Raw genomic sequence first — 115,279 nt, forward strand, 5'->3', positions numbered from 1 at the left:
TTAACAAGGTCCAGTGTATAGTAATCCTTGTAAAATTGCTGCATCAATAAAAGCATAAGCTGCACACAGGCTGGAGATTGACACATTTTAGATTAAGGATCTTGGAAGTTTGGGAATTAGTTTTTAATATTCCTAGATACGAACTATTAAGCAATCATAAATGCAAGGTTTATGTTCTATAATGTTTGGGACAAAGAGTTTTATTTTTATTTGCTCCAGTCCTTCTGCACAGAGCAGTTCCGGCTGCGTGGGGGATTATGGATACGGATGTCGGCCGTTCCTCTGCCGTGTATTTATGACGGGTGGTGCCATGGCACCAGTTGCTCTGACTCTGGAGGGCACTACGAGGTGCCTCTCAATTTAAATGTGACGCTGTAATAGCCTTTTAGTGCTGCTGTCTGAAATGCAAGTTTTCAATCTGCTCGCAGCTGGCCTCCAGGCAAGGCCTGACATGGCCTAATCAAAGTTGAAGAAGCCATTATGAGGCTACAAAACAAGAATAAAATGATAAGAGATATCACCCAAACCTTATAATTACTAAAATCAACTGTTTGGAATACCTTTAAGAAAGAGTAATCGCAAAGGGACTGATAGGCCAAGGAAGAATTCTCATTATAATAAAGAAAAATTCCCAAACGCCTGTTTGACAGATCACATGCAATCTTCAGGTGGCAGGTGTGGATGTATCTAATATCCCTTTTCTCTCTTTGGCTTGGCTTCGCGGACGAAGATTTATGGAGGGGGTAAATGTCCACGTCAGCTGCAGACTCGTTTGTGGCTGACAAGTCCGATGCGGGACAGGCAGACGCGGTTGCAGGGGAAAATTGGTTGGTTGGGGTTGGGTGTTGGGTTTTTCCTCCTTTGCCTTTTCTTTTTTTTCTTTGGCTTGGCTTCGCGGACGAAGATTTATGGAGGGGGTAAAAATTACACGTCAGCTGCAGACTCGTTTGTGGCTGACAAGTCCGATGCGGGACAGGCAGACACGATTGCAGCGGTTGCAGGGGAAAATTGGTTGGTTGGGGATGGGTGTTGGGTTTTTCCTCCTTTGCCTTTTGTCAGTGAGGTAGGCTCTGCGGTCTTCTTCAAAGGAGGTTGCTGCCCACCAAACTGTGAGGCGCCAAGATGCACGGTTTGAGGCGATATCAGCCCACTGGCGGTGGTCAATGTGGCAGGCACCAAGAGATTTCTTTAGGCAGTCCTTGTACCTTTTCTTTGGTGCACCTCTGTCACGGTGGCCAGTGGAGAGCTCGCCATATAACACGATCTTGGGAAGCGATGGTCCTCCATTCTGGAGACGTGACCCATCCAGCGCAGCTGGATCTTCAGCAGCGTGGACTCGATGCTGTCGACCTCTGCCATCTCGAGTACTTCGACGTTAGGGATGAAAGCGCTCCAATGGATGTTGAGGATGGAGCGGAGACAACGCTGGTGGAAGCGTTCTAGGAGCCGTAGGTGGTGCCGGTAGAGGACCCATGATTCGGAGCCGAACAGGAGTGTGGGTATGACAACGGCTCTGTATACGCTTATCTTTGTGAGGTTTTTCAGTTGGTTGTTTTTCCAGACTCTTTTGTGTAGTCTTCCAAAGGCGCTATTTGCCTTGGCGAGTCTGTTGTCTATCTCATTGTCGATCCTTGCATCCGATGAAATCTCCTTTGCCTTTTACAGATCTGTTAAAAGACAGAATTAGCTGCTTCACATTCCTGTGTGAACGCAATGAATGTGACATGGGGGCTCATTTTCATAGAACCCTAGAACACCCAACCAAAGGAAGTTTGCTAGGTAAAAGGTCGCATTGACTCAGCTTTTTTTGGTTCAGTGTGAATTACCTGATGGCTTTAAACATGCCAATTAAGTGGGATCTTTATGTAAAAAGGGTATATGACTACTATCTGAATGAGCAGAAATACAGAGGCTACGAAGCAAGACGCAAACTACTAGTTAGCCAGATTACAGTTCATCAAAAAGTATTTAAAACAGCCTGTAAAAATCTGGAAAAAAATGTCTTGTGGACAGATGAGACCAAGATTAACTTGCATCAGAAGAGATGACATGAGCAAAGTGTGGAGGTGTAAGATCTTAAGCATACCACTTCTCTGAAACATGGTGGGGGGGGGGGGGTGTTCTGGCCTGGGCATGTATGGTGCACTTATCTTCATTGATGATGGAACTGTTGATAGTAGTAGCAAAATCAATTCTGAGGTGTATGGAAACAATATTTTAAATTTAGAATTTTTATTTAAAAAAAAATTAAGGCATGCAGCACGGTAACAGGCCATGCGGACAATTACACCCTATTAACCAACAACCCCTGATGTTTTGAATGGTTAGAGGAAACCCTTGTAGACACGGGGAAAATATACAAACTCCTTTCAGACACCGCGGCATTTGAACCCCGTAATCAATCGTTGGCACTGTAATACTGTTGTGCTAACCATGCTGCCTTCAATTTTGAGCAAATGCCTCCAAACTTATTGGCTTCATGTATCTCATATGTCTGACCGTGGCCTCATGTAAACTATTTCAGTTCTGTGTTCCACTCCCATACCCACATGTCTGTCCATGGCTTCATGTACTATCCCACCAAGACCACCCACAAATTGGAGGAACAATATCTTATTTTCCATCTGAGCACTCTCCAACTGAATAACATTAATATGGACTGTTCTGGTTTCTGCTAACCTGCTTTCCTTTCCCTTCCCCCTGTCAGGTCTCCATCCCCTTCCCTCTCTATTCACCTAGCCAGCCCTTGTCCATTTGCTTGCTGCTGTGCCCTCTCTCCCTGCTCTGCCTATTTCCTCCTGAATTTGCGACCACATCTCTCCTTACCCTTTTATTTGGATGCCTGGCGATGTTTTTCCATACCTTGATGAAGGGCTCAAGCCTGAAACATCAGTTATGTTTTTTTTTTAATTTTTGCTATATAAAGTACACTGTTTGACCTGCTGAGTTTCTCCTGCAATGTGTTTTTACTTTAAATTTATTGGACAGCACTTCATCCCAAGCATACTGCAAAAGAAACAAAAATTTTCAAAGAAAAAACTGGAAAATTCTTAAATGCCCAAGTCATTCACCTGATCTCAATCCAATTGAGCATGCCTTCCATAGGCTGAAAAGAAACTTAAGGAGACGATCCCCCAGAACAAGCAGGAGCTGAAGATGTCTGTAGTAGAGGCCTGGCAGAGCATCACCAGAGAAAATACTCACCATCTGGTGATGTCTATGAATCAGAGACTTCAAGCAGTCATTGCATGCAAGGGATACGTCACAAAGTACTAAACATGACTACTTAAATATACATGCCATTGCTATGTCCCAAATATTATGATGCCATGAAATGAGGGGACTATGTATAAAAAGAGCTATAATTTCTACACGGTCCTATATTCTTGAATAAAATCTTGAATGTGCACTTTTATCACATGTAAGTTGTTTGATTTCAAATTTAAAACTGGAACACAGGGGTAAGTAAAGGAGAGAATTTTTTTTTTTATCCCAAACATTATGGAGAGCACTGTGGAAAAGATACACTGGAAAGTTAATGGATATGATGAAAGTGGCTGAGGTTGAAGAGCAAAAGATTGAATTGGTTTAAAAAAATAAATAAATGGGGATCTGAAGAACTAATTCAAGGTAGATGAGCAACTTCATTAGCAAAGTTCAACAGTGAATAACAGAAATATTAAATTATCTCCTATTTTGGAGAAATGATACCAACTGTAGGAAAGGGGAATTTTTGATTTGGAAAGGATGTTTTTAGTTTGTGTCAAAAGCCAAAAGAGGAAGGGAACAATAGTGATAAAACTAAAAAAAAGTGTAATGAATGTTATAAGAAGATACATAACCAAAAATATTATGGAAGAGGAAATAATAAAGTTAATTTTTCAGAAAAAGAATTCAATGGAAAAGATTGAGACAAAATTGAAGCGAGGTCTGGCACTGAAACAGCAGCGAAGACTTGCATATTTAGGCAAAAAAATTAACTCATGTTGCTGAAAGATGTGACTAAGTATGTACTTTGCATTTGTCTACAAAGAAGGCAATTGATGTGATTTTTACACTAAAGAGGGAAGGCAATGGATGGAGGGCAAATGTTTGAAATCTGGAACAACAAACACAAACTGCTGGAGGAATTTTGGGGTGGGGTGGGGAAGGGGAAGGTATTGAGCAACAGCGGTGGAAGCAAAACATTAATTGTCAACGTTATAGGCTGGAACCATTCATCAGGACTGGGAGTGAAGAGGAGAGGGATTGCATTGAGATTGGCCACAAACTTTGTCATGAGATGTATACATTAATTTAGATGTATGAGCAGCCCTTGTGTTTAATAAAATAAAATTATACAAGGTTAAATTTTGCAGTTAACCTTTGACAGTGCCACTGCAGCTCAGTTATTAGCACACTTGTCTCTGACAATGTTCCACTCCTGATATCAGAGGATAAAATTCTAGATTGTTGCTCCATTGTAATACTGAGTGTTGCCTTTCATTTGTGTGTGAAGCTTGGGCTCCAATCTCAGGTAGATGTAAAGGATGCCACAGGTCTATTTTGAAGCAATCAAGAGGTATTATCCCTTGATCACTGACCAGTATTTATACCTCTCTAAGCTTCTTCTTTCTTTGGCTTGGCTTCGCGGACGAAGATTTATGGAGGGGTAAAATGTCCACGTCAGCTGCAGGCTCGTTTGTGGCTGACAAGTCCAATGCGGGACAGGCAGACACGGTTGCAGCGGTTGCAGGGGAAAATTGGTGGGTTGGGGTTGGGTTTTTCCTCCTTTGTCTTTTGTCAGTGAGGTGGGCTCTGCGGTCTTCTTCAAAGGAGGTTGCTGCCCGCCGAACTGTGAGGCGCCAAGATGCACGGTTTGAGGCGATATCAGCCCACTGGCGGTGGTCAATGTGGCAGGCACCAAGAGATTTCTTTAGGCACATTAGCTTAAAACTTTAACAAAGAAGCAGGTGGGGTCATCATACGTTGTTTGTGGAAGCATGAGAGTGGGTTGTATAAGAAAGGGCCATCATAGAGGGAGATTGAAAACTAGGCTGAATGGTGCACCAACAATAACCTCGCAAAAACAAGGATCTGATTGTTGACTACAGGAAGGGAAGACCAAGAGATGTACAATCCACTGATCATTGGGGGATCAGAGAGGGTGAGCAAATTTAAGTTTTTGGGATTCATTATCTTGAAGGATCTTTCCTGGACCCAACACACAAATGGTATCATGAAGAAAGCATGTCAGCGCCTCCATTTCCTCAGGAGTTTGAGGACGTTTAGTATGACATCAGAAACCCTGGCAAATTTCTACAGTTGTCTGGTGAAAAGTGTGCTGACCGGCTGCATCACAGTCTGGTAAAGGGACACCAATACCCCTGAGCGTAAAGCCCTGCAAAAGGTAGTGGATGCAGCCCAGGAGATCACAGATTAAATTCCTCCCCACCATTGAGAATATCTATGGGGAACACTGCCGTTGGAAAGCAGCAGCAATAATCAAGGATCCACACCACCCAGCACACGCTCTGTTCTCGCTGCTACCTTTAGTAAAGTCATATAGGTGCAACCACGACGTTCAGGAATAGCTGCTACCTCTCCACCATCAGACTCATCAACAGCAAACTCAATCCGAGACTCATTTAAGGACTCTTGCATTTTATTGTTTTTTTTTTCCTAACTCTGTATTGCAAAATTAGCTTGTTTACTTTTTTATTTGTACATTGAGTCAGTTTTTTCCACTGCCAATAAATGGTAATTTTACCTTGCCCACAGGAAAAAAGTCTCATGGTTGTATATGATCTAATGTATGTACTCTGACAATACATCTGAACCTGAAATTTTGCCTGTATGTGCATTGAAAATATTTATGTGCTTTATTAGCTTTATAGGAAGTACCGAGGTGTGCAGCCAGACATGTGACCATAAAAAATCTCAGCTGATGCATATGCACTTAATGCTGACAAACTTATTCTGACAAAAATGCATCCTTTGGTTGAGACATTAAAACACAGGACCAACATCCATTTTAAGTAGATATAGCGGATTATAATGACTAGAAGAGCTTGGGAATTATCTATCATGACGTGGCTACTTTTTTTTTAACTCAAAATTGGTCATTATGCCACTATCTCCTTGTAGTGAATTGTGGAAAATATGAACACAATAGGGGTGGCATGGTTAGTGCAACCCTTACAGTGCTGGTGGCCCAGGTTCAATCCAGTGCTGTCTGTAAAGTATATGTTTTCCCAGTGCCTGTGTGGGTTTCCTCCAGGTGTTCCAGTTTCCTCCAACCCTCTGAAAACATTGGATTTGTAGGTGAATTAGTATAGGGGGCACAGGCTTGTAGGCTAGAAGGGCGTGTCACCATAGTTCTGTCTATATTTTTTCGAAGTAATATTTTAGAATATGAATGTTACTTGTGAGGTCAACATTTATAGCTGTTTTCGTGAACTCGTATGGGCATTTTTACAGTATGGTTAAGGAGAATTCTGAGATTGTGTCCCGCAAGAAAGCAATAGTGTGTAACATGGAGGAAATTGAGTCTGTGGGGAATCACATAACTGAACGCTTTCATTTTCTCTTCAGCACCGGCCGGCATGGTTGAGCAAGGGAATATTCTTAGAATTGCCTCCTTCCATTTGCTATTTTATGGTCTACCACTGTTCATGCCTTGCTTGATGTTTCAGAACTCCTGTGTTTCCTTCTAATCTGCCATCATATCACTTGGCTGTGTTAATTAAATTGATGTTTGGGCTATATTTACATGCACATTTTCAGTGTTGAAGTTTGATTTGGCTGGGATTTCTTCTTTAGCTATCCCAGGTACTTTACTGTATTCAATGACTAATGGTAGAATGGTACATTTCTACTGAAAGTATTAAACCACAGTACGTCATGAAGGACCAGTTTTATTGTGATTGTACTCTATTTAAGCATGATGGGAATGCCACACATCCTTGATGTGAAGAGTGGACTGTGCTATCAAATGATGCCATGAACAGGTACCCCAGGTGTTCATTTACTACCTGCTGTTAACCTAGTCTGGTAGATATAGCTTCAAGACGCTGCCATCTTATTCAATATTGACTACTTCCAAGTTGTTTCTGATGATGAATATTGAAGTTCCCACAACTAGAGTACATATTTTGCCCTTGGTACTTTCAGCTTTTGTACCTAATGTTATGTATCACAGAGGAGCAGGTGAATGAGGATGGGAGGTGGTAATCTGGCCCCTGTTTGACCTGGCGCCATGTGCCATCAGAATTGAGGACTCCAAGAGCTGCTTCTACTGACCTGGTATCACTCTGCTGCAATTGGTGACAGGACATAATCAGGGATTATGATGGAAGAATCTGATATGCAGTAAAAAAGCAATGCTGGAGAAATTCAGTAGGTCAAAAAGTGTACTTTTATAGAGCTCCCTCAACAGCCCCTAAGGCTAGAGCTGGATGAGGTCCTCACCCAGGATGAGACATATAAGGCAATTGAACAACTGAAAAGTAGCAAAGCAGCAGGTATGGATGGAATCCCCCCAGAGGTCTGGAAGGCTGGCGGCAAAACTCTGCATGTCAAACTGCATGAGTTTTTCAAGCTTTGTTGGGACCAAGGAAAGCTGCCTCAGGACCTTCCTGATGCCATCATCATCACCCTGTACAAAAACAAAGGCGAGAAATCAGACTGCTCAAACTACAGGGGAATCACGCTGCTCTCCATTGCAGGCAAAATCTTCGCTAGGATTCTCCTAAATAGAATAATACCTAGTGTCGCCGAGAATATTCTCCCAGAATCACAGTGCGGCTTTCGCGCAAACAGAGGAACTACTGACATGGTCTTTGCCCTCAGACAGCTCCAAGAAAAGTGCAGAGAACAAAACAAAGGACTCTACATCACCTTTGTTGACCTCACCAAAGCCTTCGACACCGTGAGCAGGAAAGGGCTTTGGTAAATACTAGAGCGCATCGGATGCCCCCCAAAGTTCCTCAACATGGTTATCCAACTGCACGAAAACCAACAAGGTCGGGTCAGATACAGCAATGAGCTCGCTGAACCCTTCTCCATTAACAATGGCGTGAAGCAAGGCTGTGTTCTCGCACCAACCCTCTTTTCAATCTACTTCAGCATGATGCTGAACCAAGCCATGAAAGACCTCAACAATGAAGACGCTGTTTACATCCGGTACCGCACGGATGGCAGTCTCTTCAATCTGAGGCGCCTGCATGCTCACACCAAGACACAAGAGAAACTTGTCCGTGAACTACTCTTTGCAGACGATTCCGCTTTAGTTGCCCATTCAGAGCCAGCTCTTCAGCGCTTGACGTCCTGTTTTGCGGAAACTGCCAAAATGTTTGGCCTGGAAGTCAGCCTGAAGAAAACTGAGGTCCTCCATCAGCCAGCTCCCCACCATGACTACCAGCCCCCCCACATCTCCATCGGGCACACAAAACTCAAAACGGTCAACCAGTTTACCTATCTCGGCTGCACCATTTCATCAGATGCAAGGATCGACAACGAAATAGACAACAGACTCGCCAAGGCAAATAGCGCCTTTGAAAGACTACACAAAAGAGTCTGGAAAAACAACCAACTGAAAAACCTCACAAAGATAAGCGTATACAGAGCCGTTGTCATACCCACACTCCTGTTCGGCTCCGAATCATGGGTCCTCTACCGGCATCACCTACGGCTCCTAGAACGCTTCCACCAGCGTTGTCTCCGCTCTATCCTCAACATTCATTGGAGCGCCTACATCCCTAACGTCGAAGTACTCGAGATGGTAGAGGCCGACAGCATCGAGTCCACGCTGCTGAAGATCCAGCTGCGCTGGGTGGGTCACATCTCCAGAATGGAGGACCATCGCCTTCCCAAGATCGTGTTATATGGCGAGCTCTCCACTGGCCACCATGAGAGAGGTGCACCAACGAAGAGGTACAAGGACTGCCTAAAGAAATCTCTTGGTGCCTGCCACATTGACCACCGCCAGTGGGTTGATATCGCCTCAAATCGTGCATCTTGGCGCCTCACAGTTCGGCGGGCAGCAACCTCCTTTGAAGAAGACCGCAGAGCCCACCTCACTGACAAAAGACAAAGGAGGAAAAACCCAACACCCAACCCCAACCAACCAATTTTCCACTGCAACCGTGTCTGCCTGTCCCGCATCAGACTTGTCAGCCACAAACGAGCCTGCAGCTGACGTGGACATTTACCCCCTCCATAAATCTTCGTCCGCGAAGCCAAGCCAAAGAAGATAGAGCAGATAAAGATATATAGCCAATGTTTCAGATTTGAGCCTTTTATGGTTTGAAGTAAATACACAATGCTGGATGAGGGAGGGGCTCAAGCCCCAAACATTGGTTATGTATCTTTGTGTTTGGTATGTCAAGTACACTTTGATCAACTGAATTTCTGCAGCATTGTGTTTTACTACAATCATGGTGTCTGCAGCCCTTTCATGTTTTATATAAGGCTTTTTAACCTGTGTGAATTTTAAATTTTATTATAAAAGGGAAAAAAAATGCAATAATTGTGGATCAAATGGTAAGAATTATGCACCAAATGGCAGTTTATTACTTTTGACAAAAGTTTCAATTTTGGGGGAATTTCAATAGTTTTCGTTCCACTCACATGCCACTTTAAGTAATCCCTACGTCATAGGTGCCCTGTGATTAGTAAGGGATTAGTATGGGTGTGGGGAGAAAGAGGGTGAGAGCCACTGCTCTCGACATGCTACTGAAATGTTTTGCTTGAGAAAAATTGTCATTGGCCCATTTCCTTTGGAGTTATGAAACCGTGCACATAACGAGTCAATTAGGTACGATTAGCACAATGGTTTTCAAACCTTTTTTTTCTATTCACATACCACCTTAAGTAATCCCTTGTGGCTATCGCTACTGCATGCTAGTCCCAGCAGTCTCCGCACTCATGCGGGGTGGATGTGATGTCAACTTCCTGTCTGTTGTTTTACCCCGCACTGAGAGCTCCCCAGTATGTCTCTGACTGCGGACTCAACCGTGACTGCTACGTGGGTGAGCCACCACACCCTTACTAATCGCAGCACCTATGGCATAGGGATAACTTAAGGTGGTATGTGGGTGGAAAGAAAATGTTTGAAAACCACTGGTTTAAATGAATAATTTCATTCTTAGAAATGACGGATGAAAGGCACTTAAGGTTGTTAACAATACAACATGATTGGTGCTGAACTATTACAATTACACGGGCAAAGGACCAAAGATGGACAGCCATAATTAGTTGCTTGAATGAGACTGATACTATTAAAATACTGTAATCGATTATTTTACATTCATTTTTCCATGTTGAGCATGAATGACAGTTGTGGCAATAACTATGAATATATTTGATGTGCAGTCATAGAAAGGTAAGTCTGTAATGCTGTGATCTGGTCTCAATTTTTTCATTCCTATTGATTACAAATAACCCCTGCAGACAAACGTCTGTATATGTAAATCATGAATATGTTCATTGATTCAGCCACCTCTCTTTTCTGGGGTAGAGATATTCAAAGACTTGAGAGAAGAAATTCTCTCTCTTCACCCCATTTGTCATTCTGAATCTCTGCTCCTAGTTCTAAATTTCTCCACAAGGAGAAATATCCCTTCACAATCTGCATACCTTTGGAATGTTAATATGATTACCTCATTTTTGTAAAATAAAATTGTACACCAAGTCAGTCTAGCTTTTCCCTAGAAGGCAACCCCTTCATACTAATCTTGTCTGAACAGCCTGACTTCCCATATAAAATATGAAGACTAATTGGGAGTAGTCTCACCAATACTCTTATGTTTGAACCAAAGCCCCTGTTTGCAAAGTGAGTATTAAACACTACAGTCCAATATTTATTTTGCCATCCTAATGACTTGAACTGAGCTGCTAACTGTATTCTTGTTGGTGTATCTGTTGAAGGATAACCCAAATTCTAGGGAGCACACACAAAAATACTCTGTTAAAACTTCTTCAATAAGTTCAGAACTTAAATTCATTTCTCAAAATAAGTTGATTTATTTTCAGCTTAGTCCCAGAGATTCTTAGCCAAGATCGTGCTTAAAGATGGTGTTGATGTGTCTCCAAGTACTTAAAACCAACATTAATATATTTTCTGGAAGGAAATCCTGATGTAGGGTCTTGCCCTGAAATATCAACAGTTCTTTTCTCCTTCACGGATGCTGCTCGATTCAACTGATTTCCTTCAGCAACATATTTATTATTTGTTTCCATTTCCAACATTTGAAGTCTCTTGTGTCTCAAAATATTCTTTTCTGGTTTGACCCAAATGTGATACTTGACCTCCATCAATATAGTTGTTTTCTAGCTCTCAACTGACCTAGCTTGCCATACATTTGAGATCACTAAATCTCAGAACTGTGGCGGAATTCTATTTGGTGTCGCTGGCAGTTCTACAGATGTCATAGGTGCTCTGTGGTTAGTAAGGGATTACTTAGGGTGGTATGTGAGTGGAAAGAAGGTTGAAAACCACTGGACTAGAGAAATACAGAGACTTTTAAGTCTTCAAATTAAACATTTAATTTTCTTGTAGGTACAATTTGCCTTGGCGATTAAATAAAACATAGCTGCATTCTACAATTTGTTGATAGTCTGTGATATATGTAATATTTGAATGAAATCTTCACTCCATTGAGGACATCTACATGAGGCTGTGTCATAAAAAACCAAGCTCTATCCTCAAAGATAGAGCAGTGGCACAAGAACAGCTTCTTCCCCTTTGGCTTCAGATTCCTGTTAATCAATGAACCGAAGACACTGCCTTGTTTTTTGTGCACTACTGTTTGTTTATTTTTTATTTATACTAATGTTGTAAAATGGTTATAGTATTTGTGTTTGCACTAATGATGCTACTGCAAAACACCAAATTTGACAACAATAATAAATTCTGAAATCTTTTTGCCGTGTGTCTGGATGAGATTGTCAAGGGATTGCTTGTGTTTTTTTTTGAATGACAGACAGATTGCAACAGCTGCACGTTGATGTGATTGCGCGTAGAGATGCAGTTGAAGCAACGGACTAGGAATGAAATTCTTTCATGGTTTAAAAATGCTTTTTGTCCTCAGTGACCAGTCTTGTAAGGTTTCTTTGTATACTGTGTCATTCTACTCAAACAGATTGGGATACAAAGAAAGCATTTGACCCACTTGTTTAAATTAGGTGCAGTGATAAAAAGCAGCTCTTACATGTTAATCAGTGAATCTGTTTAGTTTTGGAACAGTTGCATTGTATCATGTAGGTACAATTATGAGATACAGTGGAAGTCCAGAAATCTGGGCCAAGAATCTGGACTTTTTGAAGGCTCTCAAACTTTTAAAATTTCGCGGGCTTGTGCGTGCGTGCTTGTGCAGCGCGACATGCACAGCGGCAATTTATTTTTTCTTTAAAACTCCTTGTTTTGATAAATGAAGCATGCTGTATTTGCTAATGAATAAACTATCAAACTTTATCTGTTCATCTCTTCATTCTGCCTTTAATTTGAATTTGAAAAGTACTGCCTGAAAATCTGGATCGACCCAATCCCCAAGCAGTCCAGATTTTCGCACATCTACTTTAGTCTGTATTTGAATATTTTAAAGACTTTCTGTGTTCACTATTTGACCAATGTAACATAAAAACTCAATTCTACCTACAATGCTAATCTAATATATTTGAGGATTAAGGAATTTGTATCTATCAATACAAATGGATAGCAATCAACAGTTAAGAAATTATTTTTAATATTTCTGCATGTTTGCGTTTGAAAACCCTTTGAAAATCATTTAATGGGAACAGCATATTTGGCATGTAGTGAAAGAAACAGGTTTTTAGAGATAATTTGCATTTAGTTATGAACTAATTGGAGTCTAAGAAGATTGTGGTTTATGAGATAGTTAAGTTTTGCATTGCGAATGAATTCTGATAAATGGTGCTGTCCAGCTGCCGTCCAAAAGTTAATGTTTCGCACTTGCCCACTCCCTCTATTACCTGATAGTTATTAATCAATTCTCCCTCGTTTTCTTCACATTATCTGTTGTTTGGGTATTTTTTTACCCTTTCATAACTGCTTGTATTTCAATATTTCCACTGATTATTTTGCCTTGTACTTCCTTCTGAGAAAATTTAGAAGGAATTTAAAATCTGCAAATTTAATTAAGATTGGCAAATCCTTTGCATGGGTTCAACTAAATTGAAATCTTTCAATTTGTTACTTTTTACGTAAATATACAGTTTAAATAAAATAAAATCGCAATGATTAAAATATGAGATGCAAAAGAAGTAGTGTCAGAGTTAGATGAGCACAGGATAGTAGTGTAAAATACAACTGTAGGTAAAATTCATCATTGTGACCCAGCTGTGTACCTAGTTTTATGAATATTCATCGCTCAAACAAAATGTCAAATTGAATTAAACTGCAATAGAAGAATGGAAATCTTCCCTTGACAAATTCAGTAAATATTTTCATTTTATTTTTACTGAAATAAAATGGTATAAGGCACAATACACAATATTCAGTATCTCGGATTTATGAATTATTTTGTATTTATTGATTGCATTCTTGTGGCTGAATTGTCATCAAATACTTTTTTTTAGTTCATCTTTATTGACTTTTTCAATCAGCGACACATCTAAGGACTCTGCAGACTATTTATTACTGAATATTCTTTTCGATAATGCACAGTTTGTTTACATTTCTCTTTTGTACTGTTTACAGTTACAGAAGAGTAGAAATTTTGCTTGGCCCGCAGGAAAAAAGAATCTCAGGGTTGTACGTGACGTCATGTATGTCCTCTGACAATAAATCTGAACTTTGACTTTTTAGGGGAATCACTTTGATCAGTACGAGGAAGGACATCTGGAGATTGAACAGGCATCTTTAGACAAGCCAATAGAATCGGTAAGAATTTAAATTATGATTTGAGAAATAATTTGGTGTAAACTGGTTAATGATTATGTGCACTAAACGAGGAGTGGATAGAGCAGTTTTAATTAAATAGTTCACAGTGTCTAGCAGTGAAAATTGCATAATTGGCCCAAACTACTATGTAGCGTTTAGAATATATCTTTACTTTAATTTTAAATTTTTCAGGATTTTGTAATATTTATTAATGCTCTGCTGCTACTATATATACAGGACATGAAAAATGCATCTGAAGGTAAATCAACATTTTGTTTGTACTTCATGGATAAATAGTACACATGCTTCATTGCTACTTTAAATAAAACGCTTCGTAAATAATCCCACCATATAGAAGTCTCTTTTATACTTGTTCAGTATTTAAGTAGATCTAATTCAGTTTCACTTACTTGAGTTAATCCAGTGCTTTGGTTTTACAGCATTTTGTGTGTGTAGCAATTGTCTTTGCACTCACATGATCAAGGTTGGAATTTCACGTGCATGATTAAATTTACTAAAGGACTAGAAATATGTGATGATCTCCTTTACGTACTGGATATTTTGTACACATTCTGCAAGTTATACTTGTAGTCGCTTGTTGTGCAGTTTGCTTTACTACAGTAAAATTGCACTGTTTAAAATTGACCTTCCACTAAGGGGCAAGCTAACAACTAAAGCTATTGTTCCAATCCAGTTGAACAAATTATGAGTGAGCTAAGGAACTGTGAAGCCAACTCCACTGCCATCCTTTTTGTCTTTTAATATTCTCTTTATTTTTAGGGTGACCCAAACTTTAGTATAATCAATGGTATAATTTGACCAGTGCTTTTTAACATGTAACTTTCCTGTCACAGCATTGATTTCTATTTAAAATTAGTCATTCACTTTTGCAACTTCAATATAAAATTAAGGTAAACTGCTTCAATTGAATCTGCAATCAACAGAAATCAGATAAAAAGTTTGTGCTCTTGGCCATATCCACTCATGGCTGTGGAACAAGTGATTGGAGTGATTCCATAAATGTCCCTCATGATTGTAGAACCTAAACACGAGTTCCCAAGTTGATGCTGAAGTGCTTAATTATATTCAGCTACAAAGGGTTGAGTTCGTGATCCCTATTGGCTGCTTGATAAGATTCTTATTGTCAGAGAAGTTGGGGTTTATTAATTTGTTAGTGAGAATGGCTGAGCAGAATTGAATTGGCAGATACCTTATGGTGAAGAGCTTGTCTTCCAGCTCTAGCCAAACTATGATTGTACAGCAACATTGGTATCCATAGGATTAGGTTTACATTTTCCAGGGGTCCCATGTTCAAAAATGCCCCATCGCTCTATTTTTTTGGTAGGACCATTTGGATCCGGACTATTTTGCAACATGGCTCTGTGTGAACCTGCTGCTTAAACCAGGGACAAAAATCCTGGCACTTGGATGAAATAGCAGTATTTGATCAAGTTCGGAATCAAGGATGTGTTAAAATTGAAATTATTGGGGACATTTAATCAGAAACTTAAACAGCATCAGCCAAAAAAACATCATATGGTTTCGAGACAAGCCAGAGATTATGTATTTTATGATGAGCGATTCACTTAATTTTTCACCATTTGAAAGGAACAAGCTAAGAGTGTGATGAAACATTTTATCTCCACTTGATTGGATGAGTCCTGCTCCTGCAAGATTTGAGAAATTCATTGTTGTGCAGGACAGAGCAGCCTAGTTGATTGGCATTGATATATCACCTCACTGTCATTCACAAGATGCACAGCATCAATTTGCCAAAGATTACCTTTCCAAATCTTCAACTACTTTGCCCATGGTGGGGTGGGGGGGGCATGATGATAAGCTGTCGATGCCACTTCTTGTAAGATCGCATTCAGATTTTGCATCATTCTCAAATAAATTTGGACATACAAGCCCGTGCCACCCAAATATACCATTAACTGATAAACCCTGTATGTGTTTGGAAGGTGGGGGGAAACTGGAATACCTGGACAAAACCCATGCAGACACAGGAAGAATGTAAAAACTCCTGCAAATAGTGCCGGATTTGAACCTGGGCCGCTGGCTTGGTAATACCATTACGCTAGCCACTAGGCTGCTGCGCTTGGAATTATGACTTGGAAATACCACCATTCTTTCCATGTGGAATTCAATAACAGAAGCAAAATGTTGGAGATTGACCTTAGGCCAGAGAGAGAGGCACACACGCTGTTAACATTTGGGTTAATGACGCTGCATCAGGACGAGATGCTGATTGTTTCAGTTCTGGATAGTTTAGCACCATTGTCTTGAGTAATTTGAACAGACAAAACATTTAGGGCTTGCCTACAATTTCTATATCAGGAATAAATTCATCACAAATTACCTGCATAAGTAGATATTTAAAGATAAAGCATTCCATTGAAATAAAGTTGTTTTAACAGCTATCGTCTACTTGTTCCCTTAAGATGGAAAATGTCTGGGAGATGGGGAAAAATGTTTGAGCTGGTTTGCTCTGTTAAAAATGTGTGCAATTTTCCATCTATTATAATTAAAATATTAAACATTGAGGAGATCATTATGTATTTCTGTTCTCATTCAAAATGTACCCAGGTTACCATGTCAGAAATTTTGCACACAACTTCGGGTGTCCACTGTTTCTCTCTGCAGCAGTTGGGCCATAATTGCTAAGCAGCCATGAACTGGTTTGTATTGCACGCTCTGCTTTTTTTTTAGGGGTTTCTTGGTTCCTTTTCTTCTCCTTCCAACACAACAAATAGCTACTGTGAGACTTTGCTGGCATGAAATTTGTTTATGGAATGGCAATTGTCAATGATGTATGTTGATAATACTGCAGGATAAGTTTTCAACAAGCGATTTATTAACATTAATTGCATCATCCCTAACATTGCATTTTTTCTTCTTTTCTCTTTAACAACATAACTGGAAATTTTATCACCCACAAATTTGTTTTATTTTAAATTTTGCATGTGATTTTTGTTTGCATAAATTTGTTGGACATAGAAATAGTTAGCCAAAACCTCTTAAAAATTTAACTGCACCAAAGCAAACCAATCTTCCTTCACAAAATGTATAATTCAGCAGAGAATGTTGAATAGTTACTAGAAATTCAGTAAAAATACAAACACCCATTTTCAAATTTGAATTCCTATGAACAAATATGTTGTCCTTATAAAAAAAATTAAGCATGAATAAAGCTTTTATTTTACCCCTTTTTTGTAATATTCCAATAGATAAAAGAAAAGCAAAGGTGGGTTTAACTTTAAAACATTTAATTCGAGCATGCATATCATCCAAAATTTATGTTCATTTGACCACCACCAGTATTTATCTTAAATATTAATAATTTCCCAGCTAGTTTATTATCCTTGGTTTTCAGAAATTAAAAAAAAAAATGCAGTTACTTTATTCTTCAGCGGTTGAGAGTTTTATGAAAGTCACCCATGATAATTCATACTCTTTTCTGTGGAGAATGGGAGTCAGAGAGATACAGGTCACTTTTCTCGATTCATTCAATTCTGTTCCAGTGTTATGACAATATTTTATGGTGCTGCTACTTCTCTTGGTCTCACACCTCAGCTTTTGAACCAGAAGTGTATTAGCAGCTAGCAGGCAGACTCACCCTTTTCTGCCTTGCGATGGTGACTCTTACCTGAAACACTTCGGATGCTGGATGGGAGTAGAGTAGTTCTGCACTGCAGTAGGCAGTGTTGAGTCCTTGACCTAGAAGACGGGCAGCTGTTATGCAGGGCAGTGTCTTACCCACAAAAGTACCTAACACATAGCCTTGTGTCAAAGTTCTACAGGATCTTGAATCTCCCTGACCTTAAGGTAACTCAGAAAAGTATTAGCAATTAAACAGTTAGTAACTTTAAAAAAAATCACTGAAGTATTTTAAACAAATAAGAACTTTGAAGGAAATTCTGTTAATTATAAATAAAGTAAATAATCTAAAACTCACCATTGCCCTACAATATTGTTATTCAACCCTAATATGGAAAAGAATCACTGTTATTGCATCAAACTTAACTAGTTCAAGTTGATATGCACATCTTCACTAAGTTTGCAATCCACTGTTAGTCTCTCTATTGAATTTAAAATTGAAGGGAAGATAGGAAATTCTCAATGGAAGTTGGAAAGCAAATCCAAGACTTACATTTGTTCAGGAATCCTGAAAATCTTGATCTCTAGGTTAATTCCAGAAATAATTGATTGTTACTTGTATAATATTCCCATGAACCAAGAGCAGACATTTATTGTTGCACCTTTTTTATTTAGCAGCATAATAAATTCAGTTAGTGTTTTGTAAGTATGTATTTCTATAGTGAAGAACAAATTGGTAATTGTGTAAAGATTGAGCTGACTATCCATCCAAAGCTTCAATGCCAAGAAACAGACAGAATTATTTTCAATAGGTAGCAAATGATTTCCATATATTCTAAATCAACTGCGTCCTGCAGCATTGTCTCGAGATGTGCTAAATGCTATGCTACAGTGTTCAGTCAGTGCAAATACCAAGCTTGGTTATATTATAGAGTCCACCGATTTTGAAATGATTTGTAATGCAGTTAATTGGTTTACATGATATTACTCAACTGCTGAGACATATCAAGAATAACCTGCCTGTGCACAATTTGATTAGTGCAGCATTTTACTGATACTGATGTTGAAGTTTATTCTGTTCACCTACAGCAACTGGGGATTCAGTGCAAAAGAATGATGTGGAAATTTGTTTCCTCAAAACAGTCAGAGCACAATCCACAACTACTAAATTTGCACAATCCAGTCTTCCAAATAACCTCTTTCTCACTGTTCAATGCAATTTAATGCCAGATACAGAAGTAATTCTTCCTTGAAAGAAAACAAGAAAATACTGCAAATGATCAGGAGGTATCGGAAACTGTGAAGAGAGAAAGTTGGATTCCTGATCTGTCATTGGAGCTGATTTTCATTACTTTTTGTTCCTATTTCAGGCTGCCAGCCTGTACAAAATCTTGATTACAAAAGTTGACATCTATTTTATAAAATAATTACTTTGGATTTATCCAAATTGTTTTCTATACTTCTTTCTCCACTTTATAAACAAGAAGCATTTAAGATGTTCATGAGCATAAAGAATGTGTAAACCTTGACAATTTTAGAAATTAACCATAATGTTAATCTGTAATATAAATTAACCAATTATTAGGGTAAATGATATGTTTCAAGAACTGTTTAATTGGCTTGAGTTCTATTTATTTCCATTCTATTTATTGATCTATATTGAATGCAATGATCAAATCGTGCTTTCTCATTTCTCACACGCACAAGATCTGTGGACTCTTAAGCAGACAAAGGTTATGTTAATATGGCCTGCTGATTTGACATTTAACAGTAGCCGCATGTTCCCTGTACTTTCAATATTTCATATCTTGTAACTGTATGGTGTAGCATTACCATTTGGCTGTCCTATCCATCATCATGTGTCACCTAAAGTTAAGCATAATGTTGGTTTTGGGAATCATTCTAAAGTGTTCTTGCATGTAACTGTAAAGTAGTGCCCACATTTTGTCTCACTTTCCTGATATAAACATATATATATATGTGTGTGTGTGTGTGTGTGTGTGTGTGTGTCTATATACATATATATCCTCACACACAATATATATTTTATATGCATAGAAATATTTTTACATTTTTTTTCTCCATTGTGTGTCATTCTGGCACGCTGCACTGACTTACGGCTAGCTGGTCTTGAATCGTGGATTTACATTGTGCTTCACTATTACCTAATGTAGACATTACTTGCAAGCAGTGAATTGAACAGAAGCAGACCATTAGTGTTTGGACAGTTTCTTACTTTGTGTTACATTTAACTGTTCTTTTGACAGCCCAGTTTTTAAAGTCAGGTTCGTATGGAAATGCTTTCACTCCACTTGCACTGCTTTGAAATAGCCTATTGCTTCATCTGTCTGTCTATTTTTTAATGCATTAATTAATATTGCAGTCAGGATAATGTCTCACTTCCTTCATTGAAAATCTAAAGTGGCATAAAAATTAATATAAACATTTCAAGATAAGATTTGAGATTATTGTTTTATATTTTCAAATGTAGAAAGAAAATAAATTCTCCATCAAAAGCATGAGAATGAAGAGTCCTGTTTTTAATGTCCAATGATATTTAAGATTATAGGTAAAGTTTGCTGACCTAATTGGACAGGGTGTCATTAAGCCAGATTTGTTTCTTTTATGAAGCTCCTCACTATTCCATTGATGGCTTTCTTTAAATTTTGTATTGAATAACAGTAATGTTCATTCTATGGCCATTTTTACAATTTTAAAGTAGCATTAACATTTTCTTTTCTAGATTGTCGTGCTGGGCTCTGATTTTAAATTGACATGTTTTTAATAGGAAAAATAGTCCTTTTTTAAACAAAGTCTCTTGAACAGTGTGTTTAAAACTGCAATTTATGGAAATAAAAAATGCTTAGCTGTTTTATTCTTTAGAATGTAGCTTTTTCGATCTCCACAATGTTGCCATCGATCGCAAATAATAGCCACGTATGTTATGAACTGGAAGCTCAAACCCAAGTAACATGGTTTAGGTGAATTTTGAAACTAGCGCCTGATGATAGGATGACAGGATGAAGATATCTTAAGTCTGGTCTGATACTGCAATAAAGCATATTGAATCATGTATTTTTTTTCCTTTAATAAATTTGATTGCAATACAGCACTGCAAGACAGCAATTTTTATGGAGTGTGGTGATAGCATGGGATTTCTATAGGCTACTCTTCTGACTTAAAAGTTGGCCATATCCGTTCAGCTTGCCTGCTTGGCCTTCAAGCCTTCAAAAGGATGGAAATGTTGCAATGCCAATACTTTAACAAAGTGTTGTGCTTAGTAGAATAGATCACTGCTGTCCATGGTGTGGAGTTTGAGCCTGCTGCCATGTTACATGAATTTTTTGTGGGCTTGGCAGAGTTTTAACATTGACGCTAAGCCAGTCAGATGCATTCCTATAATAATGGATTTGCGTAGTATTTAATAAGAGACAAACTTTATGCGCAGCTTGACCTGTTGTTTTCTCTCCACCTGTTCTCCCCCCCCCCCACATTGTGTGTGTGTGTTTTTTTTAATTTAACTTTACATTTTTTCCATTTTACTTGATCTATCAGTTATTTTATGAGAAACAGCTGATGTTAGGACATTTCACTTTTTGCTTTTATCCTTTTTTAAAAAGCTTGAGCAAGCCTTTCCCTGATAGCCATCCTTTTTTCTCAATGGAAATGGTCAGATAATAGGACTAGCATGAACAGTTTTGAAATAAAGCCTTTCCTAAGAGGGCAGGTGAAATAATGTACAGTGTTCGTACTACTGCATTCATTGAAGTGTAAAAACTGTGCAATCTTGCTACCTATGATGCAGTACAACTTAGATACTTACATATTCATATACTGTCTATGTATGAGCCACACACACACTGATCTATCATAAATCCAACTCCCAAAATGCTTGGGAGTTTGACTGTAGTGAAGCAACTTGTGTGGAATAAATAATATTCTTCTCATTATTATAGGTAAACTTCCTCGAGTTGCTGAACATGGTATAACTCAGTTCCCAAAAACTCGAGACCCAGTATTGCATATTATCTTGTTTACCGAGAAAATGTATGACACATTGATTAAAAACAGGTCAAACCTTGTGTGAATTTGGCTTTTTTCAATAACTTTGCAAGCTACTTATTTTTTGAATATTACTAAAAAATTTGTTTCAAAAGAGACTTCAGAAATATTTTTGTATTTTTGGCCAAAATGAATGATGCAAATGAATACATGTTGGTATGCAGAACATACAACACAAAGAAATACTGACTCCAGGAGATTATTTGAATTAGAGAAACAACATAATGCATGTCTGTTAAAATTCCTTTTGATTGCCAAATATTGCACAATTTGTCTCCACTATTGTAACATTGCTGGTAAAATTGGAATAAAGTTCTCAAGTTTGCATTACATTGAAGCTAGTTAAGCAATCAGTGGTAAGGAAGATGAGACATTATGCTGCTGCTTTCCCACCTTCCCTCTACATGCACTAATGGTTCTTGCTTTTAAATCTGTTGCGAGGCCTGTTCCATTCTAATTTTCAGCATTTTTGTTATCCTAAATATGAAGTGCATCACAATCTGTCCTTGTGCTCATTTTGTAAATTACTAACTTCACTGTTTCATTTTACGTTAATAATGGCTGCATGCTGGTTATAAACCCAATCAAGTCTAGGCTGGATTTTGCTATGATCGTGTTTGGTTTCTAGTGGTGGGGCAGATTTTGCACTTAAAATAATTTGCAAACATGAAGTTTAGCACGCAACATAACCAAATTGATAAGAAAACCATAAGTTCAGTTGTCTGTTGCAAATTGATGATGTGAAGGTGATGGAGGTGGTTCCAGAAGAGTGCTATATTGTCAGTTTTTTTTTCAGTTCTTTGTTTTACATTCCTTTTACCCTGCTTTTTCATTATTTAATTATTATGCATTGAAGATGTACAACACACCATCAAAGTAATTCCAAATTGTGTGAGCAATTTATGACATTGTGTTCCTGAAGGGTGTCCATCTACCCCATTCCCATTAGCAACTTCTTGCATGTTTATCCATCGTACACAAAATATAAAATGTTGATTGGAAGAGAGTTTATAATATTGGAGTATTTTTGGTCTATTCTCTGTTCTGTCCATCAGGACAACATTGGACATCGTTTGCTTCAGAAACATGGTTGGAAACTTGGCCAAGGTCTGGGAAAGTCTCTTCAGGGTAAGTTCAGAAATGTCACATGAGAATTTTTAAGAATGTCTCAAGTTTTTTTTTAAAAGGTGTGTACTGTCTGAATATTTATGTTTCTTGTTTGAAGATAGAACCCTACTTTTAATTTTAACTCATTCTTGTTTTCTTTATTTTTCCCTCCTTACTTATTCTCTGGGTAGTGGTGTAATTTGGCTCCAAAGTTTCAATTAGGAAGATTTGAGGACCCCCCCCCCCAAAAAAAAATTATAATTATTCTTCAGCATGCAAAGTTTATATTTGTATATTGTGCATAGAATGTTTCAAAAAATTGGCATTTTCTGAGGAAAAATATTTCGCTTACTGACTGCTATCTCCTGACTTCCTCCCCATTCCCCCTTCACTGCCCCAACTTCCACAACGTAGTTGTATACATTGTAGTCTGACACTGATCTTGAAAGATTGGTATCGTTTTGATGAGTGAGAGATATATTTCCATAGTATTTGATAAAGTGACAGGCAGTCCTTTTTTCTTTTTAAAATATTTTTATTGATTTTAATAAAGAGCTCATAATACAGTACAATAAGGTGATATGAATAGTTACACAATTAATGAAACAATCGGTATATAAAAACAAATGTAAATTGTAAAACATATCCGTAATCATAGTTTAGATAGTATTTTTTTAAATTATAAAAAAGCAAAATAATAAAAAAAAGGAGAAACAGGACAAAAAGAAAAAAACTCAGTACCCCCCCCCCAACAGAGTTGACAGATGCTATATATGATTAGCATTAAAAGAAAAAAGAAGGGAGGAAAAAAAATGAAAAAGAGCAAGGAAAAGACACAGTTCAATTACATTGCATTGAAATTATAAAATAAGAAAGTGAGTCGTAAATGAATCCACAATCTCATATCTGAATTATTAACTGAATAACAATTCTTTTCCGTATTCAAATAAGACATGATGCTATGCAACCATTGACTATGAGTAGGCGTGGCAGCATCCTTCCACTTAAGTAAATTCGCACATCTCCCCAGAAGCTAAGCAAAAGTGATAGAAACCGGTGACAAAGAAGAATTATTCCTTCCCATTGTACCAATGCATTCAGTACCAAATCTATAATAAAAATTGTAGACAAAGTGCAGAAAACCTCTCCAGTATTTTTCTAGATTAGAACTAGTTCAGAACACATGAATTAATGATGCATCTTCACTCTTATGCCTGTCACAACAGGGACTCATATTGGAGTAAAAATGAGACAATTAACCTTGGACCTATGTGCTCTATGTACTACCTTAAATTATAATAAACAATGATGGACGCATAACGAAGAGGTATTAACCAATTTAAGAATAGTGTCCCTATCCACATCCGATATAGTCAAATTTAAATCCCGTTCCCAAGCATTTTTAATTTTAACTAGTAAAGTCTGTTTTAAACATAACAATTTCTTGTAAATAGGCAGTCTTTTTAAATTTAATTTGATTTCAGTTTTGTTCAATAATTTGAGAAAATTCTGTTTCTTAGAAAAACTCCTGGAGTTTCTGCAGAAATTTTTTAAAAATATGTCACGTTGGTTATTTGTCCTATTGCTCTTTGTATTTTAAGGATCTTGGCTTTCATTGCAAGAGCTTGAATATCTCAATAGTTATTTCTTACCTTTTAATAATCAACAAATTGCTGAGAACTTGAGTTTTAGTACAAGGCATGATAGAAGAATAAACATGGATGAAAGTGGATGTTTGGAATGGAAATGAAGCATGTGAGTTGGTTTCAATGGGGACCCTCTAGAGTTTGTTGTACTTTTCCAACTATTCTATCCTAACCTTGAAATTACTAGTAACTGGTGTTGATTTCACCTTGAATATCTGTTTTCTGAGAGTGATATTGGAGATGCTGGTTTCTATGCCCTGTTCAGGCAGAAGGACCTGTGCCATATCAGGTACAAACCTAATCTCATGTACTGTAGCAGGACCATTATAATTTAATATCCCTCATTAATTACACCAGATGTCTTTGAAAGTCCCTTTTGATATCTAGAACTAAGAGCATCTTTTGTGTTCTGGTGTGGACCACTGTTCATTAAGAATGGACTTGGAATAGTCCAAGTTCATATTATTTTTTTTAAATTTTATTATATTCTGACTTAAAGTGAATACTAAAGCTGGCCAATAGAATAATTAATTTCATGTATTCACATTGTATCTGTGGAAAGCATGGTTTTTTTTTGCCAAAGAACTAACATCTCCTGTGGAAGTCAGATGTTTCAGCCAGATCATTGAGAAATAATTTCTTTCTTCAGATCTCTTCATTAGACATAACGTATGACATTAAAGTGAAATACATCAATTTGTTCCTTTTTTGTGTCTCAGACTTCTACAAACTACAACTACCCAGATCTGAGCTTTTTGAGCTGAACATCTTGTGTAGAGTTTGCCACCCCTATCAGGAGCCCTGATGCATCCCAGTTCCACCTTTTGCAGATTTTCCTGAAGACCGTCCAAATACTTGATGACCAGTGAAAACTGTTGTTAAATGTTACAGCTACTTTGCACACACCCAAGATCCACAGATTGATTAGATGATCTGTGCCTGTATATCCTTCAGCCCCAGAATGCTTTTTAATGTCCATATGAGGCCAGAGTTTCACTTGATTTTTATTTCTTTGTCATACAAGGCGGCTATTCAAAGTTCACTCTTGTATCATTAAAGTTATCTTGATCTTGTCCACCTAGGAGAGAAAAGTGCAGCTTTTGTGATCACACTTATTTTTCTTCTTGTGTGTATTTTTAATTAAAATGGATGTGGCAATTGACTTGCGTAGCCTGAAGAATAAATTTTGTAAGCATTTTTCTCAATATTTTTAAAAGAAAAGTTATGCAAGTCTGGAAGATGCAGTTAGAACCTGAATTTTTTTTGTTCTGTACTTAATTTAAAAATAATTCAAAATGTTTGTGAGCACATTCCCTTGTTGAAGCAATCCCATCACAGAACTTGTCAGGATTATATTGTGGAGAAATGGGAAATGTGCAGGGTTCAGTAGGATTCTTTTCTGAGATTTGAATTGAAAACTTGAACATTTACAATTTTGATAAAGGCATTGCTCACTTGTACATATTCACCATATATAAATTTAGTGAAATATGGTTGTACTTACTGGTGAAATGACAGGTACAGGGGTATTAATAGTGATTCACTGAAAACTTTTGTGTAAGTTTTAATATGGACAAAATTAGTTATAGGCTATTTTTATGTCCCCTCTACATGCTTATGTGGGACTGAAAATATTAGTGTGGGATTCTGCCTATCCTCGCCAGTCTTCTTATTTACTGTCTGCATGCTTTGAATATTTTTTCCTCAAATTTAACTTTTTTTTCTTTTGCATTAATTTATGTTTATTTTCTAGCATATTATAAATGTAAATACATGGACAAATAGTGCATGACACTTGACCTAACAACCAATGCATCTTGTCTCAGCATCCAATTCAAAATTTACAATACATGGAGTTAGTTGACCAAATGATTGATGTGCAAGATTACAAATAAAATGTCTTTCAACTATTTATTTTCCTATTTGTGCAGTTTGAGATCTTGTGGATAATCTGTTCAAATGGCCATGTGCCATTTGATAGAAACTGTATTGCCCAAAACATCAGAGCTGGACCTGATTCAGTTGTGTGTCCATATTTGTATGCTCACCTTTGGTTCTTTCGACTCAGTGAAAATTAGGGCATTTGCTGTCTTATCTAAATGTATATAGAAGACCAAGAGTTTAAAGTGAGACCATTATTGTAATGGAAAATGAAATCTGAAAAATTATGTCCATTTCATTGTAGCATCCAAAAGTGTCCATGTAAACAAAATGCTGCACCAATAATAAGTCTCGCTTTTGCTCAAATCTGGTAAATTTTAGATGTACTGAAGAGCTTGTGGAGGAAGCATTTGGATTGACTATGACTTCCTAATAACTAGTCCAGTTGGAAATGACCAGTTTATGAAAGAAGTTTTCATTCCTATTGCTTCTTGAATGATATTAGGAAGTGGCAAACCATTTTATAGCCCATGAAGTATGCCAGCCATCCCATCCCAACAATGAAATTTAGCTGTCTTACTGGAATTTTGAATGGAGGCTTGGCAATGTTGTGCATTTGTCAGGTGTACATTTTGCAAATTTCTTCAGAACCCTTGTGTTAAGAGCATTTGATCTGTGGATTTGGTCTCTTATATTTTGCTTCAAAACATCTTTGAACATGCTTGTGCCAGAGAGAATTGTGTTCAATTTTTGCTACTAATACAAATATTTTGGGTAGAAAAGAGAAAATACATATGCATGTATTAATATCTTGCATTTCAATGCTTCAGATTCTACATTTGATAGTGTTTTGGCTATATGTTCTATCAACATCATTTTGGATGTTTTGTGCTTTATAAAAAAGGCTGTAGATACTTACTGTTTTAAATGGATATTAGTGTTTCTCAAGATGCTCGTTTTAATTTGATTTGTGTGTTCTGATTTGTGGGATCAGATTAGTTAATTTTGTAGAGTTGGTGGACTCACCAAATGTGATAAATTGTCATTTTAATATCATGGCAGAGGAGATTGATTTCTATTCCAGCAAGAGTTTCTTTCCAAGAAAATCAATTTTCAAAATGACTCAAAATAACAAGATAATTTTGCCAAACAAAACACAAAAAAGACTCCATATATTCATCAGGTCAGGTAACATCTGGAAAGAGAAGTGGAAATTAACATTTCAGACATCAGCTTTACTGCAGGAAACATTTAATTGCTGGAAGCTCACAGTTGGGGGAAAATGGGGCGGCAATTTTAGTAAGAGGAGAGAGAATGAAGGAGTAAATGGTGTAAGGCAAAAGGGGTTAGTAGTGAGATAAAGAATGTAAAGATAGGTTCAGAGGAGCTGAAAATGGCAACAGAAACAATGCCCAATTGGGATTGGGGAGGGGTCTAATTTTAATTTCTTTGATTGAAAATGGACTACTTGAATCTAATTTGGATGGACCAGACTTGTGTACTTAAACTAAAAAATTGTGTGCAAGGTTTCGGCAGTAGACCCACTCTGATAAAGACTAGTTAGATGAATGTATCTGACAAAGAACCAAAAGTGAGATAACAACCAAATACTTTAAATACCTTCTGAGAGGCTTTTTACAATAACTAAGGATTTTTTTTTGTTTTGGACGCTTCTGGAAGAAAAAAGGAAAAACTATTAATCTACTTTAGATTGAAGATTAAAACATAATTACACTGGTCATGACATCATCAGGCATCGCTGCAACACATTTCACTGAGGGGAAAACTGCACATTTGGCTTTTAAACCCTTTAAATTTGACAGGTGGAGACTACAACATGTGACATGTACTGAAAAGGAAAAATTCTAAAAGATTATAAACTTGTCTGGGATGAACGTACAGTAAAACAGCCACTGAAGCATGAGATTGAAAGTGGCAAGGCCTTAGACACGATAAACTAATGGCAGGTGTACCTTAGTGCTAGCTCAGATGCTATAAGTGATTCCACAAGCCACTGAAACTGGTGAATTGAAAGCCTGCATTAAACATCATGTATTGGAAAAAAGTTGAACAATTGTACTAGAAACCTGATACGTGAGTGCATTTCACAAATGATCCTTCAATAGAGCTTGCTCTGTATACTCAAATTAGGAAATGTCCGGAATCGGCTTCTACTGAGCTGTAAATAAAATATAAAAAGCATAAAAGTTAATTTCAGAGAACTCTATATCTGTCCCTTTCTTTCCTGATCTTCCCAAGACCTTTCACATCCTTTTCTTTTCAACTCTCTCAGTTTCTTTGCTCTCCCCTTCAGACTCCTCCCACTGCCCCCCCCCCCCTTACAGTTGCCATATGCCCATCATTCTTTTCTTATTTACTTCATCATTCTTATTAATTCCATCTTCTTCAGCTCTTTGTTGTATTCATTTATCACCTTAGCCCCACCGTTCCCTCCTCCCCCTGACTATTTGCCAATCAGCCCCATATCACCTGGAACTGCCCATTGTTTGTCACCTATTGTCTCTCTCATCTCTATTCTGGCCATCTGCCCTCCACTCTTTCTGGCCAGATGAAGTGTCTCGACCTGTGACGGGCCCAGAGGATCCCAAAACCCAGCAGCAATAGAAATTCACCAAGACAAATGGTTACTTAAACAAAAGTTACTTTTAATTTTCTTTAAACATAAAAACAGGATCAAACTTTAACTTATTACTATTAATGTATCCCCCTTCTAATTCTAAGTGCACATTTATTTAATGTATGTATAAATTCAGAAAAGTTATTTGATTCACAGACCAATCTCACTTCTCACTCCTCTAAGTTCACTGGTTTCAGGCAATTCTTATACTGTGCACAGAAGTTAACATTTATGAATTTTCACCAAGCTTTGGTGCTTGAAAGGTAAATGGTTACCGCTCAAGAAGGTTCTTGTCAGTTTTCAGAGAGAGATTTATTGCTCGTTGGATACACACAAACTGATTCATTCAATGTCTTGCTGAAGAAACTTGCCCATCAGGGTTTTCCAGATGATAATCTCTTTCTTTCAGGTCATCACAGAGTTCCTTTTTCTGTTTCCCTTATCTCAGGCGAAAACATTATACAGCCAGTCATCTCCTCTTGTATGGACCACAAGGGCTTTGAACAGGCTGAACTCAGAACTCACAGCCTGTCTTCAAAATGGGGTTTCAAACAAGCTTCTAAAAGCCACTGCAGGAAACCAGCAGTCTCTCTCTCTCTCTCTCTCTTTCTCTCTCTCTCTGTCGTATTTAGAAAAAAAAATGTTTGACTCTCTCTGCTTGCAAAACCACATGAACCTTCTAAAACAGTACACTCCACCAAGACAGCTTGCTGACTCCCAAAATCAATTCATGAGAGATTTTATCAGTTTCCTGAGATGGGCTCTTCCATTTGCACTTAGTTGTGAAAATCTCCAGCACAGGAGTTTATTGTCTTTGCAGACTTGAGGGCATCACCTTATACATAACTTTTGCATTTTAAAATGAGATCTGTTTTGAAGTTTTGTATCTGTTTGTGAGCTAAGACCCCATAATCTATCTTCCAAAAACATATATATACATAATATAAAATATAACATAATCTGTCACAGACCCAAAACATCATCTCTATATTTTCTATCACACTTCCTGCCAGCTTTGCTGACCTCTTTTAGTAGTTTGTTTTTTTTTGCTCCTAACAATTGGAATACTTTTAAACAGTCTGTAGGACTTGTAAAACTGAATCATGGGGGAAAAGGAATCAAAACACCTTTTGGACTTAAGGGTAGGTCACCACGACCCAATTACTTCTACCCTTAAGTTTCAAAATAATTAGCTACAGAGGTAGTGATAGCTCCAGAAGGGAATTGGTAGATTGCAAAACAGAAAATGTAACTCCCTTGTACAAGGAGGAAGACAAAAAGCAGGAAACTAGAATTCAGTTAGCATATTGTTTATTTTTGACAAGATGCTAGAGTGCAAGATGAAAAGAGAATTGATGAATAACTTAGGAAAACTTCATCAAATCCAGTTGACATAGTTTCATTAAAAGGCAAATCTTTTACAAATTCTTTAAAAATGTAACAAGCAGAGAAAGTGGAGGAGAACCAACCTGATGATATGTATTTGGAGCAGACATTTGAAAGGCCAGAAATGTGTAAACATGGATTGAAAATTGGTTATCACAGAAGAACCACAGTTGCAATAAATAGGCCTTCTCCAGGTTTCTAGATGAAACTAATGGTGAACCCCAGGGATCAGTTCTTAGTCCTCAATTTATTTAATATTTCTATTATTGTTATGGAGCAGGTGGTGGAATGCCGCATCCCAACTTGCAGATGACCTGAAAATAGATGGAAGGAGACACAGATAGAGTGAATGTGGCTTGAAATTTCTCAAATGGAGTTCAATATGGGAAAATGCAAGTGTTAATCAATCAAAGGGAAATAAACTACAAATGATGAAGTATGAAGGGTCTAGGTTTTCTTGTGCATGAATCATAAATGGAGAACAAGTGAAGCAAGAAATTAGCAGGATAAATTGAATATTGATCCTTATTTCAAAGGGGTTGGAGTTTAGAAATTGGCAACTTTTGTTATGATGGAATCACCATACTAATTTGTGGAATGAGAGGATTCAGGAGAGACTAAACAGTTTGGGCCTGTCTTCTTTGGAGTTTAGAAGAACTAGGGTGGATCTTATTAAAACATAACATCCTAAAGGGTGTTGCAGGGTAGATGTTAAGATGTTTCACTGGTGGGAGAGTCTTGAATGAACGACATAATTTCAAGATGAGTAATTTAAAATGGAAGTTTATTAAATTTCCTTTCCAGTATATATTGGGCCTTAAGTGTCAAATGCCTTTTGTTTTACATGGATGCAGCATATTGATGCCCTGTACTAGACTCCAGCATCTGCAGATTTCTTATTTCACACTTTGTCGAAATTACTTATTGTACTGAATCTTTGGAATTCTCTGCTATAGTTTTTGTCTGGCATTTGAATAGTTTTGGAGGATTTTGTAAGCCTTTATTCTGAGATCAAGCAATACTAACCCACCTTCATGAACATTGCATCTCAATTGTTTGTAATTGAAGCTTCAGGTATATTTCCTTTGGCAAACATAAAACCCAGTCTTGAGACACAATCAATACCACTCAAATGCTTTTGGATGTGGTTACACTATCATTATATCTCTTTCTCTCTCTCTCTCTCTCTCTCTCTCTCTCTCTCTCTCTCTCTCTCTCTCTCTCTCTCTCTTCACCCTCATCCTTCCCCTTTCCACAGTAACTCCATTCCTTTCTTTTGTTCAGCAGAACTTTGGGAGAGACAAGTTGAATTCAGAGGCTTTAACTTTTGCCATGTTCCACAGTTTGAAAAATACTTTTTTTTTCTGTTACATCAGTGTGAAATCTTGTTTTTCCAATACCAATATCATTCTCCAAGGGCAATGGTACTAATGTAAATGCTTCAAGTATGACATCTTTATGCAATAAAATTTGAATAAAAATTTTATCAGCATCATTTCAACTTGTATGTGCTGTTTTATTCTTTAGAAAGAAAATTCCATAACTGTACTTAAATAGTTTTGGCTGTAAAAGAATGACCCAACCTTGATAGTGGAAAATGTCCTTTTTTTTGAAAGATTTGGAACAACATAATACAGGTACAGTACCCCGTATCTGAAGTTCCGAAAACCAAAAAGATCCAAAAATTGAACTTTTTTAAAGCCCCAACCTGATGTCACAAGTGGAAAAAAGTTCAACACCTAACTTACCCAAGTGGGGCTCTGATGCTCTGGTGGAGGTTTGATTATCATAACAGTTTAAAAAAACCCAAAATCTTTGTTTCTGGCTGGGAAGATGTCAAATGGACCTGGGTCTAAGTCTTCAGCATCTGCTACAGACGGAGTTGGCAACTCCATTCTCAACATCGGGTGCGGTGTCGTTCCGCATCGAAGAAGTCCTGGTAGGAGTGGAGACCTTGGGCTCCTGGTAGGAGTGGAGACCTTGGGCTCCTGGTAGGAGTGGAAACCTTGGGCTCCTGGGCAGGAGTGGGAACCATAGTCAAGGACTGGTGGTAGCGGTTGGGAGGTATCAGGGACCAGTGGCAGATGTTTTTTTGGGGTACATATTAAACAACATTTCAAAAAAATTTTCCACCTGTGACGTCTTGTCATTGTTGTTTATCCGCTGATACAAGTATTCTGGTGATGCTAATGTGCTGGTTTTGGGTATTTTCGATTTTGTTCCGAAAACCCCAAAAAAAACCGAACATCTGGTCCTGAGCGTTTCAGATATGGGGTACTATTCTGTACCAATTCTCTTATCCCATCCTAGTTTTGCTGAAAGGGAAAGAATCACAGCCACAAACCCAGAGATTAATTATTTTTGCTTTTTTTTTTATCTTTTTTAAATCATGAAAGAAAATTGCAACAAATGTACCTGTGATGGTAAGTGCTTTGAAATGATTAAGATGCAGCTTTGTTGTCTATCTTGTTATTAAGAATCAGGTAAGTGCCTATTTTCATAGAATTAATCAGTTTTTGTTTGGAATTTGGACATTCAAAAACTGCTTAAGCAATGAGACCCTACACTTTAACAATGGCTTGTGTGCATGTAGCTCTGGGTGCACTGTAGTTTTAAGTAAAACAATCATGATTAACATAGTACTTAAGAAATTCACAACTTCTGCTTCAGGATAAATTTCATTTGTGCATTGAGTAGAACCTAGGTTTCTTGTGTAATACAAAATTCAGGTAAGATATGAAGGGATATTCATTATTTTTGCATTGCATCCTATGAGTAACATTCCTAAATTGCATGCTGTTATGCTCCTACTGATTTGATTAAAATACTTGTGTATTGGCTATTTAGTTTCCTTCCTTGTTGCTTGTGGTGTTTGCTCTTCCACTCAATTCACTCTTAATTTTTCTGTCAGATTAACCTTCACTCTAATTTGTGCGGAGGCAGGGGAGTGGGATAGATGGTGCATAAGAGTGACCTGATCCTGACTTGAGCAAGATTTTTCCCAATGTAGAGTTTCCCAAAATGATTACTTTATCATTCATTTAGTTGAAATTTAACATCAACAGAATGAAATGATGTATATCGACGATTATCACCAAAAAATTGGCCCTAGCAATTTTTGTTAAAACTTGGGTTTAATTTTATTAAAAAATGTCAGATAGAAATGCGGTTAGATGCAAAGCTCATCGCCAGAAGAGAGGTTCATTACAAATTTTGTTTAATTGCTGGTAATATTCAGCTGTCCTCACTGAATTTGACAATTTAATGCCACATTTTGTCCAGATTCATGGCAAAGTTACTGCACAAATCATTCTCGTTCGTGGCTGCCTGATTCCAACCTAGAAATAAGTAAAGCAAAGTCTGGCAAGGTAGCTTTGAATTGTGAAATGTACATATGCAACAAATGATGTTGCTCCCCTCTTCTGGCCTCTACTTTCCAGTGCTGCTCCATTGCCTACCTCTTGTCCTCAGTAGCCACCACCTTTTCTTCATCACACATTGGCTGTGTGTCAGCCTGCTTACCCTGCCCACCCATCTTCCTGATAATCTTATAACTTGTATGTTTAACTGTGTGCAATTCTGTGGAATGAAGTGGGAACAAAATATAGTGAGATTTTAGTATAAAGTTGGCCTTGGGAATAAAAGTGTTTTTCTGCATGAAATCGAGCAATGGTGTAAGCAATTGGCTAAATTTTCAATCCAGCTGCTGCAGTTCCTCAAGTCATATAACTCAGTGTTCTCCCAACCTAAATTATTATGGTGTAGATTCACCGGATTGGTGAATTCATCAGAGTGATGAAATTAGCGTTTCATATTGACAGCAGATCAGCTTAATTAAAGGTAAGATGCTTTCCAAATTCAGAAGTATTTTCAGATCTCAGCAGGGAAAGAAACGTGCATTTGTTCCTGAAATTGCCCATCATGGTTGTGTAGGACCTGAATGAGATGAAGTGGAATTACCACAGTTACATCATGTGCATTTAGTATATTTTGTCTCATGTAGGTGCAAATTGATTGAAGTGCCAGTATTACTTGGAATCTAACCCATGAGGTTGCATAGATGACTTGCAATTAAATTAGACCATTAAATTATTTAAATTAAAGGAGATGCTAGAAGTTGTAATTGTCAGTTTAATTATAGCAGAACAATTTCACTCTCATCCCTATATTCCATCAAAAAGTATTGCAAATATAATTTCATTCTTTTAATATTGTGTCTCATGGAAGGGTGCATTTTGACTCATTATGTTTGTGTTTGTTTTGTATTCCTTGAAGGCAGAAACCTTCCTAACGTAATATGCACAAATAAAGCACATTGTAATAATGTGTGTTTTGTTTTGGTTCGTTTAAAAAAGATGTTGCTCATTTCTTTTCCTCTCCTTGTCATTTATTCGGCATGCCCCACACACCATGGTGCATTTTGATTGACCTAAATTCTCTGAATGACAAATGATCCATCCAATAAAAATATACTTCATTTTAACTCAGCAGATAGTATAATTGAAGGATTTGATGAAATAAACTACATTTATCAAGGAACTCAACAAAAGTTTGACTTCCATTGATTTTTTTAATGATAAGTAACAGATGGTTAGCAATTATGCTTTCTGTGTAAATCCAGAGTTGTAGCCCCAGATTTTCTCCTCTTTCTCACTCCTGTGTGATCCTAATTATTTTCAGGTGGAGTCCCACAGGTAATGATAGTTCTGAGTTTATTGTTCAAATACAGGGAGTTAGCAGAGAATTTGTCCAGGACAGTTAGGTGTATCCGAGGTTTAAAATCCTAATTTTTCCTCTTTCTTCTGGACCCAGGACCATAAATTCTAGTCCACACTTCTTAACATGACCAGCTTTACTGTAATAGTTGGACAAACTGTCATGTTACCAATCTATTGGGAGGTGAAGGTACCAGAAAATTTTTAGTTGAACCTAGTGATGGCTTATGCCACATCAGTCTGATATTCTGTAATATTAACACATTATCACAATCCTAAGAATTTAGCATCAAGATATTTGCAGTTGAAGTTCTGTTGCATTATTTATTACCAGAATGTTTTGTCATCTTTTCATCTATTCTTGATTAAATTAAGCACAGAAATGCTTTGCATATTTTTAAAATCCAAGTGATTTATGATCATGCCTTGATGTTAAGCAATTATATTTAAACATTTTTCTTCCTGTGTTGTCTAGGGGGTGACTGGAACATTTTCACATGCAGTGTTTTACAACGGCTCACTGTTCAAAACTAATTTATGTCTTGAAGTGTATGCCTTTTATAATGTACGATAAATACAGACTGCTTTTGCTCGATTCATTAATATGCCTCTGTATTCTAGTGGTCTGTGCTGCTCACTTAAAACAAAATTGAGGCACAAGAATTTGCAAAATCCTGCCTTGTCATTTGGAGAACTGTTTCATGCACATAACAGCTGCAAAGCTCGAGTTCTTTCTTGTAACTTTTCAAGCATAACCAAAATAAAATAGAAAATTTGTGAATTGATTGCAGAGAAAAATTGCTGAAAATGATCTCAGGAGGCATCTGTTGATTTTCTGTTCCACTAAGTACTCTTTCACTCTTGAGCATTGGCTACACATTCAAACAAGTAATTTCAAGAATCATGTTTTTTCTATATCCCCAATTCTCCCCGGCCTCATTCGCTAAGCCAGGTATATTTAAAAATGTGAACGATTTTTGTGAGCAACATTTTAAATATGGGAAGATGCATACACATAAAGCATAGACTTAATGCATTTGATTAGTGAAGTCTGGATGCAAGTGTTGCACTTTTTTTTTCAAACAAAATATTTTCTTGAGTGAAGCTTTGGCTTTTTCCTAGCCTATTTTAAAATAACCTTGCTTAAACACATGTAGAATTTTGGGTTGATATGGCAGGCTGCAGAACAAATGCAATAGTAATTCTTGCATTAGCACCAAAGGTTCAGAAGTGGCACGTGTGCTGCATTAACTCCAAGCAAACCAGTAGACTTAAAAGTGGGCTGTGCTTAATTGAGGGCATGTACTACTAACATTAACTATTATACCTGAATCAGACTTCTCCTCCTCATATGCATGCACTCCTTTATCATTTATTGTGGACCTGCTTCATGAAGAAAGTCCTGCTTTTGCACACAGAAAAAGACACAATGTCAATGCGACAAATAACTCAAGTTATGAGTGTGATATTTTAGATGTTAAAAAAGTGAAGTGAAAGACAACACTTAATTTTTAAGTAACTTACGTTAATGTAACACCACAATTAAGATGTTTTTAATTTCCCTAGTATGGGATGAGGGAGAGAGGGTAAAATTATAAGATGAGAATCAAATGTTTTGACCAACTTGACCTTATCTCAATTATTATGGTTAAAGTGGAGGATTCAGATTAGGCTCATTTTTTTGTCCATCTTAGTGATGATGTCAGAACACAAATACATTTTGAATATTTGCAATTTTGTATTTGTGCTAAGTTCCATCAGTCATTCATTGAAGATTATTTGAAGACATTTTATTCCTTCATGTTCTGCGAGCAAAAATGCAGATAGTAATGTGATGACCTGCATTTAAAATAAATAAACTATTTTCTGTAATCAGTGCTTCTTGAAACTGAATGAGTGTTGTCTTTCTGTCAGAGATCTGTTGACTTTGCATATTTTTCTAGTTTTAATATTTAAGTTCTTTAGCTGCATTTAGAATCCTTACTTGGAGCTTCATTCTGTAATTGCTTGTGCTATTTTGTGTATTTTTTTAAATCTTGTTTTGTAATGCTGGCAAACTAAAATGTTGACTGCAGTTGTGCAACTGAACCTGTATGTTTTAGCTGTTTAAATGTATAATGCCAGTATGAAATGTTAATTTGCTGTTCATACATCTGCACTGTAAATAATCAACCATATTAATGAGGCTACTCAGACTAAAATTATGCAAATAATAAACTGAAGTTCAAGCTACCTCAAGAACATTACCAGTGTGATTCTGCCACCTATATCCATGAAGATGCTGCCAGCTTTTCCATAGGAGCCAACAATTATACTTCTCCAATGCAACGGTCTCTTTTCAGAGGTTTGAGTTGTAATCCTTATTATTTGTGAAATTTGCTTAAATTTTGTCCTTTCCTTATGTGGAAGGAAAAGTGAATCATTTAAGTTTTCTTTCCTAAAAGGATGGTTTTGCATTGTTAAAACCTGTTATGTGCAGTCAATCGGATAAGTTAATATATACAATTTTATTTGACTCTGGTGATGTTAACAATAATAGCATTTGTAGTATACATCCTATGGGTGTTCCAAAAAAGATATTAAACACAGTGATCCCTTGGTCATCTTCAGCTGTGGAGCCCAATTACTATATTAACTCATGATGAACGCTGAAATTGTAATTGTGAGCGTGATGAGGTTGGTTCTGTAACCAACATTGGTTGCAGTTTTTTTTTACACAATGTCTGATTTACTTTGTAGAGACAGGCCTGTGTGCTTTTTATTGTCTGTATTTTATATATTTTAGTGATTAATAACAAAGAACCAATGAAGTTGTCAAGAAGCTTCCCATTTTACTCCTTTCCTTGCAATCCTCCATACTGTATGCAACAAAAATGCCAATAATTGAAAGTTAGGAATTTCAAAATTTTGTATTTTCACTGATTTAATTTCATCTCAACAGAAGAGGCATAATATTGTATTGCATGGTATGGATCTTCTGTTTTCACAAAGCAATAATTCAGAATTTACAATCAGAAACAGTGGCATTGGAAGGTTTCTTTGCTGATCTGCTCATGCAGATAACTGTTTAATTCTAGTAGCAATAATATGAGTTCAATTGAAGAATTCTTGCACTGCAATTCAAAACATTGAAAACCTAACGAATAATTATTTTAGGATCTACAGCAAAAAAATCACAGTAAAATAATTGTGATAAAATAAAGCTACAGTGAAATAATTGTGACAAAATTGATGCTGAACGATAGCTGTAGGTCAACAAGCTATTAAAATCTCACTGGGACCTCAAAATCCAAAAGTGCAAGTTTTACTGGATAATTTACTGGCCTTAGTAATGACAAGGCCATTTAAGCCCATTATTTGTATGTTGTCTCAAGCAATCCAAGACCCCAATAAGTTTCCCAGAGGGAACTGCACAGCCACTAGACTAATGTGCAAACTCCACACAGATGGCCCAAGAGGTTTGGGTCTCTAGAGCAATAAAGCACGACGGTCCTAGTGCCTTCATGGTTCAGGCATTGAGCAAAATGGGCTGCAGAGGAATAGTGAACCATTGAGGCATTGTTGGGCTATAAATGTTAAACAATGAACATGGGCAAATCCAAAAGTTGCTGTTAGATTTGTGGAATATCACCAGCTATCAGAGTTGCAAAATCCAGGCCATGGGTGTAGAAATGGCTGAATATCCATCTGTTTGTAGTTTATTTTAGGCACCCTTCAACTTGGAACATTGATAGAACTGAAAGATAAAGGGGAGGTCTGGGACTTGGGTCAATGTCCCTTTCCTTACCAATAATAATTGCCATAAAGTACAATTGCACAAAAACATGCCCATTGGTCCATTGATACACCATTTACATTTTACTTTAACATTCCTATCCAGTCCTCCCAGATTCCATCACTCGCCAAACCACATGTCTTTGGGAAATGGGGAGAAAGCTGAATGCTGGGGAATGTGCAAACTCCACAAAGGCAGCACTGGAAGTCACTGGAGCTCTGAAGCAGTGGCCCCAGCTGTGCTGCCAAGTTATGAAATCTGGAAGAAAGTGGGATACCTTAAAAAAAAACTGATTAATCTTTGAAAGGCTCTAAACATGGTTTTGTACCATTCCTAATTTTGCAAGGGTTCTGCTGTTTATTATTTGTCAGGAGATCCGTTTCTGCATAACTGAGGTGCAGTGCAAATTTTTCTGTAACTTGATTTGTAAATTACAAGATTTATCTTCCTCACCAGAAATTGCTGGGATATGTGTAAGCTAATGTTCAAAATGTTAATGCCATCCCTCTCAGCAAATTGTGGCTGAGGAGTTGCATCTTGTAATTTGCAATGAGTACTATAATTGGAGATCCCCAAGTAAGAAAATTTTAAAAATAACCTTGAAATATTCCTTGAACATTTACTCTACAAGATTATTTGCCCTTTTAACATGTTGAATTGTTACAATTGTCAGTCTCATCCATGTTATCGTTAATATTGCCCGGTGCATGATTTTGCCTGATACTTCACCAGCCACTGAAACCTTTAACTCTTCATCTCTTTAGGTTCTCTGTAGACCTGACTGCTTCAATGTGCTTCCATTTTCTTTAAAACAAAGCTCATCTAAAATTCTTTTGCCCTCACGCTGATTTGTACCAAATTGCTTTCTCCCACATACTTGGGCTCATTAGCTGCCAGTGACTTTAATATTTTTAACCTGGTTTTAAAGTTGTTCTGTGTTGTACTAATCTCCATTTCCATCACCAGCTCCATTCAGACTCTTATACACATCTTATTTCAATCACTTGCACCATTGCCAATTGTGTCTGGCTGTCGACCCCAAACTCAAGAATAAAAGCTCTTCCATCTGCCTTAATCTCTTATTGATGCTTTTGTTTGCAAGCAATTTGAAACATGATAAATGTAAATGTTCAGTCCTTCATTTTAGAGTTACTGGGGGTAACCTTGAGCGATGAGAGGTGAACTTAAAGTTGAAATGATCAGCACTCAGATTTAGTCAGAACCACCTGGATGCTAAAGTCCAGGAGTTGTATTTCATTGATTACAAAGATATATCTGATATCTTTTTATCAAAGCAGTCTATAAACATTCTTGAAGTAGTTGTTGAAGAAGTGCATGGTTACATATTTCTGTCTAGATTTATAGAGCCTATTTTATACCTGGTGTTATTCAAAAACAAACATGGAGTGAAAGTGTACTTGGATGAAAAGAAGTCACATTATATCCCTATATATTGCCAAAAAATGAACCATATGACTGGAAAGTAACTGCTCAAAGTGGACCCAAAAGCAGAAGCTGTCCTTGTTCTCACTAGTATCTTATACTGACCTCATTTGCTAAACGCACTTGTTTCTTCATTGTTCCCACCTAACAAGTGGTATTTCTTTTTTACAGCATTTTGATCGTGGCGATGTTGTGGTGATGGTAAACTTAGCAGTGGTAATTTTATTTCAGACTGAATTACTTTCCCTCTGTCATCGGTGCACCAATATGAAAGGCTTATTTTCCTTCTCTGTTTAGCGTTCATTCTGCTGCTTGATATTCATTACCTTTTTTTCTTAGTAAAATTATTTAAATGCATCTGTCCTGAGTGTTAATTGTTGTCCATTAGGGATTAAATGGTGCAAAGCGAGTTTGTTATTTGTGCTATGTAAATCAAATATATTGAACATCAGTGTATAATATTGTTCAAGAATTGATTTTACCCATGTGCTGAGCACTTGCAATCTGCTGCAAATGTTAAAAAAATTAAAAAGTTAATTACTGCTACTAATTGTAAAATATTCTTAATCTGTACAGCAACCTAATCTAACCCTTCACGATGTACCCAAATAAATTATACAAGTCAGTGACTTGTCTAACATTTTTTGAAGTATTTGTCTTGTGCAGATTAAGTCTGAGCCCAATGGCTAATCAGTATGCTATTTGTGAATTGGCTTGCTCCGAAATAAAAATCAGTGTGGATGATTATTTTGGTAAATTTTAATTTTTAATTCAAATGACATTATTTCGCTGTGTAGAAATTCATTTGTATTCTTCCAAATTTGTTGAGCATCCAAGGTAAGTAGTTTGTTCCATCACACACAGCAGGCAGCTGCTGGTTGTGTCTTGATTTAGATATGTGGTAGTAAAGTGCTAGGCTGTCACATTTGCTTTGTTTGGCTGGTTGAGTGGATTCAAACTTTCTGATACTTAAGCATAGTTCAATTAGTACAGTTGAAAGTTTAATTTTCTTTGCATAAGTCCTTTTCACAGCTTAGACTCCTGCATCAACATGTTTGATCTAAACCTGAAAGTAATGGGTAAATGTCTGTATTGCAAAGTTGATAAATTGTCTGTTGTGCCTTATGAACAATAATGTACGTTATTTAAACTTCAATTTTTTGGGAAAGCAGGACTAAGGTTGGAAGTTCTGCACTTGAAGGCATGTTTGTTCATAAAAGCCCTAATGCAGGAAGGGTAAATTACTTTATAAGCCCAATTAAAAAAAAAAATAATGTTTCTGCTCTTTGTTGAACACATCATAGCTAGGTGCAGTATTCATATTCTTGCAACCAAAATGTGATTTCAAATTACTTAATCAGGCCTTTTGTATTTTTTACCTTCAAACGTTCTCTTTAATTTATTGTAAGTGGTGATGGATAAATTGTTGCTTTTTTTCCCCCTCGATCTCTGTTTTAAAAAAAATCTTGGAATATGTTATTCAACTTCACTTTTAAAGATTATTAATTTCACCTTCCTTTTCCTTCCCCATTCCACTGTCATCTCCAAAGCAAAAAAAAACTAGAGCTTCAATGTGATGTAACTTTTAAAAATATTTCTCTGGTTCAGTAAAATAATCAAAATTAATCCTTGGCCAACCCATCAGCTAAATCTCTAGAATTTAAAGTTTCAAGTTTTACACCATTTGTTGTACACCAGAAGTCAAACACATCCTTTAGCATTTTATTGTAATTACACAACAGCATATTTGCAACTTTGATTTTAAGCATGCTAAATGATATGAATAATAAATTCTTCTTGTTTCCTACAAGTAAAATGATGATTAGTGGGCAAACCTGTGTGTGTTACCTAATCTTCACTGTTCCAGAACACCACAATGAAAGTGCTGTTAAAACTAAGCTGTGAGAATGGCTTCTATTTGGTTCACTGTAGCTTTCTGGCCTCTGCACTCCAAGGCAAGATCTTTACCCACCAGTCCCTCTGAGCACGTAATTATAGCTGAATGTGGCTACATTTGCAACAACTACTGTTTTCCTGTTTTAGGAAGGACGGATCCCATTCCTATTATCGTCAAGTATGATGTCATGGGTATGGGTCGGATGGAAATGGAGGTAAGACTGTAGCGTATGAAATAACAGCAAGCTTTCAATTAATTTTCTTTTCAAGTCTATAATTGATTGAGACAGTAAATTCTAACTTCTGTGTTGGAACACCATGCAATAAATTATCTCCAGTGTTGGAATAATTTCAAAACCCCTGAGGAAGTAGTAAAAGAATAGGCTCTTCAAATCTTTGCTAAAGTGTGTTTTTGAAAGGAACACTGTTGGATTCATTCATTGTCATTTTCCACCTGTGGAGAGAACATACAAATTAAAATTTCATTGTGACTTTCTAAACTCAGGCCTATATGTGATGTCATGCATGTATTCTGACTATAAATTTGGACTTCGCAACATTCCTTCCATTGAGGCTTTCACAAGTCCACATTTGATCTGAATCCTCACATTCTACCCAAACAACTATGTGGAAGTACATTTATCAAAAAGACAGTAGGGGTTGAAGATGGTTAACTTTCTCAAGAACATGCTGGGAAAGGCAATAAGTAATGACTTTACCACTGACACTGAGATCCTGAAAAATAAAGAAAATTATCAATTTTGTATCATTAAATTTCAATAATACTCATGGTTTCAGAATGATTTACTGCATTACTAATGTGTTTTGGCTTTAAGGAATTTGATTCTATTTATTTCTACTTAATATCCAAAATTTGAAATGATTGCACAAACATTTAAAGTATTTATTTACTGATGGTTTAAAAATACAAATAAATTGCTAGATTTTATTATGCAAGAGATTAAATGTAATTATTATACAATAATACTACTTTTGCTCTTGCATCAGTTTTGAATCTCTCCATTATTTGGTACAAGTTGGTTAGGATTCTGGGCAATGATTAGGGCAATGCTTTTACAGCACCAGTGTCCCAGGTTTCAATCTGCCATTGTCTGTAAGAAGTTTGTATGTTATCCCCACATAGCTGTGGGTTTTCATCGTGTGCTGTTTCCTCACAAGTTCCAAAAATATGTGGGGTTAATTGGTCATGTGGGTGTAGTTGGGCAGCACGGGCTTGTGGTCCTGAAAGGTTTGTTACCATTCTGTATCTCAAAATAGCTTTAAAAATATTTTTACAGCAAGCCGCTCCATCTAGTGGTCTGACAACAAATTGAACCTTTCAAAATAAAGCAAGCAATCCTAAAAATAGATATTCTTACCCTGCATTCAGAGAACTTTAGCAGTTGATGATGAATGCTACTGTACATTTAAACCCATGATAAAATCTAATATGATTTCATTTATTAATAATTTCTGCAAAGTTGGAAAGCCAAATTATAATTCTTCCCAAAAATGTACAAATTGGGCAGCAAAGTTTTCAATTTTTCCCTCCGTGAGAACAGTTATAGAATCCTACAGCACAGAGCAGGCCATTCGGCCAAACTGCTCCATGCCAACCAAGTTGGCATTCTGGACTGGTCCCATTTTCCTTAATTTGCTCCATATCCTTTGAAGCCCTTTTTATTCATATATTTATTCAAATGTCTTTTGCATGTCAAAATTGCACCGGCTTCCATTGTTTTTTTCTGGCAGCTCATTTCCAGATATGGACTACTATCTGAGTGAAAGTTGCCCCTTAGATCCTTCTTAAATCTCTCCCCTCACCTTAAACCAATACCTCTAGTTCTACAATAGGAAAAAGACTGTGAGCATTACCTTTATCCATGATGCACATGATTTTATATACCTGCAAAAAAAAAAGTTGAATAAGGAAAGAGTCAAATTAGTTGGCTAATTATTTCATGGTTATACTATATGTACCTGTGGAAAAATTTGGTCTAATTCAGCTCTTAAATAAAGCTACTTATAAAATACCATAATTCTCTCCATCTTCAGAGCACCATGTGCTCCATCTACAGAACATGGTACAGCATGTGCTTTCAGGTTTCTTTGAAATTCCTCCCGAACTCTTGACCAGGAAGGCATTTGGAATCTCCAACTGTAGGTTCCTCTCCCATTTGCCCACAATTTTGACTTGGAAATACATCACCATTTTTTTTTGTCACTGGAACTTGCTATGTAATATCATTACAGTTTTGGACATCAACATAAGATTAGGATAGATGCACAATGTTGGCTTTGCTAGTATTACTTGATGCCATGAATGATTAAAAAATAATGCCAAAAAATGTCTTCCACATTTGGATTGAATAAAAGAGAGAGTTAATATTTGTTTTACAAATTTTATGGTAATGTCTTATTATAGCTTGATTATGCAGATGACGCAACAGAACGACGCCGTGTTATGGAAGTGGAGAAGCAGGATACCGAAGAACTTAGACAAAAGTACAAGGTAATGACTGGATATCACAGGAGATAAGGAACATCATAAAACAATCTCAATATGGCAAGCAAAGTTAGATTCATTAAATCTCTAACTGCAAAACATAATCTCAATATGGCAAGCAAAGTTAGATTCATTAAATCTCTAACTGCAAAACATAATCTCAATATGGCAAGCAAAGTTAGATTCATTAAATCTCTAACTGCAAAACATAATCTCAATATGGCAAGCAAAGTTAGATTCATTAAATCTCTAACTGCAAAACATAATCTCAATATGGCAAGCAAAATTAGATTCATTAAATCTCTAACTGCAAAACATAATCTCAATATGGCAAGCAAAGTTAGATTCATTAAATCTCTAACTGCAAAACATAATCTCAATATGGCAAGCAAAGTTAGATTCATTAAATCTAACTGCAAAACACAATCTCAAGATGGCAAGCAAAGTTAGATTCATTAAATCTCTAACTGCAAAACATAATCTCAATATGGCAAGCAAAGTTAGATTCATTAAATCTCTAACTGCAAAACATAATCTCAATATGGCAAGCAAAGTTAGATTCATTAAATCTCTAACTGCAAAACATAATCTCAATATGGCAAGCAAAGTTAGATTCATTAAATCTCTAACTGCAAAACATAATCTCAATATGGCAAGCAAAGTTAGATTCATTAAATCTAACTGCAAAACACAATCTCAAGATGGCAAGCAAAGTTAGATTCATTAAATCTCTAACTGCAAGATTGTGATTTCATGTCCTTTTCCAAAATATTCCTGAATATTCTGAATAACTTGCCACGAATATTGCTCTTGTGTGTTTTCTGATTTTTCTTTTAATTTTACAACTGAAAATGCTATAAATTAAGACTACTTTTTCAAGATTTTGATTTGCTTCGAACTAGCTGTACTTATCTAGTTAATAAAGCTGTTGTATTGGGTTACTCAAAGATTTTTAAGCCTGTGACAAAGATTTATAAAGTTGAAAAATTATATTTTGCATTTTGGCTTATGGGCTGATTCATTGAGAGAAAGGAGGTTCATAATGTTGGAATTTTGACTTTTAAATGCTAACTGATCTGGAAGTTTTTTTTTATAAAATGTTTTCTTGTCCATGTGCACAGTTTATTGTTGGATTGTGGGTTTTGTCAAGACCAGCATTTAATCATTATTCCTGGTTGAACAATTGCTCTGAGATGTAGAAATCTAGGATTTTGCTTCAATGCTGCTAGAAGAATAGCAATGATCAGTGTGCGGGGTTTCCCCAAAGTTTTTCTTTCCACTCACATACCTGAAATTGCATAATCGACTCAAGTGTCACGAAACACAGATTTAAAAAGAAATTCAGTGAAATATTTTGCTTGAGAAAAATGGCCATTGGCTCTTTGGAGTTATGAAACTGCACATAACAAGTCAATTAGGTACAATTAAAACAGTGGTTTTCAACCTTTTTCTTTCCACTCACATACCACCTTAAGTAATCCCTTACTAATCACAGAGCATACTTACATTATGAATTACTTATTGGTATGTGAGTGGAAAAAGTTTGGAAAACCCTGGTCTAGAGAATTGGTGTATTACTTGAATGGATGCTTCAAGGTGCTGTAATTATTTCAATTATCTCAAACTAGATTTGGAAGGCATTTCTCTTACATCTGAAGGAGTGATATTAGGGTTGTTACAATTAGTTTCCTTTCCTTTAAATCTTGGATGAAATAGATGAGGGATTTTGTTCTTGATTGCTGTCCAGGTAGAATTGATCATGGATCTTTAAACCACAGGATTAAAGAATAATTAATAATTCATATATGAAATTTGCTAAGGAACAGGAAAAAGTTGTCCAGGTTTATGAGAGGCAAGGGAAGAGATGACTGAGTCTAAGATTGTTTACATTTTCACTGGACACAAGTGAGATGCCAGGTAACCTCATGTCAGCAAACATGTCCACCTTTTCAAGAAAGACTAGCAATAGACCTGCAAGCTTAATATCAGCGACAAGGAAGATATTTGGAAAAAACATCTGAGAGATTTGGTTAATGGTCGGTTGGAAAGATGCGGATTAATCAGAGATAACCAACTTGGCTTTCAAAAGGGAAATTCCTGTCTGACCATAGAACACAACAGCACAGAAACAGGCCCCTTTGGCCCTTATAGTCTGTGCTGAATCTTTTTTTTTGCCTGGTCTCACTGACCTGCATCCAGACCATAGTCTTCCATCCCTCTCCCATCCATGTACCTGTCTAAATTCTTATTAAATGTTAAGATTGAGCCTGCATTCACCACCTCAGCTGGCAGCTCCTTCCACACTCTCACCACTCTCTGTGTGAAGAGGTTACCCCTCATGTACACCCTTAATTTGATTGAATTCTTTGAAGAATTAATAAAGTGTATTAATGAGGACAGGGTAGTAGATGTGCATTATGTGACCTTTAGTAAAGTTTTTGACAAAATCCCCATGTGGGAGAATGGTTCAAAAAGTTACCATGGGACAAGTTGGCTAGCTGAATCCAAGATTAGGTTGACTGTATGAGACAGAGGGTAACAGTAAACAAGGGATTGTTTTTTGTGACTTTTGGTGTCCCAGAGAATCAGTTCGAGGACCCTTACTGATTGTATAATGCAAATTCTTTAAATGTGGATATGGGAGACAAAGTGAAAAATTTTGTGGATGATGCAAAGTTTGGAAGAGTGTGGAAGGTCATCTTAGGCTGCAGAGAGAGAGAGAGAGCAATGTATTGATGAAATGAGCTGAGAAACGGCAGATGGTGTTTAATCAAGACTGACATGTGATGATGCATTCAAGGGGCACTAGTGTGGCTGGGGCATACAGTACATCATGGATTGTCAGGTCTTGTGGAAAAGAAAGACATTGGAGTACAATTCCATAGATCCTGAAGGTGGCAACATGGTTATAAAAGCATATGGGGATACAGAGCTTCATTAGTCAGGGCATTGAATGTAGAAGTAGAGAGGTTGTGATCCAATATAAAACCTTGCTCGGACCTCAACTGGGGTACAGGCTCTGTTACAGCAATTCAGTTAATGGAAATCTACTAAATTCACAAACCACTCCCAAAAGTTTAAGACATGATAAAATTTGTTCTCACTGAATTTCTTTTTAAATCTGTCTCCTGACCCTTGTGTAGATTTCAGGTTGCAAATAATAATGATACAATTTTTTAGGCACTCAACAACACCACACCCCTCCCCAATAATGCAGGAGTTGTTTGAACTGTCTAAAATTCTGTTCACCAAGGTATTGGAGAAACCAGGTCTGTTCTTCCTGGAACAAACGAAGGTAATGGGCAACCCGACTAAGTTGTACAAAATCTAGGAGATTGCAAGAACTCTTTCCTGTATCAGAGATAAATAAAATTAGAGACATAACTTTAGGCAAAGTGGGCCTTCTTTAACCAGAGATTGGTTAGGTTAGGGCTAGGCTACCTGAAATGCACAGCCTGAGAAAGTGGTTAGAGCAGAGTTGCTCACAGCATTTAAGGAATTGCTGTGATGAGCACTTGAATTAGTTTGGCACTGAAGGCTTGAGTAATGGAATTTTTATGAAAGAATTGTCACTGGTCAGGGTGGAAATGATGGACTAAATGACCCCTTTCCATGCTGTATGATAGAGAATAAAAAGCACAATGAAATATATTAGCAGATTTGTATGCACTTTGGGGATCCAATGAAAAATTAACTACTTAACAATTGGAATTAAGTGGAAGGTAATTTGTTAATTTAAACTTGTGTGGAACCTCAAGAAAATATGCTTACAATTGAACTTGCAAAGAATGATACATTTATGGCTCAACATCAAGTAGATATGGAGGGTAGACAAACTGGAGAACACCACTAGGGGTCAGTAATTTGATAAAGATTTTGTGGTCCAGATGGAAAATGAAGCTTCAGTAGAACTTCATTCATCATAATGACCTGGTGTTGTGAATAATGATTGAGAGAATTTGATTCAACTGGGATGATTTATTGTACTATTTTGTATAGCACCAACTGTCTAGATAACTGAAGTGTAATTTAAAAAAATCTACCGTAGTTATTTAATGCCAGTGAACACATACTGAAGCCACTCATTATTTTGATTTAAGTTTGTAAAGTATTTTTTGTGACTCGTGTTTATCTTGTTTAATTCATATGGTAACATGCTAAAAGTTGCCAATCCATTCTCCATCTGCTGTAATTTTGTACATGATCAAATACTTTGTAATTGTGGTGTCAGCAATTGTGATGTGGATATTGATTATTTTGATTTATAGTATTGCAAAATTATAAACTTCCTCTTTAACAAAGGTTTGAGCTTTATTTTGATGGTGCAAATTAAATTATCATCTGTAATTTTATCTCTAAAGAAAATGCGATTGACATTCACTTGGTGCTGTTCTGCTGTAGGGGGGGATGAATGACCTACATTTTGGCTTTATTTGTATGATCACTTTGAGAAAATTATTGTATGCTATTATATAATTCATAGTTAACACTTTCCAAATACTCACATTTGAATAGAGTAAATCTAATTGCCTCATCAAAATTTCAGAACTTTTTCTGTTATTGGAAAGTCTCAACCTGTTAAATCAAGGCTAGATTTTATTTTTCTTATTAATTATGCTCATATCAACAACATTAATTCTTCTCATTAAATATTGTAACTAGGAATGTGCTATTAAATTAAAACCTTTTCTCTGTGCTATCTCCAATTAAATTTTTAAATTTAAATTTTAAATTCAGACATACAGAATGGTAACAGGTCATTTCGGCCCCCGAGTCCATGCTGCCAAATTTACACCCTATTAACCTATACCCTGATCCATTTTGAATGGTGGGAGGAATCTAGAGGCCCCTGGAGAAAACCGCATCGTAGGATTCGAACCCCGGTCCGGTCCCATCCCAATCACTGGTGCTGTAAAGGCGTTGCGCTAACCGCCATGCCAACCATGCTGCGATTCATCCATTTAGTTTAAAGTGTCAAATGTTTAACTCACCAATCACCATTGATTTAATAGTAATTTAAGCTGTCTAACCAATATCTCAACCCAAATAAGAACTTTGTTTCTTTTTAAGTTTGTCAAATATTTTGTATTGAAGTAGCATCAAATATTTTAAATTGATGCATCTTCCGAAATCATTTGTGCAACTCGCTTTTGTTCGTACTTTTCAATTTATCATGACTGACCAAACCTAGGAATGTAGGTGTTTTCAGGATTGAGAATCTTTTTATCATGACAAGGGCATCAACAATAGAATCAACTTGTGGTGAGAAGAAGAAATTTTAAAGGGAATTTGATGGGCAAGTTTTTTTTATGCCGAGTGATTATTTTAGATCTCGTCACGTCACGAAGGGCTAAACCAATAGTTGTCTGGGGAAAATTTGATTATTAACACATTTGGATCAAAAACTAATATCTTAAAATGACTTTATGTAAGCTCCTTAGAGTTGTAAAGCCGAGTTTTATCTGCCTTTTGGGGTCCATACTTGTCCGTCTTCGATCCTCGGGGGCGGGTAGTCTCAGCAGTGGAGTATATTTGACTCACAGAGCCAGATTTTCTCGGTTCTATGCGAACATACAAGCCAGCTTCCAAAGATGGATCATGTTTATGGGAATACCACGGCTTTGCAGTATAAGAATTAGAAGGTGGGGAAGAAGAAGTGGGAGTTGCTTAAGGAAATAATTTCCAGCAGTGGTATTGATGAGAAAGATGATTCAATTTATCACTAACAAGGGTAATTAACAATGGTATCAAAGGGACAGGCATTCTGTGTTGAACAAGGAAAGAAGCTTTGAAAAATCTTTGAAGCAATAAAAAGATGACTAAAACAAATAATAGGGAAAAGTCAATGTCAAATGCCAATAAGAAATGTAGAAATACATAATGTTTTGGCGGTAAAAGTGGGTACTTCTGGTGTGTCATTCTGCCTTTGGAATCGTAGGTGTTCAGAGATGTTCTATGATGCACTGAACAGAGGGACCAGATGCACTCCATATCTTGTTCCTCAGCTTTACATCATGTACAGTAGTTAGTTACATGTAGGCTGGCTTCCAAAAGGGTGACTGACTGAACTGAATTGCTCATTGTTACGTGATTGAGGCACAGTGGGGGGGGCAAAAAAACTTGGTTTTGTGTGCTTTTCAGGTAAGTCAATATGTCCTTAAATGCAACAGTCTATCTATCCGCATCTCGAAAGTCCAAAGTTCATTCTGATTGCTGGATTCACTCATATGTGATTGCAGATCTTTTTCAAAATTTTGCTTTACTATGCCATCATTTATTTGTCTTCTTTTGTATGCTTTGCACTCCTGTTCTTTGCCTCAAAGATTGGTACGAAGGCCTGTCTTGCATATATTTTAATATTACCATTAGGTGGTGCTGTATATTCTCTGGTTACTCAAATGACTGTTCAGTTTCCCATTTCTAAAATGAGTTGGCATAATGGTGTTACATGATTCTTTTCCTTATGTAAATGGATAAAATCCACTCAGAAGTAACTGTTTGACTAATGGGGGTTAATTGCATCTATCCATATATCATGGAACAATCTTGATTGCTTAATCTGTCTGTTAACCCAGATCCACAAACAAGCATGCCTGGAACGACCATTGCTTCTGCCTCTTGCCCCATTGAAGTTATTTCTTCATACCTTCTCTTTCCCATCTTGTCCAGTCCTTTCCAATCTATATCTAGGATACCTCGCATGCCTCCATCATTTTGACATTTCAATTCCTTGGCCTCCACCTTCTTGTCTTCACTATGGATGTCCAGTATTTATTAATGTCCCTCTCTCAGGAAGGTCTTAAAGCCCTCAGCTTCTTTCAGCAAAGACCCAGCCAGTTCCCCTCCCATGACATTCAGCTGCCTCGCAGAACTTGTTCATATTCTGAACAAATTAATTTTTTATTCCACTTGTTTCCTATAAATGAAAGGTGTAGCCACGGGGAATCGTATAGGCCCCAGCTATGCTTATCTTTATGTTGACTTCATGGAATGGTCTTTGTCCCAAACCTAGAGGTACCACTCCCCAACTATTTCTTTGTTATGCTGATGGATGTATTACTCTGTGTCCTGCTCTCATGCAGAACTTGTTTGTTTTATCACCTTCACCATTAACTTCTATCTCACTTGAACCATTCCTGACACTTTGCTCCATTTTCTAAATCTCTCTGTCTCCCTCCCAGGAGACACACTATGCACTGACATTTACCCTGAATTCACTGACTCCCACAGTGACCTTGATGGATACCATCCCGTTCTCTGAATTTCTCAGTCTATGCTGCATTTTCTGTCATTGTCTTCCATTCTATAACATCTGAAATGTTCTTTTTTTTTCAGGAAATTGTCCCTTTACTGTGTTTTATAGAGCACCTTTTTGTAGTTCTTCCAGTTTCTGAACTTCTGTTCTTACCATGCTCCCATCCCCCACCCCACCCCCTTCGAGCCTATTTCTTTAACGAGGAATCTCAACCCCCACTAATGTTCCTTTTACCCATCTCCAACAGTCCTCCTCTTGGATGCCGGCCTCCAGTAAGTTTCCAGCTCTTGACCTTTTCATCTTCAAATATCAACAGGACATTAACCACCTTGACTTCTCCATCCCACTCACTCATTCTAACCTCAGCCCCTCTGACTGCTTTGTTATCCACTCACTCTGCACCAACCCCAAATACACCATCAAACCAGAAGGCTAGGGATACGTGGTTATGGTCTTATGTACTGATCTCTGGATTGTTGAGGCCAGTCACCAACTCCTGAACACTTCTTCATATCTAACATGAGCCCAAGACCCCATCAACCATCATCAGAATACCATCTTACAGACCATCACAGATCTCCCTGCCACCATCTCAAACCTGATAGCTTCCCAGCCCTGAACTGCCAGATTACATCTCCTATGCAAACTTCAAAAGTAGAACTACCTTGGCAGACTTATTGTCTCTGCCTGCTCTCCTCCATTGAACTTATCTCATAACCTCAACACCACCCCCCCTAATAATATCCAGTTTTTTATCACCTACATCCAGGGCACCACTTACACTGATCACCTCTGAAAAATTCCAATTCTCTGGCCCTCACCGCTTTATTTTCACCATCAATGTGAAATCCCTTTACAGGCCTATTCCCCATCATGAAGGCCTCAGAGCATTCCGCTACTTTCTTGAATACCGGGTCATTCAGTTCCCATCCACTGCTTGGCAGAATTTGGCCTTGCCCAGAAGAACTTCTTTGACTCCTCTTGTATAATTCAAATCTAAGGTGTAACCATGGACAAACATGGGCCCTGGCTCTGCCTACATTTTTTGTAGTGTGTGTGGAATAGTCCTTTTTCCCATCCTGTTCTAGTACCACTCCCCAACTCTTCTTCCCCGACCTTGATGACTGCACAAGTGCTACCTTCTGTACCAGTGTAGAACTTGGCGATTTTATTAATATTGCACCTGTCTGCCACACAGCCATTAAATTTATCTAGTCTGTTTCTGACACTTCTTTCCAGATCCTTGACCTTTCTCCATGTCAGGGCAAACTATTCACAGATTTCTACTACAAATTTATTGACTCATAAGCTACCTGGAGTATACCTCTTCCATCCTGTCCCGTGTAAGGATTCCATTTTTTTCTCACATTTCCTCCATTTTTCCCCCTCCCAGCCCCCCCAACCAGGACATTGAAAATATCTTATTTCTGCAATCATGAGGTGGGGTGTGGAATGATGGATAGAATGAGCCAGGTGGAAGAGAGGGACAGAGATAGGTGGAAGCAGACAAGGGAAAACAAAAGGGAGCGTGACTCCTCATCTCTTTATGCCGGCAATCTTCCCTCCACTCTCACTCCAGATGAAGGGTCTCAGCCTGAAATGTCGACAGTTTCTTTCCTTCCACAGATATTTTTTTTTGCTCTATGCTGTAGTATCAGGTCTCTTACATATCTTTTGTACTCTGGTTACTTCAGAACAATTTCTGTAAACCTTACAACCTAACGTGTTTGAGGGGGGAAAAATGTAAGATATAGATTAATTATTTTTTTCTGATCTGAGAAATTAATTCACGGTTTCTTATATATTCTGAAATTCAAGCTTGGTAGCTTTGTATTGTTGGACTAAATATTGAAATAGCATCATGCAAATAGCACTGTGGGTAAGTAAAGAATGTACAATAAATAATATGGATTTGCATTTTATATACACAATGAGCATGTTAATGGACCTGAAATTGCTGCAGTGGGGGTGCTTTGTGCCAAATGACATTATTAAACTTTATTCTCTCTATTATTTATGCTGCAACTCTGATCCATGGGATCTGGGGAACATTTGTCAAATGGCCCAACTCCATGTCATAAAATGGGGAGAGAAAGAAATATTGCTAATGGTGGAAAAGGAAACAAGTTGAAATGTTGTTAAGTGTAGGATTAAAAGGAAACAAAGGGAATAAACTATAATAGAAAAGAATAATTGAACTTCGAACGAAAAAAAACCCAGAAGAGGAAGCTATGGCTGAATCTAAAGGTAAAAGGAGAGGCCAAGAGTTAATGTTTCAGATCAATAACCTTTCACGTTGTGATCTGCTTATATTCAAATCAAGACTTGCATGCAGGTTCTTGCAGGTTTGAATGAAGTCACATAATTGAAGTGTCATTGGACTCCAGCTTTACTTCACCAGCTGGAAATGTCTAGCATATGTAGTGTTGTATTTTGGGGCCTCTATAATTGATTCAAAGGTGTATTTTCTTTTTTTGTTTCTTCTCTCTGCCAGCTAATTTGGAAGTGCTTGAAATTTCTCATGCACTGTTAATTATCATGTAGATTTGCTTTGGTATTTTTTTCTAAATTTGCTTACATTATCTATTTCACAGTACAACATATCCTTATTAAGCATTGATAGCCATTTTAATGTATTCATATGAATTCTGCTTGTCTTGCTGGTCATTGCATTTTTTCTACTGCCATTGTCATTCCTGTAGATGGTCCACTTTCCATCTCAATATCTAATACTGGGAGTGCACAATCATAAAGCAAAATGTCAAATCTATTCTGATGGGAATCATGTCAGAGAAAATGATGTGAATTTATGTGTTTGCGATTCTCCACTAGTCTGTGCAAGTGGAACTGTAGACAATCTTATTTAAAGGCATAGCATGGTAACAGGCCATTTCAGCCTACGAGTCTGTGCCGCCCAATTTACACCCGATTGACCCACAGCCCCCCCGGTACATTTCAAATGGTGGGAGGAAACCTGAGTCTCTGGGGAAAACCCATGCAGACACAGGGAGAATGTACAATCCCCTTTCAGATGGCACAGCATTTGAAGCCAAGTCCCAATTGCTGGCACTGTAAGGTGTTGCACGAAGCGTTACGCCAACTGTTCTTCCTGCTGACTTGGAAGTTGAACCTTTAATGACTTGGTCAGTTAAGAGCCTTTCAGTGGAGCGCCGATCACATTGATTATTTGGGAGAATCATGGAGGTTGTTTTAAAGTTGAAAGAAGAGCTCTGAATATGAATGGACACTTGAAAGTTTCAACTCTTAGTGTCTGAATGGGGGCTTCATGAATTGTAAATGAAGAAAAATTAAGAGTTGAAAAAAATATGCCATTGTTACCATGTGACCTAGTTACGATCAAAAGATTTATGTAAATCTGTTTCCTTTGTCCAGCATAGTGGTGCACTCAATGCAATCTGCGCAAACTTGTGCTGCGCTTGGAGCTATTTTAAGGCAACCAAAAAAACCATATCCGTGGGATTTATCAGTGGGTGCCACTTCATTGTTAACGCACAACGAACACATGAATTAATTAGTTATTCCTTAATAAAGTCGTTAACGTTTTTTTTGTAACCCTAGTCTGTGGCAACAGTTACAATTGCCCTGCCACTAATGTGCTAAGAATATGCTTCCACCGAGATGTGCATTAAAACACAACATATTAATTTTAAAATGACAGCTCCCACAGTAGTTTGGTTCATTAAGTCTGAAGCTATATGCAGCTCAGATGATTCATAGTCATGGCTTTATGTCTCTTAAGTTGCAGGAAAACATTCCCTTGAAGTTTGCAAAATGTTCAAGAAATTAAGGTACAGTATAAATTGACCATAAAGGCTCTAGTGAATATTTGCGATGAGTGCTGTATCACTCACTGCTAGCCCAAAATAATTATGACTATTTATCCATAATTGCAACCCAAAATTGTGGAACAATTAATGCTTAAGAAATGTACTGCAAGCTGTTTATTTTTGAGGGATCATTAGAAAAATGTAAATTTCATCTTGCCTGCCAAAATCTCCTTGTCTATTTTATCCCTTCTCTTCATATTTTTTTTCTCTTTGTGACCAACCTGCATGCCTTTTTGTAGTATTGATCTCACTTTTGCTCTCAGCAATGTTTGCCACTCCCTTGATAACTCTACCAGTTTGTAGAATTCTGCTAATACAGTACTTATTTTTGTGACATCCTGAACACGGACTCTGTATCTACCTATAATGAGTGTATATGTATATCTTCAATTATTTTCTACATTTGGATGTCCCATTGACGAAAGGAACCACAGAAGTGGGTGGTCTAAAAAGGAGTTACAAGTCAGCATTCAGAAAGGAGAATGAAATCTTGGCTGAATAGTGTACTAACAACAACCTTGCACTCAAAGTCACCAAAACCAAGGAGGGAAAAACCAGGAATGTACAATGCAGTGATCATTTGGGGATGAGTGATGGAGAGAAGCGCAAATTTGAATTCCTGGGATTCACTTTCTCGGAGGAATCTTTCCTGGACCAAACATACTGATGGTATCTTGAAGAAAGTATGTCAACACCTTTACTTCCTCGGGAATTTGCCACAAATTTGGTATGACATTGAAAACCGTGGCAAATTTCTTCAGATGTGTGGTGGAAGGTGCGCTGATTGGCTGCATCACATTCTGGTATGGAGACACCAATAACCCTGACCGTTAAGCCATGCCAAAGGTAGTGGACGCAGCATAGGACATCACAGGTAAAACCCTCCCCACCATCAAGAACATCTCCAGGGAACGCTGGTGTTGGAGAGCAACAATCAAGGATCCACACCACCCAGGACATGCTCTGTTCTCACTACTGCCATCAGGAAAGAGGTAAAGGTGTCACAAGACTTGTACCACCAGGGTCCAGGAACAGCTGCTACCCCTCCACCATCAGACTCCTCAACAACAAACTCAATCAGAGACTCATTTTAGGACTTATACTTTGCACATTATTTATTATTGAATATTTTCATACATTTCATACAATTCATACATTTCTTTCTCTGTTTACAATTCGGTCTTTCGTATAGATTTTTTTTGCACGACTGATAATTAGACATTCTGCCTGGCCCACACGAAAAAGAATCTCAAGATTGTATGTGATGGCATGTATGTGCCATGACAATAAATTTTAACTTTGAACTTTAAATCATTGAATAAACCATCTGCAAGGTACAGTTTTAGAAATTCCTGTAACCAGACAATGAACTTTGCCCGCCAAGGTTTGTGTTGTTCTTATTCATTTAATCTATTGTGCTACAAGTTGTTAGATGGAAACTGTGTGGTGCCATCTTGTAACTTGGTGAATGAGGTGAGCATCTATCAAAATGAAGACTTTTGAAGTTGACACCACAATGCCTGAGCAAGGAAATGCAGTTTAGAATTGGGAATTTGGTGTCAAATAACTTTTAGAGAAATTTTGGACTGAGTATGAGAGACAAAGGCGAAGGGGGTGGTAAAAAAAATCCAAATAATTTGGTGAACAGCAACGTTTTTTTATTTAAACCCGTCAGACAAGTGGAACATAATCCCCAAGTGCTGTTCACCATACCATTATTTTGACAAGTATTTTTAGGCCATCATTTTGCCTTTCAGTTTAGAGAGATATTGCCATAATAAAACTACTGTACAATTTGTTGCATAAATTATTTCTCCACATGGGATTTTAATAACTGAAGGGGCTAAGGTTTATTTATTGGCTAAATCGTTTATTGCAATCAATATTTTCATGTGCGTTTTAAAATTTAAATTGGAATCAGTTTGATGGAAGTGGGCCTTTGTGGAAGGTGTCATCCACTGTAGCACGTTCAAATTATTGCATAACTGTTCGGTACTCCATGATGATCTTAATTGACTGCTGTTTTAACTTCTTAGCTATTTTGTATATCTTTAAATTGTTGCATGTAAAATTGAGCTCATTTCTGATTTAATTTCTGAAAAAAAAATTCAAAATGCGTTGACTTTTGAGTTCATGTCAAAAAACTGCAGTTTGCTGTATTTTCGCAGTTTCTGAATATCAAAAGCTGCAGGTGTATTAGAGTAATTTTCCCTTGTCTATTCAGTTTGAATTCCCACCTCAGCCCCCAGAGAAAAAGAAATACTGTATGTCTTTCTTTCAGAATATTATTTCCAGAGAAGGGTCTGTCATTACTATTTTACTCGAGGCAGTAAGTTGTAAATCAGTTATCCGCTATTTCTGGTCCAGAGATTTTGGTCCATTCCCCTGTGAGGTTTGTTTGTGCGATGCCTTGTCTATGACTTGCACTGGGATGTATTTTGCAAGCTGCTGCCAGTAGATTAGCATTTCCCTCCTTCTGCTTGCAGAAATATGGTCCCATTTATTTAATTTTTCTAAATTTATTAGAAAAATAGAAGAATTCCTGCATGTACATTCTCTTTCGGATTTTCTTCATCAATGAAGATGTGCAATGATGGGAGCTATTGCTTTGTGGCAAAGCTTTTACTGTATAATTATTGGTTTTGCCGGGCAGACGGGCAGCTGCTGATCTGACTATTCACAGCATTGTATATATGTGCTGTGTGCACAAAAGATTTGCAACCATATGGCATGCTGTTATTTAGTCATCAGTTCAACTCACCTCATCAATGGACATCTCCGGAATATCAAAGGTGTTTTCAGAGGACCGATTCTCAAGAAAGGAAGCAAGGAGCTGGTATTTAATTTATTTTAGCTTTATCGTGAATGTCTGAAGTTTTAAATTTGAAATAAGGCTTGCTGATATTTCATTGGACTTTTGCTGGTCTTTAACATGCTACATGTATTTTGAACATCATGCCTGATATAATTAGCTGTAAAGTATTTCAAATAGTATGTGGATAGATTTTTATAATGTGGTTACAGTATACTCTTGTAAATATCCTCTGCCATAGCCTGCAGTTCTTTTTCATTATCAGGGGTCCAAGTGAGCCTGCTTTTTTAATTTAAGTTGCCATTGTTTTCACTTTGTGAAATAAACCTTTCAAGGTTAAAAGGTTCTTTGTTGTTGTATGTTGCATTATACAAATGAATTTTAAATCAGCTATATAATACATTTCTAAATTATATATTTAATATAATTTCTGCACATTCCAGTTATGTCTGGCACTCTCATGTTCAGGATTTTTTTTGTCAAACTAATGTCTAGTTAACAGGATGATGAAACTTCAGGGAGAAGTTTACAAAATGAGTGCTCTCTTTCAAGTAACAGTCGTCAATAGTGTTGTTAAAATCTTTTAAGATTAAATCATTCACTAGATTGATAGTTAAATTTGGATTGAACTTCAGTTTTTGAATTAAGTTGATGGTGCATTTGGAATTTCTACTCAGTAAAATATCGAACAATACAGCACAGTACAGGCCCTTTGGCCCCCAATATTGTGCCGACCTATACCTACCAAAAAAAAATGTACTAAACCCTTCCTGCCTTTTAACTCTCTATTTTTCTTTCATCCATGTGCCTGCCTTTCTTTGGCTTGGCTTCGCAGACGAAGATTTATGGAGGGGGTAAATGTCCACGTCAGCTGCAGGCTCGTTTGTGGCTGACAAGTCTGATGCGGGACAGGCAGACACGGTTGCAGCGGCTGCAGGGGAAAATTGGTTGGTTGGGGTTGGGTGTTGGGTTTTTCCTCCTTTGCCTTTTGTCAGTGAGGTGGGCTCTGCGGTCTTCTTCAAAGGAGGTGGCTGCCCGCCGAACTGTGAGGCGCCAAGATGCACGGTTTGAGGCGAGATCAGCCCACTGGCGGTGGTCAGTGTGGCAGGCACCAAGAGATTTCTTTAGGCAGTCCTTGTACCTCTTTGGTGCACCTCTGTCTAAGGGTCTCTTAAATGCCCCTAATGTTTCAGCCTCTTCCACCACCCCGGGCTAGGTATTCCAGGCCCCCACAACTTTGTGCAAATAAATAGATATTGCTGCCAATGGTTCCCCAAAACATTCATCCCTTCACTTTGTTGAGATGTCCCCTGGTGTTTGCTATTCCTGTCCTGGGAAAAAGGCGTTGGCTGTCCACCTTATCTATGCCGCTCAGAATCTTGTAGGCAATGAAGCTTGCATTACTTCTGCAGTTCCTATTTACCCAAAACAACTAAATTAATTTAAACTAAATTGAATTTGGGTTTTATGCAGAAAATAAAAAATGATATAAACACAAAGGATGCAAGGATGTTTATTTCTTTAGTGACTTTGTTTTGAGGAAGAAGTCTGAAATATTTTAGATCTATAAATATTTTAAAAACTAATTTATTGGAGAAGAAACTTTGAAATCCTAATTATGCTGGTTTATGGATGCTGCTTTTTTGATCTGTTATTGGCAATCATGTTCTTGTCAATCTGGAATGATCATATGGCAAAAAATGCAAACTAATCAGTTCTAAATATTTCAAAATTGGGCTCAAAATAAATAAACTTAAATTTGGAGTTACCACAGGGTTACTTTGTTCTACCATTCATAAATTTTATACAGTGAAACCCTGATTTTACGTGTCCTGATATAGTTCGGATATAACATGATGAGTCATTTGACTCTAGCCCCTAGGCAGGAGTGGGGACGTTGGGCCCCCGGGGAAAGGGCGGGGACCTCAGGAAAGATACGGCAATTCCAAACACGCATGCACACAGGTTTATACTCAGATGCTCCAATACTTCAAACACAAGTACTGGATCATAATGGTTTACTAAAAATTAATTTGTGTTTTAATTTCAACTGTTTAACAACAACAATGTATTGAAGCCGGGATTTAACGCGACCCTGCTTTTTTCGTGATGAGATTTATGGGCCCAACAATCACGATATAACAGGGCCACACCTTATAGGTTATGAAATTAAAATGAGATATATTACCTTCATTGATGAAAACAAATCACCAGTACATGCATTTTCCATACAAAGCATTTATGAGATGATTACCAGCTTGAGCAGTGAAGCTGAGCTTTTAAAAGGTTCACAAAGAATTGTATGGAAAATGTTTTCTCGTTCCATTTTTGTTTCCACTTAATAAAACTAACTTGGTTAGCACCATGGCATGGCAGTTTGTATTGTAACTCCACTGCTCGGACAATGCAAGTTTGATCCTGACTTGGTGTGCTCTCTGTATAACGTTTGAACATTTTTCTTAGGACCACGTGGATTTCCCCTGGTGCTAAAGTTTACTCACAAATTCTAAAGATAGGCAGGTTAGGTTATTGGCTGCTGTAAATTGCTTTGAGGTAGATGTGGCAAGAGAATTGAGAGAGCTGATGAACATAGAGGAAATAGGTTACAGGGAAATTAGTGGAGGAGCAGGAATGCTCTGAGAGTGGACAGAAGCTGAGCTGAATAGTTCTTTTGACGAAAGTGTTTGAATGCCTGATTAACATGAATTACACATGGCTGATCTCACTAATATTGACTTTGTTTTAAGAACAGAATTTAAGTAAACTCTAGTTGCTTTATTGTGACCCTGTTCACTGATCTTAAAATTCTCAGTCTGCAATCTTTGACCCTGTGCCACTAAGTATACATTTATCTACGATGGTATCTTGCTTAATAGTCATGGTACATTCCCAGAACTGAGAGCTAATGGAATCAATGCTGAAGATGACATTGTAGCATTAGACATGTGAAGATGAATTTGTTATACCTGCAGTTCAGACAACATGAAATAAATTTCTGCCTCCTTGCAAATCCAAGTTGGTGCTGAGTGGGTTGGGCCAAACAGTCGGTCACTCAGGAATGAATGCGGACCAATCGAATGTTTCCTCCAATATGTTGTCAAACTGCCAGGGTCCCACTTCTCTTTCATCACTTTCTATTAGATATGATGGAAGCTGCTGTGTCAACCTCTTTGCTGGGTGCACATCTTTTCCCAAATTGCTAGCTTAATGGTGGTAACTTTCAGCTGAATTCATTACCACATTGGTTGAGCCATGTAGCTAAACCAGAAGAGGGAGAGTTAGCGGCTTTCCATCACAGCTGACAGGAACTGATGGAGAGGCAGCATAAAATCAGGAACTTTGTCAATAGATGGACCAAATGTTGCCAATCCCCAGGAATGGCCATAATTTACTATTTACCAGCCATACAACACTGAAATGTGGCCTCAGGACTGCATATTGGCTGGACTGCTTATCCTCCCATCTAGTCTATCAACAGCCCTAAAATACAGGCTCTCCACCCATTGTGAGTGTTCTACGGGAAGGCAGAGATTCTCAACACAGCATTATCAAGACTCAGCAGAATCTCTGGTGTAAAAGGGTACGTAACTGTGTGTATTTCGACTGGAGCACCTTACAAATAGGTGTACTGCAGGGCAGTGCTTAGCGGGGTATTGAGACACTAGTTTTTCAGATTTCCGGTATGAACTTGTGCCATTCGCAGGAGCAGGTTGGTTCTGCCTCCTCCAACCTGCATGTTAAACCTAATACCCCGTTATGCCTGATGTGGATCTTGTAGTTATCCATTTCTAGGAGAGAAACTGAGTGATATAATTTTTTTATGCTAACCTCTTAAGTTCCATACTGATTACATAAGATCATCCAGAGGACAGCTGATCATAATGTATTCTATAAGTTTCCCATGCTTTGTAGTTCCTCAGTGACCTGTGAAACTTTTCACCCATTTTATTGGAGACGTGGCAATAAAATGCCAAGAAAATTGTATCATTGGACAATTAATGAATGAATTATTTAAGCAAAATCATATTTGACATATTTTTTGACAATATTGATGCTTGAAACTTATAAGGTAGTTAAAAAAGAATAGCAGGGATGTTAAATATTTGTGTGTTCCAAAGCTATTCAGTTGTAGTCAGTGCTTCAGGTTATTGGCAAAACGTTCTCATAATATTTTGCTGATATATTGAAGATTGGTTATTTGACAGAAAATGGGAATGAATGGGTCATTTACTGGTTGGATGGCAGTGAATATTGGATTACCACAAGAACCATTGTTGGTGCCTCAATAATTATATTTGATGTCATTGATGAAGGGATTTCATAAGATGTATCCAGGCTTGGAGATGATATAAAGGGAGGTAGAAGTGGAAGCTGAGAGAAGACAAATAGGCTGCAAAGGTATAGAAACAATTTAAATGGCAGTACAGAAGTTCGGCAGGCTAATGTGTAGAAATATGAATCTGATAACTGATAGGAAAGAGAGTAAAAAGCAGAGTGCTGTTTAAAGTGTGAAAAACTGAAAAATATTGATATTAAGAAGGGTTTTGAAGTCTGCATAGAAATCAAAATATGTAATGTTGATAAATCAAGCACTTTGGAAAGCAAATTGCATTTTGATTCAATGTTCCTTTTATTGTCATGTAATAATACATTTAAAATGGTACATACATGATATACTTCAACTTTTGTCTGCCATAGGCAAAGAGTCATCAATAGCAATAGGAGGGAAACAAAAGCAAGTCCCTTCAGAGTCACTGAGTGTCTGTGGATTTGCCTCCACCACTCCCGCAGCCTCAGCGGCCGCACGGACTCCTGTTCGATTCAGCGGAAACCCAAGCTCCTGATCCAAACCTCTGACGTGATCAGGAAGTCTTCAGCTCCTGAGGCCCTTCGGGAGCCCTTTCCCTCAGTATCCTCTCGATTCCTGGCTCCAATTCCTAGCTCCTGAGCTACTCTCCAGCAGCCCGCACTCCATGCGGGTCCCTTGACTGCAAGTCGCAGTAGCCTGTGTAGGTTCTTCAGCGGCTCAGCTTGTCGCTGGTCCACTGCTGTGGTCACCGTCCTATAACATCGTCTCCCATGCTTCTTCTCAACTAGGGTGTTCTTCCGATTTCTTACGCCCTTCACCAGTCCACTGCTCCCAAGTGTCTGCAACCCTTTATGGCCACTGCCAAATACAGACACCACCATTTTGGACACAGATTTCAGATTTCAAATTTATTGTCTGAGTACATGCATGGCATCACGTACAACCCTGAGATTCTTTTTTTTCTGTGAGCGAGGCAGAATTACCACTTATTGGTAGTAATAAAAAAACTATGTAAACAAATAAAAAAAGAACTGTAAACATATAATAAATGTAAGCAAACTGACTGTGCAATACAGAGAGAATTTAAAAAATCAATAAAGTGCACAAGAATCGTTAAATGAGTCCCTGATTGAGTATGTTGTTGAGTCTGATGGTGGAGGGGTAGCAGCTATTCCTGAACCTGTTGGTGTGAGTCTTGTGGCACCTGTACCATTTTCCTGAAGACCGGAGTGGGAAAAGAGCGTGTGCTGGATGGTGTAGATCCTTCATGATTGCTGCTGCTCTGTCGGCAGAATTCCCTGCAGATGTTGTCGATGGTGGGAATGGTTTTACCTGTGATGTTCTGAGCTGTGTCCATTACCTTTTGCAGGGCTTTTCACTCAGGGGTTATGGTGTCCCCATTCCAGACTTTCCACCGCACATCTGTAGAAATTTGCCAGGGTTTCTGGTGTCGTACCAAACCCCCACAAACATCTGAGGAAGTAGAATTGTTGACGGATCCAGAAAAGATCCTCCGAGATAGTAACTCCCAAGAACTTAAATTTGCTCACTCTCTCCACCTCTGATCCTTCAATGGTCATTGAATTATATACCTCTGGTTTTCTCTTCCTGAAGTCTTGTGTTTCTGCATCCTGAAGATCAGAATGGGATTCATCACCCAACACCCTCCAGCTCCTATACCTTGTCGTGTGGATTCTCAAGAGTGTGTAAAGGAAACGTCCTATGGTTGCTTCCTACCTTTGTGATATATTACTCTTCATTTAACTCAGATTAATTGTTACCCTGTTGTTATTTTCCCACTTGTTTCATACTTATTCCTGATTATCCCATCCAACCTAACCTCATTTAGTCGATCTTTAAGTATCCCACCCAAACCAATATTATTCCCGTCAGTTTTCTGTAATATTTAATGTAACTGTGGGTAATCTATGAGAGTATTTAAATAGTACCCCTCCATGTTCAACATCTCTATTCCTGCTGTTGTAATTGGCATTCTCACTTACTGTAGACCACTCCTATAATAATGGAACAGGTTGTCACTTGGTACAATACATTTGCCATCTTTTCTAACCCTCTTCCCACCCTTGTCTGTAGTCTTTGGTGTATTTAGGTATTCCTGAGTTGGTCGAAGGTGGTTGAGGGGCGAGGCTACTAACCATTAATTTCTCTTCCTATTCTCCTGTTCATTTTCAAACGTGTGGCACAGCATGTTAATAACACCATCTACAAATTTGTCGACTGTACCTCGATGGTGGGTTGCTTAAAGAAAGGTGATGAGTCAGTATCCAGGATGGAAATTGAAAACTTGGCTGAATGGTGTGCCAACAACAACCACTCAATGTCACCAAAACTAGGGAGCTGATTGTTGACTTCATGAAGGGAAAACCAAAGGTTATGTGATCTTGGGGGATCAGAGGTGGAGAGGGTGAGAAAATAAGTTCTTCCCTGGACCCATAATATTAGTGACACCGTGAAGAAAGCACATCAGTAACTATTTCCTCAGGAGTTTGCGGAGGTTTGGTATGACATCGGAAACCCTTGCAAATTTCTACAGATGTCTGGTGGAAAGTATGCTGACTGGCTGCATCACCGTCTGGTACGGGGACACCATTACCCCTGAGTGTAAAGCCCTCCAGAAGATAGTGACACAGCCCAGGAAATCATAGGCAAAGCCCTCCCCATTATTGAGAACATCTACAGGGAACGCTGCTGTCGGAGAGCAGCAGAAATCATCAAGGATCAACACCACCCAGGATATGCTCTGTTACAAGATTCATACCACCAGGTTCAGGAACAACTGCTTCCCCCTCACCATCAGACTCCTCAACGACAAACTCAATCAGGGATTATTTAAAGAATCTTACTTGTGCACTTTATTGACTTTTTAAAAAATTCTCTCTGTATTATGCAGTCAGTTCGTTTACATTTGTTGTCTGCTTCCAGTTCTTTTTTTGTTGTTGTACAATTGTAATTCTGTCTTGCCCACAGGAAAAAAGTCAGGGTTATGTGTGATGTCATGTATGTACTCTGTATGTACTCTGTCAGCCACAAACGAGCCTGCAGCTGACGTGGACATTACCCCTGCATAAATCTTCGTCCGCGAAGCCAAGCCAAAGAAAAAGAAGAACTCTGACAATAAATCTGAAATCTTATTGCAACTGTTGTAGCAGTCTAGAATTTATGATCTTTAAAATATTTTGTCTTTTGTTGGAGAAATGCAACTTCCTAATTGAGGTGTTTTTATTTTCACTTAATTGCATTACCCTATTCTGTTGGAACCATGAAATATAAAAAAAAATTATGAAACAACTTTGATGCAAGAAGGCAGGGTTTATTTACCAGGGTGTCAGAAAGTATGCACAACAAAATTAAGGCACTGAGATTATCAGTGTACCTTGGCAATAAATTGTTGGATAACTACGTTTTGAGTTCCAATTTAGTATTAAGTATGCAGTATATTTCAAAATGATACAAGAGTACTTTATTTGGCAGTATCTATTTTTAACTGGTATTGGTGCCTTTTGCTTAACATTGATGTATAGAAGTATATTTGTATAATTGTATCAGGAAGAAGTATTTTAATAAATGGTGTAGGTTATACATTATGGAATTTAAATTGAGGGCTTTTGCTGGCTTAGTGCATTCTTGGGATTAAGCTGCAATAATGATTCAGGGTTTATTTTCAATTAGATATTTTTTTATCTCTTAATATTTTAGTAACTTGCCTGTTTAATTTTACTTAACACATGGGTGAGAAAAATGTGAACATGCATTAATAAAAAAAAGCAAGGCAGAGATTATGAAAATCGCAGAACTGCTACTGTATTTAAAAATAAAGTCAGTTATTTTGTTTCTAAGTAGAGCAAAATATAAATATCAAATTGTTTTCCAATTACATTTTTCAATCTGATCTTTTGCACTGTCCAATAGCCTCTCCCTCACTGTTGATTTGTAATGTGCAGTTTATGGCCCTGCAATGTTCAGCAAACTTGTATCACTGCAGTGTGTCACAAACGACGTACTGCAGAATCCCACTGCAGTTTGGATTGCACACGATAGAGGAAAGAGCCTTGCTCTATTCTCACCTTCATAGTGAGAAAAAAGATAATAAATAAATCTTGCAGTGAACACCAGGTGAACCACGACGACGCCCAAAATCCCAAAAGAAACTTTTTTTTGATTATGAACAAATGAAATCAGATCAGTCTTTCAATTGGATAGTGGGGATGCAATTGTGATTTTCAGCCATGGGAATACTTGAGAGACAGTTGCAAGCCTACCCTGTTCATCTATCAGCCGTATCTCATTCCCCCCAAACATAACACGTTGTTCATGGGAGACTTAGCATTGAGCTCAGAAATAGTGTTAGGAAGAGTTAAATATCTTGTGGTGATTCTTTGATACATTTGTGCACCTTATTACTCACTTATGATAATATTTTTGAATAGAAATGTTTAATGTTAAATGAACAGCTTTACCTTTTGCTTTAATTGTCAGGAATTCTACATTGCTTGGCTACCACCAGATCTTGTGTGATATTGCTTCTAAACAATTTTTTTCATCTGGAAATTTATGTGCACAGGATAGAACTGATTTTTTTTTAAAACAAATTCTCATCAAATTGATAATAATTTGTTAATATGTTTACACTAATTTTGGTTGGAAAATCAATAATAGGAAATCACATTTTTGTGAAAATTGGACATAAGAGATGTCTTTTTCAAAAAAAAATGTATAGGACAACTTTGTCCAGTTTTCTCAACATCCAAAAACAAAATAAATCATAATTTGACTATAAAAACACATTGTTAGAATTATGATTTGTATATGTTATAGCTCAGTGTCTTGTGCTGAATACAGAAACATATGCTTTGCTTATTTTACCAATGGACATTAAAAATATTCATCACATCTTTAAACATTGCTATTGAGATCAGTGTTACCTCTAAAATACATATTTTAAGAAGTTTAAAAATTTGATGCATTCCTAAAACCAAGTCCAAACTGTGAAAGTGTCATTAATAGACATGAATTTGGTTGATTTAAATTTAGATGCATGGCACAGTAAAAGGCCCTCTTGGATCACGAGCCTGTGCTACCCAAATACATCCATTTAACATACAATCCTGGTGCATTTTGAACGGTGGGAGGAAACCAGGGCCCCCGGGGAAAATCCCGCACAGATACGGGGAGAACGTACAAATTCCTTACAGCGTGGGATTTGAACTCAGGTCCCGATCACTGGCGCGGTAACAGCATTGTGCTAACCACTACACGAACTGTGCCATCGTACCATATTTCTGGTCTCTTGGTAAATCGCCTGCCACACTTTATAGAAAATAATGTCCAGATCTTTAGTGGAGTTGTACCTTATGATTAAAATATTCTTAATGGTTTGGGTCTTAAAGAGCAGATTAAAACAAAATATCCTCGAGCTTTTGACCTAATTTTAAATGTATCAGGATTTTGCACAAAACACGTATGGCAATTTAGCAACAGCCATGTCTATGCTTAGGTTCAATATTGAGGAATTACAAATGGATTGTAATTAAGATATTCCTATCAACATCACTGTTCCCTTGGAACTAAATGGCATGGAGATGGTGTTACTTTCACCAAATGAATTCTCATGGTATCATTTCTAGTTTTGCTTTTACAATATTATTCAGTCCGTGAAGTGAGGGTGGGGGTGAAATCAGTTGATTGACTCTACATCATCGATACATTCTTCTACTCCTCAAATGAGAACGATCTATCCACTATAATTTTACTCTTTGCGCAGACGGATCATTTCATTAGGACCATCAGAATTTCTTCAGCCTGCTGTAGCTGTAAAGAAAATCTTTTGAAGCTAATTGCCCATTTCCCACAATGCATTTTTCCACAATCATTTATTCATACGTCAGTAATTGTTGTTCATTTGCCTGAACTGCTATAAATGCTTTGCTCTCTTGTGAATGGTTATTGTGTTTGATTATGGGTGGGTTGAACCAGACCATTTTCCACGTTCTATAAGATTCTGCATCTAAAGTCATGCATCAATTTATAGATCATTTTGTCAAGCATTTCATTCTTACCATTTAGAATCAGAATTTATGACTATGAGTAAGTCACAAAATTTGTTGTTTTACAGCAGCATCAAAAATGGAAACATATCAATCACCTTACAAAGTAAATTAAAAAAATAGTGGAAGATAAAATCAAAGTAATGCCGTGTCTGTGGTTCATTATTCATTCAGGGAAAGAAGCCGTCCTTGTGCCGCTGAGTGCTCATCTTCAGGCTCTTGTACCTTTCTCCCAGTGGTAGCAGTGTGAAGAGGGCATGGCCTGGGTGGTTGGGGTTCTTGAGGATAGAGGCTGCTTTCTTAAGACACCACCTCTTGTAGTTGTCCTCAATGGAGTGAAGACTGACGCCCGTGATGTTGTAAGCAGAGTTAACAATCCTCTAGAGACTCTTCCTTTCCTGACCCTTGGCACCTCCATACCACAGTGATGCAACCAGCCAGAATGTTCTCCATGACAAAGTTTTTGAGAGTCTTGGATGACGTACTCGAACTCCTCACAAAGTATAGCCGCTGCCGAACCTTCTTTGTGATTGCTTCAATGTGGAGTTTCTTGGACAGACCCTCGGAGATGTTGACACCCAAGAATTTAACGTTTTTGACCCTCTCCTCTGCTGAGCCCTCAATGAGGACTGAATCATGTTCTCTTGATTTCCACAATCATTTTGGAGGATCTTTCCTGGACTCAGCACACCAATGGCATTGTGAAGAAAGCAGGTCAGCACCTCTACTTCCTCAGGAGTTTGTGGAGGTTTGGTATGACACCAGAAATCCTGGCAAATTTCTTCAGAGGTATGGTGTAAAGTGTGCTGACCAGCTGCATCATGGTCTGGAATGGGTACACCAATACCCCTGAGGATAAAGCCCTCCAAAAGGTAGTGACATCCCAGGTAAAACTCTCCTCACTATTGAGTATATCTACAGGGAACACTGTTGTCGGAGGGCAGCAGCAATCATCAAAGACCCACACCAAGCAGCACATACTCGTTCTCGCTGCTGCCATCAGGAAAGAGGTATGGGTACCACAAGACTCACACCACCAGGTTCAGGAACAGCTGTTATCCCACCACCATTATACTCCTCAACGAGATTCCTTTAAGGACTCTTGTGCACATTAGTGATCTTTTGTTTTCTCCGTATTGCACAGTCAGTTTGTTTACATTCATTATCTGTTCTTTTATTTGTTTACATGTTTTATGCTGTGTGCAGTTTATTTTTTGCACTGCCAATTAGTGGTAATTATGCCAAGCCTGCAGGTAAAAGAAATCTCAGGGTTGTATGTAATGTACTCTGACAATAAATCTGAAATCTGAGTCTACTTGTTCATGGCTACCCTCTTGTCAGGAAAATGTTTGTAAAGCATTCATCAATTTACTTATTAAATGATTCTTCAGAGAAATAACTCACACTAAAACTGTGCATGGTGGGTGGGTGGGTTTGAATCATGCAGGAGTTCAAATATCCTTTTAAATCAAAAAACAACAGTCATCGCTGGTTTGACAAGAAGATCTGTTAATGTATTATATACAATCGCTTACTCTTAGAGCTGTAATAGACAATGTTTATTGAGATTTATCAACAGATAATGTTTATTAGCTACATTAATTTTCAGTTTACAGTCTTGAGGCAGTATATAAAAATGAGCACCAAGATCAATAAAGTTGCCTTGTCATTTCACCTATTGTTTTCGGGGTAAAATATATAATTGCAGGTTCAAATATATAATTGTATGCAATTATATAATTGATCTTAAACAAGTATTTGAGCTAAATAGTTATTGCTACTTTGTTTTTAAACTCCTTCAGAAACTAAAATATTTTCAATTAAAGTTTGCCTTTAACAGTTGATGACTCATTGCCTCTGGGAAGTGCCAGTGAATGGATGAATCAATGCTTTATGCACATGTTGCTTTTTAAGTAGTTTGCATTTGAGAGAGAGATTTTAGAACTTTATGCATTCTCTGAAGGCAATGTCCATTAATGGTGTCAAGAGACAGGAACGCACTGACGTACAGGCAGTTAAAACATTTATTTATCCTTTCTGTTAAAAATGCAGAATAATATGCTATCAGTTACTAGTTCATTCAATTTGCATAGAAATTGCTTCGATTTGAGACATAGTACACAATGCCTATGTATTGTGTAGCAGTGGGAACATTATGTCAAAGGGTGTTGAAGCAGAACTCATCACTAGGATTATTTGAATTTAAATAACAATCAACTTGTTTTCTCAAGATGAATTAAAAGAAGGAAGATTGCTGATCAAAAGAGCAGAGACATAGGTATCGATATTTTTGTGGCATTTGAACTTCCAAGAAGTTTATCTAATCTTCCTGGTTTCACTTGATTCTAAATAAAATCAGTTTTGACGTTTTTTTTTAAATTTCAAGTTTTAGCAGTCTTTTTCAAACCTTGTTTCAATGCCTTTACTTTTATTCAAAACTATGTCCATGAATAGTTTGCGGAACCGGCACTTGTAAATGTAAGCAAATTTCCAATTACCCCCAATTAATGCTTAAAAATTCCAGCCTCGAATTTTGACCATTTGCCATTAATTTACACACTGCTGTAGCTTCGTCTGGGAGTTCATTCCACAGATGATGCTGTAGCCTTGAACCTCACTCAGTACTGACCCACTGAAAGATCAACGCCTCAAACACCAAGATGTTGTTCATTGACTTCAGCTTGGCGTCCAAGATAATCATATCTCAGAGACTGCTGTCCTCGTTGGGACTTAACATCCCTCTGCAACTGGATTCTGGACTTGTTGACTAAGAGACCTCAGACATCTGGGTTGGTAACAAAACCTCAAGTCCCATTACACAGAGCACACTGATGTACCTCAAAACTGTTTGTTCAACCCCCTCTACTGTCCATGTTGCAGACTGAAGACTGCATTGCCAGAATCAAGTTCGCCGATGATATAACAGTAGTTGGCTTCGTCGGCAACAGTGATGAGTCATCTGGCAGAGAGGAGTGACTTGTAAAACAATGTGAAAACAACTGAGTCTGAATGTGGATAAGAAAGGAGATGATTTTAGACTTCAGGAGGATGAAGGTTGACCATTCTCCAGGTTTCCTATTGGAAAGAGTGAAGAACACAAAGTTCCTTAGTGAAAGGATGCCCTATCCTGCTCCCACAACACCACCTGATTAGTCAGGAAGGAGCTCTGAAGGAGGTTGAGGAGGACAAGGCTACTCGTCCCTGTTGTCACAACCTATTACAGGAACACAATTGAGTGTGCTGTTTGGCTGCATCACTGCATGGTATGGTAGCTACGAAGCATCGGCTAGGTGTCAAGGCAGAGTATCATCAAAACAATCCAAGAAAATCATTGGGATCTCCCTTTCCTTTATGGATGATCTTTACCAGGACAGTTGCTTAAATAGAGCTCAAAGAATTATTCAGACCCTTTTCATCTCGCACACAGTATCTGACTGATTTCCATCAAGGTGGAGGTATTACAATCAGGACTGCAGGCTGTGAGATTGATAAACAGTATTCCTGTAACGGAATAAATATCTTTATGTATATATGTGAGCATTATGTCTTGTGTCTGTATGTGTGTGGACCATGGTCCGGAAAAACTCTTGATACGCAGATGATATTAAACTTGAACTTTAAACCAAAGGAATTAATTTTTTTGCACTGATAAACTACTGTTAACTTTGGATTAACCACGTATGATTCATAATCTTTCCAAGTGGGAACTCTGGTTTTAATCAATTAAACGTGCAGTCATTGCCGTAGATATTATAGAAAGGTCTTTTTTAAAACTGAACCTGCTGCACAATTTGAGGCAGCTGTTTCACCTCGTGCCTAATGCACTAGGTACAAATCATAGTTCACAACTTCTCGGTCAAACAACAACGTTGTGTTTCATTCTGACAATGGTTTTGTGAGTGTGTTTGTGTGTGTGTGTTTGAGTGTGTGTGTGTGTTTGTGTGTGTGTGTTTGAGTGTGTGTTTGAGTGTGTGTGTGTGTTTGAGTGTTTGAGTGTGTGTTTGTGTGTGTGTGTGTGTTTGTGTGTGTGTGTTTGAGTGTGTGTGTGTGTAAAATCATATTGTATTCCTGAATATTCAATTAAGTTATCCACTTGGCTTTTCCTTGTGCAGCAAACAGAAATACAAAGATCCTTGCATTAGGATTTCGCTGCATTTGCAAAATATATACATTTGAGCATATAAAAATGGCAAAACTCTGTATCAATTCAGTAGATAATTTAATTAGAACACTTTTTCAAAAGCAATTATTTTGCTTGAAGTATTTTAATTGACCCAAGTGTTTGTTTCAGCAAGCAGATTATTTTCTGCCCTCTATGTGACATAACATATACCTGCTTCTCAATTCAATTAATCTCTTCACAGGTTCAAGTTTGTCTTGTGTCAAGAGAAGCTTATTTTTATTGTACTTCAAGTTTTTGTGTGTCATAACAATGGAAGTATAGTTCTTGCCAGAAATCTATTCATTTACATTAAAACTGCTTTGAATCAACAGTTGAATAATTAAGCAGATCTGCAATTTTTATTGAAATAACAGAGCTTGGCACCCATGTAAAGAAGAATTCATGTTAGACTGGGTTTCCAAATAATGTACAGAACTTTTTCTGGATAAAATTAATTTTAGAGTTGTAAATAAACTAAAATAGATCCTCAAACTTAATATAGCATTGGATAGTTAGATTTTTGCACACTTTTATGGCCTTGCTTAACTTTATCTCTATAGCTTGAATAACAGCATTGTCAGTTCCATTCTACAAAATTTTAATTTTCTTCTAATTTTTCAAAGAAAATAAAATGATTTCCAAGTATTCTCTGGAAATCAGTTTAAAGTGTGATCGAAATAAATGTATAAATACGCCAGGCAGCTGTTCATCGACTTCACCTCGGCGTTTAATACGATCTTTCCCAGAGGCTGGTGGGAAGTTGTCCTGGCTGGGAATCAACACTCCTCTCTACTATTGGATCTTGGACTAAAGACCACAGTCTGACTGGGTCGGGAGCAGAATATCAAGCACAGTTACGCTGAGCACTCACGCGCCTCAGGGCTGTGTACTCAGCCTGCTCCTGTTCACGCTGCTATCCCATGACTGCATCGCCAGATCCAGCTGGAATAGTGTCATCAAGTTTGCAGATGACCCAACAGTAGTTGACCTCATCAGCAACAACGATGAATCGTGCTGCAAAAAAAGAGGTGGAAAATCTTGTGAAATGGCACGAGAGTAATAATCTGAGTCTCATGTGGACAAGACGAATGAGATCATTGTGTACTTCAGGAGGACCAGAAACGACCACCCTCCAGTACATATCAACAACTCTAGAGTGGAGAGCACCAAGTTCCTTGGAGTTCACTTAACTAGTGACTTATCGTGAATGCTCAACATCTCCTTAATTGTCAGGAAGGCGCAACATCAACTGCACTTTCCTGAGAAGACTGAAGTAGGCATGGCTACCGGCCACCATTATGCTAACCTTCTATAGGAGCTCTATCAAGAATCCTGGCTGGCTGCAACACAGTGTGGTACGGTTGCTGCAGAGAAATGGATCAGTGGTCAATCCACAGGACCATATGAGTGGCAGAGAGAATCAATGGTATCTCCCTTCCCCCTCCCCACCATCGACATGATCTACCAGGATCGTTGTCTGAAGAAGGTGTGCAAAATCATTGAGGACCCATTGAACCCTGCATACACCATCTTTCAGCTACTTCCATCAGGGAAGAGATGCAGGAGTATGAGAGCCATTACCACCAGGCTGAGGAACAGCTTCTTCCCACAGGCAGTGAGAATGCTGAATGACCAAAGGAACCGCTCACACTAACCCTCTAAGACTCTCATTTGTAAAAAAAACCTTTATTTTTATGGATAAAATACTTGTTCTGCATATGTATTATTTGTCTGTATGTGTGTTAAGAATAGTTGTGTGTCTGCATGTTTTGCATTAAGGTCCAGAGAATGCGGTTTTGTCAAGTTGTACTTGTACAAGCAGATGACAAAAAACTTGAAGTTTTAAATCTGAGTTAGAGAATTTACTGTATCAAGAATTTCTGTTTTCAACAACTAATGTGCATTAATAGTGACATATTAGATTGATAATTTTGTCTTAAATTAGCTCAAATGACATGCACCCACTTTCATGTGCCAGCTGACAGGATTTTGTGTTATGTTTTTAAATCATTAAAACAGCTGAGTGGGTTACTGGGTATACCTTTCCTCTATTGACACATTTACTGGGAACGCTGTCTAAATAGGGATCAAAGAATTATAGAAGACTTTTTACACAGTATCTTTAACCCACTACCATCAAGAAGGTGGGACAGGAGCATCAAAATCAGGACTGCCAGGCTTTGGAATAACTTCTTTCTGCAGGCTGTGAGACTGATGAACAGTATCTTGTAACCATGTAAATCATCCAAAATATATATATTTATTTTGATTATGTTATCATTATATACTCTGTTTTGTGTGCTTTTATGTGTGCACCATGGTCTGGAGACAGTTTTGTCGGGTTGTATATGTACAATCAGATGATAATAAATTTTAACTTGAACATTCCCATCAACTTTGTGGCAGCTGGAGCCTGTATTGGTAGACAATATTGAATTTGTATGGATTGCTGGGAAACGGAAAAATTACTTTCTTGTTTTATGAGTGTTACACTACTCTTGTATGGCTGAGTAAAGAATCCTTGTGTTGCTCTCAGATGTGGTAAACTCGACCTGAGGGAACTTAACACTGACTCCTGGATTTTGGATAGATAAAAATACTTGTGATGTATTGCTTTTTTCTTTTCCCAATGGTCATCTTATTCTCATAGTTGTTTGAGAATGTAGAACACAAGCAGAGACATCTTCCCAGTCGACGAAAATTGCTTCTAAATTAAGTGCTGAATCATAAAAACAATTTATGCACCCGACGTCATCTTTGTAATGTATTAAACATCATTAGCTATACACGAATAATTCCTGATCAAGTATAATTGATTGACTTCAAAACTCTCAGTCCGTCATGTTAATGCTTTCCCATCTTTCTCTCATTCTTAGGACTATGCTGAGAAAGAAAAGGCTATTGCAAAAGCTTTAGAAGACTTGAGAGCGAATTTTTACTGTGAATTGTGTGATAAACAGTACCAAAAACATCATGAGTTTGACAATCACATCAATTCTTATGACCATGCTCATAAGCAGGTGAGTTGGTACTATGCAAAGAACCCATATTCTGAAACCCTATCACTCAGAATTCATAGAAAATGCTTGTGGTTAGATAATTGCTAAAAGCCTTCAAAGTTGAAAATGATGCACAATTTCTGCAAGGAAAAGGAGTGGGAAAATGAGCTAAACAGCTTTGAATCATGAATAATTTTTTTAAACTAATCATTTTGCTTGACTGGCCTACACTGCAGCACAGGCAATTTGGACAATGGAATTTATGTCTGTTCTCAAAAATAATCTTGTCAGTTCCATTCCACTTCTCTTCCTTATTTCCTTGCACCGAGGTTGGAACCTGACTTCAGGATCAAACACTGGCCCCTAGAGTTGTGACACAGTAGTGCTAATTGCTGTCTTTGTCGTGGGAGATGGGAGGAGTCAATTTCACAAGCTTGTATACATGGAATTAGCATTCACAATTTCGTTTTCCTCATCCTTGATAGAAAAACCAGCTTCTATGACAATTCCATTTCATTCTAGAACATGTTAAAAAAAATAAGACCCTTAAATCCAAACCTTTCCTACCTATGTGGTGTCCAAAAGTCTTTTAAATGTTATAATTATACCGGCATGTGCAACTTTCCCTTGGCAGCTCATTCTACATATGCACCACGCTCTGTTTGGAAAAAGTTGCTCATCAGGTCCCTTTCAAATCTTTCCTCTCTCACATTAAACCTGCTGTTGAGTTTAGATTCGTGGTCATTCACCTTATTTATGCCCCTCGTGATTTTTGTACACCCCTATAAAACAACGCCACAGCCTCCTCCAGAGATTAAAAAAAGTTCCAGCCATGACAGCCTCTCCTTACAACTCAAGCTTTCCAGTACTGGTTACATTCTTGTGAATCCTTTCTATCTCTTTCCAACTTGAATGCAGTTCTCCCCATTGTTGGGCAACCAGAATTGCACATGGTGTTTCAAATGCAATCCCACCAATGTCTTGAAACACAAAAGTCTGCAGATGCTGTGATTGTAGTAGATACCATGAAGGGCTTAGGCCTGAAACATCAGTTCTATATCTTTACCTCCTCTGGATAGTGTGAGACCTGCTGAATTCCTCCAGCATTTCTATGTTTTTATTTCACCAATGCCTTGGAACAGCTGGAACATGACATTGCAACTCCTGTACTCAGTGCTCTGACTGATGAAAGCATGTGCTAAATCTACAGTCATAGCTACCCTCCAGTCTTCCAGTATCTCACCCATGATGCAGATATCTCTGCTGTTTCTTCACTAGCTTCCCATATTGTCCAAGGATAGAATTCATCCACCTTCATGTGCTCCTCTTATGTAATGTGGTTATTTTCCAAGAACCACTTTCAATTCCCTGAATTATTTAGTTCCCATGATCTTCCCTGTGGTAAATACAGATGAGAAATGTTATTTTAAGAGCTTGCCCATGTCCTGTCACTCCACACATTGATCATTAAGAAAATTTATTCTCTCCCTAGTTATCCATTTGTTCTCAGTATACTTGTTCAAAGTGCAGGGGAATTCCATCTTGTGCCTTATTTTGGCACTCCTGATTTCCCTCTTATTTTGATATCTTGTACAATTGAAGGGATTTGCTGGATCCCATCATCTTATATTTGATGTATGCCACCTCTTTTCGCCTAACCAGATCCAAGATTCTGGAATCCTTCCAGCCTTGCCCTTCATTCTAACAGTAAGGGACATTGCTATCTCATTTTCAAAAGCTTCCAGCTTGCCTGACTTCCCTTTACCTACAGGCTGCCTCAGCCAATCAACCTATACACCCTGAAGCAGGTACTCATCACTGCAAGCCATATTTCTTCATTGGGATTCCCTCTGTTTCAGTTAGAATATAGTTCTTGGAAAAGGTGTCCACCATAACAACTTTCATCTTTGCAAATACAGGTATTTAATTTTCACTGGAACTAAATAACAGGCAATGAAAACTTCATTCTTAAACTCTTAATTTTCACAAGTGCCAAAATATTTTCTCCTTATAAGTGGCTTTTTCCAATCTTCAAATTATAACTGTAGTTGATACTTGGCGCTGTATAATTATTAGTTTTTAAAAAACATATTGTTTGGGGGAAATTGGTTCCCATTTGAATGCTTTCCACTTCTAATTTTTTTTTAACAGTGTTTTATATATTTTTTACAATGATATATATTTAATAGATGTATTGAAAACAAATCTTTCAATCCTAATTACATCACTGAGTTTCCTTGTCCAAATGGCTTGAGAGTTCTTCCCTTTTGCTAGCACAGATATTGAAGTTTGTGAACTTGTCATTTACTGCTTTTTCCATGATACCTCTGATATAAAAGTTATTATCTGTCCTGTGTAATAGTTGATCCCATGTAAAAGTCGACAGCCCCCTTTGTTTTAGGCCAAATATTGGATATTTTCTGTATAGCCCGTGTAAAAGTGCTCCCAATGCCCCAAGTGCAAACCCTCACCTTGGCCACCTGCCCTGACTGCAGGTCCTTGCCTCGGCCTCCCGCCCACTGGAGCTCCTGAAGCTCCGCCTGTGGTTCCTCACCTCAGCAGCTTGCCCATCCAAGCGCCTGACGCCCTGAACGCAGATTTAACACCCATTCCCAGCCATCTGAGCTCCTGGTGCCTGAAACAACGCACGTACTTCACACAGTAAAATGTAGTTACGTGTAAAAGTCCACCCACCAAATTTGACCTGAAAAATTGGTCCCCAAAACTATTATTTCACAAGTATATACACGTCAATTTCAAAAGACGACTTTCCAAATGTTAGCAGTGCATATGGATCGTAGGTGTTGCTACGCTTGGAAGAATAATTTTTCCTTTTTATGCTTGAAGCTGGGATGTCATCTTCAGGTTGATGGTTCTGCTTGCAATGGCGGTGGCTTCATCAGTTAGTCATTTGTGCTTCCGTTTGCCAGCTAATTTACTCAATCCACAGTCAGAAAAACTTTTAAAATTTAAAATAGTTAAAATTGAATGTTTGAACTCTTGATTATTTTTTTCATCCTGGATAAAGCAACCATCTTAACCATTGGTATATCTGTAAAATTGTGTGTCTAATTGTTATCATAGAGCAGCAAATAATATTTACCACACTTTACTGCCTTTGGTGTAATACTCTCATTGCAAGAGATTAAGCAGAACTCTACTGAGAATAATAGAATGCAAAGAAGCAAATTGAAACTTCCTGGAAAAATATTGACGTCAGATGAATTTTGGGTTATCTCAGAATGATTTTGTAGTATTAATTATCTTAAATGGATCCTATAAATACCATCAGGACTTAAACTATTTTGGTATATAGCTTCATTTTTGATTTATCCTCTTCACAGTCTTCCTTAAGCTATCCATGCTTACAGTATGCATTGTTTCAGGCCTGTGTTGATTAATAACAATGGCTCAAATTGAGGTTTTTTAAATTAATTTAAGCCATGATTAGTGCTATTTCAGTGATGAGAAATTACTATTTTAACTTTCAACACAAGTGTATGGCATAATGCCTTTCTTTATACTGTGAGGAGATTTAAGTATTAAAATATTCTTAGATTTATTTTTTAAAAGTTACCGAAAATTAAGTTGCATTCTCAATGTTGACCTTTTATTTCATTATGATCAGTTTGAGTCCTTAATTCTTTTGGTCTTCAGATCAAGAGAAAACATAGATCATTGCAAACATTTGTCATAATATTTAATATTACATCTTCAAATATAACTATTAAAAGAAAATTCCCAGTAGACTCTTTGTATGATAACCTACTGCCAGCATTTCTTGTTGATTCTCCCATTGTTACATTTCACTACATCTGTGGTCTATTCTTTGGGGTTTCTCTTGCATAACTTGCTGGTGATGTCACCTTTAATGTAGGTTGTGTTGTATTTTAAGCTTTCCTCATGGGAAATAGGGAGGACTGCATTAGGAGTGACTAATGGTGAGAAACCGCTGCTGCTAAATGCCAGGCGACACAAGTCTGAAACAAAATTATTTAGAGCAAAAATTCATTACAGTCAGTGCTAATTCATCATTCCACTGCTTATGGTACCTTAATACAATTACGTGTTGACTTAATTCATGCCATAATATTTTTTAAAACCTTGAAAAAAATTTGTCATACTGTATTTATCTTCAGACAAAGTAAACCGAAGAAAAAGTAGGAGCGCTTTGAGCTTAAGTGATCCACAATCGAAATGAACTGGGTAGTGGGTTTTCCATCCTCAATTCTATTTTTATCAAGCTCTTTTCTTTCCAGATACTTCAAAAGAACAAAAAAAGTGAAGCAACAACTGTATCACCAAAACATGTAAAAAAAATTAATTAACTAAGTAATCAACACTCAGTACTTGTAAATGGTATGAAAAAATGCTTTGCCTATGTGCCCTTTTGGGATACCATTTGTGATTTTTTTTACTTTTATCCCCATATCCCTGCACAAGTATACCATCTCCGTTTTCTATTGCAGAACCAATTACTCTTTTCCACAGCTGTGCAAGAACTAACCCCTCTTGCCTACCTTAGCTCCTAAAGTTCATCGTTAATATCCTCCACTATGTTTTCTGTTCTGTGTGTCTTCAGTTTTCAAATTTGTGTTATATATCTGGGACATAGTTGGAATCAGAGGGTGATTGTGGTTTAAATAGGAGTTTTAAACAGCATTGCTTTCATTTAAGAGAACATGTAATTAAGAAGTGATTTTTCTTCCTCTCTCCCCCCCCCCCCCCCCCCACTCTTGTGCTATCACAGAGATTAAAAGACCTAAAACAGAGAGAATTTGCTCGTAACGTTGCCTCAAGATCTCGAAAAGATGAGAAGAAACAGGAGAGAGCCCTACGGCGTCTCCATGAGCTTGCAGAACAGCGCAAACAGCAGGAATGGTATGTATTATATCACCCAGAGAAGCTTTCACACCGTGTTTGTGAGCTTTGTCAAAAGATGACATTGCTTTAGATTGGATGTCCGTATCTGAGGGCTCCAGTGATCTGCTCTTGCACTGGCCTCTGAGAAATTTCATTTGTTTTCCAAAATGATGGGGAAAATACCAATCTTTGGTATTTGATGCATTTGAGCTTGTAGAAAGAAACAAGGGAAAGAATACAAATGACCATGATCTGAATGTACAGCATCAGCCAGCATTTTTTACATCAGTGATGTAAATACTTGCATGGCGAAGGATGCAACAATTGATCAATAATTCTTAGTTGATAAATGTGTTGAAAATGAAAACAGAAGATTTAAGTGCTATCTTTAGTTCAGAAAAATACCATTTCTTAAATCCATGTTGCCTTAAGTTTAGTGGGACTTTCCTCCATATTTCAGATTCAAATTGAGAAATACAATGCTCTGTCAAGGAAGTGTCTTTTGAGTGTTTTTTTTTTCCTTTGTTTTGAAACATACAGGATGCTCTCTTCAGTGCTCTTCAAGTCTTGTGCTTCTGCCAAGATGTTTTGATCCATTATGACAGATCTTCGTCTGGTGTTGTAGCTTCTTTTTAAACTGTTTGAACTTTTTGCATTACGCTTGGATTTCTTTTATTATTGATCTTAATTGTCAAGTATTGCCTTCCCTGCTTTTCTTTAGGTGGCAAATCCTCACAAATATGCCTCAAGTGAACTGCCGCTCCTCATAATGTGAGCAGAAAATGGAGTGCATAACAGGTCCATCAATAGCTGAAAGGGTGGTTTCAGGCGGGGACATCTTTCTCAGAACAGTCCCAATGGTGAAGCTATGCGTGAAACTTTAGCCTCTGCTCTCCATGCTGATGGACCTATTGTGTATTCCCATCATTTTCTGTTTTCAGTTTTGCAATGTTTCCTTTTTACCTCTCGCTAATTGGCTTCTTTGTAGCTTTAGCACTCGATGCCTGTGATTTTTAACGGTCAAAAATGATTTGCCTGTTTTCTTGTTGAAACTAAAGTACCAATTCTTCAGCTGCAGAATGAGTTGACTTGCTTTTTTGTTTGGTGCAGTGCCCCTGGAAGCGGTCCAATGTTTAAAACTACTACTGTGGCTGTTGATGAAGATGGTAACGACAGAAAAGTTGTCAGCTCAAGTGGTCCCCATCCTGGAGGGAAGACGAGTGGTCCCCATCCTGGAGGGAAGACGAGTGGTCCCCATCCTGGAGGGAAGACGAGTGGTCCCCATCCTGGAGGGAAGACGAGTGGTTCCACTTCGCCATCTGTTAACAGGACCCTATCTGACACCACACAGGACTTTAGCAGAGGAGAAACTGACAACACAAGCCATTGTATTACTGGAAGTGGTGCAGGGTTCAGTCAAAACAACCAGCCACTTCAACCTTTTAATGTCAACCTACTTAAAAGCAATTCTGCCACACCCTTACAGAAGCTAGGAGTGTCATTTTCATTTGCAAAAAAGGCCCCAGTCAAGCTTGACGTTTCAGCTTCAGTGTTTAGTGATGTGGCGGAAGAGCCCAGTGAATCTGAAACCACAAACCCTGATGAAAAAATGTCCTCGGGTCAAGGGTCACCAAAGTCGATGGAAGCGGAAACTACAGGAATCTCTGATAAGGTTGAAGGGGCTAGTCAATCAGAAAGTGATAATGACTCCATAAATAGCACACTATCAAAATTGAAAAAGATGATGAGGAAAGAGGATGATATGTGCCAGACAGAACCAGAGTATTATTATTATATTCCTCCCGTACATTGTAAAGTCAAACCCAACTTTCCATTTCTGTTGTTCATGAAAGCATCAGAAGAGTCCCATAAGTGTGGTAATAAGAAAAACGTAGAGATGGCAAAAAATAGCCTTGATTTACAAAACACCTTGAAGTTACAGGAAAGCAAAGGAGAACATGCAGAAAAGGAGATCCCAGTTTTACAACACAACAGTGACGCTGGAGATGGTGCCACAGCTCAGAACTCCAAAGAAGCTAAGTGTCCCGAAACTGTGAGCGAGCAGAGCTGTAACACCACAGCATCAAAACCTAGTGCTTGTGAAGAAGGTCAACAAAGTAGTTTGCCAAGTGAAGAAATCCTCAACGGGCCCAAACACCCGACTGGGCCATTCTTCCCAGTCTTGAGTAAAGACGAAAGTACTACTCTTCAGTGGCCCTCAGAGTTGTTAATGATTACAAAGAGCGAGCCATACATTTCTTATAGTTGCAATCCACTCTACTTTGAGTTTAAACTGACGAGGAATAAGGATACCAAACGCAAAAGCAAAGAGAGCTACCATGAGAGTTCACACGAACAAAATGAACCGAGTACTGATCAGGATTCACAGATAAAGACTAACACGTTCGCCAGTAAAGCTGCAACAACGACTACATTAAAGACAGTAGGAAGTGAAGCTGATGTGAAGTCTCTGGAACAGCCTGCCCTGAGCATAAACAAGTGTGAAGCCCAAGCTGGAGAAAGTGACAGAAGCACCAGTAAGAAAGACAAGAGCATGAAATCACATAAGCATAAAAAGAAAAAGAAACACAAAAAAACAGGAAAACATTTGAAGGAAAAAACCACAGAGGAAAAGCAGAAGGATGGTGAGCAACGTGAGGAGACGTCAAAGAAAAGGAAGAAGCGTAAACGCAAAAACAAAAACATAGATGAGAAAAGCAAAGATGCTAGTGTAGAACTTTCTGTTCCAATGTCTGCAATTAAGTCTACGGAGGAAAGCAGCCACACACAGAAGAAAAGACACAGATCACAAGAATGTAAGAATAGCCCTGCTGTTGTTGAAGATGGTAGTCGGAAGGAAGAGGTCTCTGAGCAACCCATGAGTAAAAAGCAGAAGACAGGATCTTGTAGTGAGTTAAGGAAACGAACATCTGGTCATAAAGATAGCCGAAGCAGGCATAGGAGCAGGGACAGCAGTCAAGATGAAGAATCCGATAGCTATGATGAATCTCTCAGAAAACGATCAAGACAAAAGTCATCCTCCCATTACACCGATGATTATGATTCAAGAAGTGACAGAAGCTACTCGAGAAGATCAAGGAGGCATCATTCATCATCCCAGCGGTCATCCCATAGGTCATATTCTTCTGGATCTGATGTATCATCAGACTGCAGTAGATATAGCCGTAGAAGAAGCTATTCTGACAGCTACAGTGACTACAGTGATAGGTCAGACCACTCCAAACGATCGCATGATTCGGACTATGACTATGGAAGGTCAAGGCATCATGGGAAAAAGCACAAGTATTCTTCTTCAGATGATGACTATAGACGAAGTAGAAGTAGATCCAGAAGTAGCAGCAGAGAGAGTACTCGGACCATCAGTAGAACACGCAGTCGAACTCGAAGTAGCAGTCATAGCAGGAGCAGAAGCAAACGGCGCAGTCAAAGCACGACACAGCGTAGCTGGAAGCGGAGTCGGAGCTACAGCCGCAACCGCAGGGGCAGCGCGCGGCACCGCACCTCACGGAGATCGGTGTCAAGGGACAAAGGGTCACATAGCCACGATAGCTCTGGCGACAGACGGTCCAGTCGAAGAAACTCCAGTCGATCTTTTTCAAGAGATAGGGTATATCGATCTAAATCTCCGTGTTACAGCAGAAGCAGAAGTTCAGGGAAGAAAGATGACTATTCAAAAAAGGATGAAAACAAGGGAGATGGATCAAAGTCAGGTGGTTCTTTTCACAGAAATTTTAGTGGCACCTCCACCAATACAGGAAAAGTGCACTTGGAAAGCGAACGAACACCAGAAGAAAGGAACTCTTTAACAGCGAAACAATTATTGGAAAAGATTCAGTCTAGAAAATTTGAGAAGAAACCTGAAACAATTAATGAAACAGCATCAACATCTAATAAAGTAGGAATTAAGTTGAAAGATCCCCCACAGGGCTATTTTGGGCCTAAGCTTCCCCCGGCTTTGGGCAACAAGGCATTGCTTCCTTTAATTGGAAAATTACCGACAGTCAAAAAGTCTGCACCAAAGAAGCTGGAAGATCTTGGCTCAGAAAAAGGTGACAAAGAAGAGGAGGTGAACCTTGCAGAGCCCAAAGATGTGACAAAGGAAGAAGTCGGTCAACTATCAAAATGGACCATGCAGGAAGAGATTCAAAGTAGAGATGACAAATCTGACAGCAAAGAAGCATCAGGTGTGAATGAGAACATCCAAACTGCTTCTTGTGAACCTCAGCTTGTTCATAAAGGTTTTGCGCTTGACACCCAAGCCGTCTCCGATGCCTGTATTTCTGATGCAAGCCCGCCAATTGAAGTCATCCCGAAACCTTCAGAATTAGGACCACCAGATAACGATGAAGCTATTATGCATCTTGCATCAGATCCAGAGCCGTTCTCTAATTATATTCCAGAAGCCGAGGTACAAGAAATAGAAGAGGATTCCCAAGAGGGTGCGGATTCCTCAGTGGCTCCACTTGACCGACAGCCGATAACGTTCACTCCCGAAGAAATGGAGAAATATAGCAAATTGCAACAGGCAGCACAGCACCACATCCAACAGCAACTTCTAGCGAAACAAGTGAAGACGTTCCCTGCTTCAACGGCCATTGCTCCTGCACCAGCCCTCCAGCAATTTCATATTCAGCAACCATCAGCAGCGGCTACAGCAACGTCGATCACCACTGTTCATCATGCTATATTACAGCATCAGGCAGCTGCAGCTGCTGCCATGGGTATTCATCCACATGCACACCCGCAGACTCTTGCTCAAATCCATCATCTACCCCAGCCTCACCTGACCCCAATTTCTCTGTCCCATATCACACCGTCGATTTACCCTACCCATCCTGCCACTTTTCTGACTAGCCACCCAATACATATTATACCTGCATCAGCTCTGCACGCGGGTCCCCTGGCCCTCCACCCTGTCCCACATGCGCTCTATCCAGCTTTGTTTGCCCCTCGACCTGCAGGAGCCGGTGCTTCTGCTCTTCATCTCCATCCTTTCCTGCATCCCATCTTCTCAAGTCAGGAACTCCAGCATCCCCCCAGTCATGGCACTTGAAGCAATCTGCAGGGAATGAAATTAATGACATCTGTCTTCATTTCACTCGGATAAGTCAATTAACAGTCTGGTGCGAAAAGGCCGCAGTTGTGCATTTCAGACTGGGTTTTTTTTCCCAACAGCCAAAGAGTTCAGACTCAGGCCCAAGAATGTGGCATTTTCTGTGCTTGCAATATCAGGGATTTCCATTTTCTTTATAGAAACAAGTATTAGAACGGATTACGTGGATGTCCCAAAACTCATCCAAAAAAAAAGCAAGGTTAAATGACTTAATTATCAATGCAAGAATGCTCCAATATTATATTCAGTAATTTAGCCTCCTTATCCCATTGCTAGCTCCCATAATAACGCAAAAAAAAAAACCTATCCATAACAACCTAATTCTATCAAAGCCTTGTAATGTACTCATTGATATGATGGTGGAAGAAAATGTTGCTTGATGCAAGGGCACGAATAAAGGATGTTGAAGCAGGGGGTCCCATAAATTCTGATCAGTGGCTGCATGTGGTTGATTACTAATGTTCGTGTTACAAATAGTACCTGTGGTCTGGAGGTCCAACTTCAATGCGGCATGGCAAAAAAAAATTGGGGGGAAAATAAAGCTGAGGGGTCCGAATCGGCCAGCTCAGCAGAGCACTGAAAAGCTGGAGTTCTGAAGTGAGAATGCAGTTTTGGGCCCTGATGTAATGAAACAAAAGCACGGAGAAGCCTTATTGCAACTTCTCAAATATCAAACGTGTTCAAATTAAACTAGCTTTGGTGTAGCAATGGAATTTGGAGAGGTGTCTAAAATCTTTGCGATAAAATGACTATGCCCGCTGCTGTTGTAAAATACAACAGCCTTCGTATGAGTTATAGGTTATAATTTAAAAGAAAACGAGTGGAAAGAATTGCACTGAACTCTGTACAGGTGATGCTGCTTTTGTAGATCCATCCAAAACAATTATATACATGCAGAGTACTGCAATAATATTTTTCAAGGATGAATTCATTTGGTTTTGTGGTACTGTTCTAACATAGTGCTTTGTGTAAATATGTTGGTAGGTTAAGCAACCCCTTGTATAGGTAGGCATCATAAATTTCTGTTTCTGGCAGAAATTAAGCATGTACATTTCTCCAAAACCCATGTATTTTTTTTTTGAAGTTTTTATGTACTGTAAATGTAAAATTTCTTGAAGTTTGTTTTATTTTGCTTTTGCCGACACACAAAGTGTTCAATGTAAAAGTCACTCTGCAGATCAAATGGTGCTTGGGAGAGTTTGGTGAGTCGTTAAGCTAATGCATACAGACACAGAGAACTGACAGATCACCACCACGTTCATCATAACAAAATTGACTATGTAGCTTCTCCCATGAAGAACATTGGAAGTATAGTCACCTCTCATTGTAAATTCTATTCCCAGACCAATCTAGACAGCTATATAATTATCATCCCTGCTTAATTTTTTCAGGTTGAATATGCTTTACTGACTGGCTTATCTTTAGTAGCTAGGTTTCACATCGTGATTCACCAAGGACCAAGAACTTTCTGCCAGGGATGCTTTTCCTACAATTTCAAGGTAAAATAATATCAGTGTTTGGATGCTTGACAAGCTTTCATCACTTAAGAGTTTGTTATACTGATAACTATGTATAGAAACTCTTTATACAATGAAATCACCCTAAATTATTCATTAATTTAATCGATTTTAATTGACGCCACTTTTTTGGTAAGCATCTGGTGGGTTTCAGATTTCAAAATTTCCCTTTGATTTCGACATTTCCCTTTGAATTTCGGATTGTTGACAATAATATCAACTTCAAATGCTGTCTTCCTTTCAAAATTCTAAACAAAGTAAATTGAATTTATGTTAAATTCAAGTTTGAAATGTCAATTTATCAATGAGTATGAAAAATTAATTGTATGTGGATGAGATTGGAGATACGGGGTGATTCAGCCTTTTGAATTTTCATCCAGTAAAATAAATTTGTCTTTTACAGTTTTCAAAGTTGATTACAAATAATATTTGTCTAAATAATTGTGTTAAATGTATTGATAAAAATTGAATATTAAAGGCCGTAGTATGTCTGGGAAATTGGCAGTGTATCATCAGTTGTCCGTGAATAGTCTCGTGGCACATGATGACGTTATGGAGTTGCAAACCCCGACAGGTAAAAGCACCACGATTCAAGTCTTTGGGGAAAAAAAAGAGACGTCCACTTTTTTAAAAAAATACCCATGTCCTTTTCTAAAATCTGCTTTCAATCATCAGTTCTATAAAATAGGTTGTGTGGATTTATCATAGGGTTATTGTAGGAATCAAACAAGTTTTTCTCTAAAATCACAAGGCTAAGTTTGCAATTACTATTTCAATTAGAACATAGATCACAAAAGTCAAGTAATGCGGTTGAGTTGATTATTAATCATGATCGACCCATTTTTGAGGATATTTGAACCCACCTTGTCAGTTCTGTTTGATCTTGAGCTTTTTGATTCCATTTGGTATCCTGAACACCCCAACAACTTACAAAGCAGCAGCTTCCATCTGTTTTAAAAATCTGTTATATAACAAAACTAGAAAGAAATGTAACTAGCTTATTGCATATTTTATTTAACTTTCTGTCACAGGAACATGCAGAATATTACTGTACAATAGGAGAAAAACTTTATAACAATAAAGTATGGATAATTTGTGAACTCTCATTTTATTTATTACTGTTATCGGGCATGCTCCTTTTGTTTTTTAGTGGACTAAGTAATGTGTGTATAATTATAACCATAAGATCTGAACTAATTGTGAGCGGTGACCCAAGGACTCTTTCCAGTAATAGATTGGACAATGGCAATAATGTTCAATTTCAAGTAATTATGCATAGAAGGGCAATTTTGTTTGGGTTGATTCAAATAGGATTTCATTGGTACTTTACTCTAAAGTTGTCAATTTATAAATCTTGCTCCACTGATTTTGTAAATAACCATCTTCATTAGGGAGAGATTGTTTTTTTAAATCTTACGACTTCCCTTAGACATTCAGTGTATGGCATGGTTTGTGGATTTGTCTCACGTGTTGGAAGTGTGAAAATTTCATGATTATTGAATAACGGGCCGTCTAATAATTGGGCAAAGGTCCAGATCCTGGAATGACTGACAAGTTTTTTTTTCATAAACAGAGTACATGATAAAAGTAGTATCTTCAATACATTTAATATCCTGAATTTTTCATTGAATCTAATAATGTGTTTCTAGTTACCGTGATTTGAAATTTAAGCAGAGAGGTCATTGTTTCCTGTCTTCATTAATGGAAATGGTGGTTGTTTACTTGATTACTCCAGCACCAAGACATTGCTTCAAGAGTTCCAAATTATGGTGACCTGTAGTCAAAATTTTTCAGCTGCTTCATCAGCTGTCCATGATAAAATGTAAAATGCTGAGAATTTCACAGAGTTAAATTTGCAGCAACTTAACCAGATATGACTGCTGCAGGCAGATTTGGACAGCATTTCCGTTCCAACAAATGGAAAACAACCGTTCCATGATAATGTCAGGCAGTTACCTTCTTGAACAAGAGCCAAACACTCAGTGTTGTTTTTGTCGGTAGGTTGGACATCATCAACATTGAACCAAAGTTCATGCAGATCAGCCACATGTATTCTGTGACTTCAAGAGCAGGTTAGAGGCTAGGTATTCTACAGCGGGTGACTTCCTTGCACCCCCAAAGCCTTTCCGCTATTTCTTGGTTCTTGATCCTTCAAGATATTCCGTCTGGAATGTAAACTAGAGGTGCGGAGGGAGTGCTTAAGGAGAAGAGCTATCTTTAATTGGATCTGGTTTGTGTGCGTATGGTAGGGGGAAGCTTATTCCACGCTTTAATTGTGCAGGAAAGAATGAATTGTTGTACACATCGGTCTTGGAAGATGGCACTACAAATTGGGTTGCATGTCCTCGTCTGCTCATAACAGGCTTGGGTTTGGTGGGAATTGGTCATCGATATCAACCTGGCAGTTGAGGCTTTTGTAAAAACAGGTCAGGCAGTGTGCTTCACGTCTGTCTTGGAGAGATCTCCACTTTACTGAATCCAAGAGCTTTGTAACACTTGCTTATATATGTACTTGTAACAAATTGGGTTGCCTGTCTCTGACTCATTCGATAGTCGTAGTGTTTTTGTGTATGGGTCCCATGCAGTACTGTGTATTCCAAATGTGGTCTGACGAGGGTGAAATACAACTTCTCCTTGACAGAAGTTGAACAATGATGGAAGTTGCAGGTTATTCTGGATTTCGATGCCAAGGTGTTTGGTCTGTTTTGTTTCATTAATGGCGACACAAGATTTTGCATGATGCTTTGCCTGGTTTTCTCTTCCTGGTGACACACATGGTTTCGCATTTGGAAGGATTAAACTGCATGCCCCATTTTTGTGATGATTTTACCATGCTATCAAGATGTTCTTTTGGAGAGCAACCGCGTCATCAGCTGATTTAATTGGATGGTATACCAAACAGTCGTCCGTGAATAGTCTAGTGGTGCTTGTGATTTTTTTGTAAATGTCACTGATATAGAGTAAAAACAAATGTGGGCCTAACACTGTGCCCTGGGTGTACCAGTTAACACTTGGATGCCATTCAGAGCTTTTTCTATTCACGCATACCTGCTGAAAACTGGAAATCCATCTTTTAGTGTTGGAGCAAATATCTCTCGGTCACAAGTTGGAATTGTGATTGAATACTCCTCACTTGCTTCCACAACACAACGTTCAATGGTGTCCGGGTCAAAGCAACTGCTTGAAGGCTTCGAAGACCTGTATAAATTTTGGTCTATAAAACAGAATCATGTAAACATTTACTTTAATGGAGTATTTTAAACCTCTCAATTGTTGTCTGCTGACAAAATGGAAGATGATTGTAAAATGTGAATTAATTACAAAAGTGTTTCATTACCATGTAAGAGAGGATCTGCTGTTGAATGGGGAAATGTAAACTGGAGGTGTTTTGATTAACACTGCAAGATGAAGTCAAGTGTTAAATAATTACAGGCCACAACAGCCGCTTTATACTTTCCATTAATTGTTATCATTGCACTTCTAAATCAAATCACATGGATTAACAAACAGATTTTAATTTGACAAGTATATTTTGAAGTTTGAGGATGACACTGAATCAAAATGTAGCAAATCACATCAATCAGGAGTTTCATTACAGGGTTTTATACAAGATAAACTGAATTTCATTTGTTGTTTTACTAGTGAGAAGGAGCCATTCATCATAAATCTCTCTGGCATGGCTGCATTATCAAGGTCTTTCTCATGTCTAGAACGTATAGTGGGAGTTTGATGTGGAATCATTAGCCTGGGGTCTTAAATTATTTGACTGGCAATTGGGCAACACATCACACACCTTAACATTTTTATTAATATTCAGTGCTATCTGTAATCCTATGGAATGCTAACAGTTCCAGAGAGGGAACAATTCAGCCACCCTCAATTTAAATCTCTGCACTGTTGTTTACAAGTTTCAGATTTATCCAATAGTAAAAAAGATGTAATGTTGCCTGTCTTCCAAAAGAATACACTAGTCTTGCAAACAATAACCTATGTGGTAAAGACCTTTACGTCAACTATATATTTACTGTACATCAACAACAGCTTTCACTCATCAAGAATTTGGAATAAAATCCTTTTTCACAAGTGCATTGTCAAGTGGTATTTCTGTGTCCACATTAAGAGGGTTGGTAACTTGCAGCATGTGACTCGTCTGTTGAGACTGCACAGCTTTTCCACAATCGACAAGGCTCAAGTCAGGAGCATGATGGAAGACTCTCCATATGCCTGGAAGAGTATACAAATGCCCAAGAAACTCAGCATAATTCAGTTCTAAGAAGTTGCTTGACTGACATCCTGAAGATTAATTCCCTCCACAAACACAGAATGATCAAATTGGGAATCATTACAAAGTTCACAGTAGTTACTTGCCTGATACAATACAAAATAGTGCTGGAGAAACTCAGTAAGTCATGTAACATCAATAGAAAGTAAAAGGCAATGTGTGACGAAAGGTTCAGGCCTAAAGTATTGGCTGTCTCTTACTTCATTTAGATGCTTTGTGACCTGAGTTTTTCCAGCACTTGTATGTATTGTACAAGACACCAGCCTCTGCATACTTGTACTTGCCTTGGCTACTTGGACCACTTCTCATAGTTGAGGCTAATGTTACTAAGCATCAGGTGCAGGTTCAAACTGCAGGATCCCACCAAGTCACACACCTTGGAACTATACTAGGATTCTATCTTTAGCTCGTCAACAATTCCCATGAGAGAACTGCAGAGGATCAAGAATGCAGCTCACCACGACTTCTCAGAGATAATTGGATTTGGGGCGGCACAACAACGCTGTAACAGCGCCAGCGATCGGGACTGGGGGTTTCCCCTAGGTGCCCCGGTTTCCTCCCACTGAACAAAACGTACCAGAGTTGTAGGTCAATTGGGTGTAATTGGGCGGCACGGGCTCGTGGTCCGAAATGTACGTCTAAATTTTTTTTTTAATTAAATCAAGGTTGACTTTCCCAATTAACACTCTAACTGAAAAAAAAATTAAATATCAAACTGACAAATAAAATAACACTGACAAAAGAAAGGAAATATTAAGGCAATATTAAGTTTTAATCAGCATCTCAAAAAGAGAAAGACATACTTTGGGAAGATAGTTCCTCAACTTATGGCTGTAAGCTGGTCACCATTAACAATATACTAAAAGAACTGGAACATCCACAAGAAACAAAGAGTGTGGAATGTGTTTAGATGTGGATTGTTAAGCAGGAGGAAACAGTGAGAGTAATGAGACCTCACCTTTTTGATGTACATATATTGGGGAGCTCTGATACTCATTTCGATAGATTGTAGCATTGAACTCTGAATGCTGATTGATTTCAAATGGGAATTAAAACAATCAAGGAGGCAATGAGCAATTAAGATTTCAGTTCCTGAAAGTAGTCAAATTATTTTTACTACTAGCACTCTATATGTTAATGTAAAAAAAAAGGCAGAATTAGATCTGTCTCATACTCCCACAGTTACTTAATCTAACATTTTATTTTTGGCATTTCATCCCCAGGCCCCTATTTTATGTCTTATTCCACTCCCCTACCACCCCATTTATTGTGAATGTTGAGACACAAGAAATGGATACTTGGAAGAACTAGAGCAATCTGGAATTGGCACTTCCAGAACTCAGATTAATTTAATTGGTAAGATGCTTCACTTTTTTAATGTTTAATCGGATACCAAGAAATAATGTGTTGCATTTGAGGAGAGATGTAGCATTTGAATGAGTTTACAAGTGACTGACTTACAGGTTTCAATATGATAATTGAAACAATCTACTCTCGTCATTTAAACGCTTTGAGAGGCTTTACGTTGGTTACAGCTTAAATTAATGTACAATAATTAGATGTTCATCATACTTGGGTAGCTACAAGTATTTATAGATCTCGATTATTTGCAGAACCACAGGCTTGTAATCTTGTATTACAAACTAGAGAGAATAAAATTAAAACCTTTAAATATCACTAAGTTGAGACACATTTTGGCTGGGTGTAAATGCTGTAGTGATTATTATAACTTCTTTGTGATGGAATATTTGGAAATGTTTTTGGGAGATAAATTGGTAAAATTGGAGTAGGTTACATACATACACACACTTAAAACAGATCTTATTTGAAATACTGAAGAATTCATATTCTGTGACTTTACAGAATGCTATGCACATTTCACAAGTAGGTGCTAATTGAAATTATTGTCTTAGAAGAACAACTGGAGTCAGGTTGGCTGTGTTCGACCTTTTTGCAAGGCCTTTGACCTCTCTGCGAAGTGCTCACTCAGAGGTAATTGAGAGGTTTGTTTACCTAAAACAACAGATGGACTAGAAGACTGACTCCTATTGTTGGAGAAGGAGGGGGTTTTGCAAGTGAGAGTTGGAATCTCAGAGAGAGAGGGAGAAACACAGCTGAAACAAGCCAGGAGAAGCTTGTTGGAACTGAAACAGAAGCTCCAGAGTGGCGGGTGGCTGGAAGTGCTATCTGTCTGATGTTTCTCTTGGAATAAATGGAACAGAAAGGAACTCTGTGATGGCCTGAAAGAAAGAGGTTATCATGTGGAGAACCCTGATGGGGCAAGTTCCATCAGCAAGACATTGAGGTGACTAATGATGGGACCTCAGTTGTGCAAATCCTGGAACAACACATCTCTGCAAACCTACAAGAACCTTGAGCAGTAAACATTGACCTTTTGAGCACCAAAGCCTGGTGAACTTTATACATGTTAAATTCTGTGCACGGTATGAGAATTGCCTGCAACCAGTGAACTTGTAAGAATGCAAAGTGAAATTGAACTGTGAACCAAAGAACTTTTCTTAAATTTACATACACGTGCGCTTAGAATTAGAAGGGGGTTAATAGTGATAAGTTAAAGTTTGCTTCTGTTTTCATGTTTAACGATAATTAAAAATAACTTTTTTAAGTAACTACTTGTCGTGGTGAATATCTATTGCTGCTGGGTTTTGGGGTCCTTTGGGCTCATAACACTATAAACTTGTATTGATCCAAGCCAGTTTGTTGAGTGAGCCTCATACCAGCCAAATGTGAGGAAAGGTTTTGACTGGAAAATTTGTGCTTGCTCTGCATTGTCACATGACTATTTCCAACTGAAGAGTCAAAGCTGCAATCACCAATACACTTCATCAAGATGGAAATACCGCCCCAAAGGAGGATCATTGCTAATTTCACCAAAAATGAAAGCACGTAGAAAAACTAGAGAAGTCATCGGTTACTTGAACTTTCCTCCACCGTCTCCATTCCTTTTGTTCCACAGAGCTATTGGCCTCTTTTATAGAAATGTGAAGCATTTTCTGATGAAGATTCTATGATCTGAAACAAAACCACTGTTTCTGTCTATTGATGGTGCCGCACCTGGTGAGTTTTTTTTTCCAGCATTTTCTGTTTTTAGTTCCAAATATGGCCTGCTCATTATTTTTTTCTGTTCACCACCTCATTGTCCATGCTAATTGATTATCCCTCAACCTATGAGTTTTTGAGTGACACTTTGTCAGATGCTTATTGAAAATACTAATGCACTTCTTTTTTAAAATTAAATTTTGACATTCAGCACAGAAACAGACCCTTCCGGCCCACAAGTTTGTGCCCCCCAAACTCTATGTCTTTGAAGGGTGGGGGGAAGTCAGAGCATCCAATGGAAACCACACAGGCAAGGGAAGAACGTACAAACTCTGTACAGACAACAGCATTTTCAAACCTGGGTCGCCCCCCACTGCTAGTAATGAAAGCAACAGTAAATTTCTCTTATAAATCTGTACTGGCCCAGCCTAGTCATATTTCTTGGGTTCGCTAATAACATCAGCAATTTCTCTGTGGTTGTCAAGGCCTGGCCTATAGCCTCTGTTTTGTCTCTTCAATCATGGGGCTCCATTTGCAGTTGTCCAATTCCCAGAAACTATTGTAAGATCAAGAGAATACAGGGATATCAGTTTCAGTGCATCTACACCTAGGGTGTAGGCCATCCTGTCCAATGTCCTTTAGATTCAGTACCTTCTCATGACCATTCCTTTTTTCATGTATTCTGAACCAGACTCACATCATCAATTTAATGTCCCATTACTGATTCTATTCTAAAGGAAACAATATTTTGAAAAACTTCTTTTTGCAAATGTGAACATTTCAGGATCTGAATTTGTTTTTTTGTCTCTTGTTTGTTTACACCACATGCCATTCCTGTCTCATCTTTTAACCCACATTTTAAATCTCTTTCTTGAGTTTAATACGATGTTTAACTTATTTTAGGGGTTATCATAAAATGGAAACACAGGAGGTGATTCAGCCCATCGAGGCTGTGTTGCTCTACACAAAGCAAGTGCTAGGAATGTTCGTGAGTCAGAACCGAGGAATAGAGAGAATATTTCAGGTTAGTGGCCCATCATTTAGTTCACATTTCCACTTTCAATTAGTTGCACATCTATTTTCCTAGTAGAGGCCTGTGAATTCTTTCTTTGACACTCAACTTTTTGGTTGAGTTGAAGCTGTATCCACTAGTACAAGCTGATGGCATTTACTGCAGTCACCCATTGCATTATACAAATGATTGCTTGAATTGTTTTTGGTCTTTTTGTTAGTCACCTACATTTCCCCCCCCCCCCCCACCCACCTGCACCAATGGGAAAACCTGGTCTCCATAAGATCTATCGAAAGTATTAATGAGTTTAAAAATCCTGCAATCTCTTCTGTTCTCGGGACAATTATCCAACTTATCTGAGCACTGATTCCTTATCCTTTCCATTTAAAAATATGTAACCAAAAAACACGAAATAGTCATTAAGGTTTGCATGTACCTCACACAAGATAGACAGTATTAATTTATAAAATGAACCAGTAAATGCTCATGTTCTATAAAGGACGTACATAAAACAGTTCATAGTGAGATTAATAGGTCATTAAACTGAGACAATGTCAAACTTCTCTAGGACACTGCTATACATTCCATAGAATGACAGGCATTAATTATCTGAACTTTACAATTTCAGTTTAGTAATTTTGGTCAAGTGTTTACAAATAATTGCGATTGCAAATTGTTCAAGCAATACTGGAAAAAGTGATCAGGATGTGACACTCCCTTAGATGAGGCAAACAGCATATAAACTGTGACCAGGGTTTGATCCTGACCTCTGATTCAGTCTGTGTGACATTTGCTCAATTGACACTCTAGGTACCTGAACAAACGTAACTACCTGTTAGGCAGTTGAACAAAATACAGAGAGGAAGTTGAAAGGCTTGGACAATGGTGTGTACAACAACTTAAGACTCAATGTGGACAAAGCAAAGGAGATGAATGTGGACTTCAAGAGGACGATGAACCACTCCCCATTTCATATTATTGGCTCTGCTGTAGCAAGAGAGAGGGGAGCACAAATTTCCTTGATGTCCACTTAGAAAACATAGAAAAATAGGTACAGGAGTAGGCCATTTGGCCCCTCAAGCCTACACTGCCATTCAATATGATTATGGCTGATCAGTACCTGGTTCCTGCCTTCTCCCCATACCCCTTAGCCACAAGGGCCAAATCTAATCTACTCTGGAATATTGACTAGGAACCAACCTCAACTACTTCCTGTGGCAAAGAATTCAACAGATCCACCACCCTCTGAGAGAATAAATTTTTCCTCATCTCAGTCCTAAAAGATTTTCCCCTTATTAAACTGTGACTCCTGGTTCTGGATTTCCCAGGATGACCTATTCTGGACCCACAACAGCTCATTAGTCCGGAAGACACAGCAGCGCCTACACTTCCTAAGGAGGTTGAGGAGGGCAAGGCTACCAACACAATGTTCTAAAGGAGCACAACAGAGAGTGTCCTGGCTGGCTGTACCATAGTGTGGTATGTGGCTGCAAAGCATCAGATCAGAAGGTAATGCAGGAGATGATTAAAACTGCAGAGCAGATTATGGGATCTTCCTTCTGTCATGATATCTACAGGAAACAGTGCCTAAAGGGGGCTCAGAATTAGAGGACCCTAATGGGATTTAACACCATCATCCCCTCAAAACTGATCAGCAAACTCCAAGACCTGGGAGATACCACCCTACCACCATGGATTTCTTCACTTACAGGCCACAATCAATGAAGATTGGTAAGAACCTCTCTTCCACATTCTGCATCTACTGGAGCATCACAGGGCTGAGACCCCCACTCTATACCTATGACTGTGTAGCTCAGTACAACAATAGAGCCATCTATACTATGGAAGTGAGTTATATAAATGTGATGATGTAATGGGGGGGGGGGTATTATACTGACTGCTTCTCATGTATGGAGTTGCTTGCTATTGGCTATGGTTGTAGAGATGCTCCACCCTACTGGTAGGACAGATGGAGATGCTTTCCCACTGGCCATTATACTGGTGGCTAAGAGTCTGTTAATAAGAGCCCTGCATTAATATAACACTTGGCTGGTCCTTGTCTGTGGCATATCAATAAAGGATGGAGATTGAAAACTTGGTTGAATGGTGCACCAACAACAACCTTCCACTCAATGTCACCAAAACTAAGGAGCTGAATGTTGACTACGGGAAAGGAAAGCCAAAGGTCTACAATCCAGTGATCATTGGGAGAATCAGAGGTGGAGAGGGTGAGCACATTTAGGTTTTTGGGAGTCACTATCTCAGGATCCTTCCTGGACCCAACACACTAATTGCATTGTGAAGAAAGCAGGTCAGCACCTCTACTTCCTCGGGAGTTTGTGGAGATTTGGGATGACACCAGAAACCCTGGCAAAGTTTTACAGAGGTGTGGTGGAAAGAGTGCTGACTGGCTGCATCATGGTCTGGTATGGGAACACCAAAACCCCTGAGCATAAAGCCCTCGAAAAAGTAATGGACACAGCCCAGGACATAACAGGCAAAACCCTCCCCACTATTAAATACATCTACAGGAAACAGTGCCATCGGAGGGCAGCAGCAATCGTCAAAGACCTTCACCACTCAGTACATGCTCTGTTCTCACTGCTCCCATTAGTGAGGTATAGGTGCTACAAGACTCGCACCACCAGGGTCAGGAACAGCTGCTACCCCTCCACCGTCAGACTCCTCAACAACAAACTTAATCAGAGACTCATTTAAGGACTCTTGTGCACTTTATTGATTTCTTTTTGTTGTTGCACAGTCAGTTTGTTTATAGTGCTTTGCATACAGCATAAAATATATAAACAAAGTTTATTTTTTGCACTTCCAATAAGTGGTAATTCTGCCTCACCTGCAGGAAAAGGGAATCTCAGGGTTGTATGTGATGTCATGTATGTACCCTGACAATAAATTTGATATTTGCTGCTCACTGACAAGGAAGCAACATCAGATCCTAACTGCATCTACTGTTATGCTAATTATTTTTGTCTCACTCTATGAGAGGTGTTTCCATTATTACCCCAAATCTTTTCTACGACTGAAGACTAACTTTTACTTTTCTTCAAAAGTAGAATTACTCACAAGATATGCATCAACATTCACTTGAGTTATGGGGGTGGGGGGGGGGAGAAGCTGGAAAAACTGGATCTTTATTCTTTAGAGTGAAGGAGGCTGAGCACAATCTTTATGCAAAATCATGAGAAAACTAGTGATTTCCATTTGTACTTCACTTGCCCCCTCCCCTCCACTCTTGGTGGGTACAGATTTGCATTGCTTTCAGTCAGCCTCCAAATCAGTCGTTCTTTTTCAAGGTCCCCTGTGCTGCACATGAAGGTTCGTTGATTTCACAGCTTCTATCTGTGTGCATTTTATTGGTTATTGCCATCTGTTGTCCAAAGACAAAAGAAGAGAAGACAGCGTAAAATCATCCTTATTACAGAGAGGACAAAAGGGGAAGCTTAAAACAGCTAAAGGGAACTGGCGGACAACATTCCCTGTTGTCAACTGAAAAAAAATCACCAGGAAAGCTACTGCTTTGGTGATTTATCTCAGGATTAGCATAATGTTTTAATAAAATGTATGCATTGGTCTCATTCTCAATTAATATATTTATTTCTTACCATACATTTCCATGACGCACTTCTCCAAATAAAATCCTTACTCAAATAAAGTGGCCCCTGTTCTTAGTTGGTATAATGATCTGCTTTTCCTTAACCTCTTTACCTAATTGTCCTCAACACCTTCAATTTTTGTCACCACTTGAAAGAGGGTACTGGACACGCAAGCCAGGGCCAGAATTTTGGAAATTTTTAGCCAAAGCTGCTACTGATCCTTGGGGCATAATTAACACTGTTAGTTTCAACGTTTCTTTCGGGCATGTCATACTATTTTTATTAAAAAAAAACCATTGGAGTAACCAAGGTTCATATCGGTATTTATCGTGGGTAATACTGATTAACAGCTAGTATCATGTCTGCTTGTTTGCCCCATTTATATTCTTTTTATGGGGTTAATGTGCTATGGGTGGCTGAATCAAGAATATTCATCTTATGTAATGATCAGAGGTGTTTTTTTTTAAAACACTAAACAATGAAGATTTTGCTTCCTGAATACACTTGGGTATATTTTATGGGTTTTGGGCTGCTGATCGCAAAAATCACCTTAAAAATTTCCTATCACAAGTTGTTTTTTAGGTATAACCTAGGTGATTTCCTGTCATTATTAACATGCTTCAAGCAGACAAAGCCATGTAGTGCAACCTGTCATTGAAAATTTATTTTCTGCATTCCCACTTGGACTTCTTCCCGGCTGATCTTGGTGCAGTCAGTGATGAACACGGTAAGAGGTTTCACCAGGATATTGCAGTACCATGGAAAAGCAGTATCAGGGCAACTGGAATCCATCAACGCTGGCCGACTGCTGTTGGACACTGACACAAGAGGCATAAAATGCTGAGTACAAATGAAATCAACTGCAAAACATTTTAGGTCAGTCGAACTAGCGCCATGTGTCAGCATCATTATGCGATTAAACATGCTAAATTCAATGTAGGTAATTTTATGTTTGTTTTTCAACTTCCTATGTGATACAGAAAATCTGAAATTATCTTTGTGTTCAGCTTGAAGCTGTCTATCGTAATCCCCAATTTTCTTTTGAGAAAGCAAACCTTTTGGGGGGAAAAAAGTTGTCCAGTGTAATCAAAATCTTTCCTGCAAACAACTTTGGAGATTCATTTGCTTTATGAATACTGGTGTAAATGGAGATGATGATTTACAGAATTAAAAAGCCTCTGTAAACGAGAATGAAAGGCTTTGAAAAGCTGGTTGCAAAAATCAGAATATTATTCTGATCTTAGATGGTCTTCCTTCCCTGCTTCAAAGTTATTGCAAGGTGCCTGTGTAGTGGATAATCTTTAATAGCAAGGAACACAAAAGGAGCTTTTTAAATGCAGTTATTTGAAGAGTATGATTCTTTTCTGAAACTTGTTGATTGTTGCATAGAGCTTGTGTGCATCTGTCAAAGAGCAGTTGGGCTTTATTGGAGCCACAAGAGCTGGGATCTGAGGCCATAAACAATCTACTGGAGGAACTTGTAACACAAACAGAGGTGGGAAAGGGAATTGTTGAAACTTCATGGCCAAACCCTTCATCACTTGTTGACATTGTTGGAAAAGAAAGATATCATTCTTCTTTGTTGAAAACATTTATTTTTGTACCTTTGCTCATCATAGGAAATTAGTCCCACATATTATTTTACAGTCAGCTAGGTTCAGCAGTCTGCAGCCAGTGTGTAACCTGTCAGTAAAAAAAAGTTAGTATTATTGCTAAGTTCCACAGCTGGCAAGAAACAGTCATGTGAAACTCAGATTTGCATTTAGGTTGGAAATAGTTCTGCAGCTCCATCATAAAAATGAATGGACCCAACAGTCACTGCAGACAACGATATTGTTGTCTAATTTTCATTTTACGGGATACATTTTCCAGTGGTGAGCTGTGGCTGGAAGTGAGACGCACTTCTAGCCTGGAATGCCCAGTTTCTATACGATTGGCCTCGACTGTTTTGCTGATAGTTTAAGTTTGTGACAAATTGCTAACCATTCAAAAGATGTTCCTCGTCATAATTTTCGTTAGCAGTTGAGATCACCATCTTGCACCGCAGCTGAAGTGGACACTCCTGTTATCTAAGAATCAGAATGAGGTTTATTGTCAGAAATGTGTCACAAAATTTGTGGTTTTGTGGCAGTAGTTTTGTGCATTCCAGGTGCAAAAATTGCTATATATTACAATTCCATAAATACAATATTTAAAAATAAATGATTAGTTCAAAAAGAGGGAAAAAAAAGTAAGGTTCATTGTTCAAAAATCTGATGGCGGAGGGGAGGAAGCTGTTTTTGTAATGTTGGGTGTGTGTTTTCAGGCTCCCAGACCACTTTCCTAATTAGAAATAGCCTGGAGCATGACTCGAAAAGCACCAAATTCACTTTGATGATTGAGAAATGTTCAACCTAATTTAGTTTCATTCATTTTTTCAAGCACTTATCAAGTTAGCAAAATTTTCCTGCCAATGCTTTGTTTCATTGTTCTGGCTGAGTCAATATATGTACTGGTTTGGGAAAAGCTGACAACTACAATTGCAATAGCCAACAAGGGTATTATTGCTTGCTGAATATTTAATTTTGGGAGGGAGGGTTTGGGATGGGTACTCGAATGCCAGCCCAATGATACCTGATGTAACGTGCAAGCATGTCATTGCTTTAGGGTCCAGACTTGCCATTTCTCTCTCTGTCCACACAAACTCTGGCACATCAAGGGAATGCTCTCTTCGTAACACTGCATTTCTTGGAGCTGACACATGGACTGAAGGGGCATCTCTTGAAAGACAAACATAGAAAATAGAAACACAAGTTGATATCTGGCCCTTTGAAGCTCCTCTGCCATTCAATAAAATGATGGCTGATCGTCTATTTCAATATCGTATTCTTGCCGTCTCCGCATACCCCTTAAGATCTTTGTTTTTTAGAAAAGTATGTATTTCCATTTCACCTACAATAAGTAGGTGGTGCTCTCTCACTTGCTCACCTTAATTCTGATGAGTAACTTCGGCTGACTGATTTGACTTCCATCTTCCAGGGTCATGAATTCCACAGGTTCATCACCTTCCTTCTGATGCATTCCCTCTAGCACCTCACTGACAAAAGGCAAAGGAGGAAAAACCCAACACCCAACCCCAACCCACCAATTTTCCCCTGCAGCCGCTGCAACCGTGTCTGCCTGTCCCGCATCGGACTTGTCAGCCACAAACGAGCCTGCAGCTGACGTGGACATTACCCCTCCATAAATCTTCGTCCGCGAAGCCAAGCCAAAGAAAGAAGCATTTTAGTAACAACTTTTGTACAACACTATTACACGCACCAGCGACCCTGGTTCATACCCGGTTTAGTTTAAGGGAGTTTGTACATTCTCCCCATTACTGCATAGGTTGCCTCCCGCCCTTCAAAAATATATGGGGGTTGTAGGTTAATTGGTCGTATTTGGAAGTAAGAACCCATAGGTCAGGAGAGCCTCTTACCACGTTGGATATCTAAATGTACGTACAAAACACATGGGCTCATGTGCCAGAAGAGCCTAACCCTAATGTGAGTTGGATGTTTCCCATCAGGATTCAGGGGAGATTGGGAACTAGTTGCAAAAAAAAACTTGCATTTAAATAACACCCAGGAAATGTTCCTATGCCTTTGGTATAACTTCTGTTTCAGTCGTTTCTGCCCTTGAGTGTGAGCCTTGTCTTATTTTTCCAACGTCCATAACAAAGAAGCATTGTTCACCACCTGAAACCTTGCACTGCATTGCCTGTTGACCCTGACGTGATTGCACCAAGCCAATTCCATGTAATTAATGATGGCACGGTTTGTGGCCGATTGCAACATTTGACTTGATGAAAGCTGGAGTTGTTTCTGCTCAGGGAAGCCATCCGTTTGACATTTTTGGGTGTTTGTGTGCAGATGGCTGCATCCATTCAAGTGACTGCTCTTGGAATTTGCAGAGCGTGATAAATTGATTTCTTATGAGACAGATTTCAACAGCTCAAGGCACCTTGTACATCTTAATGCAAGAAGCAAGCAAGGAGATCGTCAATAATTCGACATATATTTGGCAATACTATTTCAATATCCAGGATATACAGAAGATGCTGGTTTAAAAACAAGAAATGCATCCAATATTTGGAGATATGAGACATGTTAATGGGCATTTAAATCATTATTTTGTGTGTGACAGCTATCTTTGAGTATGTAAAGTATATATTGTGTTTCGTAGAGCTGTGGGGTCTTCAAATAAATGTGCAGATTGTGCTCATCAGTGTGTTTTACATACTTACTGGATGAAAGATTTCCAGAGCATCAAAAGCATCTACAGTAAAGCCCCGAGTATCCGCCACCTATGGGGATTTGTAGATGCCAGATAAGTGTATTTTCTGGTTGCTTGATACTTACTCTTACAATACCTTACTAAGAGTAAACAGTTTAAAAGACAAAAATACTATACTGTACTTAACAAACTTCACTTGCATGAAGTTTTACTTTATTTTCATTCCTTGAAAACATTTAACTGTCACTGCTATGGACGACACTTTCTATTTTCTGTTATTTCCCAATTTCAACACATCATCTTCAAAGAAACATAAGCATCAATATTCTGAATTAGTTTGGACTTGAAGGGCTGAGATGGCCTGTTTCCATGCCATAAACTGTTATGTTACTGTTATAACAACATATGACATCATAGTAACTATGGTAACACCACAAAAACAATTTATCTGTAAAGGGATAGTTATAAAATTAACAAAAATTTTTAAAAATACAAGGTTTTAACCTTTACAACTGCATTGGCAACTTCCTCCCCCTCTGCTGTCTTAAAGTTGAACAATAACATTATGGATAATTAATCCCCCATCCCCCAAGTTTACAGATAAAGCTTTTCACTGAGGCAACTCCTAAAGCAGGAATCAGGAGACACTTTAAAAGAGTCAACCAACAGCGAGCAACATCAACCAGAAGTTCATCCTGGGCGGCGCCATTGCTGTCTCACACAACTTTATTTAAACAGCTGCTACAAGCAAAGCACAACCAAGGCACTCCGCTGGCTGAATATTTGCTCCCATCTTCACCAAAGGCTGATGTATTACTTCAAAGAACATTTACTTTTGCAATTTGAAGCTTACATATTTTTACCTAATATTTTATTGCTATTTATTTTTAAAAAATTATTTATGTTCCTCATTTTTTTGCCGGACGCTTGAGGCTGCTGGTTGCTTAAATTCTGGATACTAGGTGTTTACCGTAATTATTTTTTTCTTCACAAATATTGGCAAGTTGATAGTCTTGGTATGAAGCGTTGGATATGGGTCATTGGTACAGAAGGAAATTTGTCCCGATTACTTAATTGGTATAAAGTTACAGGGATGGGAAGAACCATTCATTCATTTATGTTTATTGCAATGCTTCCCAGTGCAAAATGGCAGGAGGTGATGTGGTCACCTTTGGAAAATAGAAGGGAACACAAATGTTGTAGTGGCAGAGCTGTACTTGTTGCTATGGTCAGGAAAGCTTTCAATGCCCGCTGTCGAGATCAGGAGGACAGCCTTTGCGGTGAACTCCTGGTTAATGGTGCCAGAATCCTGCACCCTCAGTGCCAGTGTCCTCAAGAGGGAGTGAAGAAATGTGCACATGCAAAACTTAAATTAAAAATGATTAAACATGAAATGATGTCATCATCTTGGAATAATTTTATTTTTTAAAATTTAGACATTCCGCACAGTAACAGGCCATTTTGGCCCATGAACCCGTGTTGCCCAATTTACACCCAATTAACCTTCACCCCCTGGTATGTTTTAAATGGTTTGGATAAATGGATGAAAATGGTTAGGAAAACTCAGAGAAAGTAAGAATGAATTCAATTCAGAATCGGAACCTAATACAGATGTTGATTTTAAAAATTGCACAATTCAGGCTGTGCGCGATTGGCGTAACAGTTAGCGCAACACTTTAACTACACTAGAGATCGGGGCCAGATTGGGGTTTGAAACCCCCGCTGTCTATTGGGTGGCATGGACTCGTGGGCTGAAATGACTTGTTACCATGCTGGGTGCCTAAATTTATAATTTACAAAATTTCTGACGGAAAACGATTGAAATTATTACTTGCTACATTTTGGAGGCAACTCAACCTAATGTCTAAAAAGAGTGAAGCGTGGAAATCTACAGATGCTGTACACAGAATTTCTGGAGAAATGCAGCAGGCCTTGCAGCGTCCGTCGGAGGTAAGGATATAGAGCTGGCATTTCAGGCCTGACCCCCTTCTTCAACCTATTAGACGAGTTCCCGCTTTGATATTAACATCATTGTAAGAGTCTGTCAAAATAAGAACACAGTTAGAGAGCAAATATCTGTCAATACAGAAATTCAAAAACAAAATACTGGAGATACTTAGCAGGTCAAGCAGTATCTGTGGAGAGAATGTTGCCACCTTACAACCCACTGGCTTCTGCATTTAAGGCAATGGCATTGAGCTCCATGTATGCACACCCCATCAGAAGGGATGAGATAGTAATTATTGCCTAGAATTGCATACAATCTGCTGTTAATCTGAATGTAGTAAAAGGCTGAAGAACAGTTACAAATTGTAATTTAACAGTGTTGAAATTGCCGTAAGTCGGTGGATTGGGCAGTGTTGGAGAACTCAGCTGAGGATCTGAAGGATTACACCAGAGCTGTTTATGAAAACAGCCGTGTCCTCACCAAATGGTTCAGGGTTTTCCCCAACCAGAAACCCCGGATGAACAAATCTGGAACCTGCTGAGAGCCCAATCATTTAAGGTCAGAGATCCAGAACACTACATGAGGAGCAGGTGCAATCTACAAAAATGGTACCTCCCGGGCAAAGTGGAGATTCTGGACAAGAATAGAAACAGCGAAGGATACCCGACTGCTATGGCAGGGCCTGAATGGCATAACCTCCTACAAACCCAGTGCAATAAGAGTCAACCATGCTTTGCTCCCGGATGAACTCTATGTCTGATTTGACCACCAGAAAAAGGAAGAATCACTGCACACCCCCATGTCGCCTGATGATCCTCCACTGTCAGAATCTGAGGATGACATGTGGGCTGTCTTCAGGAAAGTGAATCGAAAGAAAGCATCCAGTCCTGATGGAGTACCCGAGTACTGAAAACCTATGCTCACCAACTTGCCAATTTATTAATGGTTATCTTCAAAATCTCACTCCGGCAGGGCATGGTAAAAACCTATTTCAAACAGGCCTCAATTGTCCCTGTGCCAAAGAAGAGTGTGGTAACCTGCCTAAATGATTGCTGACCAGTGGCACTCACATCCACACTGATGAATGTTTGGAGAGGCTGGTGTTGAAGTATACCAGCTCCTATTTGAGCGGCAACTTGGATCTTTTCCAATTTGCCTACCACAGCAACAGGTCTATGGTAGATGCCATCTCACTGGCTCTACACAAAGCCCTGCAACACTTGGACAGCAAAGACGCATACATCAGGATGCTCTTTATCAACTACAGTTTGGCATTCAATATCATCATGCCTTCAAAACTGATCAGTCAACTCCAAGACCTGGACCTCAATGTCACACTCTGTAATTGGATTCTGGATTTCCTCACTGTCAGACCACAATCAGTGAGGAGTGGTAAGAACATCTCAAACACAATTTCCATCAGTACTGGAGCACCACTGGGCTGCATTCTTAGCCCCCTGCTCTACTCACAGTACACCTATGTGGCTTGTGGCAACAATAACACCTTCTACGAATTTACTTACAATACATGGTAGAGGGTAAAAATGGGTGACCATGCAGGAAGGAGATTGAAAACTTGGTTGAATGGCATACTAGCAACAACCTTGCATTCATGGTCAGTAAAACCAAGAAGCTGATTGTGGGCTTCAGGAAAGGAAAACCTGAGATGGTGTTTGATCCAGTAATCATTGAGAAATCAGAGGTGGAGAGGATGAGCATATTTATATTCCTGGGAGTCACTATTCTGGAGGATCTTCCCTGGGCCCAACACACGAATATCATCTTGAAGAAAGCTCATCAGCACCTCTTCTTTCTCAGGAGTTTGTGGAGGTGTGGTATGACATTAAAAATCTTGGCAAATCTCTACGGATGTGGAGTGGAAAGTGTGCTGACCAGCTGCATCATGACCTGGTATGGGGATTAGTTTAATTTACACCATGGTCGGCATTGACGTTGTGGCCGAAGGGTCTCTGCACCATTCAAATTTCATTCCATATTTTATTCAGAACTAACACTGGAGATTCAGTGTTCCCAACTTTAAATTGCTGCAAATAGAGAGTTGATGTTAATTCCTACTTACCTGATTACCTCATTATTCTGCTATCCACATGATCATTTGATTTCAAGAATTTATTCTTGATGTCTATTGTTAACAGGGAACAAAATACGGGGCAACCTGTTTAAAAATAGTGTTTTCTGGAAGTTTTCACACTGTGTATAACCTTTAGAAGAATAATAAACACTAGCCAAATGCTCCTTGACATTGTTATTAAGTCATACTTTTTTCCATTTCTACCGATCGTGAACAACATTGCATTTAAAATCTCATTAATATAAAAGCTCAGTATGAAAGATCTATGATTTTTATGTTAGCTGTAGTTGGGTGATGAATAGGTGATGTTAGATGTTTATTTTCATGCAGTTACTGAACTAAAGCAAGGTTTAATAGCCTGAAGCGAGTTCTGGGAACAGAAATGGATTGTTGTTCATTGACATTAAACATTCTCAAACCAGCTCATTTGATTGAGCTTTTGCTGCAGTTGGATGCACCTCTCAGGGCACCATTGACAACTTTTTGAAGGTACATAGGCTTTCATGTTCGCTGTGGTATAACCCATCTCTGATATTGACCCACCACAGGATTCATGGAAATTGTGAAACAATTATTTCCTTCCCCTCCCCCCCCCATTGTTTTTGCTTTTATTCTCTTCATAATGGTAATGACCATAATTGCTTCAGATAAAAGGCAGAAATGTTATTTGTTGTACATCTTTTCATTTACAAACTTCCCCATCAGCTCTGACCAAACTGTTGAATAGTACTCTCACATAACTGGCCTTCTACTTGCGAAGCCTGTGGAGATCAGCAATTGTGGCATGGAATTGCATCAACAATTACACATCCCCACGACAGAAGAGTTCTGTGACAAGATTGCTGGAGATCGATATCACGCAATTATCTCTTTTGTGCGAGGATGCCATTTTGTGTCTGCAGCAGTACTGGCCTATGCTGTGTCTCATTTATCTACTTGTGTTTCATCCGAGCGTGCAAGAAATTCCATTTAAACTTGTTGGGCAAAATACAGTAAATTCTCAGCTGTCCTGCATCCATGGCGAATGGGGTAGGGGAGTTGCCATTTGCTCAAACAAGTCAAGTGCATGAAAAAATGCTAAAAGACCTAACTGTGGTGGCATGCTACTAGGCAGGCGAACTGGTCCCACTTGTAATCCACGCTGCGGGGTAGCCAGCCAAAATGGCGCTCTCGGGGATTTCTCCTCAGCACCGGGCTCAGAAGCCCGCACTGGGGGACCACATGACGCCTGAGTGACGTCGGCGCCTTCCCCCCCCCAGCGCAGTTCTCAGCCAGGTCCAGGCTGGGAGTATAAGTCCAGCCCAGCAGCCAGCAATAAAACCAGTTTTTTCTGCTCACTGAGCACAACCCATCAGGTTGTGTGTTCTTTCAGTAGCAGTGTAGCTGCCGCTACAATTGGTGACCTCGACTGATTCAAACGTCTTTGAACCCAACATAAGCGAACCTGGGATCATTGCTATAGCCGTCAAGCTGCCTGGGTTCAGGAGCCGGAGATCTGGTTTGGTCACACGGAGGCCCAGTTTCACCTCCGCCAGATTTCGTCTGACATGACCAAATTCTACTATGTGGTTGCCACCCTGGACCAGGCCACCGAAAAACATGTGCTGCACCTTGTTCAGCACCCACCCGCCGAAGACAAATATGGGACCATCAAGCGAGTGCTCACCGGATCCCTCGGACTATCCAGGCATCAGCATGCCACTCGGATGCTGCACCTTGATGCCTTGGGGGACAGGTTCCCAGTGGAGCTGATGGACGAGATGCTCGCGCTCATGGGTGATCACACCATCTGCCCGATGGCATCCGGCTGTTACTGGCCCAAGAGAGCTTTATCGATACGAGGAAGGTTGCTTAGAAGGCCAAGTGCTATGGTTCAAGCGATTCCCGGAGGGCTCGGCGGTCCAGCAGGTTACAAGGCACGGGCATGACCATGCCAAGCCTGCCCCTAGCGCTGCGGTAGAACTCCCGAACCCTGCAGGGGCCACCAAGAGCATAACCAGGGGCACAGCATTTGCTCCGGGCTTCTGTTTCTACCACCAGCACTGGGGAGCCAAGGCTCAGAAGCGTCGTCAGCCCTGCTCGTTCCAGGGAAACGAGTAGGGCGGCCGCTGTTAATGGCTACAGCTGCTGGCCAAGGACACAGCCAGCGGCCGGTGCTTCCTCATCGACACTGGGGCCAGATCAGCGTCATCCTGGCCACGGCCATCGAGTCCAGGGACCATCCTCGAGGACCTGCCCTCCGTGCGGCCAATGCAACAGAGATCTGGAAATATGGGAACAAGACAGTCCACTTCCAGATCGGCCGACGAAAGTTCTCATGGAGGTTTACCCTTCCAACCGCTATCCTGGGTGCCGTCTTCCTCCTTTCCCCCAGCCTCCTACCTCGAGGTAGGCGCCTGGTAGATGCCCGAACTTTCCATGCCATTTGCCTTGACGCCTCCTGCACAGACCAGCCACAGATAGCCACAATCAGCTTGCCCAGAGACGAGTTTCAACGGATCCTGGATGAGTTCCCGGCCCTCCTCAGGCAACAGTTCTCCGCTGCCTCACCGCACCATGGGGTGTTCCACCACATCCCCACCCAGGGTCCACAGGTTCACACCAAGGCACGCTGGCTCCCGCCTGACAAGCTCCAGGTGGCGAAGGAAGAGTTTTCGCATCTGCTGGAGCTGGGGATCATTTGGTGCTCCAACAGCCTGTGGGCGCCCCTGCGGAGACTATCAATGGCTCCAAGAGGTGACAGTTCCTGACCGTTACCCCATCCCTCACATCCAAGACCTTACTGCCAACCTGCATGGTGCGAGGGTTTTCTCCAAGGTTGACCTGGTGCGCGGGTATCACCAAATCCCGGTGCACCCTGAAAACAGCCAAGATGGCCATCATCACCCCCTTCGGCTTGTTTGAATCCCTTCGCATGCCATTCGGGCTAAAGAACACTGCTCAGACCTTCCAGCACCTCATGGACTCAGTGGGCAGGGACCTGGATTTCATGTTCATTTACTTGGACGACATCCTCGTTGCCAGCAGGGATCGGGCGCAACAAAAGGCCCACCTGCGCGCCCTCTTCTTCGGGCTGGCCAACTTCGGCCTCACCATTAACCCAGCCAAGTACCAGTTTGGGAAAGAATCCATGCAGTTCCTGGGCCATACCATCACGGCCGAAGGAGCCATGCCCGCCGAGGAGCTGCAGGAGTTCACAGGTATGGTCAACTTCTATAACCGATTCATCCCAGGAGCCGCGCGCATCATGAGGCCGCTATTTACCCTCATCACAGCCAAGCACAAAACGCTCACCTGGACCCCAGAGCCCACCAAGGATGCCCTCGCACACCGACCTGCTCTCCATCGATGCCTCCGCCACAGCCGTCGGTGCCGTCCTGGAGCAGCAGATGAATAGATACTGGAAGCTGCTGGCATTCTTCAGCTGGCTTCTCCGCCCACCAGAGCGCAAGTATAGCACCTTCGACCGTGAGTTACTGGGTATGTACCTGGCAGTGCGGCATTTCCGCTATTTCTTGGTGGGAGTACTTTTAACATCTTCACTGACCATAAATCCCTTACTCATGCGCTCGTGATGGCAAAGGATCCCTGGTCAGCCTGCCAGCATTGTCACCTCTCCTTTGTGTCAGAGTTTACCATCGACATTCAGCACAAGGCAGGGAAAGATAACGTGGTCGCCAATGCACTCTCACGACCGGCCATCTGCACGGTGACACCCGGCCTCGACTTCAACCAACTTGCTTAGGACCAGAAGTCCAAGAGGAGACGCGAGCCTTCAGGACTGCCATCACGGGCCTGCGGTTCCGAGACCTCCCAACTCCTAGTGGTGAAGGCACCATCCTGTGTGATGTCTCCATGGGCACCCCGCAGCCAGTGACTCCCCAGCAGTGGCGCAGGCAAGTCTTCCATCACATCCACTACCTTTCGCATCTGTCCATCAGGTCCACGGTCCGTATGGTAGAGCAGTTTGTCTGGCATGGGCTGTGGAAGCAGATCGCAGGCTGGGCCAGAATGTGCACCCATTGCCAGCTGTCCAAGGTGCACAGGCACACCAGGGCGCCCGTGCAAGAGTTCGAGCACATCCGGGAATGGTTCAGCCACATTCACGTGGACGTAGTCAGGCCCTTACCAGTTTCCCGGGGCAACTGTTACCTGTTTACAGTGGTAGACCGCACTACTCGTTGGCCCAAGGAGATCCCGATGCCAGACGCCTGCACGGACTTCTGCTCCGGAGTGCTGTTGCACGGTTGGGTTGCCCGGTTCGGCATTCTGAATCACCTCACCAGTGATCGGGGCGCCCAATTCACCTCTGCGCTCTGGGCACAGCTCGCCAACAGGTTGGAGATAGAGTTACACCACACCATGGCCTATCACCCGCGTTGAGCGTCTGCACCGCCACCTTAAGTCGGCACTTATGGCCCGACTCTCCAGTTCCGACTGGGTAGATGAACTGCCTTGGGTGCTCCTGGCATCTGCTCCACGCCCAAGGAGGATCTGCAGGCGTCATCAGCTGAGCTGGTCTATGGCGTACCGCTGGCACTACCAGGTGAGTTTATCAACGCGCCTCACAACCCCCAGCGGTCACCACACGAGCTACTTCCCCACCTCTGGGCCCACTTGGACTCTTTCGCACCCCCCACTACCACCTAGACACGGCACACGGCCATCTTACATCCCTGACGAGCTGCACTCCGCAAAGTATGTTTTTATTCAGTGGGGCCCGCCCGCGGCAACTCTGCAGAGACCTTACGAGGGGCTGTACAGGGTTGTTGAGTGTTCAGGGTCTATGTTCACGCTGGACATCGGTGGCAGGCGGGAGCTGTTTACTGTGAACAGGCTGAAGCCAGCTCACCTCGACCACTCCAAACCAGTGATTGTGGCCCAGCCCAAGAAGCGAGGCCACCCAGCTAAAAAGGACATTGGCACCGGTTCTGGGGGGCTGTGTGGCGGCAGGCCCCGCTTGTAATCCATGCGGCGGGGCAGCCGGCCAAATTGGCGCCATCGGGGGTTTCCCCTTCTTCTCAGCACCGGGCTCAAAAGCCTGCGCTGGGGGACCACATGATGCCAGAGTGATGTCAGCGTCCCCCAGCGCGGTTCTCAGCCAGATCCGGGCTGGGAGTATAAGTCCAGTTTTTTCTGCTCGCTGAGCTCAACTCATCTGGTTGTGTGTTCTTTTAGTAGCAGTGTAGCTGCCGCACATAACTATAAATCACACACTAGTATTCTGTGCACAAACCTTCAAATACATTATATTTTATTGCCTTATCCTTTTAAATAACAATGTTTTATATTACAAATCTATATTTTAAACTAAATTAAAAGGATGGCTTTACTCAAACAAGGTGTTTGCTGCTAATCAGCCTACAACTGTAACTGCCCTCGTGTATAAGCCTAAATAAACTTAAGAAAATGTCACTTCACATTTGTATTGTATACGTCATTGTTTGGTCTTATTCTCATAAAAACAAATTTTTGCCAATGCATTGTGGAGGGTCACATGACCTCTCCATCTGGAACCTATTTGGAAGTCACATCACCTGACAATCAAGGTTGGACTCTCCATGCCTGACCATTGGTCCCTTTAAACACCTGGACTTGTCCCTCCAGCTTACTGTTCTACAAAGCACGCCACGTGCAGTAGCTCGCTCTCTTTTGCTCTTCGGCCCTGAGACGAACCCTGCTGAGGATAACGCTGGAGGAGTCACTGGTAAGGTGTGCATGACATAGAGATCGGGGCTGTTGTATGCTATTGAAGTTGTAGATAGCATCTAAGCCTGCCCATGTTGGACAAGGAACGGCGGGTTTTGCATTGTGGTCCTTGGTTGTGATAAGTCTATAAACAATTGTTAGCATCAGGACTATTCAGTCTGATGTGACTGGGTTGTACTGTGCCTGTGAGAGTGTAACCAGTTACTGGTATTGGTAATGTTAAATCCAATTTGACTGGCTGCCCTGTGATGTGTGATTCACAATGCTTGCCCGTATTATCTCTGTTGCGATTCCCTTACTTGTGTTTCAATAAAGATTATTTTTGCATTCAGCCGGTGTCCAGACCTGCTTGTCTTTGAACCCACTAAACTTTTCCCTTCCGACACAACAGCAGTTAAATGAGAATCCCCTGCTGGATTAACGATAATTTACTGTAGCCATGGTACCGGACAACTGGCGGATGTGACCAGAGATAGAGCTGGATCCAGGGGTTTGGATACATCCAAATGTTTTTTTGTGAAATCGAGCCCTCATAAGTTGCCAGAATCAATGGATTTGGGAGATTTTATTTCTCTGCAAAATACAGATTTATTCTTCTACTTTATTGTCTGAAAATGACTTTCTCAAGATTCAAAATGATTTTATTGTCATGTAACAAAACAGAAAAAATGATACTACACAAAATTTCATTTAATCTACCTTAAGGCAAACAAGGATTTGCCATCAGCAGAAATTGCCCAGCGTCCCTTACAGACAGAGAAAGAGAAGCAAAAGAGAGCCCCCCCCCACCCCCCTCCAAGTCACTGGGTGTCCATGGACTCAGCTCCAGATCTCTCTCGATCTCTGCAGCCACACAGCCTTCAGTCCGAACCCGAGCTCCAGATCTAAGCTTCTGACACAATCAGGAATTCATCCATTCTCAAGCCAGTCTGCAGCCTTGACCACAGTCGCCAGCAGCCTATAGCCTTGGTGGGTTCCCAACACCTCCTGGGTGTTCTTTGGCCTCAGAGCCCCTCACTTTTCTGCTGCCATGGTCACCGTCCTGTGGGTTGTCTCCTCTGCTTCTCCTTAAACGGGGAGTGGGGTGGGGGGTGGGGGTGGGGTGTTTTCCCCATTATTTTGAACTATCGGCTCTTTTATCAGACCCTTTAAACCCTGTGTACTTCAATACTCCGAAGTCCTTGTAATATGTATATCTCCTGTATATACTGTATATGTCCTGTGAGTACTTGATGTTCCAAATTTACTTACGTTAGTCCATTTTTCACTATCCAACTTTCCATCTACATCTTTCTTCTCTGTCTACTATTATACCAATCTTTGCTGCTCCCTTCCAGGACTGATCCTTGTCATGCTCCGCTGCTACAGGCTTCCTGTCGGATCCAGTTTGCCAACACACCTTTGGCCCCAGGGGCCATAACCCTGTAAAGCAGCTTAACTGTGCAGGACTTTGTCAAAAAGCCTTGCTAATGTTATCCATGTGCCCTGCCTCACTCAATACCAAATGAGTTTACCAGATTGCTTCCAACCGTGATGTCTATCTGTCTTGTGATCTTACTTGTGATCAAACCTTCACTTTCCTTTGTTAATCAAGGTTCTCTATTCTTAGCATCTTTGCTCCTTAACTTTCCAGGGACATGTTGATTCTGAGCCTATTCTTCTTTCTTCTTTCTTTTCTTTGGCTTGGCTTCGCGGACGAAGATTTATGGAGGGGGTAAATGTCCACGTCAGCTGCAGGCTCGTTTGTGGCTGACAAGTCTGATGTGGGACAGGCAGACACGGTTGCAGCGGTTGCAGGGGAAAATTGGTT

At 39.1% G+C, this 115,279-nt stretch overlaps 1 protein-coding gene across 12 annotated transcripts; it reads left to right on the forward strand.

Moving 5' to 3' along the window:
* Positions 1-13,804: 13,804 nt before the first annotated feature.
* Positions 13,805-94,369, forward strand: gpatch8 (G patch domain containing 8). 12 transcript variants are annotated; one of them, XM_069904837.1, is made up of 13 exons: positions 13,815-13,882; positions 14,120-14,141; positions 19,750-19,767; positions 22,600-22,672; positions 32,599-32,625; positions 35,393-37,261; positions 40,307-40,351; positions 42,179-42,246; positions 44,457-44,543; positions 75,865-76,008; positions 80,247-80,297; positions 80,738-80,868; positions 81,961-88,601. In XM_069904837.1, exons 8-13 carry the CDS (start codon positions 42,220-42,222, stop codon positions 85,922-85,924), a joined length of 4,404 nt encoding a protein of 1,467 aa, XP_069760938.1. In that variant the 5' UTR covers positions 13,815-13,882; positions 14,120-14,141; positions 19,750-19,767; positions 22,600-22,672; positions 32,599-32,625; positions 35,393-37,261; positions 40,307-40,351; positions 42,179-42,219; the 3' UTR covers positions 85,925-88,601. The 12 variants fall into 12 exon arrangements, 10 of the variants coding, with proteins under 10 accessions (XP_069760932.1, XP_069760934.1, XP_069760933.1 ...); XM_069904835.1 differs by lacking the exon at positions 32,599-32,625; XR_011347027.1 differs by lacking the exons at positions 19,750-19,767; positions 32,599-32,625; positions 35,393-37,261; positions 40,307-40,351 and adding exons at positions 93,007-93,139; positions 93,697-94,368 and having other exon boundaries at positions 13,805-13,882; positions 81,961-87,483.
* The last annotated feature ends 20,910 nt before the right edge of the window (positions 94,370-115,279 follow it).

The sequence above is a fragment of the Narcine bancroftii genome, chromosome 12, assembly GCF_036971445.1.
Source record: "Narcine bancroftii isolate sNarBan1 chromosome 12, sNarBan1.hap1, whole genome shotgun sequence".
NCBI classification, from domain to species: domain Eukaryota; kingdom Metazoa; phylum Chordata; class Chondrichthyes; order Torpediniformes; family Narcinidae; genus Narcine; species Narcine bancroftii.

Coding starts and splice junctions, on each gene's coding strand:
- gpatch8 (XM_069904831.1), top strand. Junction 22,673..42,178: donor TCTGGGAAAGTCTCTTCAGG/GTAAGTTCAGAA, acceptor TTCCTGTTTTAG/GAAGGACGGATCCCATTCCT. Junction 80,298..80,737: donor CAACTGTATCACCAAAACAT/GTAAAAAAAATT, acceptor GTGCTATCACAG/AGATTAAAAGACCTAAAACA.